Source organism: Pholcus phalangioides, unplaced genomic scaffold (assembly GCF_987345545.1).
Source record: "Pholcus phalangioides strain wild (caught in Gottingen) unplaced genomic scaffold, Ppha-v1.0 ptg000042l_1, whole genome shotgun sequence".
NCBI classification, from domain to species: domain Eukaryota; kingdom Metazoa; phylum Arthropoda; class Arachnida; order Araneae; family Pholcidae; genus Pholcus; species Pholcus phalangioides.
The window spans coordinates 9022230-9165981 of NW_028301628.1; the positions used below are offsets into that span (position 1 = coordinate 9022230).

The 143752-nt window shown below is 38.9% G+C and overlaps 3 protein-coding genes and 1 non-coding gene across 4 annotated transcripts; 3 read left to right on the forward strand and 1 right to left on the reverse strand.

Annotated features, from left to right (window-relative positions):
• The first annotated feature begins 424 nt into the window (after positions 1–424).
• Positions 425–75307, forward strand: LOC149064438 (uncharacterized). Its single transcript, XM_089254667.1, has 4 exons — positions 425–504; positions 71612–71841; positions 71972–72077; positions 75161–75307. The coding sequence occupies exons 2-4, from the start codon at positions 71644–71646 to the stop codon at positions 75241–75243; spliced, it is 387 nt and encodes a 128-aa protein (XP_089110793.1). The 5' UTR covers positions 425–504; positions 71612–71643; the 3' UTR covers positions 75244–75307.
• Positions 75308–82712: 7405 nt separating this feature from the next.
• On the forward strand, positions 82713–85203 carry LOC149064439 (uncharacterized). Its single transcript, XM_089255321.1, has 3 exons — positions 82713–82871; positions 84041–84149; positions 84377–85203. The coding sequence occupies exons 1-3, from the start codon at positions 82713–82715 to the stop codon at positions 85201–85203; spliced, it is 1095 nt and encodes a 364-aa protein (XP_089111447.1).
• An 11490-nt stretch (positions 85204–96693) lies between these two features.
• TRNAT-CGU (transfer RNA threonine (anticodon CGU)) lies at positions 96694–96766 on the forward strand. Its single transcript has one exon. It is a non-coding gene; the product is annotated as a tRNA-Thr (tRNA).
• A 1179-nt stretch (positions 96767–97945) lies between these two features.
• Positions 97946–113172, reverse strand: LOC149064441 (cuticle protein 16.8-like). The gene is made up of 4 exons (XM_089254784.1): positions 113057–113172; positions 109492–109563; positions 99979–100215; positions 97946–98345 (listed from the first exon to the last, which is right to left on the reverse strand). The coding sequence occupies exons 1-4, from the start codon at positions 113066–113068 to the stop codon at positions 98175–98177; spliced, it is 492 nt and encodes a 163-aa protein (XP_089110910.1). The 5' UTR covers positions 113069–113172; the 3' UTR covers positions 97946–98174.
• Between the last annotated feature and the right edge of the window lie 30580 nt (positions 113173–143752).

A 143752-nucleotide genomic window follows, 5' to 3' on the forward strand; every position in this document is an offset into this window, starting at 1 on the left:
GGGCATTGAAAAACTCCACCGGAGGAGAATAGACATTGGCAACCACACAACTAGACCAGATCAGCCTACGAGAAGATCCAGCAGACTGGCAGCACAGGCAGCAACACGGCGCCATTGAACAATAAGTTAGCGACCAAGTCACGGCCCAAGAGACCCCCGGGACAAACTGTGATCAGGGCTATGAATGGTTGTGCATTAAAAAAAAAAAAAAAAAAAAAAAAAATGAAAAATGTCGGTTTACATAGCGGCGTGAAATCTTTATGTATATAATGTATATATCATGTAAATATTCTTCTTTTGTCTTGCTTTGTATATATTTTTTCATAAACAATAAAAAACCCGCATTAGCCCCCCCGAAAGGGATTCGGCAGTAAATTGTCCCTAGACGATTTGCCGGGGCTATTGTCGGCGAATTGAATTGAATTGGCTGCCTGGACACAGATATCATGTTCGTGGAGAGAGACGAAAACATGGAGGAGAAATAACTCTTTCCTGTGTATAGATGTAAGTTCATGTTTTTTATATAGTCCCATAAGGGAGACCCAAACGCAAGTGCCCTCCAGAGCTTGAGGGAAAAATAAATTCATGATCAGCCACCGTTATTAAAAGGAAAGACAGGAGATTGGCGGCTATATTTCTTCTGACGTAATACTACGTCGAAAACATTCCGGGCGTTAAGAGCCACAGAAGAAAACGTCCGCGATTCTTTTAACTTGTTCGCCCACGTCAGCGGTGAACAACCTCCTGCCCACGGGCCAAATGCGGTCCTCCAAGGGGTTCCATTCGGCCCCGCGGAAGTTGTTCCGGTAGAAGAGTATTAATATATACACACATTACATAAACACCTAGGCTGAGTATATTTCTTTATATAGATACGAGTTATATCACGGTCTGCCCGTCCGTAAAACTTTCAAGAGTAAGCATGTAAATTAGTAGGCAGTCATTTCTAGTTAGGTAGGAGGCCTCAGAAGCATCATTTTGCAAGCGGGAGAGGGGATAATGATGCTCTTGAGATAGCTCTGACAAATGATCGTGACGTTTTGAGTTATAATCAAGACCCAAAGGAACTGATGCTCGCGAACCAAGATCCAAATGGACATTACATGCAAAGACATTTTTGCTCGCGACATTCGGATTTATGATCAAGACTTACCCAACGAAATCAATCCCCATGACGCTCCAAGTTGATCAGACGCGATCTGGCGTTAAAGATCGTGCCCCGGGCTTCTATCCTCTTACTTTTAGTTGCAGGATTTATCAATATCAATTTAGCTTCCTAGAAAACTAGACGAAACAGACATTTTTATTGAATCAACGGCGGATCCGAATTATATGAATGGAAAGGAAAGGTTCCATCCCGTAAATACGGGACGCATGGCCACAATATGACTACGATATCATGTGTATTACGAAGCCATTAAATTATCGAAAATGGCAGTAATGTGCAATTACTCATGACCGAAAGTGAAGAAAACCCCACACGTGTCATGGAGCATGAAAACGATGTCAATGTCGTAAATTTACATGACGCGAAATGATAACTAAGAAAAAAAGAAGCAGCTAAAAAGTTCAGGTCGTTGGCATAGTAATATGTACCCTTAGGATTAAGGCATCGTAATAAGTGATGGAGACACGAATGTCGAGGAATTTATCGTGTCTTTTTACGACATTTTCGTGTAAGTGTGTGTGTCTTTTAGGAAAAGAAAACAAGATTGTGTGCGACAGGAGATGTGTTCCAAGGGAGCTTCCGTTTTACCCCTTGTGTGTGGTCCACATTTTCGCGTAAGAGTTTCCGTACAGAAACAAATTTGTTTCTGCCGCGACAAACAACCATAAAACATTTACAATATCACTTACTTTGCTGTATGTAAAAGTTGTTTTAAAAAAAAAACACACACACACACACACACATACACACACAGTTTTTCTACCCATCTGCATGTTATTTATGCGCCATTTTCCCACCTTCCGTATCTCTCCTGGAAAAATATTTAAAAAAAATTGTTCATCACTTTTTTTCCTTCGGGATGAACGTCCTGATGATGAGCTCATCCCTAATTTCGGAAGCTGTAAATATCACGGTTTTTTTTTGTTTCGGAAGGAGGTGAGTCTTATGTACGGATGTCAGGCTATAGCGAAGTTCTGTACCATCTCCCCCCCCCCCAACCTGGCTTGAAATGGGATTCGGTCGGTCGATTGCCCTCGAACTGGAAGGGTTTGAATTTTTAACGTGTTCCCACAATAGGTCGATTGCCCTTAGTTCTGATTTTCGTCATTGTAAGTGATGCGGTAGAGGGGGGGGGGGGTATAAGTTTTTAAACATTTTTATTTTAGTAACTAGTAATCACATACATAAAATTCATGCGCAATTCGATTGAGAAATTTGAAAAGGGAATGAATTGTATTGACGGGCAGGACTGGAGGACTTGAGCCGGGCATCGAATGGTGCGGGCTGCAAAACGGTATAAAAATACTGTACCTTGATTACACACACACATTTTGGCTTTAACTTCTTAACAAAGTACGTTATAGTTAAAACTCAGTCCAAGACAGGGAACCCTTAGTAACCAGACATTGAACCCCTCAGCACTAGGGTTTTGGCAGAACTCCCTCCCATCCATCACCCGGGGGGGGGGGGGGAAATACAAGTGGATCTGGTGTCTTAGGTGCTTTTTTTTTTTTTTTTTTTTTCCTAGGTGTTTTTTTTTTTGTCTTAGGTGCTGGACAAACGGGGTGCTGAATTCTTACTTTAACCAATTATTTAAAATTATACGGGGGGGGGGGGCAAAAAATCGAGCTTGTGCTCTGGCTGAAAGAGTATCTAGTTGCGGTCCTGGGTATATGTATATATATATATTCTTAATAATCATTAATTAAATAATTAATTAGATAGTCGGTTCTCCAGCCCCGACAGCCCTTCTACTATGGTTTCTTGCATACGGATATTGTAGAGCAGCAGTTCTCAACCTTTTTGACTCGCGGAGCCCTTTTTAGTAAAAAATTCTATGGCGGAGCCCCGTAAGACCCATTTCTTAATTATTCATCGAAGTTACTGATTTATTTTTACTATTTAAAAATATTTATAATTATTTTTTTTAATTTTTACTGTTTTTTTTTATTTTTCTCGAGCGGTCGCGGAGCCCCTGGAGAGTGCACAAGGAGCTCCAAGGGCTCCGCGGAGCACCGGTTGAGAACCTCTCTTGTTGAGCAATGATCCTGGGGGAACATGCGAAATTTTTTCGCCGGGCAGCGGCACTATTGACTAAATTTATTGCCGAATGGCTTTTTTATATTACCATGAAATAATAGTTCGATAGTTATACTTGGGTGGCAATGTAAATTTAGTGTGCGTCAGGGTGCCACGCACACTGGAGGCATGGAAAGACCAGTTTTAGAGGGCCACAAAGATGCTTTTGCACCGTACCAACAAAAATGCTTAATGTTTCAGAAAAAGTTATGTTAAAAATTTTAAAAGTTACATACATCATAGCATTCAAAATTCAGTAAATCAATTAAAAAGAATTCCAGATCAAATAGCACTGTCACATTCGCACATACCTGCTCAAAGTTTATCAACCATGAAACTCGCATACTTTGTCTTGAAAACTCCGGAAAAAAAAGCTAGTGTGTGTGCAAGAACTGACACCCGCAATTTCTAACCACCGATTTCAGACTTACAAAACTAGCCAAGACATGCTTCCGGGTGGCCAAACCCCGATGGATAGGACAAAAACCAAGATTGTCAAAAAATGCACTGTCTATTCTCAGCTATACAAAGAAATATATTTTTTTTATTGGGGGCCCACTTTGAAAAAAATCGACTTTCGGCAGATTTTTCTGTTCAATACTCCACTTGAAGAAACACTGATAAAAATTAGTTCAGTTCTTCAACCTTTCTACAGCAGTGGACCGGCGATAATGAGAGAAATAATTTGCGGACTATAAATATTGAAAATAATTTGTTGACCAGCAAAAACAAAATAATTAAGAAAAATAATTTGCAGACTAGCTGACAGAAAAAAAAAAAAAACCATAAATAAAACAATAGAGACACACGGTATTTTGTATGAGAGACTTTTTCGGCCTGAAATATATTGAAAAATTGAACTTTCTGGATGTTATGCCGAAACTGATATTTTTTTGGAAAGAAATTTCAATGAAAAATTGAAATAGGAAGTTGTTCCTATTTGAATTTTTCATTCCTATTTGAATTTTTCATTCCTATTTGAATTTTTCATTCCTATTTGAATTTTTCATTCCTATTTGAATTTTTCATTCCTATTGGAATTTTCACATTTTTGCTATCTCTTTCCTGTTCACATTTGTTTGCAGTATATATTTCATTTAAATATGAAACTTTTACAATGTTTTTCACTACACTGCATATTACAGCTGTCTATGGCGCTGATATTGGTGTGAGTTTCGACAAAAAAATTTAATTTTCATAATGTACATTCATATATATAGTGCAGAAATCAGTTACTTTCTACAGATTATCTAGGTATCAAATCAGTTACTTTCTACAGATTATCTAGGTATCAAATCAGTTACTTTCTACAGATTATCTAGGTATCAAATCAGTTACTTTCTACAGATTATCTAGGTATCAAATTAGTTAATCTGCAGAGTAGCTAGGCAATTTGCACATTAACGGCAACATATCACACTAAATAAACAGTTGAAAAATTATTTTGAGAGCCGGCAAAAGAGATAAATGGGTAAAATAATTTGCGGAGAGTTAAAAATAAAGTGTGGACAAACAAAAAAATAAATAAATAACTTGTGGATCTTCAAATAAATAAGAAAAAATAATTTATCATGCGTAAGAAGATTGACATGCTTCGAATGCCCATATTTCCCGGCATGCAAATCACAGAATTCACAGAAATTCAAATCACAGATTCTGAAAAATTCTTAAATATCGTTATTATAAAAATCCATTAAATTGGCTGAATGTACACCGTCAACCTCATATCTCTCCGGCACGTTCACAGTCATGGGCCTCATCCACATCCTAGAGCGGGGGGCCCCTCTAGGTTGGAGCCTCTGGCGGGTCCCAGACCAGACTTTTCACGGGGCCCCCTTTATCGTTAATTTATAGCGTAAAAAAACAAAAAATGATGATAATTGTCCCCGGTCCCAGAGCTAAAGCCCTGCCAGCTCCCTCCCACCCTTGTGGGGACCATTTCCACTGTCTCCGCAGCATTGAGCTTATATCGAATTAGCGACAGAGCCGCGTGCTCGGTTCGTTCTGTCATCCTTATCGGACATCCTCTTCTCAGTATGCCGGGAATGGACTAACATTAAAAAAAATCTGCCGTCCCTCGTGTTTGGCGGAATGCTGGCTAATGCGGGGGAATACGGTAAATAGAAGAGAGAAGCCTACGGGACTCCACCACAGAAATTTTACAATTAAGGAAAGGCTCCTCGAGACAACAAAAGTTGAGAACCGCTGATGCAGAGGGTACAAGATCGGGCGAAATTTTTTGCAGACCGGCAGAAAATTCCCGCGAACCAGCGGTTGAAGAGTACACGGGTATACGAGTGGAGATTTTTGAAGTGATATCAATAATTACTGGTACTAGGAAGTACCCCAAAAGGATTTAGGAGACTTCCGCGAGATTCCTGTGAGCAGTTTCGAGCCTTGATCTTATTGCACTTGAACTACATAAACGCACCTGCCCACGTCATAACTCAGCCGAATAGGGGGGCGAGAATTCCTAGACCTCCCCTTGAGCAAAAGTGGGAAAGTATCCAATCATAAGGTTGGAAGTCGCAGTAAATTCTCTCTTTTAACTACTGTATATTATTTTATATTCCCGAAGAGCTGTTTCTGACTCGGACAAGATCGGGTATCGGAAGTGAGGACGTGCTCCCGGGTTGGGGAAAATCACGTTGTGTCCCGTATAGATTATGTGTTTTTCTTGAGAAATCCCTAAACTAAATTGTACTACGGCAAAAGCTTATAGGGAGAGGGAGCCCCGTAATAACTCTCCTTGGCAAGTAAATGCTGTGTGTGTTTTAAATGGGGGGTGGGATTATATGAGAGTTTAGATCATATCCTTCCCACGTACGGCTTATACAGCATGTAACCCAACATGTGCTACATGCATGTATAACGCTCACGCTTCCGTTCAATAGATCATAATTTGTTTCGGTTGGATCTATTTTTAACCTGGTGAAATCCTGACGTGCAACGCGTGCATCGTTTCCAAAGCCATCTAGAAACCATTCCCACATAACGTCTCAAGGGTCTATAGTAGAAGTCTCGAACTTGCTATAGACCAAGGGTGCAGAACTTCCGGCCAGAGAGCGAAATACGGCCCGTGGAAGGTGCTGCGGTAGACGATTATTGAAATACAACACGATATACTGACCCATATTCAGAGGCACATTTATGGTTTTTCCACCTGTGGGCTACACGAGTTTTGCCGCCCTTCTCCCATTCTAGTCATAAATTCCTATAATTTTCTTGACTACTCTTTCCGCGAACTCGCCACCCTGTGCTATAATTCACTTGGCCTTCCCCCCACCGCTCCTGCAAGTACACCAGTGTCTCTAAGTCACTTTTGGTCACTCCCATTCTCACACACTCTCTAAATCACTGATTTAGTCACTCACACACTGTTCTGGTCACTCACATATGCTTGCACACTGTTCTGGTCGCTAACATATGCTTGCACACTGTTTTGGTCACTCAAATGCTTGCACACTCTTTTGGTAGCTCACTGATAGGTTACTCTACACTACATAGGCCTCACTTATAGGTTACCCTTTTGACCATTTACACGTTTACACATGCTGTAGGTTATCCTTTTCGTCATTCACATACTTGCAGACAGGGCCGCAACTGGGGGGGGGGGCAGACCGGTCTCGTGCCCCGGACGCTGGACCCGAAGGGGGGGGGGGAATTTCGTTCCGAAACCTATCTTTCAACATTACAAGGAGGTGTCAAAATGCTCGGTTGCCCCGGGTGACCAAGCATCTAGTTGCGGCCCTGCTTGCAGGCACTCTAGGTCACTATTTTGGTCATTCACATGCTTGCACACACTCTAAGTCAACCACTAACCTGGTCCCTAACTTTGTAGGTCACTCTCTCGGTCATTCACGTGCTTGTTCACTCTAAGTCGATCTGTCGATAAAAACCCAACTTTTTATACGGTAAACCCCTGTCCTCTGACTTCGAAGTTGTTGCCATGTCTCTCTCTCCGGATCCCAAGAAAAATAATTCTACGTTTTTAAGTGCAATATTCGCTGAGATATTCGAATTCGAAACGGACGAAAGTCGGGAGAAAAGACAGCTCTAAATTCGGAAAAACTGTTTTACCCGCATTTACCCCGCTGTTTTCTTTCTCAAATTTCCTCCGTTTTTTGAATTCAAATGTCTTAGTGAATATTACACTTGTAAATGTTGATTTTTTTTTTTTTTTTTGTTAGCATCAGGAGAAACAGGGAAACAACTTTGTAATTGGGTTTTGGGGCACACGGATGATGAACGGGCACACTATATAAAAAGTAAATTTTTTGATTTTAATAACTATACAACCCCTTGAAACACGAATGATGGTATATATCTCAGTACTGTACGTTATTTGGAAACTTTTTCTAATTGGAAGTATACCTCTGAGATCAACGGTTCGCCAGTAAATGCCATTCGCTCTGTTTGCTATGCGCCCCGTATACTGATCCCTTCAACACTTTTATGAATTTTTTAACTATTTTCGAATTTATGGGACACCCTGTACTCACGACCGCTGAATTTCCAGGAAGCATCTTCACATACCATCTTGTACATATAACGAGAAAATGCACAGAGGAACGGGAAAGAATAAACGGAAATGATATTTATTGGCGTTTTTTTCTCCTGTCGGAAATAAGCCTGTAGGCAGCCATTGAAGAAGAATTCATCATTCCACAAACCGGAAAGGATTATAGTGGTAGATACCGCATGACAGCGGTATGCAAATTCTGCTCCTGGAATTCAGCCTGTTAACATGTTGTTATGGGGCTCCAAGACTGTCAAGGGCGCTTCTAGCAAGAAATTGCCGGTTTCCTCGTGACATATGTGCCCATGTCTGTGCATACATATATGTATATGTATACTTTTTGTTAGCATTCCGAATTTCACCCTGTATCTCGAGGATGTTCAAAATATATTCCCCAAGGGAATTTTTTTTCTCCCCCCGACGTAGAAAGTATGCAAATATCAGGCATTATCCGATGATTTTCTCTTAGGAGATGTACGGAGTTGTCGATATACATGTATAGATATATAGATGTCAGGACATCAAACTTATGGCTTTCCGTGTTTTTTTGTAGGGAAGGATAGAGTGGCGGGGGGGGGGGGAAGAGGTAGTGGGGGGTGGATTTATGGTTATGCCGCATGTGGGCTGCACACATTTTGCCGCCCTTCTACGAGTATGATATAATTTTCTTGACCGCACGTTCTTCAGAGTTGTCGTCCTGGGTCTGAGAGACTCTCCTGCTATACAGATAGCCCTCACCCCCTTGTAAATACGCATCTGTCTCTCTGTTGGTCACTCACATACTTACTTGCACAATTTCTTGGCCAACTTTTTGGTTGCTCAATAGCCTTGTCTTTTGCTTTCTTGATCACTCTTATGCGTGCACGCTCTCTAAGTCCATCTTTTGGTCATTATTTATTCATTTATTGAATATTGCTTGGAGGAGACCTATACCGGGGGGGGGGGGGATGCGGTGATGAAATCCTCTGTGTAGGCTTCGTGGCCGTTAGTGCGTTTCCTCCGTCTTTTAGGGAATGTTTGCAAACGCTCTAGGTCACTTTTTTGGTCATTTACATGCTCGCACGGGATCTAGATCGCTGTTTTTGATACTCACTGATCTGGTTCCTTGCTCCCGTTTGGTCATTCCCATGCTTGCACACACTCTCTAGGTCACTTTTTTTTTGGATACTAACTGACCTGGCTCGCTCCCTGAATCGCTTTCTCGGTCACTCGCATGCTTGCGCACTGTTTTGGTCACTCGCATGCTTGCACATGCTCTAGGTAACTCTTTTTCTGTCGAACTGACATGGTCTCTTGTTCTCTAGGTCACTTTGTTTAGTCACTCACTGGGCTAGTCACCTGCTTTCTAAGTCATCCCTTCGTTAACTAATATGCTTGCAAATCTCTAGGTTACTCGTTTGGCCACTCACTAACCTGGCTTTTCGTCCACAAGGTCATTCTTTTGGTGATTCACATACTCGCACTCTATTTTGGTCATTCACATACTTGCACACTTTGGTCGTTCACATACTTGCACACTTTGGTCGTTCACATACTTGCACACTGTTTTGGTCATTTACATACTTGCACATCTCTAAGTTACTCTTTCGGTCGCTTACCTGGTCTCCGGCTCTCTGGATAGAGGTGACTTTATGGTTTGGCTGCTCTTCTCGCGCATTCCATTATAGTTATCCTGACCGATCATTTTTAAAATTCGCCCCCGCGTCCGAACTTTCCACCCTTACCAATATACCTATAGGAATCCCTCCTATATAAATACGTCTCTGGGCATTGCCGTCTTAAAGAATGGGGTAGGGCCCATGGGGGGGGGGGGCTCAAGAGAAAAAGGGCCGCGCAAAAGTGAAATGTGGCTGAAACTTTCTAGAATTTGCCAGTAGGGCCTCGGAAAAACCACTTGGCCCGGGGGCCCACGGCACTCTTAAGACGGCCCTGCCTCTAGGAGAAGGGGGCCTCATTTTATGAACATTCAACTATTTGATCCTTAAAACCCGATAATTCTTCGCAGACATTCTTCTCTCGCCCATACAGCTGTTGGCCTTCGGTGATTTATGAACATTCTGAGGACAAAAAAATTGAACGCGGATTATCACTTGAGACAGAATTTTGGCGATTTTTTTTCCCCCTCCCGGAGCCCTTAATCCCGGATGGCAAACAGATGACAATTTTTTGCTTCTTTAAGTAAACTGGATGCCCCCCTCCCCAATGTCCCTTAGTTATAAGACATTAAAGGGCGTTATTTATTTATTTTCCTACTTAAAGGATCGGGCAAAACAACCATTACGAGATGGAAAGCGCTGCAGCTGCTACGGGATGTTTCCTAAGTGTGGGGGGGAGGCGAATCGTTTTCTGTTTGTTTTAAGGATTGATCCTGTGTAATGACCCTTTAGGAATCGGATTAGATTATAATTTTGAGGGGGTTTCCCTTATACAGAGCGGATCAAGGTTTTAGTTTGGATGGGAAAAAAATCATTTCCGGCCACAATCGGGCCACAAACAATGTGGTAATCCCTGGACTACATCATGTTTGAGATTCGTAAAAATCGTCTAAGGGGCCATTCAAATATTACGTTGTCATCGAGGGTGATATCCCGATTCATCCTCCCAGGTTTCATTCTCTTGCTGAGAGATTGTCGTTTCATTCTCGGGTGGATAAATACCAGCCCAGTTTCATCCACTCCATCCTCCTCCCGTTCGTATGTTGACATCTTAAAAATGAGGGGGGGGGTGGTATTAAAAATGTATTAAAACTGTGCTGCGCGGATCTATAAATATGCCGCGAATCTAGGAATGTGACACACACAGAGGACACTTAGAGTGATGTCGCCTGACCGTAATGATTTGGAAGTGTGTTGCTTGGTTCATTTTTACAAAATTAGGTTCGAGGTCGCGAGCCACATTAGATGACTCTGTGGGCCACATTTGACCCGCGAGTCATGGTTGAGAGTGTATGCATTAATGCATCTCTGTTCAGAGCCGTAATTAGGATTTCTGTGAGGGGGAAACATGATTTCCCCCCCCCCCCAGTGTAAAATTTGACGGACTTTGTAACGGTATTTTTGTTCTTTCGTAATACTTGCCGCCTCCTAAAGTTTGCCAGCCGGGACAATTGCCTCCGGCCTTGTCCTGGGAATGGGTACTTTGGAAGTATGGGCATGTATGGTATATGGCAGTTTCCCAACCTTTCTTGTCCCTTCGCCCCCTTCTTCAGAATTTTTTCCCCCCCCATCGCCCCTCAACGCAATCTAACCCATAGGATCCTAAGATACAGGCCTCAGGGGACGTTAATGCCTACGTTGGGAATCACTGGTATATGGGTACCCACCGAGAAACAAGAATTTTATACCCAGCCGTTCAGGATCAAGTCTACAACATAATGACATGATTCTTATGCAGGAATGAAATGAAAATTTGAATTCAACAGAATCAGCCATCTATGGACGGCGTTTACAACTAACTCAACTCTGTGGCTGACCTTTTTGGCCAGTCATGGTGTAGCCAGAGTTCGATATCAAGGAACTACGGATCGCACCTTGGGCGGATGTAATAGCTGTCAATGTTGTCTTCTTTTTGCTGCCATGTATCTCTGTAATGGCATGAGGCCTCTGACTGAAGAGTTTGTTGGGGCGGCAGCGGCATATCATGATCCTTCAAGACTCCCTGCTGTGAGCCGGTACCCCTTCAAAAACACCACAGACAGACACGCGGAAATGCTACATTTGGCGACTGATAGACACGAGCATCGCCAAATTTGGTGTTTTTTATTTAAAATTTTTTCTATTAAGGCAAGAAAATTTTTCGAGAATTATAAGGGAAGAAAAAATTTTCAGAATTAAGGGAAGAAAAATTTTCAGAATTAAAGGAAGAAAAATTTTCAGAATTAAGGGAAGAAAAATTTTCAGAATTAAGGGAAGAAAAAATTTTCTTGGGAATTTTAGCCTTTTTAGCATTAATGCATATAAATGCATAAAATCAAAGAATTTTCAGAATAAGTGCATATTTTTGAAGGTTTATTTAAGCGTAATCACTTTTTTTTTTAATACTTTCCCAAATAAATATCGCTAATAATACAGTAAAACCTCTCTTTTGCGGTCACCGACGCAAAAATTCGTTCGTAAAAGAGGGGTGACCGTTGATCAGGGGTTTGAAATGCATACTTCTAATTATACAAGGGAAAATATTATTTGGCTTAAAACAAGAGTGACCGCAGCTGAGGGGTGTCCATTAAGAAGGGGTGTTATACTTTATTTTTATCGATTTAAGCATCGGTTTTTCTGGCGCAGGTAGAATTTAGTGAATTAATAGGAATGTTCGTATTTTCCAAATATCAAGTGTTCTATTTTTAAGGCTATTCCTAGAGATATGTCAAAAGCGCTCAATTTTTTTAGAAATAGTGCCGAAATTCTTTTGTTGCTGGTATTTCGTTACTGAGCACCTGCAACAAAATTAAAAATGCCTAAATAAAAAATATGTAGAAGTTTTTTTGCATATGCAGCATGTACATACGTGGGGATATTTTTTTGTAAATGAATATATGCGCTAAGAAATATAAAATATGCATTTTAAAAGCATATCTGCTTTTTTGCATTGTGATTTTTTTAAATGCATATTTTCTCATTTTTGGTAATTTTCAGGATTTTTAGCGTATATTTTGGGTTTTAAATGCATATTTTGGCACTTTTAAGTGCATATTTTGTTATTTTTTTAGTGCATATAATCCGGGCTCTAATGATAACATTCAGGGCCGGCCATGAGCGAGTGCAAAGGGTGCGGCCGCACCGGGCCACAACAAGGGATAAAAATGCTTTGATTACACTCATTTCGACTTCACCTTCGCAAAGTAATAGCTTAAAACTAAAACGCAAGAAAATTAGCTATAAAAGGCAGGGATCCCTAATCCCGAGTTTTGATAGACCCTCTCCTGTAAGCCAAGAGGATGGAGGCGGATGCAGGTCGATCTGGTGTCCTGGTTGATGGGCCAAACGGGACGCTAAATTCTTCCTCTAATCAACATGTAATTCAAAATTATACGGATTAGGCAAAATGCGTGCTTTTTCCGGCGGATAGAATATCAAGTTGCGGCCCTGGGTAGATAATCGGTTCTCTACCCCCAAAAGCTATCCCCCACAGGGCCGTTTTAAGAGTATCTTGGGCCCTTGAGCAAAGTGAAATTTATGAGGCCTCTACCTGGTTAGAAATGCACGCCTACCCATTTATATAACTTACTCCTGATGTCAATTTCACGAGGCTCCTCTGCGCTTGAGGCACCCCCGGGTCATGCAAAGGTAGGCCTATGCGCCGAGACGTCGGTGAACCATCCACTATGCTTCCCTGCATAAATATATTGTAGGGCAGTGATCGTGGGTGGGGAACAAAGTTTAAATTTTTTTCGCTGGGCACTATCGTCCAAATTTATTGCCGAGTGACTTTTTATTACCATGAAAAAGTAGTTTGATAGTAACTATCGGGTGCCAATTTATACCAGGGTGCCCACGAGCACTAAAAGGAATAGGAAAATAGGTATTAGAGGGCCGCAAATCTATTTTTGCACCGAGCAGGAAAATATTTAGGCCCATCCCTGATAGCATTGATAGGTGTATATGTATATGTAATTTTTTTGAAATATAGAAAAGCCCCACAGTGTTGTTTGGTTAAATACTAACTAGGTAGTCAGGTCAAAATATTTGCGGACCATCAAAATAAATAAATAAATGGTATAAATAATTTGCAGACCGACAAAAAACAAATAAATAGAAGAAATAATTTGCAGTCCGATAAAACAACAAATAAATAGAAGAAATAATTTGCAGACTGACAAAAAACAAATAAATAGAAGAAATAATTTGCAGACCGACAAAAAACAAATAAATAGAAGAAATAATTTGCAGACCGACAAAAAACAAATAAATAGAAGAAATAATTTTCAGACCGGCAAAAAACAAATAAATAGGAGAAATAATTTGCAGACCGACAAAAACAAATAAATAGAAGAAATAATTTGCAGACTGAGAAAACAACAAATAAATAGAAGAAATAATTTGCAGACTGACAAAAAACAAATAAATAGAAGAAATAATTTGCAGACCGACAAAAACAAATAAATAGAAGAAGTAATTTGCGGACCGACAAAAAACAAATAAATAGAAGAAATAATTTGCAGTCCGACAAAACAACAAATAAATAGAAGAAATAATTTGCAGACCGACAAAAAACAAATAAATAGAAGAAATAATTTGCAGACCGACAAAACAACAAATAAATAGAAGAAATAATTTGCAGACTGACAAAACAACAAATAAATAGAAGAAATAATTTGCAGACCGACAAAAAACAAATAAATAGAAGAAATAATTTGCAGTCCGACAAAACAACAAATAAATAGAAGAAATAATTTGCAGTCCGACAAAACAACAAATAAATAGAAGAAATAATTTGCAGTCCGACAAAACAACAAATAAATAGAAGAAATAATTTGCAGTCCGACAAAAAACAAATAAATAGAAGAAATAATTTGCAGTCCGATAAAACAACAAATAAATAGAAGAAATAATTTGCAGACTGACAAAAAACAAATAAATAGAAGAAATAATTTGCAGACTGACAAAAAACAAATAAATAGAAGAAATAATTTGCAGTCCGATAAAACAACAAATAAATAGAAGAAATAATTTGCAGACTGACAAAAAACAAATAAATAGAAGAAATAATTTGCAGTCCGACAAAACAACAAATAAATAGAAGAAATAATTTGCAGACCGACAAAAAACAAATAAATAGAAGAAATAATTTGCAGACCGACAAAAAACAAATAAATAGAAGAAATAATTTGGTCCGACAAAATAACAAATAAATAGAAGAAATAATTTGCAGTCCGATAAAACAACAAATAAATAGAAGAAATAATTTGCAGACTGACAAAAAACAAATAAATAGAAGAAATAATTTGCAGACCGACAAAAAACAAATAAATAGAAGAAATAATTTGCAGTCCGACAAAACAACAAATAAATAGAAGAAATAATTTGCAGACTGACAAAAAACAAATAAATAGAAGAAATAATTTGCAGTCCGACAAAACAACAAATAAATAGAAGAAATAATTTGCAGACCGACAAAAAACAAATAAATAGAAGAAATAATTTGCAGACCGACAAAAAACAAATAAATAGAAGAAATAATTTGGTCCGACAAAATAACAAATAAATAGAAGAAATAATTTGCAGTCCGATAAAACAACAAATAAATAGAAGAAATAATTTGCAGACTGACAAAAAACAAATAAATAGAAGAAATAATTTGCAGACCGACAAAAAACAAATAAATAGAAGAAATAATTTGCAGACCGACAAAAAACAAATAAATAGAAGAAAATTTGCGGTCTGGCTAAATATAAATGATAGAAATAGAGGAAAAATAAATTAAAGGGAAACAGAAATTCGGGGAGCGGTAAAAAATTAATAAATGGGAGAAATAATTTGCGGACAAGTAAAAATATTGATATTGAAGAAAAAATTTGATTACCGGCAAAAAATAAATAAATAGGAAAAAAATTGCGGACCGGCAGAAAATAAATAAATGATAGAAATAATTTGCAAACGAGCAAAAAATAAAAAAAATGAAAAATAAATAAATAAATAAAAATAAATGGGAGAAATAATTTGCGAATCGTCAAAATAAATGGTTGAAATAATTTAATTATGTAAAAATAAATAACTGGTGTAAGTAATTTGTGGAACAGCAAAAAATAGATAAATAGGAAAAATAGTTTGTAGGACGGCAGAAAACTAATGAATGGAAGAAATAACTCACGAACCGCCAAATATAAACAGTAGAAATAATTTGAGGACCAGCAAAAAAAGCGATAAATAAGAGTTAATTTGCGGACCCGCAGAAATTGATAGTAATTAAATGGTCGAAATAATTTCCAGAGTGGCAAAAAAATTAATGCTGGAAATAATTTGAGGAGAGGCAGGAAATGAATAAATAGGAGAAATAATTTTTACGGACCGGCAAAAAAATCAATTAATAGGCGAAATATTTTGCGGTCCGCGTGAAGAATAACTAAATAGAAGACATAATTCTAGGACACACAAGAAAAACACAATTATTGACTCCAAAAAATTATGTAGTGGACCTCATTATCATGAGGGCCCTCTTATATAGGCTACTCTCATGGCCCCCACATCCTGGAACAGGGCCCCTAGTATGGGACCTGTGGCGGGCCTTCAGACCAGACTTTTCACGGGGGCCCCTTTATAGGGAATTTATAGCGTGAAAAAATAAAAAAAATAATGAGAATCGTCCCGGGCCCTAGGGCTACTCTAGGATCCCGGGGAGCCTACGTCAAGACAGCCCTGGGCAGGACTGTAACCTATTAAATTTTTAAATGGTCATTGTAGTCTTCGTGCTGGTCATTGAGCATCTTCAAATGGTTATAATCCTAGAAAATAATGTAAACTGTTCGCATCAAATTAAATGCGCATAAAAAGGCTTAACTAAGCCCGGAATTTCTCGCCATCAATTGAATCGCTCCCCGTGAAAATATGCGGATACATATATTTTTATTAAAACAAGTTGTGACGTGACTCCGTTCAATGACTGGGAGGAGCCCCACATAGAATATAAGGGGAGAGGGGGGGGGTGCAGATGAGAAATGATTCGACTGCCATCAAAAGTGTTAAAACTGATTTCTAGCCACGCGCTGACCAGAATAATAATCTGATATTAAAGGTCTATTGACGCTCAAGGGCGATCCCCCATCGTATTATACGGTGTTATGTGATCAACAAATCCTCTTGACAAGCGTGTCCAATTCCCCCAACCGGTTTCGGCAACTGATTAAGTCGCCAAAATGTTAAAAGAAGAAGAATGAAGTAAAAGAGAAGATTGTTGGTAACCCTAAAAAGAAGAAGAGGCTCAAATGAACCGCAAACTGTCCTTTTATGTCTGACAGCAATTGATCTCTAAATTGACCCCAACATATCTCTTTCTTCTTCTTCCTCTTGAGGAGTTTCTTTCATATTTAACGTGGGAGAGATAGAGATACCTGCGTGGTGGATGGATCGGCTACTATCGTCCGTTCTCGACTTGTGATCCGATCCGTGCTGGGAACTAAACAAAATAATTGATCTTTGAGAGCTGTAGAACCAGGGACGACTCTTGGGCTGTGAGTCTCATGCGGCCCTTTCCGAAATGAAAGGGTGGAAAAGTGGCAACGACAAAAACAACCCAGTTGTGTACCCCCCCCCCCACATGGTTGGGGAGCCTCGGGGGAACCCATTATTGCATTGCGAGGATCTAAAGTTGGTTTTATGTAATTCCCAACTTCGAGGCGCTAATGTGATCCGATCTTTTCGTTAAAAAGTCTCGCCATAGAGAGCAACAGACCTACAACGGCACAATCATTTAATCATCAAACTTCACTCATAGTTCGAAAAACTGATGGCAGATGGCAGCACTATAGCAAGCATTACATAGAAACAAACATCACATTACGTCCACAACATGTACACTCACTGATTCCAGGTGGGCCATGATCAGGAGGAGCACACAGTATGCGGGATATCCGATTATGAGGGGAACAATTCAATTGCCATTTTAGTATAGTTTGTATATTGAAAGCTGATGAAGGATCACTATTAATGGAACTTCTCGAATAAATCAGCCATCAAAAATGAAATGAAAATTATGTTTAAATTGCAATGATCACAATGCCTAAGATTTTTACTTTTCATTAGGAAAGTTAGCACCCTCTATCGGCTCAACAGGAAAAAAATTAAGTAATTAAAAGTAGGCTACACACAGTACGTGTTGAAGACAACATGAACATTTGGAGGCCAGAACCTAGTCTCAAATCCATTTATCTTAACTTGGTAACTTATTTTGTATTAATTCCAAATGTTTCATTCAATAAAAACATTATGTGTATAGTGGTTGAAATGTATTTAACAGTTGACGTGTGAAGCGCCAATATTCGATAAAGCGGGGGGAAAATGGTTTGAATTATCACATTAAGCGGTGAACTTCAACATTGTGTCTCTGGAAGAGATTTTAATACTGAAGAATTTTATCCGTTTAAGCTGGGGTATCCGTTTATCCGTTATCCGATTAATCGTCATCGACTGTACTTTTTCTAACTGAAAGTATGCTTCTAGGATCAACGGTTAGTCAGTGAAATGCAGCCGATGTTCTCTTAGAATTCTATACAATACAACACAAATATAACGCCACAACAGGCAAACTGCTCAACGAGACGGCTGACTTAAAAACATCATGGATCCCCGAGCCATTTTTTGGAGGCCCTACCTACTACTGCTACACCACACATGCACCCCGCCCACACATCCCCCCCGCGGAACCCCCAACGAATCGGTACATGCGGGAATGTGAGTGTACGTGTAGTGAAACCTGACGTGAAGTTTTTTTTGTTTCTCTGTAATGCTTGTTATGTGTAGTGCTGCCATCTGCCACCAGTTTTTCTAACTATGAGTGAAGTGTTATGATTGAATGATTTATCGTTGTAGGACTGTTGCTCTCTGTGGCGAGACTTTTTAACGGGGAGATCGGCTCGCATTTGCGCCTTGAAGTTGGGAACCACAGAAAACCAACTTCAGCCGACCACCACTGTGGGGTTCGAACCCGGATCCTCGCATCGCGAGTCCGTCACTATAACCACTCGACCACCACAGCGGAATTCTATAAACAGGCCGTATTTTATTAATTGAATGTTTCGGCGGTTGAAGGCCACTGTTCTAAACTATTACAAACGTGTTGGACACACAAAAGTTATTTTTTTTTATTTCAAGTAGGGCTGGTCTGATTAATCGATTAATTGGGTCGGTTAATCGATCAATTAAAGATCGCAGTTCAAAATTTTAGTTTCGTTAATTGACCTCGATCGATTTGATAAAAATTCGATCAAAATCGAACGAAAAACCGATTGAATGTCTTAAATTGAGTGCGTACATAATTGGCTAAATGATCATATTTAAAAATATTTAAATCAATATTTTGATTATATATTTTTTTTTTTGGCATGAGGGAAATGCAATTCGATTCAACGAAAGCTGATGGCTTCAGTTTGAAATTGAGAGTTCAAAGACTTATGAACAGTAGTTTTTCCTATTTTCTTAGCAGCATCAGCTCCTCTCTTCACATGTACCATTTGGGAGAGCAACAGAATAATCGAAAGTAGTTTCGAAATCAGTGACTGATCTAAAATAACCGATTTAGAAAAAAAGACAAGATCCAAGGAATTCTACAAAATATGTGAAACATTTGAAATTGCTTCAAGTAGGCAGTTAATTAATCTCTTAATGTACGTATTCCTGCATTTGTTTACATCTTATGAATAGGGGCATGAAATGAATAAAAAATATTTTTATAGATTCAATTAATATTGCATTACGACAAAAAAATTCGATTAATCGATTAAAAGTGTTTGATTAACTAGTTAAAATTTTTTTAATCGATTCCCAGCCATAATTTCAAGAAATATCACACAATCATAGATATATATACTGTATTACTTTTAGTTTTTTGGAGATCGGGTTGATGATAAATGCCGACGTGATTTTGCTGCGATGTTGGGAGAGAGGCATGCGTGCGAGCGTGTGTGTGTGTGTGTGGGGTTTTATGTTGACAACCGGAGTCACAACAATTTTGAGATGGGAGGGGCGAAAGTAAACGCCTTAAAATTTCAACGCCGTTGTTCGAGCCTGAATTCCTCTTAATCCAACCCCCCCCCCCCCCCCCACTTAATTACGGCCCGTTGTCCCGTAATTACGGGAGCCGATCATTCCGTTATACTCACACACTCTCTTTCCAAGATCTGGCACGACGACATCGTGATAATAGAGGAGACTTTCTCTTAAATTAATTGTTCGAAATACAATGGAGAGTTTATATTCTCTCTCCCCCCCCCTTTCTCCCTTCCTCCCTTCCACCATGCTATAAATCAGTACAAGTGGGCGTTCCTGAGAAGTTGGCTTCGCCCCTCCCACTCTCCTCCATCGCAGTGCTTTCAAAATTCTCGCCGTCTCAGAGAGAGAGAGAGAGAGAGAGAGAAATGGCCTGTCCCTGACATTTTAGATCGCGAGTTTTGACCATGGCGAGTAAATTGCCGGGTAATTTGTATCCTCTCTTTCCCGACTGAAATTGGAAACAAATCCTTCATGTATACAATTTTACCGGGGAAACAATAAACAACCTCAAGAATCGTCGATTTGACGAGGATGATGATTTCCAGTTTAACAGTTTTTCATCGTTTTCCTTGTAATAGGTTAAAATGTTATTCCTGAAATTTGTCTTCGGAGTTCTACAAGGGATTTGATGAGCTTTATGGGGGCGGGGGGGGGGGACCATGCCTCCCCTCCCCATTCTTGAGAAGAGTCCGTGGATCGAGTTATTTGTTGTGCGTTAGGCTAGAAGAATAGAGACGTTCTTATATAGGATGACTTTTTAATAGATTTGATATAAAAAATTTTCTATGTGTGCGTGTGTGTGTCCCTTCGTCGCCACCCCCCCCCCCCCTCCGAGACTGTAGAGCAGTGGTTCTCAACCTTGGGGAGCCCACGGTCCGGTTAATGCCTTTTTTGTGAGTGGAAGTCCCGGTCATACACACGAGTAATGAAAAATAAATGAAGAAAAATGAAACAGTGAGAGAATCGCTTACAGCCCGGCGGATGAGGACCACTGCTATAGAGCAGCACTAAAGGCTTCCATGTGAAATATTTTCTACGTGACTTCTAGGCTACGGATATTTTTCGTATGGGCCATAGATCCCTGATATTTTCTGTATGGACCATGGCTATTTTCCGTGTGAACCATATGGACCTACCACAGATATTTTACTTCTAGGTCATGGCTATATTTTCCGCGGGAGCCGTAGAGGAGCATGATATTTTCCATATGAACCATATAGGCCTAACACAGATATTTTCCATGTGACTTATAGATCACGGATCACTTCCATGTGAGACATAAAGCACGGATGTTTTCCCCTGTAAGTTCTAGATCATGGATACTTTACGTGTAAACCATACCGGTCTACTACAGATATTTTCGATCTGACTTCTAGACCATGGACATTTTCCACATGACGTGTATGTAATTTGTATCATCTTTTTCCCAACTGAAATTGAAAAAACAAATCCTTCTTGTATGCAACTTTACCGGGAAGCAATAAACAACCTCAAGAATCGTCGATTCGATGATGATGGTTTCCAGTTAACTTCTAAAATGGATATTTTCAATATGAGCAATAGAGCACGAATTTTTTTTTATATGAGCCATAGCGCACGGATGTTTCCCATATGAATCCTAGACCACAGATATCTTCCATGTGACTTATAGATAATACTTCTAGGTCATGAATATTTACCAGTGTTTTGTAGACAATAAGGAAGGTGACAATGACAAGTCAACATTGGGTTTCAAACGATGACCAAGGCAACGATGGTTTTTTTAGACATTGGCCATGGCAACGATAGCCTTTTTAGACATTGGCCAAGGCAACGATGGCCTTTTTAGACAATGGCCAAACAAGAATGGTTTTTAGACAATCACAGAAACATAAAATGGTTTTTTTGACACTGACGAAGGTGACAATAACCAGGGTAACAATGTTTTTTACACGATGACCAAGGAAACAATGATTTATGTACAATGACCATAGTGAAAATGTTTCTTAGACAAAGTCCAAAACAAAAATGGTTTTTAGACAATGCCCAAGGCAAAACTAGTTTTTGAACAATGGCCAAAACAGAATTTTTTTTAGACACTGACGAAGGTCAGAACAACCAGGGGAAAGATGGGTTTTTAGACAATGACCAGGGTTACAATGTTTCTTAGACAATGACAGAACCGAAACAAAAATGGTTTTTAGACAACCACCATGCTGGGCAGCTTATGCTTGATGGATTTCTTCAGCTTTTCCGAGTCTATTTTACTCCAGGATTCACAAAGAGCGTGAAATATATCAGTTCGTAACTGGAAGAGTCCGTAAGTCCGGAAATGACTGCACTCGGGTTAGAGGAAACTAAAAAAGGACATCTCCAAAGAGAACATTTATCCTATTGATCACATTTTCATATTTTCTGGTTTACTGACGTTATATAATTTTTAACTTTTCATAAATCGAAATGGATGTATCTGTTAAGAGGTCAAAAATGACCATAAGTCATTTCACGCATTTATCTCCGATATGGCTATTACCATAAGCTCCCTTTAGAGGAAAATAATGCCTTTTTTATGGATTTCTTTTATTTGAATTTTATTTTTCCCTGTTGGGGGAATGGATCAGTTTATATAAGATTGAGGAAAAGGATCAAGGCGGATTAAAAAAAACAAATTCAAAGAGCGGCCATTGACCTTAATACTCTGTTCAACAATAAATGTGATTATATGGAAGCGTTTTTCAATACTCCGTAATCAGTAGAACATTTCAACTCCGTTTAACAAATCGTAAAACCAAATTTATTTCTCAAATTTTATTCGAGTATTTTCGTTGAAATGATCTAAACCAGTGTTTCCCAAAGTGGGCGATTTTCACACCCTGGAGACGATGAAATGGTCCGGGGAGGCAGAGTGAAAAACATGGGTTTTAGCTTGAGGTGGGAGGCTCAAGAACTAGGAAGTTTTCTTTTCGTAATTTATTGTTGTTGAATTGAAAAGGATCGTCTTGCTTGGAAAGTGATTTAAAAATCTTATATATGCGTATTAATAAAGATCGTCGATAATTTAGGGCCCTGCTTGATTAGGAGCTTCGAGCATGCAGCGATCGGCCTACTCGTTGAAATGCTATGCTACTTGTGTTGGCCAGTTGTTTGAAATTATTGTCATATCGGATATCGTCAAAAATGACATTGAGGTTACGGATGGCATGATTGTCATGTTTGGAGCGATAAAAATCTTTGTTGTCCTGGTCATTGTCTAACAACTACTCTTGCCCCGGTAGTTTTGACCTTGGTCATTGTCTTACAACTACTCTTGCCTTGGTAGTTTTGACCTTGGTCATTGTCTTACAACTACTCTTGCCTTGGTAGTTTTGACCTTGGTCATTGTGGAAAAATGATTTTTGCCGTGGCCTCAGTTATTGCCTTAAGGCCATTGCAAGGAACGCTAGTCAGTTTCACCGAGCGGTCCCCCTCTGAAACTGCTCTATAGCACATTCGTGTGTGTGTTGGTGCTTGGTGTTGAGCTGTGAAAGCCAGCCAATCGTCCGTACCGCCAGGAGTCTCGACGGAGTCACCTAATGGTACAAATGTGTGATTCCTCGGGAATGTTCCACTCGATGGTCGTATCCTGGGGATAGAAATGAGTCACCACAGTGGCGGATCATGATTTTGGGAGGCCCCAGGCGCAACCTGATCTGGAGGCCCCCCTATCAGGGGCGGATTAAAGGTAGGGGCTGTCACCCATCCCCCCCCCCCCCCCGAGAGCAGAAATGGAAAAAAAATGTTTTCTACGTTTTTGACTGAATAACAAACCAAGAAAATAAATTTGCTTAAAAAAGGGGGAAAATTCAGAATTTTTTCCAAAAAAAATCAGAACCGTCCTGAAAAATTGAACACATGGTCACAACCACCGCCCCCACCCACAAATTTGCGTTTATCCACCACTGCACCCTTTTGGCCCTAATAAGAAAGAGATGGTTCACTAAAATGAACAATATTATGAAAATCATAACTTTTTTTTTATTTTTGCATCACCAAAACCATAAACACAAAAATAAGATAAGGAAATATAATGATATTCTCTGGTATTAGATGAAAAATAATCGCACTCCCATTAAAAAAAAAAAAAAAACAGTAAAATTCTGCATCATATTTTTAGTAATCTAAGATGTCCGTCCTGGTGCCTTCAGCCACACGGCAAAAATGGAGATCCGTCATAGTTTTAGTAATTTAATATTACTGATTAATAAAGATTTGATAATATCTCAAATATAATATATTTGATTTGATATAAAGATACTGATAATATTTAATAGAAAAACATTTCTTCAATAGAGGGAATAGAGGGAAGAAATTATATCAGAGTAAATATAAGAATTATATTTTTAATGGAAGAAATTATTTCAGAATGAATAAAATTTAATGAAAGAAATTATTTCAGAATGAATAAAATTTAATGAAAGATTATTTAAAAAATTTTTTTTAGAAATTATTATTTTTTATTTGTTTATTCTATTTTATTTTTACTATTATTATATTAATTATTATTATTTTCTCTTTCAGCCACCTCGTTAGGCACTCTGCCTGTTGTGGCCTTTGCCTTTGTATTATTTGTATTCAGAGTGAATAAAAATCTTCTATATTATGCCCCCCCCCGTTTCGTTTAATAACGAAAAATGCCACAGTATAACATTGTGGCCCGCGTACTTTATAAAATGTTTCAATATGGCCTGCTATGCCTCAAAGGTTCCTGCAGTAGACTCTCGCTAATCCGGTACGTATTAGACCACCTGGGTGTGCCAGATTTTACCGAAATTGCTGGATTAACTTTGAAGAAACCCATTGAAATAATATATGAAATTTCGTGCAAAGACATAGTCAGGACTTGATCAGCAATTAAGAAATATTAGAACGTGTTAAGGGGTTAGGGCATCAGGAGAAAAGTGACACCACACCACCTAAATATCCTGGACTACTGGACGTGCTGGATTAGAGCACGACCGAATTCTCGAGAGACTACTGTAGTTGAATTGAAATGTTCAAATAAAAATTTATCAGATAATTTATATATTTTTAGTTTTGCTTACCGTTATTTTTGGAGATTCTGCAATCTAAATCCTAAAGCAAATCTTGAGGATCGGCATGAAAATTTTTTTCATTACAATAACACACATTACAATTACATTAACAATAAACACTTTTCGGTCTGACACAAAGATGTTGCCTACCCAAGCCTCCTTGACCAATCCAAAAATGTAGCTCTTTTTTTTAGAAAGAAGGAAAAGAAACCCCCTTGATTTTTTTCAGCCGGGGAGGGAGTGTTAAAAGAGAAACAGAAAAATCACGTGATTCAGAATGCATGTCATTCAGCATTCATTTCAAACCCCACTTTTTTTTTGTCATATGGTCGTATGGTTCCAGTCATAGATTGCAAATGTATATGTTGTTTGAACCAGCTTATAGTATTTCATTCAAACAAGTGGGAGACAAAATCACAATAAGAGCTCTACTACATTCATTTTAATTAGTACGAGTGTCTCTTCCTGTCGATGTCGCCGCTTGCCGATAGCCATCTTGCCATCCATTATACTGTATACAAAAGCTTACACCAAAGCTGTCGTATTATCGGTGCCCATAAAAGCATTTAATACTGTGGAATGAGACCATGGCCCCCACATCCTGGACTGGGGCCCCTAGGCTGGAATCTTTCACGGGCCCTTTTATGATGGATTTATAGCGTTAAAAAACAAGAATAATGAAAATCGTCCCGGGCCCCAGGGCTGGAGCCTTGCCAGCCCACCCCTTGTGGGGGCTATGAATGAGACATCTGTTTATGCCTTCACTCCAATTTTCATTTCGGACAGACATTAGGACCTGCTGTTCTCACCCCTCCTGCTGCTTGTGCCCTTACGGAAATACTGTTTGAAAATGACCCTCCCTGAATGATCGCTTTACAATGTCTCTTCTTTCTTTGTAGGGGAAGAACTGGCCCTTGAGAGCTGCGTCTTGTAAATTGTTATTTTCTTTCAGCTCCCGTTTTTCTTCCATAAGGCTGGGACCTGACTACGGCGCGGTTGCACGCGGTTGAGGTTGGGGGGGAAGGCATCATCTATAGTTTTATTCTGTCAACGCACAGATACAACTGCAACAGCTGAGCGCGGTTTTTTCAACCGAGAAAATCCACATTTTTTGGGACGGTTGGGGTAACCGGAAAGCTGCCATTATGTATTGCAAAGGCTTGCGCTCCCTGATGACGGTTCGGCTGGACCTGCGGTTGCTCTCTTCCATTGTCTATTAAGTGGTTTGACAAGGAGGGTGATGCGATTTCGGATGCACTGGACAAAGGAATTGCTCTCCTTCTCAGGCTGCCATAAAAAAATGAGGGGAGAAGACAAATTCGAGGAACTGTATGGTGAAGTTCCATGCGACGGAAACTAATTCTTTGTTTGGCGCTTTTACACTGATAACAATAAAAAAAACCAATGAAGAAAAAATTAAATTTTTCTAACGAGTGAAATTTTTTTGCTTTCCTACATGAGCATACATTGAAACTCGGTTATAATGACATTCATAAACTAACGTGATTACGCTAAAACCGAGATGTATATTTTAGAACACTTGAATGAAATGCATTGGATCCCGATTATAACGTTTTAGCAAAAAACCAATTAGTTACCTCATCCAAAAGAGTACAAACTACCACGGGGCCATTTATAATAAATTCATAAAAAATTAGAAGTAAAAATAATCAGACATCTGAAGGAAGATATTTTTATATTTGCAAATTCTCCATATCAAACTTTTGAAACATTTATTAAAAGCCTAAGTATGAACCGGGGATGAAATATGTCCCTAAGAGCTGCATTGTGTGTGTGTGTTTTGCTTTCATTATTGTCTTTTTGTTATTTATTTTTGTATCGTATATAAATGTGGCTGTCTATCTGTTGTTTTTGCAATGAAAAAAAAACCATCTAGGCCAGCGGTTCTCAACCGGTGCTCCGTGTGAACTTCCAAGGGCTCCGCGGCCCTCGAGGAAAATAAAAAAAGAACCTTTTGAAAAAAGAATTTGAAAAAAAATAATTATTAATATTTTTGAATAAAAATAAATCAGTAACTTTGATGAATAAATAAAAAATAGGCCTACGGGGCTCCGCCATAGAAATTACATACTGGAAAGGGCTCCGTGGGTCAAAAAAGATTGAGAACCGCTGATTTAGACAAAACGTTGTATGCGGGTAATATCGAAGAGTGCACTAAAAAAATTTTCACACCTACCGTTCTTTTCAAGCAGTTTTTAATTTACATACACACACAAAGCCACAACTAGGGAGAGCGGGTCCACTGTATCGAGTGCTGAACTAAAGGGGGCGCCGAATTGCCCCTTTAACACCACTCCTTCTAACCTTTCCTTACACGGGACGCCAAAAGTTTGCTAGCTCCAGTTAAAAAAGTATCCAGCTGCGGCCCTGTGTGTACCTTAAACCCTGCAACATACATACTGATGTACACGGCCACAACGACATGCGTGGTCAGCCGGGGCAAGCACGCATTTTGGCGCCCCCTTTTAATATTGAAGGAGAGATGAAAGGTTAACATTTGCGCTCCTGTCTCGCTCGGAGTTCGGGGCATCAGTCAGTGCCGTCTTAACGCATGGGCCCACCCGAGCACGGCCCGGATGCCTCAAGAGAAGAGGGGCCTCCCAAAAATCAGATCCGATTGAAATTTTAAAGGATTTACCATGTAGGGCCTCCTAAAAACCACTTGGTCCGGGGGGGCCCATAATACTCTTAAGACGACCCTTCATAATGTTGTATCACAATGTTTTTTAAAATTTGATTTTTTACAGTTTTTAAAACATTAAATTTTCCGAAATTTTATTTCAATTCCTATCTGAATTTTTTTTTTCCTGACCATCAAAAGAAATATATATTTTTTTAAATAGGTGAAAATAATTTTTTTCTTGATTTTTTTTTTGGTCATATGGGGTTTCCCAAAATTACAATTATTGTGCTTAATTTCCATTAATTAGAAATTTAATTAATTGGAAATTCACTTTAATTACGAAGAAAAACGTGCTAAATTCATGGCCAATTTTTTTAAACTTCAAAAATATGTTATTTAAATAGTTTTTAATATATGTTATTTAAATTAATTATGATGATTCCAGTCATGATATATAAAAAAATTTGTGCGATTTGGTCACGAATCGTAAAAGCATCAAAAATGGGTCAACTTGTAGGTTGTCTTTCTTCAACTTTGAATTAATTTCAAACGTCAAATATTGTTACAGAAAATTAAATTCCATTACATGAATATTTTTATTAGTATATACAGTAAAACCCCTCCTTCTTGTGAACACGGACAGGACAAAAAAATTAAATACATGTAAAATGGGTGACCGTTAAAAGGAGGTTTGAAATTCATACTTTTATATATTATACAACTAAATTATTATTTGTCCGTAAAAGAGGGAATATCCGTTAAGAGGGGGAGCACGAATTTGCATGCTAGCTGGAGCCAATTTCAGCTTGGCGAAAATAATTTAGCCAATCCCGAGATGTCACGTGACATTAAAAAATAAAAAAAACCCCGGTTGCTAACAGCAGTGTGTGTTTCACGCGAAATTCCACGGTTGCTGATAAGATCAACCGCGCCAGCCGAACCGTAGTGTGCCGGCAGCCTAACACTTAGGCTGGGACCTGACTACGGCGCGGTTGCACGCGGTTGAGGTTGGGGGGGAAGGCATCATCTATAGTTTTATTCTGTCAACGCACAGATACAACTGCAACCGCTGAGCGCGGTTTTTTCCACCGAGAAAATCCACATTTTTTGGGACGGTTGGGGTAACCGGAAAGCTGCCATCATGTATTGCAAAGGCTTGAGCTCCCTGATGACGGTTCGGCTGGACCTGCGGTTGCTCTCTTCCATTGTCTATTAAGTGGTTTGACAAGGAGGGTGACGGGATTTCGGATGCACTGGACAAAGGAATTGCTCTCCTTCTCAGGCTGCCATAAAAAAATGAGAGGAGAAGACAAATTCGAGGAACTGTATGGTGAAGTTCCACGCGACGGAAACTAATTCTTTGTTTGGCGCTTTTGCACTGATAACAATAGAAAAAACCAATGAAGAAAAAATTAAATTTTTCTAACTAGTGAAATTTTTTTGCTTTCCTACATCAGCATACATTGAAACTCGGTTATAATGACATTCATAAACTAACGTGATTACGCTAAAACCGAGATGTATATTTTAGAACACTTGAATGAAATGCATTGGATCCCGATTATAACGTTTTAGCAAAAAACCAATTAGTTACCTCTTCCAAAAGAGTACAAATTACCACGGGGCCCAACCATTTATAATAAATTCATAAAAAATTAGAAGTAAAAATAATCAGACATCTGAAGGAATATATTTTTATATTTGCAAATTCTCCATATCAAACTTTTGAAACATTTATTAAAAGCCTAAGTATGAACCGGGGAGGAAATACGTCCCTAAGAGCTGCATTGTGTGTGTTTTGCTTTCATTATTGTCTTTTTGTTATTTGTTTTTGTATCGTACATGAATGTGGCTGTCTATCTGTTGTTTTTGCAATGTAAAAAACCCCATCTAGGCCAGCGGTTCTCAACCGGTGCTCCCTGTGAACTCCCAAGGGCTCCGCGGCCCTCGAGGAAAATAAAAAAAGAACCAGTAAATTTGAAAAAAATAATTATTGATATTTTTGAATAAAAATAAATCAGTAACTTTGATGAATAAATAAAAAATAGGCCTATGGGGCTCCGCCATAGAAATTATATACTGGAAAGGGCTCCGTGGGTCAAAAAAGATTGAGAACCGCTGATTCAGACAAAACGTTGTATGCGGGTAATATCGAAGAGTGCACTAAAAAAATTTTCACACCTACCGTTCTTTTCAAGCAGTTTTTCATTTACATACACACACAAAGTCGCAACTAGGGAGAGCGGGTCCACTGTATCGAGTGCTGAACTAGGGGGGGGGGCGCCGAATTGCCCCTTTAACACCACTCCTTCTAACCTTTCCTTACACGGGGACGCCAAAAGCTTGCTAGCTCCAGTTAAAAAAGTATCCAGCTGCGGCCCTGTATGTACCTTAAACCTTGCAACATACATACTGATGAACAGGGCCAATATTTGCCGTTTGAAATTAATTCAGAGTTGAAGAAAGACAGCCTACAAGTTGACCCATTTTTGATGCTTTTACGATTCGTGACCAAATCGCACAAATTTTTTTATATATGATGACTAGAATCATCATAATTAATTTAAATAACATATATATTAAAAAACTATTTAAGTAACCTATTTTTGAAGTTTTGGCTTGAAGAAAATTATTGGCCATGAATTTAGCACGTTTTTCTTTGTAATTAAAGTAAATTTCCAATTAATTAAATTTCTAATTAATGGAAATTAATCATAATAATTGTAATTTTGGGAAACCCCATATGACCAAAAAAAAGTCAAGGAAATTCCTATCCTATTTCAAAAAAATATATTTCTTTTGATGGTCAGGAAAAAAAAATTCAGATAGGAAATCGGAATGAAATTTCTGAATTTCATGTCTTAAAAACTGTAAAAAATCAAAAAATTTTTAAAAAACATTATGATACTCATTAGACCTTTTAATTCCCAAAAATGTTCATTTGGGGACGATTCATTTATACGAAATTATTTACATGCTTCACACTAAATCTGTTTCCAGACACAGATTTATGGCTTTGCCACGTGCTGGCTATTCGAATTGCTCTGCCCCCTATTCACGTTATAATTTAAAGTTCTTGACCACGAATTACTCAAATTTGCCGCCCCTCTGAACTTGCTACCCCGGCCCGCTTAACACCCTGTACATACGACATCAGGGCCGCAATTAGAGAGGAGCAGGTGGGACTGGTGCCAGGGTCGTCTTAAGAGTATTATGGGCCCCCCGGGCCAAGTGGTTTTTAGGAGGCCCTACATGGTAAATTCTTGAAAATTTCAATCGGATCTCATTTTTGGGAGGCCCCTCTTCTCTTGAGGCACCCGGGCCGTGCTCGGGTGGGCCCATGCGTTAAGACGGCACTGACTGATGCCCCGAACTCCGAGCCAGACAGGAGCGCAAGTGTTAACCTTTCATCTCTCCTTCAATATTAAAAGGGGATGCCAAAATGCGTGCTTGCCCCGGCTGACCACGCATGTCGTTGTGGCCCTGTACATCAGTATGTATGTTGCAAGATTTAAGGACAGGGCCGCAGCTGGATACTTTTTTAACTGGAGCTAGCAAGCTTTTGGCGTCCCCGTGTAAGGAAAGGTTAGAAGGAGTGGTGTTAAAGGGGCAATTCGGCGCCCCCCCCCCCCTAGTTCAGCACTCGATACAGTGGACCCGCTCTCCCTAGTTGCGACTTTGTGTGTGTATGTAAATGAAAAACTGCTTGAAAAGAACGGTAGGTGTGAAAATTTTTTTAGTGCACTCTCCGATATTACCCGCATACAACGTTTTGTCTGAATCAGCGGTTCTCAATCTTTTTTGACCCACGGAGCCCTTTCCAGTATATAATTTCTATGGCGGAGCCCCATAGGCCTATTTTTTATTTATTCATCAAAGTTACTGATTTATTTTTATTCAAAAATATCAATAATTATTTTTTTCAAATTTACTGGTTCTTTTTTTATTTTCCTCGAGGGCCGCGGAGCCCTTGGGAGTTCACAGGGAGCACCGGTTGAGAACCGCTGGCCTAGATGGGGTTTTTTACATTGCAAAAACAACAGATAGACAGCCACATTCATGTACGATACAAATATAAATACCAAAAAGACAATAATGAAAGCAAAACACACACAATGCAGCTCTTAGGGACGTATTTCCTCCCCGGTTCATACTTAGGCTTTTAATAAATGTTTCAAAAGTTTGATATGGAGAATTTGCAAATATAAAAATATATTCCTTCAGATGTCTGATTATTTTTACTTCTAATTTTTTATGAATTTATTATAAATGGTTGGGCCCCGTGGTAATTTGTACTCTTTTGGAAGAGGTAACTAATTGGTTTTTTGCTAAAACGTTATAATCGGGATCCAATGCATTTCATTCAAGTGTTCTAAAATATACATCTCGGTTTTAGCGTAATCACGTTAGTTTATGAATGTCATTATAACCGAGTTTCAATGCATGCTCATGTAGGAAAGCAAAAAAATTTCACTAGTTAGAAAAATTTAATTTTTTCTTCATTGGTTTTTTTTATTGTTATCAGTGCAAAAGCGCCAAACAAAGAATTAGTTTCCGTCGCATGGAACTTCACCATACAGTTCCTCGAATTTGTCTTCTCCCCTCATTTTTTTATGGCAGCCTGAGAAGGAGAGCAATTCCTTTGTCCAGTGCATCCGAAATCCCATCACCCTCCTTGTCAAACCACTTAATAGACAATGGAAGAGAGCAACCGCAGGTCCAGCCGAACCGTCATCAGGGAGCTCAAGCCTTTGCAATACATGATGGCAGCTTTCCGGTTACTCCAACCGTCCAAAAAAATGTCGATTTTCTCGGTTGAAAAAACCGCGCTCAGCGGTTGCAGTTGTATCTGTGCGTTGACAGAATAAAACTATAGATGATGCCTTCCCCCCCAACCTCAACCACGTGCAACCGCGCCGTAGTCAGGTCCCAGCTTTATACGTACAGTATACATTAAAAAAAAAAAAATTGCGGTTAAAAAAAAAAAAGGGAGAGCAGATACTGTACTTAGTTCAAGAGATTTGTTGATGCGCATGTAAATTCATATGTAGGATGAAGCACACAACTATTTGGAGGCCCCCCCGCTCTGCCGAGGCCCCAGGCGCGCGCCTCATGCGCCTGTGCGGTAATCCGCCACAGAAGATAAGACTGTTTATCCAAAAGTGTTGAAGATCCCCGTTGCACCGTGTCTGCGGCAGTTAAAAATACAGTTTATTTTGTAGTTTTATCAGTCGAGCATTCGACTAAGGACGTCAAATCTTAACATTCACTTGCAAAACTAACTGAATATCTTTGACCTTTTTTGTGAATATAGGGGAAGGGAGTATTCCCATACTCGCTAGACTACGATTCTTTTCAAGCTGAGGGGTCGAAAGTATTTCAGACGTATGAGTTGCTCGGCTCGACTCTTATGTAGATCTTAATGTCTCAATTAATTTTCTGGATTGCTCTGACGCAGTTGCCTTCAATGGGCTTGCACTTGGGGGCCCCTGAAAGTGGGTGAAAGGCATTTGTTTTTTTTCCCCCCGACACTACTGTTTCAACCTTTCAGATGATATTAAGTTTATTAACGGAGAAGAAAAACTCCACCCATGCGTATTGTTCTCATGGTTGATGGCAATAACTATTTTTCTCTCGGAAACTTCCGAGTACTTTTCTGTAAAGTTTTCTAAATGCATTTAAGCCATAAAATAGTTTAATTTACGGCTATACTCTAATAGCTATGTGGCTATAGTTAATAGTTTAATCTACAGCAGGGGTCTTCAACCTTTCTGACACGGAGGGCCAAATTGTAACTTCCCACGAAGCCCGCGGGCTACCAACTTGTGTAGTTTAGTGACATCTTAACAGAAGGGGGCCGATGAGGGGCCCCCCTGGTTAAACAGGGACAAAAATAATTGAAGGCTTTTATTTATTTTGTAATTATATTTCGTTTATTTTATTATATATATATAATATATATATATATATATATATATTAATTATCAATAATTATCAATTTCGAGATTAGTCCTTAAATAATTTTTTTCACTAATTTCTGAAAAAGCTTTTGATTAATTACTGATAAAATTAATTATGAAATTAATTTTAATTTAATCTTTTAATGATGCTTTAGTTATTTATTTCCATATTCTGAAATTATTTTCCTTCTCAATATATATCTTGAAATCATTTCTTTCAATGATTATGCAGTTATTTTTTTATTGATTGTGAAATAATATTTAAAAATTGTGAAATTGTTTCCCTTATTGACTTATATGTTTTTTTTCATTAATTCTGAAATTATTTGTTACAAAAATTCTAAAATTACTTCTTTCAGTAATTATGAATTTTCATCAATTTGTTCCGGAATTATTTCTTCCATCAATTCAGAAATTATTTCTTTCAATAATTCTAGAGTTGATAGCTTTTCAATGTTTTTAACCATTTTCTTGAAATGATTGGTGGACCACCAAAAAAAAAAAGCTCCGCGGGCCAATCGTTAAAAAAAAAACCCTGATTAACAGAGTCAATGTCACTATAAAAGTAAATTGTCAAGAACTGGTTATGTATCACCGTTTTTTGGAGGAACACGATTTTGAAAGACTGATTTCTTCCCGAATGATGAGACGAGAAGAGCATCATCATATCAGTTATAACAACACGGGACCGCTATACTGAAACTTTCTTGAAGAATGCGGAAGAACAAGTTTCAAGAAGTAGTTTTCCCCGCAAAAGAAAAGAAACGTTTCTTTTTTATATTTGTTTTTACATGAGGGTGGATGCAGCTCAATGAGCTGAGTCTCCTTAACAGTAAAAGAACAACAACAAAAAATAGTCATCCCTTGGTGGAGTCATTCGAAGATGTTGAACTCTCTTCTTCTGCATCTGAATATTTATTTTACCTTGCCTTCGATGCTTGACAGACTGGTTCCGGATTGAAGTTTATTTTGATGTAAAACACCTTCGTTGTGTATTTGTGTACACAAAACTTGAACCGCTACGTTCTAAAAAGAATTGGGTCAAAATGGCATTTGTGTGTGAATATGAGTAATTCTTGTGTAGGTGAAGAAAAGAAAAAAAAAAATGCGTGAAAATTGACAAAACACATTTTTGTTTCGGTCTTGGTATCTATACTTTAATCTGAAATTCTATGAGACAACCGTCCATTTTTATCTCGCTCTAATTCAATGGGAAATTCTTTTGTTCGTGAAGACTTTTGCTTCTTTCCCCCCATTTCATTCTTGAAATTTATTTCTCGACAAAAGTGAATTTTCCGTCAAACTGCTGTTTTTTGTTGTTTTTTTTTTGTCACTCAAACGCCATACATTTCTCTTGATTTTTCGTCCAGTCATTGCCTTTTCTTTCTGAATTTTTATCTTAACCGCTTTCTATTATGATTGCGAGGGAAGCAAAATCTAGTTCACGTATCCCTTTAATCACAGCAAAAACAATCGCCAGAACAAACGTCAAGGACACTGGCGAACGGTTTTGTTTTGTTTTTTTTAACTCTATCTGAATTCTTCGTGGAACTTGGCCGCGTACCAGCCCACGTGAAGTGCAAATAAAGAAGCAAAAAAGAAAAGAAAGAAAGAAAATATCTGATTTACGATATGACAACGCAAACTATAGCTTCGAGTGGAAGATATGATGAATATTTGTTTGGAAGCGTTTCAAATGGTTATATTCCTCATGTTATTAGCGAGGGAAGGCTCTTAATGTTTTAAATATAAACAAAACACGGCTGTATTTCAACAAGAATGGCTTTTGTTTTCACCTTTGTAATTCAATTTTTAGTCACAAATTCAACAAAATAGCTACTGCAACCAATAATTCTTGCTGTGTATTCCAAACATTTCTTTTTTATCCATATTCATTTGTAAAAAAAATATCAAGTATTTTTGGCGAATGAACGAATATTTTGAATTTCCATGCAGGTATGGAATTTATAACTGAAAAAACAAATACCGTAACAAAGATAATGTCATGGAATTCCTCCCAACTGGCGTCAGTTTTGTGCCAAGATTATTTCTGAAACGATTTATTGAAATTTACAGGCTGTATAAGAGCTTTCCAATTCTCAGCGGAAACTTGATGATGCAAAACCAACAACATGGCAGAGAAAGAAGCCCAGTATTAGGACAATGGGACAACCGCAAAAAAAAAAGAAACCTACAAAATCTAAAAAAGAGGTCTTTAGTTCTTTTCGGGTTGCAAGCACTGCCTACATCATACACGCTCAACCCATGGCTCGTGGGTCAAATGTGGCCTTCATCTGATGCGGCCCACGACCTCAAACACATTTAAAGATCACGTAAGTGACTTGCAGGGTAGATCCCCCATCACTTAAGTCACCCTCTACGAATTTACAGATTACTCAAGTGGCCCACGGCCCATTTACAGATCACTTTAGTGACCCGCGGCACGTTTTCAAACCAATGAAGTGGCCGAGCTTTCCAAAAGGTTGAGCACCGTTGGTCTATAACCAATAACCATCATTAAAAGACTCACCAATACGGCAAATTTGATAAACGTGTGCCCCTGAAATCCGGATACTTGTAGTCCTTGAATGCAATTTGTACAGGTTGTTCAACAGGGACGTTGATGGAATGCTTTCTAGCACGAAATCGGACACTAGCTTTCAGCACCCTTGGTGCTTCAGGAAGCACCGTGGTACTCGTGAGCAACAGGTTGAAAATGTCTGATCTAAAACACAAATCGTGTTTCGCCTAAATTCAATGAACTCACAAATACTGTATTTAAGAGTAAAATGTCTGAGCCCGGACCAGTATACTACTGCTGTATATATTGATCTTACAGTACAGTATTTTGTTTCAAATAGCAAATATGGATAACTTACTACGTTAAAATGTTATTCATACTTGTGTGAGCATTGCAATTTGAGTCATAATCTCTAATGACAGTGGCGTCGTAATGTGTTTGCCAAGGTGACCAAGGGCCACCTAAATTAATGAAGTCTTTCATTAAATCTTAAATCATTTTTCTTTTTTATTCTGAATTTTTCCATATAATCCTAGTTTTGTTTTGTTTTTTAAATTCGGAAATTACTTTTTTCAATCATATAATTCTATATAAATATATATTCCAATTTTTTCCACCTAAGGACGGCTGTGAGGGGGGCCCTGCTCACATAGACATGTGTAGAGTATTATATAATACTTATGCCTGCGTACGACATTAATATACAGGTTGTCCTGTAAGTACTAGCACGACCTTTATCTCACCAACCGTCCGTCGTAGAGGTATGATTCCTATTTAAAAATGCTTAATAAATTGCTCTCCTATTGCGAACAAAAAAAAATCCACTTTCAAACTTGAAGTGAGCGCACAGGGGAACCGTATAAAAATTTAGATTTTTTTTAAAACTGGTACAGGGTAATTTTGGAACGGCTGTTGAGCATTTTTTAAACTAGAGTCATACCTCTACGACGAACGGTTGATAGGATAAAGGCCGTGGGAGCACTTACAGGACACTGTTTATATATATTCAAGGTCTATATTTTTCCTTACATATTTACCTCCATTATATAGCTTGATTGTCTAGAAAATTGCATTTATACCTAAACACAGCACTACACATGTCCTCCACAGGATAGGATCTTTGGCGCCCGCCCCCGATTAGATTATTCACGGGCCCCACAATAGGAAATTGTGGATAGTGTGAATATAGAATTGTATCATATAGTGTGAAAACAAGAAAATTATAAGAAGCGTTCTGATTCCCACCCTTATGTGGGGAAGGGGGGCAGTGAACTGTATATGTTGTTTGAGCTAAATATACCAAACCATTTTTTTAAATATTTTAATCGTTCTAAATTCGAGCAATTAGCAGGCCATGTACCATCTTCAGGCTTTGGGAAGGAAAATAATGGGACCTCTAACCAACCCAATTCACGTTAATAATGATGTAAGCATGCCCCCCCCCCCCACATCCCGGAGCAAGGCCCCCAGGCTGGGATCTTCTGCGGGCCCCTTGTCAGACTTTCCACGGGCCCTTCTATAGTTAATATAACGTGAAAAAGCAAAAAAAGATGAGAATTGTCCCGGACTTCAGGGCTACAGCTCTGTCAGCCCCGCCCTTGTGGGGGCCATGGATGCAAGATTACCTGGAGACACTCATTCACAAAGAGCTCTCAACCCGGGCACTGCTCGAGTGTGCCCAGGTGTCAAAAAGGTGTCGTATTTTTAATTTATTTCTATCGGAAATTTTCTCGTCAGAATTTTTCTGTTAATTTGTAGAAGAGGTTTAACTTTCCCTGATCTCAGGGCCGTCTTAAGAGCATCGTGGGCCTTCGGACCAAGTGATATTTCTGAGGCCCTCCCTGGCAAATTCTCAAAAAATTCAACTACTTCTCGTTTTTCCGAGGCCCCTCTTCTCTTGAGGCCCCCGGGCCGTGCCCGGGTGGGCCCATGCATTAAGGCGGCACTGCCTGATCTACAATATCACTCATCATTGCGTGCATAGAGTATAGAGTTGACAAGCCTTTTGTTAACACGTTAACTGGTGCAGTTTTCGGCCCACTAGTAAAGAAAAAAATTTTCACTCATGGGTTATGACCTGTTGTTGTCTTGCCAATCATTGATTCTTGCCACACTGTTGGATGCCCTTTCTTCAAAGTGGCCCACCAGTCTGAATTTCTTATAAAATGGCTTGGCGCGTGACAATCAAAACAGAATAAACATGTTTATGTAAGTTCGGGAATGAGTAGGCATAAATTAGTCAAATCAAGAGTGACGCGTGGAAAAAAACATTGTTATGGCTTCTTTGTATTCATGAATAGTTGAAAGGTAGCAGCAGCAATATTCCGAATTTCATATCATGAAATATGATCTTGAGATTGAGTGCTTTGGGGAGGTTGGGGGGGGGGGAGACTGATGGCGTTATGTGTAGCAATTAGCATTAATTGCTTCATACCTGTGGGAAGCCCGTGGTGCTATTAGGATGGCCCTGCTGGTGGGCGGGAAAAGGTATCTATATCTCAGCAACGAAGGAATATGAATCCAGACCTAAACAACCGAATGCGGCTGGTGCGCCACCCTTAAAGTAGGAGAGCTCTTAACCAGGGGCCCACACATCTCTTGGGTGAAGTGCTGCAACTGAGGGGGGGAGCAGCACTACCTCCTATATACATATGTATATAGGAGGTAGTGGGAGCAGTCGTGTCTGCTGCCCGGGTTTAGAGGTGGCACCGAATTCACCTTTTAAACGCGTTTTCAGCATCACCCAGGGGCGTCAAAATGTGCGTACCACAGCCGAAGAAGAATCTGGTTATGTTTCTGCTTGGGGGAATCATTGGAGGGGCTTTTTTGGGGCATCCGTGGGCTTGGATGAGAAAACAGTTAACTCATTGTTTTTACATTGATATAAATACTGAATATTATTTTGTAAAGCATAGGCGGAGATAGACTTGGAAGTCTGAGTGGGGGGGGGGGGCATCCTTATTGCTGGTGGGGCAAGATGATGATGTTGATTCATCTATACATATATGCATTAGATCTGTCGACTTCACCTTTAATGCTGGGGGGAGGGCAATGCCTCCACACCCCCCCCCCCCTTATCTCCGCCCATGTTGTAAAGGGATCCGTGATTTCCATTCTATTAGCGCAGGTGGTCCGTGGAACACAAAAGAACCCCCCCCCACCCAGTGGCGGATCATGATTTTGGGAGGCCCCAGGCGCAACCTGATCTGGAGGCCCCCCTATCAGGGGCGGATTAAAGGTAGGGGCTGTCACCCATCCCCCCCCCCCCCCCGAGAGCAGAAATGGAAAAAAAATGTTTTCTACGTTTTTGACTGAATAACAAACCAAGAAAATAAATTTGCTTAAAAAAGGGGGAAAATTCAGAATTTTTTCCAAAAAAAATCAGAACCGTCCTGAAAAATTGAACACATGGTCACAACCACCGCCCCCACCCACAAATTTGCGTTTATCCACCACTGCACCCTTTTGGCCCTAATAAGAAAGAGATGGTTCACTAAAATGAACAATATTATGAAAATCATAACTTTTTTTTTATTTTTGCATCACCAAAACCATAAACACAAAAATAAGATAAGGAAATATAATGATATTCTCTGGTATTAGATGAAAAATAATCGCACTCCCATTAAAAAAAAAAAAAAAACAGTAAAATTCTGCATCATATTTTTAGTAATCTAAGATGTCCGTCCTGGTGCCTTCAGCCACACGGCAAAAATGGAGATCCGTCATAGTTTTAGTAATTTAATATTACTGATTAATAAAGATTTGATAATATCTCAAATATAATATATTTGATTTGATATAAAGATACTGATAATATTTAATAGAAAAACATTTCTTCAATAGAGGGAATAGAGGGAAGAAATTATATCAGAGTAAATATAAGAATTATATTTTTAATGGAAGAAATTATTTCAGAATGAATAAAATTTAATGAAAGAAATTATTTCAGAATGAATAAAATTTAATGAAAGATTATTTAAAAAATTTTTTTTAGAAATTATTATTTTTTATTTGTTTATTCTATTTTATTTTTACTATTATTATATTAATTATTATTATTTTCTCTTTCAGCCACCTCGTTAGGCACTCTGCCTGTTGTGGCCTTTGCCTTTGTATTATTTGTATTCAGAGTGAATAAAAATCTTCTATATTATGCCCCCCCCCGTTTCGTTTAATAACGAAAAATGCCACAGTATAACATTGTGGCCCGCGTACTTTATAAAATGTTTCAATATGGCCTGCTATGCCTCAAAGGTTCCTGCAGTAGACTCTCGCTAATCCGGTACGTATTAGACCACCTGGGTGTGCCAGATTTTACCGAAATTGCTGGATTAACTTTGAAGAAACCCATTGAAATAATATATGAAATTTCGTGCAAAGACATAGTCAGGACTTGATCAGCAATTAAGAAATATTAGAACGTGTTAAGGGGTTAGGGCATCAGGAGAAAAGTGACACCACACCACCTAAATATCCTGGACTACTGGACGTGCTGGATTAGAGCACGACCGAATTCTCGAGAGACTACTGTAGTTGAATTGAAATGTTCAAATAAAAATTTATCAGATAATTTATATATTTTTAGTTTTGCTTACCGTTATTTTTGGAGATTCTGCAATCTAAATCCTAAAGCAAATCTTGAGGATCGGCATGAAAATTTTTTTCATTACAATAACACACATTACAATTACATTAACAATAAACACTTTTCGGTCTGACACAAAGATGTTGCCTACCCAAGCCTCCTTGACCAATCCAAAAATGTAGCTCTTTTTTTTAGAAAGAAGGAAAAGAAACCCCCTTGATTTTTTTCAGCCGGGGAGGGAGTGTTAAAAGAGAAACAGAAAAATCACGTGATTCAGAATGCATGTCATTCAGCATTCATTTCAAACCCCACTTTTTTTTTGTCATATGGTCGTATGGTTCCAGTCATAGATTGCAAATGTATATGTTGTTTGAACCAGCTTATAGTATTTCATTCAAACAAGTGGGAGACAAAATCACAATAAGAGCTCTACTACATTCATTTTAATTAGTACGAGTGTCTCTTCCTGTCGATGTCGCCGCTTGCCGATAGCCATCTTGCCATCCATTATACTGTATACAAAAGCTTACACCAAAGCTGTCGTATTATCGGTGCCCATAAAAGCATTTAATACTGTGGAATGAGACCATGGCCCCCACATCCTGGACTGGGGCCCCTAGGCTGGAATCTTTCACGGGCCCTTTTATGATGGATTTATAGCGTTAAAAAACAAGAATAATGAAAATCGTCCCGGGCCCCAGGGCTGGAGCCTTGCCAGCCCACCCCTTGTGGGGGCTATGAATGAGACATCTGTTTATGCCTTCACTCCAATTTTCATTTCGGACAGACATTAGGACCTGCTGTTCTCACCCCTCCTGCTGCTTGTGCCCTTACGGAAATACTGTTTGAAAATGACCCTCCCTGAATGATCGCTTTACAATGTCTCTTCTTTCTTTGTAGGGGAAGAACTGGCCCTTGAGAGCTGCGTCTTGTAAATTGTTATTTTCTTTCAGCTCCCGTTTTTCTTCCATAAGGCTGGGACCTGACTACGGCGCGGTTGCACGCGGTTGAGGTTGGGGGGGAAGGCATCATCTATAGTTTTATTCTGTCAACGCACAGATACAACTGCAACAGCTGAGCGCGGTTTTTTCAACCGAGAAAATCCACATTTTTTGGGACGGTTGGGGTAACCGGAAAGCTGCCATTATGTATTGCAAAGGCTTGCGCTCCCTGATGACGGTTCGGCTGGACCTGCGGTTGCTCTCTTCCATTGTCTATTAAGTGGTTTGACAAGGAGGGTGATGCGATTTCGGATGCACTGGACAAAGGAATTGCTCTCCTTCTCAGGCTGCCATAAAAAAATGAGGGGAGAAGACAAATTCGAGGAACTGTATGGTGAAGTTCCATGCGACGGAAACTAATTCTTTGTTTGGCGCTTTTACACTGATAACAATAAAAAAAACCAATGAAGAAAAAATTAAATTTTTCTAACGAGTGAAATTTTTTTGCTTTCCTACATGAGCATACATTGAAACTCGGTTATAATGACATTCATAAACTAACGTGATTACGCTAAAACCGAGATGTATATTTTAGAACACTTGAATGAAATGCATTGGATCCCGATTATAACGTTTTAGCAAAAAACCAATTAGTTACCTCATCCAAAAGAGTACAAACTACCACGGGGCCATTTATAATAAATTCATAAAAAATTAGAAGTAAAAATAATCAGACATCTGAAGGAAGATATTTTTATATTTGCAAATTCTCCATATCAAACTTTTGAAACATTTATTAAAAGCCTAAGTATGAACCGGGGATGAAATATGTCCCTAAGAGCTGCATTGTGTGTGTGTGTTTTGCTTTCATTATTGTCTTTTTGTTATTTATTTTTGTATCGTATATAAATGTGGCTGTCTATCTGTTGTTTTTGCAATGAAAAAAAAACCATCTAGGCCAGCGGTTCTCAACCGGTGCTCCGTGTGAACTTCCAAGGGCTCCGCGGCCCTCGAGGAAAATAAAAAAAGAACCTTTTGAAAAAAGAATTTGAAAAAAAATAATTATTAATATTTTTGAATAAAAATAAATCAGTAACTTTGATGAATAAATAAAAAATAGGCCTACGGGGCTCCGCCATAGAAATTACATACTGGAAAGGGCTCCGTGGGTCAAAAAAGATTGAGAACCGCTGATTTAGACAAAACGTTGTATGCGGGTAATATCGAAGAGTGCACTAAAAAAATTTTCACACCTACAGTTCTTTTCAAGCAGTTTTTAATTTACATACACACACAAAGCCACAACTAGGGAGAGCGGGTCCACTGTATCGAGTGCTGAACTAAAGGGGGCGCCGAATTGCCCCTTTAACACCACTCCTTCTAACCTTTCCTTACACGGGACGCCAAAAGTTTGCTAGCTCCAGTTAAAAAAGTATCCAGCTGCGGCCCTGTGTGTACCTTAAACCCTGCAACATACATACTGATGTACACGGCCACAACGACATGCGTGGTCAGCCGGGGCAAGCACGCATTTTGGCGCCCCCTTTTAATATTGAAGGAGAGATGAAAGGTTAACATTTGCGCTCCTGTCTCGCTCGGAGTTCGGGGCATCAGTCAGTGCCGTCTTAACGCATGGGCCCACCCGAGCACGGCCCGGATGCCTCAAGAGAAGAGGGGCCTCCCAAAAATCAGATCCGATTGAAATTTTAAAGGATTTACCATGTAGGGCCTCCTAAAAACCACTTGGTCCGGGGGGGCCCATAATACTCTTAAGACGACCCTTCATAATGTTGTATCACAATGTTTTTTAAAATTTGATTTTTTACAGTTTTTAAAACATTAAATTTTCCGAAATTTTATTTCAATTCCTATCTGAATTTTTTTTTTCCTGACCATCAAAAGAAATATATATTTTTTTAAATAGGTGAAAATAATTTTTTTCTTGATTTTTTTTTTGGTCATATGGGGTTTCCCAAAATTACAATTATTGTGCTTAATTTCCATTAATTAGAAATTTAATTAATTGGAAATTCACTTTAATTACGAAGAAAAACGTGCTAAATTCATGGCCAATTTTTTTAAACTTCAAAAATATGTTATTTAAATAGTTTTTAATATATGTTATTTAAATTAATTATGATGATTCCAGTCATGATATATAAAAAAATTTGTGCGATTTGGTCACGAATCGTAAAAGCATCAAAAATGGGTCAACTTGTAGGTTGTCTTTCTTCAACTTTGAATTAATTTCAAACGTCAAATATTGTTACAGAAAATTAAATTCCATTACATGAATATTTTTATTAGTATATACAGTAAAACCCCTCCTTCTTGTGAACACGGACAGGACAAAAAAATTAAATACATGTAAAATGGGTGACCGTTAAAAGGAGGTTTGAAATTCATACTTTTATATATTATACAACTAAATTATTATTTGTCCGTAAAAGAGGGAATATCCGTTAAGAGGGGGAGCACGAATTTGCATGCTAGCTGGAGCCAATTTCAGCTTGGCGAAAATAATTTAGCCAATCCCGAGATGTCACGTGACATTAAAAAATAAAAAAAACCCCGGTTGCTAACAGCAGTGTGTGTTTCACGCGAAATTCCACGGTTGCTGATAAGATCAACCGCGCCAGCCGAACCGTAGTGTGCCGGCAGCCTAACACTTAGGCTGGGACCTGACTACGGCGCGGTTGCACGCGGTTGAGGTTGGGGGGGAAGGCATCATCTATAGTTTTATTCTGTCAACGCACAGATACAACTGCAACCGCTGAGCGCGGTTTTTTCCACCGAGAAAATCCACATTTTTTGGGACGGTTGGGGTAACCGGAAAGCTGCCATCATGTATTGCAAAGGCTTGAGCTCCCTGATGACGGTTCGGCTGGACCTGCGGTTGCTCTCTTCCATTGTCTATTAAGTGGTTTGACAAGGAGGGTGACGGGATTTCGGATGCACTGGACAAAGGAATTGCTCTCCTTCTCAGGCTGCCATAAAAAAATGAGAGGAGAAGACAAATTCGAGGAACTGTATGGTGAAGTTCCACGCGACGGAAACTAATTCTTTGTTTGGCGCTTTTGCACTGATAACAATAGAAAAAACCAATGAAGAAAAAATTAAATTTTTCTAACTAGTGAAATTTTTTTGCTTTCCTACATCAGCATACATTGAAACTCGGTTATAATGACATTCATAAACTAACGTGATTACGCTAAAACCGAGATGTATATTTTAGAACACTTGAATGAAATGCATTGGATCCCGATTATAACGTTTTAGCAAAAAACCAATTAGTTACCTCTTCCAAAAGAGTACAAATTACCACGGGGCCCAACCATTTATAATAAATTCATAAAAAATTAGAAGTAAAAATAATCAGACATCTGAAGGAATATATTTTTATATTTGCAAATTCTCCATATCAAACTTTTGAAACATTTATTAAAAGCCTAAGTATGAACCGGGGAGGAAATACGTCCCTAAGAGCTGCATTGTGTGTGTTTTGCTTTCATTATTGTCTTTTTGTTATTTGTTTTTGTATCGTACATGAATGTGGCTGTCTATCTGTTGTTTTTGCAATGTAAAAAACCCCATCTAGGCCAGCGGTTCTCAACCGGTGCTCCCTGTGAACTCCCAAGGGCTCCGCGGCCCTCGAGGAAAATAAAAAAAGAACCAGTAAATTTGAAAAAAATAATTATTGATATTTTTGAATAAAAATAAATCAGTAACTTTGATGAATAAATAAAAAATAGGCCTATGGGGCTCCGCCATAGAAATTATATACTGGAAAGGGCTCCGTGGGTCAAAAAAGATTGAGAACCGCTGATTCAGACAAAACGTTGTATGCGGGTAATATCGAAGAGTGCACTAAAAAAATTTTCACACCTACCGTTCTTTTCAAGCAGTTTTTCATTTACATACACACACAAAGTCGCAACTAGGGAGAGCGGGTCCACTGTATCGAGTGCTGAACTAGGGGGGGGGGCGCCGAATTGCCCCTTTAACACCACTCCTTCTAACCTTTCCTTACACGGGGACGCCAAAAGCTTGCTAGCTCCAGTTAAAAAAGTATCCAGCTGCGGCCCTGTATGTACCTTAAACCTTGCAACATACATACTGATGAACAGGGCCAATATTTGCCGTTTGAAATTAATTCAGAGTTGAAGAAAGACAGCCTACAAGTTGACCCATTTTTGATGCTTTTACGATTCGTGACCAAATCGCACAAATTTTTTTATATATGATGACTAGAATCATCATAATTAATTTAAATAACATATATATTAAAAAACTATTTAAGTAACCTATTTTTGAAGTTTTGGCTTGAAGAAAATTATTGGCCATGAATTTAGCACGTTTTTCTTTGTAATTAAAGTAAATTTCCAATTAATTAAATTTCTAATTAATGGAAATTAATCATAATAATTGTAATTTTGGGAAACCCCATATGACCAAAAAAAAGTCAAGGAAATTCCTATCCTATTTCAAAAAAATATATTTCTTTTGATGGTCAGGAAAAAAAAATTCAGATAGGAAATCGGAATGAAATTTCTGAATTTCATGTCTTAAAAACTGTAAAAAATCAAAAAATTTTTAAAAAACATTATGATACTCATTAGACCTTTTAATTCCCAAAAATGTTCATTTGGGGACGATTCATTTATACGAAATTATTTACATGCTTCACACTAAATCTGTTTCCAGACACAGATTTATGGCTTTGCCACGTGCTGGCTATTCGAATTGCTCTGCCCCCTATTCACGTTATAATTTAAAGTTCTTGACCACGAATTACTCAAATTTGCCGCCCCTCTGAACTTGCTACCCCGGCCCGCTTAACACCCTGTACATACGACATCAGGGCCGCAATTAGAGAGGAGCAGGTGGGACTGGTGCCAGGGTCGTCTTAAGAGTATTATGGGCCCCCCGGGCCAAGTGGTTTTTAGGAGGCCCTACATGGTAAATTCTTGAAAATTTCAATCGGATCTCATTTTTGGGAGGCCCCTCTTCTCTTGAGGCACCCGGGCCGTGCTCGGGTGGGCCCATGCGTTAAGACGGCACTGACTGATGCCCCGAACTCCGAGCCAGACAGGAGCGCAAGTGTTAACCTTTCATCTCTCCTTCAATATTAAAAGGGGATGCCAAAATGCGTGCTTGCCCCGGCTGACCACGCATGTCGTTGTGGCCCTGTACATCAGTATGTATGTTGCAAGATTTAAGGACAGGGCCGCAGCTGGATACTTTTTTAACTGGAGCTAGCAAGCTTTTGGCGTCCCCGTGTAAGGAAAGGTTAGAAGGAGTGGTGTTAAAGGGGCAATTCGGCGCCCCCCCCCCCTAGTTCAGCACTCGATACAGTGGACCCGCTCTCCCTAGTTGCGACTTTGTGTGTGTATGTAAATGAAAAACTGCTTGAAAAGAACGGTAGGTGTGAAAATTTTTTTAGTGCACTCTTCGATATTACCCGCATACAACGTTTTGTCTGAATCAGCGGTTCTCAATCTTTTTTGACCCACGGAGCCCTTTCCAGTATATAATTTCTATGGCGGAGCCCCATAGGCCTATTTTTTATTTATTCATCAAAGTTACTGATTTATTTTTATTCAAAAATATCAATAATTATTTTTTTCAAATTTACTGGTTCTTTTTTTATTTTCCTCGAGGGCCGCGGAGCCCTTGGGAGTTCACAGGGAGCACCGGTTGAGAACCGCTGGCCTAGATGGGGTTTTTTACATTGCAAAAACAACAGATAGACAGCCACATTCATGTACGATACAAATATAAATACCAAAAAGACAATAATGAAAGCAAAACACACACAATGCAGCTCTTAGGGACGTATTTCCTCCCCGGTTCATACTTAGGCTTTTAATAAATGTTTCAAAAGTTTGATATGGAGAATTTGCAAATATAAAAATATATTCCTTCAGATGTCTGATTATTTTTACTTCTAATTTTTTATGAATTTATTATAAATGGTTGGGCCCCGTGGTAATTTGTACTCTTTTGGAAGAGGTAACTAATTGGTTTTTTGCTAAAACGTTATAATCGGGATCCAATGCATTTCATTCAAGTGTTCTAAAATATACATCTCGGTTTTAGCGTAATCACGTTAGTTTATGAATGTCATTATAACCGAGTTTCAATGCATGCTCATGTAGGAAAGCAAAAAAATTTCACTAGTTAGAAAAATTTAATTTTTTCTTCATTGGTTTTTTTTATTGTTATCAGTGCAAAAGCGCCAAACAAAGAATTAGTTTCCGTCGCATGGAACTTCACCATACAGTTCCTCGAATTTGTCTTCTCCCCTCATTTTTTTATGGCAGCCTGAGAAGGAGAGCAATTCCTTTGTCCAGTGCATCCGAAATCCCATCACCCTCCTTGTCAAACCACTTAATAGACAATGGAAGAGAGCAACCGCAGGTCCAGCCGAACCGTCATCAGGGAGCTCAAGCCTTTGCAATACATGATGGCAGCTTTCCGGTTACTCCAACCGTCCAAAAAAATGTCGATTTTCTCGGTTGAAAAAACCGCGCTCAGCGGTTGCAGTTGTATCTGTGCGTTGACAGAATAAAACTATAGATGATGCCTTCCCCCCCAACCTCAACCACGTGCAACCGCGCCGTAGTCAGGTCCCAGCTTTATACGTACAGTATACATTAAAAAAAAAAAAATTGCGGTTAAAAAAAAAAAAGGGAGAGCAGATACTGTACTTAGTTCAAGAGATTTGTTGATGCGCATGTAAATTCATATGTAGGATGAAGCACACAACTATTTGGAGGCCCCCCCGCTCTGCCGAGGCCCCAGGCGCGCGCCTCATGCGCCTGTGCGGTAATCCGCCACAGAGTCACCATTCTCTGATAAGAGGCAAACAAAGCACCACTTAAAGCCTTTCAAAATAAGTCAGTTTCACCTTGACCTCTGTATAAGAAATATTGTGACCCTGGTCATTATCTACGAAACATTGCCGCCTCGGCCATTGTTGCCCTGATCATTTCTTCTAGTCATTGTCTAAAAATCATTGTTGTCCTGATCATTTCTTCTAGTCATTGTCTAAAAATCATGGTTGCCTTGGTCATTGTCTAAACGTTATTGTTGCCATGGTCATTATCTAAAAGTTATGGTTGCCTTGGTTATTGTCTAAAAAAAACATTGTTTCCTTTTCATTTTTCTCCTTGGTCTGTCTACTTATTATTATAATTGTTAACTAATTATACTAATTATTTTTGCCAGGACATTGGTCATTCTATCGTACGACATTGGGCTTTGTAGGGTGATGCATTAGATGACTTACCTTCACCTTGGTCATTGTCTAAAAAACGATTGTTGCCCAGGTCATTTTTTTGCCTTGGTCATTGTTTAAAAACCATTGTTGCCTTTGTCAATGTCCAAAAAACATTGTTGCCCTGGTCACCGTCCAAAACCATTAAAAATCATTGTTGCTTTCCTACATTCCTGAAAAAAAAAATGTCAAAAGTGATTCCTATGCGAGTATGAGCACTATGAAAACTCGACCACCAACCACAGCGGCAGGAGAAGATGACTGAGCAACAAATTCATTCACGACTTCGATCAAGATTTCCAAGTGGAGATCACCACTGCGCAACATATTTATTTACGATTCATCTCAAGGGTGCTCGCAAGGTTGTACGAGATGCCTGAACGATGTATAATTCAGTGGAAAACCTCACCAAGAACCGACACTCACTGACCAGTTTTGGCCGAGAGACAGAAATTCGACGGACCATTTTGGGGGAAGAAAATGAATTCCCGCGAAAGTCATCAAACAATCCAAAGAGCACCGAGAAGAAAAAAAAAGTATCAAAATAATCACCGCATGCAAGAGAGGATTTATTCAAGCCAGAAGTCGTTTTTTTCGGTACGTACCAGAGAGGGTAAGTAGACGCCATAATTTCACACCGACGGAGAGAGAGAGAGATTCACGCTCCCTGGTATACATAATGGTCGTAAAGGAGAGGAGGGATTGTTCGCAAAATATGGGCCTCCGTTGACAACAGGCAGTGATCATGGGCCCCGCATTTATATATATGAAGGAGAGAGAGAGAGAGAGAGATCCATCCAGAGCAGAAAGAGACACATGAAGAGCGAGCGAGGGCCCTTCTGGGGTTAACAGTTCTTGATGATAGTCATTTGGACTGGTGGAGGCGTTTCGGGCTCGCTCACTCTGTGTGTGTGCGAGTGAGACACTGAGCAAAACGGGACGGGATCCTTCGGCGGCACGCGGCGTCGCATAACGAAAAGTTAGGATGATGGATACATACATATATGTATATAAGGCAACGGGGATGTCGTCTCGGGATGCCTAGCTTGAATAATAATCCCGTGAAAACTCGGCTCCATTCCATCGATATTGATTTGTGACACTATTTTTTTTGGAGGAGGGGGGGGGGAAGCCATTTTGTGAGAAAAAGCGGTATTTCTATAATATATATAGTACTGTATAGTTTTGGTTTTTGCCATTCTCGCGGTGCTGGAAACGGGGACAGACGATGGTCTAGTTCAGTGGTTCTTCCTGGTGGTTCTGGGATAAGAGGGGCCACGGGTCGAAATCAGATGAATGGGGAAGCCACGACAAGTGGTGAAGGAGGCCGCAGAAAGCTATGGAGAATTATAGCTTTCAAGTGAAATATGTGGACCGAGATGAACATGACCTGGGCAACAATGGTTTTTTTAGACAATGACCAGGGTGAAAATGACCTGGGTAAACAAAAATGGTTTTTAGAGAAAGACAGGACAACTATCGTTCTTAGACAATGACTAAGGAAATAATGATTGTTAGAGAATGATCAAGGCTGTACTGTTTTTTGAACATTGACCAGGGTGAAATGACAAGGGAAACAATAGTTTTTTGGCCAATGTCTGAGGTAAGAATGACCAAGGCACCAATGGTTGTGAGACAATAACTAGTGAGACACATGAACAGCGAGCGAGGGCCCTTCTGCGGTTAACAGTTCTTGAGAGTCATTTGGACTTGACCGTTTCACCAAACACCAACTCTGGCCATATCGCTATAATGCCATGAGTCATTTGGACTGGTGGAGGCTGATGATTTTTTAGAAATGACAAAGGTAAAAATCATTTTCAGACAGTGACCAGAGCCACAATGGTTTTTAGACAGTAACTAGGGCAACAGACAGTGACCGGGGCAAACAATGGTTGTTAGACAGTGAGCAACATTTTAGACAAAAGTTTTCTTAGCCCATGGGGCCCCATGTCCCTGGCTCTACATGCATAGGCATAATGAGATTTGATAATATTATTTTCGATTTCATAAAACTCTCACATGTTCACCGAATTCTAGCCGAAAGTAGGCTGGTAATTGTAGTAGCTGCCTAGAGTAGGCGTGAGCCCATGGCGATGAGTCTGGGGCGATTTATTGGATCGTCCAGTTGACCTATTTTACGCATACCTATTCCCCCTTATAATTCGGTTCATGGGAGGGTTGATCACCCCTCCCCTTCTGGATCCGTGCTTGGCCCAGGACTCAAGAGATTGGTGCTACTTATAAAATTTTTGTGTGTTCAATATACATTTAGTTTTGGCTGAATTCAATTCAATAAATAGAAAGTTCTCTCTCCTGGATGAAGATAGGGGTCCCTGGATAAGACATGGGCAGGAAAAGAAAAGATGATCCAAAGAGGGCCATGGGCCGAAAAAAGTCGAGAAACACTGGTTTAGTTTTGATCTCATAATAAGAGTGGTCTTATTTGTTTTTATTTATTTGATGATTATTATTATTATTATTACTTGTGAAAGGCCCTGTAGGCTGTAACTTCACTAGGTGCATAATACAAACAATCAATGAAATTGAAAAGAAAAAGCAGGGATCTCAGAGGAGAAGATAAGAACAATAAATTAATTACACACGCTAAAACATATGCAAAGTGGAAAATAGCATATAAAAGATGACATTAATAAATTAGCTAAAAAAATCCCCGAAAACATAACAAACAGTAAAATAAACATATATATGCGCGTCGATGACCCCGAATCATGGGGATCGATATATAGGGGTCGGCTAACGCCAGGCGAACAACCAAATTTCGGACATTGGCCGGGTCAACCGAGCTGGCCACTTCGCGAAGTGGCCAACTTCGGGCTTTTGGCAGCCCGGAGTTGTACATATAAACTTCAATATATAATAAATTAAAAATAAATTAAAAAGTAATTGCATGTTATTTCAAAATATAATAATAATTTGAAATGACAAAATATAACTTGAAGTAATCAAATTTTTTTCGGAGTTTTTACGTCTCTTCACTCACGGACGCTCCCTTTGGACTTAATTTTTTTTTCTCATACTTTAGGGAAGAATAGATTGCAGGGGACCGTCTAAGTTAGCGGTTCTCAACCTATGGAAGCCAGCGGCCCGGCTGATATTTTTTATGTGAATAAAGAGTCCGGTCATGAACACGACTAATGGGAAATAAATGAGGGCAAAAATGAAAAAAAGAGAATCACTCCCGCCCCTGTTTGACTGATGGCAGGGCCTGGTATCGCGGCCCAGCGGTTGAGAAACACTGGCCTAAGTGACAGACATCATACAGGAATGCCACAAGATTTTTTTTTTCAAATCCTAATTTCATTTGCAAAAATGTTTCGAAATCACCGCCTTAAGATCGATAGCAATAGATATAACGTGATAGTAATAGTGATCACGCCATCAGTGATCACAAAGATGAAGGAGATGTAGAATCAAGAATAATAATTAATATTGATCTGGCGCTCTACATGCCTTCATGACTTAGTCACGGTCACGTGATAATCACTAAATATAGGCCAAAATAATTTTTTTCTAAATTTCAAATAATTCTATAACTTTTTTTTTTATGACATCGTCATCAACACGTTATTTTTTCCAAAATCTAAAATAATTCCAGAAATTAATTAATTATTAATAACAGTACTTTTTCTTTTTATAAGATGCCCTCTCCCTATAATATATCGAGGAAGATGCCCTATACTGTCCCCTTCCTTTTTATTCGCAGCCTATAAGATAGGCGCATCGGTATCATTTGCATGGATTGGTCGTGGGGGAGGGGTGAAGGGAGAGCTCGGGGAACCGATGACGTAATAGAGAGGAGAGCGGGGGAGAACGCTATTGGTCGTATCCCGGCCCTTTTTCTATCCACTCACCTTTCGATATTCGACATCGTCATCATCCGGGCATCTCTTTTTTTGAATGATGGTGTAAACCTGGAAGAGATGAAAGAAGAAGAAGAAAGAAGTACGTACGCTAACTCCTTGGGATGTTATTCGAAAATGAGTAAAAATAAAATTTGTACGTAAATTTTATTTTATTTTTTTTTTTTTGCTTTTGGAAATACCCGTGAAAAATGGTGAAAATTTGAACAAACTTTTTGGCCGTAAAGAGATCGAGGGAAAAGAGAGAAATATGCTAGAACTGGGGGTCGCATATGCCGCCATGCGGTAACACATCATGTGTGAGTCCTCTCTCTCTCTCTCTCTACATATTTCCAAGAGAGATGTCGTTATTTTATTATTATTTCCTCCTTTTTCTTTACATATATGCATATTCTGAATGCTTATTGGTAAGCTGTCGAAGATCCTTCTTTTTGCCCCTCTTTTCCGAGAACACCGTCATCATTTCTCTCTCTCTCTTTCAGATAATATTATTTCTTTTGATGGTTCAGATCTCACTGGATGTCTAGAAGAATGCGTTTTTTTTCTATTCTGTGTATTTTTTCGTGTTTTCGGTATATGGTGACGATGGCAACCATTCTAAGGCTTATAACTATCTAACACAGCGTTTCTCAACCTATGGTCCGCGGACAAGAGCTGGTCCGTGACGATGGCATAGGTGGTCTACAGGTAGACTTGATAATTCGATTCTAACTGGATGGAAAAACTATTCAATTGTTTTGATTTATATATTACTAATATCCATATATAATATTTCAGATAAAAATAATACTTTCATACTTAGGTTCATCATTCCTCGTGAAGGAAAATGCTGGAAATTGTGATACTTAATACGGGACATCAGTGATTGTAGCATCAAAACATCGGAATTTATGACAAATTTGCTGAATGCAAAAATGAATGAATGGTGGGAAATAAAGGGCTGTTACAAATCAGAGTAAACAAACATGTATTTTATGAGGAAAAAAATCATTCGAATGAATGGATGGCCATATTTCCTTGAGAAACATAGGGGAAGTTGAGATCTTATAGTAAAATACGTCACCAACTGCCATCCGAAACGTTGCCTTGCCGTAAGTCGGCAAAATCCCTAATTGTAATCAAAATCGCTGAAAAATTGAGGGGATTAGCAGTGCCTTGTTAAGGCATGGGCCCACCCGGGCACGACCCAAGGGCCTCACAAAAATGAGATCCGGTTGAAATTTACGAGAATTTGCCTGGTAGGGCCTCAGAAAGATGACTTGGCCCGGGGGGCCCATGATGCTCCTGAGACGGCCCTGGGGAATAGCATTGACCTCGACAAATACGTGAGATGAATATTTGTATTTACAGCCATAATTATCACGATAATTATGAAAACGCTGTTCATTCAAGATTTTAGTAAACATTAAAAATTTAAATGAGCATCGTTGAAAATATGACAAATGTATGAAACAATTTGGGACAACTGAAAATGCTGGAATGTCCCGTAATACGGGACACATCAATTGGGTTTAGAAAGATTGAGAAACGCTGATCCGGACGAAAGTCTGCATCGTACCTCCTCACCCTATAGCCCGCGACTAGGGTAATCTTCTCTATAACGCATAGTTTTTCAAACTTTTTGCTCCATCGCCCCCTTCTTTAGAAATTTTTTTCTCTTATCGCCTGCTACTCAAACGAACCTATAGGATCCTATATTAAACCAGTAGCTTCTATCGCCCACCGGGGGGGAGGGGGCGATATTGCCCACTTTGGCCACTGCTATAACGGGATCTCGTACCTAAAATGCAACCGGGAATTTCCCAAGAATCTGAACTCATTTGCCGGGATCCCTGAGGGGGAATAAGGTTGAAGCAGATCACATTTCTGTAATGAATTAGACATGCCTAAGAAATTTTTATCACTGGAAACATGCATTTTAAAAGCTGCAATCAATAAATTTTGAATAAAATTAATCGTATTAATAGATAAATTATTAAATTAATGAACTACACACACAGTAAATTTAACATTTAATACGGTATTGACAATCATTCCTTTTTTTTTAGCATTTACAGTTTTAGGGATTTTGAAATGTTGAAACAAATTCCAGCGATTTGACGGATAGTGGGAATCTGCAAAAAATAAGTCACTTGAATTTGGATTTCTTTTTCATTCATTGGAATTCATTTATTAACCCTTTAAGCGGGATTGACGAGATATCTCGCTTCCTTAACCACCCCTTATTTTAGCCTTGACAATCCCAGATATTTTGTAAAGTTGATTTCTCAATAGAGCACTTTTCCCCTCCCTACTGAAAATCGAAAGTCTACTCTATTAAACCCCCTTTTTGACTGACGTTGCATTTCCTCTCTCAACGCTTCGTTTAAAAACTTTTTTCAAATAGCCTACTTTTCATTCAAAATGTTTGCATGAAATGAACATTTTGGAACTAAAAGGTCTAAAGAGCGTCATAATATTTTTTTAAAAATTTGTTTACAATGAAGTCGTATTGATTTGATTTATATATGATTTTTTTTCAAAAATGTAGTTTTTAGAAATTTTATTCCTATTTTCTATCTGAAAATTTTTTCCCAACAATGAACAGAAATAATTTTCTTAAAAATAGGAAAAAATCATTTTTTCCCAATTTTTTTTTTTTTTGTCACATCGTAGCCTACGTGAGGTTTCCTAAACTTATACCGATCAAACTTATTTTGATTAAACCAAGATAATTGATTTACATTAAGTTAGTTAAGTGAAAATTTACATTAATTTACAAATAAAAACATGCTAAATTGATGTCCAACTTTTTGAAACTTCGAAAATGTGTTATTTAAGTAGCCAGTCATCATATGTGAAAAAAAAATTTGTGCGATTTTCTCATGAATTGTAAGAGCGGTCAAAAATGGGTAAAAAAAGATACGGGGATTAATAAGTACGAATGATTTCTGCTGTGCTTGCCGTTTAAAGAGTTAACTAGTCCACTACTGAAAGCGGGGCGTGAACCTTTTTTGCAACGGCAAATTCCTTTTTTTGAAAAACGAAAAGTGCCTAGCTCAATTTGTTTGAAGGATTATTCTACAAATATTGAATTTACCCTGAAAACAATAAAAAAACAACTAAATTTTACTGTAGTTTAGTAAATTTTTCTAAAGAATTTCTTTCTGAAATTGCATCATTTCCAACAATATTTATTGTAAAATAGTTTATAATATATATATATATATATATATATATATATATATATATAAAAGCAATCTTTTAGGCTTAAAACACTATTGGTAATCCGTGACCTGTTTTGGAGTAGATAGAATCTTCAGCGAGAAGAAGAGAACAAATTATTTCTATAAATCAATGAATTAATTATTCAATTTTTTTAATAACGAACTAACTAAACACATAATTATTAATTACATTAGTGAATAAATTTTAAATATTAATAAAATTTTTAATATTAATTCTTTATCTGTTAGCAAAAATGCCTGTAAATTTATTTAAATTTCTCATACGTTTACGATAACCGAATCCCGGGAAATTCCTGAAATTCAGCACCCTGATTCTCGCTTTCCCGGGATTGAGGAAAACCCGGAAAACATTAAACTCTACCCTCAAACCTATATTAATTAACCCCTAATTAATTGATGAGGATAAATGTAGCAGCACACTGACACAATTTTCACTAAAACACAACTGGTGAAATAACGAATTCAATTGATACTGCTGAATGTTTCAATGGCTTTCATTGCTAACTTTTGCGATGGTGACCGTAGTAATTGTTTTTCATTCAATTGTTCAAATTTAAAATTTTTTAGAAATCTTTTTTTTATATAGGCCTACCCAGGGGCCGAAACTAGAGGGGGCAACTGCCCCGGGTGGAAAAATTTAAGGGGTGGCAGTTTGAGGGGGGGGGGAAAGAACACCCTTACAAAATTATTGAATTTTGAAGTTGTGGGAGCGGCAAAAATCCTGGTTACTGCCCTGGCCTACCCTATGAATGGTCATGAAGAAGGACTATTGAGTAGGCCTATAATGTAAATTTCTTCCAAAGATTCCAAAACATCGTCAGGATTCGACAAAGTTGATTCTGTAACACTGAAATGCATCACACTTTTGCGATACGAACAATGAGAAACGGATACAACATAAATTCATGTAAATGATGTTTTTATTGTTTCATCACTAGAGAGAGAGAGAGAGAGAGAGAGGGAATTTCCAGAGTGCTTGAAACTTGCAATCGTTTTTTCAATAGGTACACACAAAAAAAGAAGAAAAAATAATAATAGGGGACAAAAGAAGCATTTCATTACTTTCTGTTTTGTCAAAGATCATTGAAAAAATAATTAAATTTCTTCACAGCACAAATTATTTTAGTAAGAATGAGTCACGTAGAGACGGAGGTATATTTACGGGAGGGGGGGGGGGGGACTAAGAGAGCCATAGTCCAGGGCGGAAAATTTGTGGAATGAGTGGTCAAAGTATTAACTAGAATGGGTAAGGTGGCAGAATTTGCATATTCCACACCCGAAGGCGGCAAAGCCGCGAATCTGCCTGTGAATGTCGATCCCTGTGGGATAACAGGGTAGAGCCCTGTCAGCCTCCCCCTTTTGTGTGAGAGAGGTGGGGGAGGGTGATATGATTGCAGCAACCAAAATGCCAAATTCATTACCGTCGGTCATAATGTTTTCCATTTCCTTGAACATTCCAACTTTTCCGATGATGTTCCAGGAATGGCGTTATTCGTTCCAACCGAAGCCGATCCTTTAAAAAAGATAAAATGTGGGGGGGGGGAGAATTTGATACTATATCCTTTTTTTTTATGACCATTATTTTCCCCCCATCGGCCAATAGTATATGTACTCTGAAAACTGTGACGGACGCCATCAACTCCGCCCACGGACTGGAGTATTTCTCCAACATCGGAGCAATGTTTTATCGGGTTATTTTCCTCCAAAGCCCTCCTCAGCAAGAGAAGTTATAGGAGGATCCACTTATACTCTCTCTTCAATGTCCATCCTGTTCCCCGCCGCCAGTCGATGACCAACCATCGTTGGCGGTGGTGGTAGTGATGATGGCCGAAAGTCTTTTTCGAAGACTTGGAGATTGCACGGTAGGTACCGTACTGTCTAAAAGACAAAAAAGAGGAAAACATTAGATGCTTGATCTCACCAAGAACATACAGATAAAGGTTGGTCTTATGTATTTTTTTTTTTTTTTTTTTCATGACCGGACACTATAATCGATAAAACACTAGATTTCTGTTTGAGGTGGACAACCCATACTTTGGCTAGATGCCCATTCATTGCATTGGACGATGGCCACATAACAGCCAGAGGAAGAAATCATTGGTCCTAGTAAGGTTTTTTTTTTCATCTCCCTGATTCTTCTTGTTCTCTGGCCATTTTTATTGGTCAGTCCATCGATTTGTTCTTCTATCTTGATGGATTAAAATGGGACGAGATTACTCTTCTCTTATATGGCTGCCATATCGATTCGTTATTTCTCCCAAAAAGGAGAGAATCTTTCGTATGGTGTATAAATAAAGCTGAGCAGTACCGTGTTTAGTGTCTATAGATCCCCCTCAAATTTTAGGTGCGAATACAGTTCTTGTGACTTATATGAGCGATGATGATATGAAGTGATGTGTCACGGAATTACGGGGTGCCGTGAGCATGGCCGCAACATTCTGCCGCAGGGATACCAGTCGGGCTTAATTTGAAGAGCGAAAAAAAATGGTAGGAATCGTCCCAGGCCCTTGGGCTTGAGCCCTGTCTGTCCTCACCATGAGTGGGAGGGGTATGGTTTTAAGATGTTTTCAGGGCGAAGATATAGTGTAACGCAGTGTGGGTCACCCGCGGATCCTTTACAGAATTTATGATTCATCTCCCCAGAAGAGTTTAATAAATAGCGGTCACTAGAATAGTTTGCAATAATATCGTCAGATGCACATTGCAAAGGTGCGGTCAATGATACCACCCGGTTTCAATATCTCTTCCTGTCCGGCCACTAGACCCGCTGCTATATCTCAAAAAAAAAAAGTACGCAACTACAATAGACGGCATTGGTATCATTTGTCAGCTATTGGAAAGACAAAACCGATGATAATGACAATTTCATTATGTTAGTACCTACCACGTGATTCAAGACACAAAAAACGTATTCCCTTCAGAACTTGCGGCCGTGTCTATAAGACACAGCTGCCCCAATTCTCCCCAGCATATATAATCTGGAAGAATCTTCAGATGATGTTGTTTCTTACACCTTTCACCTGCTTCTTTTTCCTCACTCACAACAACAACAACAACAAAGAAGAGCCATTTAACAAGAAAAGGTGTGAAGTCCTAGAAGACGTGCTGAACCGACTGCGTGGAGAATGAGATATATCGCTCAAGAAAATAGAAAAAAGAGATGACTTTATCCAACATCATCATCGAGCACCCCACATACAACATTAAGAAAAAATAGCAAGAAAAACCGGTGATGCCATCCGATGTCTTCTTCTCAGCCACCTTTTTCTTTTTTTCCTCGCCATTTAATCCGGATATAAATTTCCGAGCAGTGGTCTCGTGCCTATTGTGTGTAAGAAGATTAGGAGCAACATATATTTCGGTTAAAGCGGCACCCTATGATGTCCACCGTGTGAAGTTTAACGCCCCCCCCCCTACCTCCGCCATCCGAAGATAAATGAAGGTAAAGGTCATGAGCACTAAAAAAGAAAAAGAAATCATTCGCATGATATGAATGTTGCCATCATGTCACTGGTGATAGTAAGCAGTAGAAGAGAGAGAGGACCTACAGTAAAAAAAGGAGGACTGTTGTTGGGTCTCCTGCTGCGTCAGTTGTACAGATGGATGACTCTCCCTTATTCAATGGCTTCTACGGTCCATCTAGAAAAAAACAGAAAAAGAAAACGGGACAACCGTTTTTCAATGTCTTCATAGGGTGCGATGTTTTATATTGGAATGAAGACGTCGTAAACGTGAAAATTCGGCAATAAACGCCACGGGTGGTGGCGTAGGATGGAGGGAGGGGGGGGGGTATGCAAGCCTGAAGTCACAAGGTTTTCATACTTTTGCTGGACCCTTGAAGGAGATCCGTTTGCTAGTCATCTATCATGACACTGAGATAATGATAAATTTATAGTGACTTTACAGGCTAGAGAGAGAGTCCCGTTAATTACGGCTTCATTCTTACTCTACCACCACTGCCATCTAGAATGGATTATAATCCGTCATGGCTGATGATGATGACTGCTGTGTACGTGTTTTCTATGAACCGAGTCTCGTAATTATTAATGTGTTTGATTGGTCGCAGTGACGGTACTTGCACACTTGCACGAAGTGGTCATGCACCAAAAGAGTGGTGACCTAGAGCATGTGAATACCCAAAAGAATTACGAAAGACGGTTAAGTGAGACCTAGAGAGTGAGGGACGGGGTTAGCGAGTGACCAAAAGAGTCATCTATATTCTAGAGCAACCATCTTCAACCCGTTGCTCGCAAGCACCATGATGCTCCCCCAAAGCACCAACAGTGCTCAATGCTCGTGTCCGAGTTTGTGCACGCGAGCACTTTGATCAACGCTTCAATTACGCCCTGTAAAAATTGCATTCGAGGATTACAATTATGCAGATTTCAGGCATACGTATGTCAAAGTGGCCATAAGGCACACTCTTCGTTTGATGATGGGCATTGGCAGCGCTCGCGACTCGAGAAAGGTTGAAGACCCCTGATCTAGCTAGAGAGTGTACATGAGCTTCGCTATTTTTGAGCATGGGAGTGACCAAGAGAGGGAACTGAAGAGCGAGGAACCAGGTCAGTAAGCAACCAAAAAAAAGTGTGCAATTCTTTAAAGCGTGTATAAGGTTGTAGAGTACAGTTTCTCAAAACTTTGGTTTCATCTCTGCCCCCTTTTCAGAATTTTTCCTTCAGTCGACCCCCAACTCATGCCAACCCATAGGATCCTATGTTAGAGTGTGATGTTTCATTTTGGAAAAAGACGGCGTAAACGCGAGGCGATTCCGAAGATTCGGGGAGGGTGTCCTGGAACAACAAGGTTCTTATACTGTTGCTGCACCCTTAAGAGAGATCCGTTTGCTAGTCATCTATCACGGCACTGAGAAGATATGATAAATTTATAGTGACACTAAAGCTAGATAGAGAGAGAATCCCGTTAATTACGGCTTCATACTGGTTCTATCGCCACCACTGCCGATCTAAAATGGGTTATAATCCGTCATAGCCAACGATGACTGCTGCGTACGTGTTTTCTGTGTGAACCGAGTCTCGTAATTATTATCAACGTGTTTGAGAGAGAGATGTCAGGAACGGTAGCTAACTAACTATCGCAGTGACGGTCAGTGGCGGCTCCGCTATTGTTATATAATAATAACGAGAGTTATTGAATGTTGGGATTCTCTTGGGCTCCTGTTTCGATGGTTATTATATAATAATGATACTTGTAACAGTGGATCCGGGGGGTGCTATTGTGGTGGACTGTCTGTGTTATAGCAATACGATGCGATGACAGTAATTTTAGTAGGCAGTATATGGGAAGAGGACCTGTTGTTATAACGACGGGTACTTCTTGAATATCGATCGACGATCGTCACTGCAATTATTTTGGCACTGTTACTGAAGTATTTAACGGTTTGGTATTAAAACGGACCTCCCTCCCCCGCGCAATACCGTCGACGAATATTAACGCACCACAGGGCCTGACTTTGTTATGAGGCCTTAGGCCATACATAGACCCTTGTGACCAAGGTCAAAGATCGTTCGCATCGCTTCTCAGTTTTTTAAGGCTATAAGGTTAAAGTGAAAGGTCAAAGACAGGCGCGGATACAGGATGATGTGACGGGACGGGCGAATTGTGTGAGTCAGTTTGATCGTCCCGTATTTTACGAGACAGACAAATGTTACCATATTATTCGGCTCTTAAGAAGGGGTGGCAGTTCCCCCCCCCCCTGGGTCCATGCCTTCTGCTACGATCGGCAAGCATCTTCAGCTGCAAATTGAGTGGAGTCAGGCAGCTTCAGCTGCGAATAGGATGGAGGCAGGTGGATCCAGGGCGATGTGTCGGAAAATCTGGCCCCCTGGATCCATATGTCCCGGTTTTTCGGGATATTTCAATTTTTTGCCTGTAAGTGTGCTGTTTCGAAAACAAAGGCGATGTTCAATTTAAACGATATTCAAATTTTTTAAAAATATTATATTGAATATTTATTTATTTTGATGTACTTAGTGTTCCTTATGCAAGTTAGAAGTGTAGAGAGATGTATGGTGCTTGATATTCGTATACAAACTGATGGAGAAAGAATCATCTGATTCGAAAATGATTCTTCACTTGAAATAAACCATTAACAAAAATTGATCAGGTTTTTGCAATCAATCAGCAATGACACTGAATTGCCAGAGCATAAAAATACTAACCCTTTTTCAATGATACTGGTGTGTGGTTGTAAATAGATTAATCATCTGAATCGGTGTCGGCGATGGCAACTCGTGGGAAAAATTGGCTAAAATTGGTAAATGTGGGGGGGGGGGAATTTTGAGAGTTTTTATCAAATGAAAAGAGTTATTTATTTTATTTTAATTTTGTGCTTTTCTAAAGCTACACTACTTGGCTAGGTATTTCAATAGATGGCAGCACATTAATTCTAAATTTGTAGGCGAAAAACTCGTTCAAAAGGGGAAATTTTTGAGGGAAATTTTGGCTCGATGAGATTAGTTAGTAAAACTAGAAATTTCTCTTCATACTATAAGTAATGGTTCAAAATAGTTGACAGCATCAATGCTTCTCATTATCATATTATTTTGCTAAACTAATGTTATTTGAGATAGGAATGAAAATTTTTAGGACATATTTTTCGTTTTATAGAGCATATTTACAGCTTTTTAAGAGCATAAATGCATATTTTATAGAGCATTTTTTAGAAGTTTTTAGAGCATAAAAATCCTAGCCCTATTAATTATAATGGTTCAGGCTCATGAAAGCAGAAGAAACATCATATTAATGATATTTCACTGTATCCGAATATTTAATAAGTGGGTACAACTTTTCCAAATAATCAATTATTTTGGAAATTATTCAGAAATTGATTTCTCGAATTTGAAAAAAGAAAGAAAGATCGAATTTGAATAAATAAAACCAAAATTTATACGTGTATAGAACTAGATAGTAATATTTAAAGTCAAAGATAGATGACGCTAAAAAACGAAACTAATTTATTCAGGCGCACACAAAATCGAAACTTAAACTGTTTAATTATAACAAAATTTTATTTAAAAAATAACTTGAAACACAAATGTCTTCAAAAAAAGAGATAGTCATATTCTTATAATAACCATTATTATTTAAAAAAAATAATGTTTTAAGTTGACAGAGATAACGCCAGTGAAAACCCTTTGCTTCGGCAGCTGAATCAACACATTTTCGTGAAAGCTTTTTCAATTTCTCAACCAAATTGCACATAATTTTTACATATGTATTATTATTCTCAGGTTTCTCCAAATTCCAGAGATGTTAAATCACACAGTCACGTCAAGATGGTTGCTTAAAAACAAACATTTGAGTAATTTGGAGTAATTCCTTCCTATACCGCTATCGAATGCAAATTGCATTGACTAGTTGAGGATGTGTCTTGACAATAGCGCAAGGTGGGCCCTCGGCACGCGTGGGCAAGTTTTTCAGGGGAATAGTAAATACAGTCAAACCTCGTTAATGAGTCACTCTGGGGAGAGAAAAAATATGACTTGATAAGCGGAGTGACTCGTTAAACGGAGTAAGCCATAGCTGTGCCAATTCCTGCACGAAGATAATTGGGACTTCCAAAAAGTGATCCGGTAAGCGGAGTGACGTGTTAACCAGGTGACGCACTAACGAGGTTTGACTGTAAATACACACAAAAATACAGAAAATGAAGATATCATAAAGAGTATTTCACACTTTCGTAATCATCATTTGACACCCCCCCCCCCCCCCCCCGTCAAATGTCAGCAAATCCGAAACTCCTTCCTCTCTCTCAATGCTGATGTAATACTTGAATGGCCCTTAACTCATAATAAACCGGCCTGCGACAAGGTTTCCAAACCAACGAAGTGGCCCGCACTCTCCAAAAGGTTGAGCACCCTTGTACTAAACTATTCTGGAGGGCCGCAAACGCACCATGAATAGGGTATGCCATGAGTGACAAAAGTTTGAAAATCAATGCATCCATACACATGCTGAACCCAGTTTTTGCCTTCTTTTTTTTTGAATATGAATCCATCTTCAAGTAAAGGTGGATATACATAAATGTAATCGATGGTGGGTGCTTGATGTGTTTCTCTGGATCTGGTTTTCAGGCAACGGGTTCACAGAAGAATTCCATCCATCGATTACATTTATGTACATTCTCGTTTCCTTGAAGATGGATTCACATTTGAAAAAGAAGAAGCCAGCAGAGAGAGAGAAACCATTATGACAAAATCCATAATTCCATGCCACCCCCCGACCCGATCAGCATTATTATATCGAAAATTGGGGGGAGGGGGAGGGTGGAGGGGAGACTGAACATATGCAAAAGAAAAACGTTACATATGAACGATATCAACTAAATCCACCGACAAATGTGACGTTACTTACTTTCACCTCGCGTAACTAACGACCTCTAGCGGTTCATCGAAGCATGATGCCAACTCCAGGAAAAGTAAAGACATCCGATAAGTAAATCAATATCCCCCCCCCCTTTTCGTCATCCCCCCACCTTGATGTGGCTATTATGAGACACTTGACAAATTGCTCGTTGCCAACAGCATCAGATGGAAAATTCTAGATTTCTGGGTAATTATGTATCGGATGGGGGGGGGGGGGTGGGGTGAACGGGGTTGTGTGTGTGTGTGGGATTCAGATTGAACAAAAAAAAAAGAAAAAAAAGATGTCCAATTTCAGCGATGATTAGGTTGTGGGCTTTAATAACTGCTATTAACTAGGCAAAGACACGTAACAAGGTCCAACAAGATTGTCAATACTGTCTCGGGCTTTAAAAGATCATTTACAATCAAGATGTCGGGGGGAATTGCGGCCATTACGTTTAAATGCTCGGATAGATATGATGCCAGAGAGAGACAGCGTGTGTATGTGAATTGATTTACTTCTCGCACTGAATTAATTATCGCGTCCTTTTTTTTTTTATAAGATAAAAATGTCCATATTTTGATAAATTTTTATCGTATTTCGGTAAACATTTTTGTAGGAGATATAATATACAGGGGTCGGACAAAATGGCGGAAACGCTGTCGGTAATCGTAGAATCGTGGGCAACTTTGTGGGAATTCCGGCCCACCTAGATCAACCACGAACTGACCCCCGCTCTTAGAGTTGGTTCCGCTGAAGGAGAAGGTCACTTGACACCTAACAACACACATGCTCAATCCATGGTCCACTGGCCGAATATGGTCATCATCATCATCACACATGAGCGATCTGATGCGGGACGTGACCTCAAACCTCGGAAAAAAAAGGGACGTGAGAAATGACGTTTAAATGTTTACTCTACCACAGAGGTGGCTTGAGTTCACCTGACGCCCGAGTGCAATGCCTCATACGCCATCCCTATAGGCGACCCTGATGGGGGACTGACATGGATTTAGCCGAGGGGACTCAGGGATAAAGGTGATTTATTCTTAGTACAGTAAAACGCCCTTTCAACGGACACCCCCTCAGATGCGGTTAACCCCTGTTTTACGGCTGAATAATAATTCGGTGAAATAGTAAAGGTATGCATTTCAACCCCCCTTGATTAATGGTCGCCCCCTTCTTTTACGGATGAATTTTTTTAACCCGTCGGTGTCCGTAAAAGAGAAGTTTCATTGTATAAAGCTGCACGCAATTAATAACGAAGCTGAACCTCTCGTGACCGTACGTCCCGCTTTTAAAGAAACTGTCCCACCTCTTGGTTAAATTATTTTACGGTTCTTAAAATTATGCCGATAACTCAATTCACATTAAAGCTGCTGATGATGACCCATCATTAGTTACATTTGTCCTGCAAACAGGGGAAATATGACGAGGCGTTTTTTGGCGTTTCTGGTGCTCCAGGGACGGCAAGTGAGAATCTGAATTTTTAATGCGAATTCATTTTGACCGTTTCAGAGAAATTACTGGGTGCGGGCTTCGAAATACACACCAACTGTCCCCCCCCCCCTTCCTGTGATGGAGTACCTTTTTGTTTCTTGTCGTCCCAGGCCCTGTCTGTTCCCTCAAGCTTCTCTCAACATCTCCGGTCAATTTCGGACATTGACCGGGTAGTTCGCGAAGTGGCCAAAGTCCGATATCAAAAGACATGATCATCGTCAAGTTGGCGTATTTTTTCGTGATAGTGATGTCCACGTTAGTTATGGTAACCTGTTAAACCACAGTCACGATGCGGTAATAATTTCTTTCCTCCAAAATTTGGCAGAAAAACTATGTCTATATAATTATTTTATAGTTCCCCTCCCCCTCAAATTTCACTTTTTTTTTCTCGTCACGTAGAGCTAATCCAATGCGGCTGCTATTCATAAACATGTATCACGCATGAGTTGGCGATTAAAAAAAAATAGATTTTTTTCTGCTACCGAGCAGTCTTTCATCAGCATATCGAGCTTTGGCCAAGGATCTCCGGCCACCTCGCGAAATGGCCTTCCAAAGTCCGATTTGTTTCTGCAATTCGTACTTTGGCCAAATCGCGAAGTGGCCGGCCCCGCAGCGAATTGGCAGCACTTCGGGATTTAGCAGTAACATAGGCTACATATAAATAAATAAATAAAAATAAATCTGTAAATGTGCCATGGGCCACTTAAAAGATCTGGGAACATGCGGTACACTTAAGTGATGGGGAACAGCTTTATGTGATGGGCTAGTTAAGATGTGGAACTTCACCGCCAAGTGACCTTGAAATATGCCACTTGGCTCATTTTTACAAAATTAGGTTTTAAGTCGTGGGTCATATTCAGCCCACGAGGTGAATATGGGTTGAGCATGTATGCTATATAGAAATCACCCCGGCCCATCAATGCTGCCTACGATGTTATAGCCGAGGTGTCGTTACAACCGAGGTTGCTATAACCAAACTGTGTGTAAATTATGTAATTATAAACTGTATTTGGTTCCAATCCCCTAAAATTCTCCCAAGAAAACTGGCGAAAACGAGTATTTCTTGGAACTCTCATGATTCTACACCGTAAATTGTTCTCGATGTACTTACTCTCGAAAAGATCTCTCAGCTCTTATACACAGTTTCCATATTTTCGGGGGGGGGGGAAATAAATCCTCTTTATCTCTCTCTCTTGAAGAAGAAGAGCCATTTAATATCGAACGGCCATTTTTCAAAGTTCCCGAGGGAAAAACTCCCTTCAAGGAACGATTTACGTGAAAAGTGGCTTATAATGACACTATATACGGATATAACAGTTGTTGTTTTGTTCGGATATTGTATATTCCTTCAACCCAAAAATCTCTCTCTCGAAGCTACTTATTCAGCCAAACCATTTTTGTTACGGCCCATGCTTTCCAGTATAATAATAAAAATAAAAGGGGGGAAAAAAAATTTCACACATTTCACGTATTTTTCCCTAAAAAAGAAACAGATTTTCTCACCCGATACAAATACTTTAAAATACGATATTTTCCCAGAGCGAGAGAGAGAACTATTACTGCGTCGATTGAGAAAATTTCGAAATACGTACATATTTATTTGTTATGTATGTATAAGGGAGGGCCTAGTGTTTGCAATCCGGGCCTGCCGATGAAATCGAAGAGGAAAGAGGAATTGGGGGCGGCACGGGGGGCGATTCTCTTTTCTTTTTTTTTTATACGGGAGAGAATTCTCGAAACATGTATGATGTTAAACTACTTGGAAATTGTTATGGCTATTTCTTGGAATAATCCGCAGCGAAAACATCCAGAGATTGTTCTATTCCCCCACTTACGGATCAGTAATGTCAATAAAGACATGAAAAAAAATTTGCTTGAAAAATCCCGGTTTTTATTTATTGTTGTTGTTGTTGTTTTGGTTATTATTGTTGTTATCATCTTGGGATTTTATTCATTTCTCTCTCTTTCTCCCTCTAAGGCCGGTGTTACACTATAAAAGTTTCATAAAAGTTCATTGATAAAACTTGCAAAATTCAACCAGTAAGGGCATCGGTTGCATTTGCTCGAATGTAACCTATGAGCTTTATTGGTGGGTTTTTGTGAGTTTTATAAAAGGGATTTTATCGACCTTGTATAGTGTAATACCGGCCTTTGCCAATGTCGTTATCAAGTGATTGGTATATGATAGTGTGGTGATCCAGGTACAGTGCCCTGCTTATAAAAATCACTTTTATCCAAACAATTTTATTTATGACTAGCTATAGCCATAGCTAGTTCTATATGAACTAGCTGCTCGGGTTTTGTTCAATTACTGGGAGGATTGAAAAAGTGACAAAAACCATTATAAAGGAATAAATTATTATACATAATACTGGCGGCATTAAAGAAGTGACAAACAAGTAAAGGCATATGCACGTCTGAAACGCATTGCTAGGGAACCACTGTAACCAAAGTAAACATTCCGAAAGTGGTTGTTGAGACCCAGAAACCATTGTTGCCCGACAGTTTTTTGGCTCATTCCGGGCATTTGATCTGCTCTGAGAAACTTTTAAAGTAGCCTATCATTTACAGTCCGGGCTCTGTTTGGTATATATGCAAAATTTGGCGACGATAGATCTAAAATTGTAGATTTTTTATTGAACATTGAAGGACCGGACACACCCCGCTTCTCATCTCAAGGAGATATCGAAGCTTTCCCGAAATAGCGTTGTATAGAGAACATACACAAACAGACGGACAGAAAATAAATTTTCCCTACGTCGCATTTCCAGATCAGTTGAGTGGCCCCACGACACGTTTTCGAAAAAATTAAGTAACCCACACTCTCCTAAATGTTGAGCACCCTTGACATAGGCGCTCCACTCCTAATGATGGGCATGTACTGGTGCCTTTGACTCAAAAAACATTGGAGTCCACTCCGTACCCCCCCCCCCCATTTTTAAAATGCCATCATACGAACGGAATGGGGATGGAGTGAATGGAATTCATCACCTGAGGATGAAACGGGCACTATCCCAGCAAAAGGATGAATCGGGACATCACCCATCCCTGAGAATCTAGGGGATTTTTAGACGCATTGGAAAATTTCGATTGAAACACTTTTTTTGAATATATTTTATATAATATTTTATCTCCATTATCTCTTCTCACAGGAACCTTCCAGCCGATTCTTGTTCAGTGATCTCGGTGACACGAACTGCCTGCCTGGTATTCATTATACAGAAGATTCACAACAAAAGCGTCACAATGTTACTGAGAATAGTTCTTGTTTAGCGAATTCACTGATTTCCTGAATGTACAAATAAAACAGCGTTACCTAATTTCAAAAATGCTTGGGGGGGGGGGGTTAACATTAATCTTTTTTGGGGGTTGGGTTGGGAAATTGCCTTGATGGTAATAGGCTGGGAGTTGTGGGTGGCCAGAAGGAAAATCGGGGGAATTTCTTAATAAGCCAAATTACATACTTCAACCCATACATGCTAAACTCGTCGCCCCCGGAGTATTCTGGTGTGGCCCGCGACCTCATAGTTTTGTAAAAACAGATTTAACCGGCACATTTCCATCTCACTTAGCGACCCGCGGTGCAGTTCTACACCATTTCAGTGACATATTCCCAGATAACTTGAGCAACACGCAGCAGATTCCCAGATTACTGAAGTGATCTGCGACGCATTCTCGGTGCACTTAAGCGACCCGTCGTTTATTCACAAATCACCGGCATATTTACAGATATCTTAAATGACCCGTGGCACATTTACAGATCATTAATCATCTGCAGAACTTAAATAACTTGCAACACTGTTCTAGATCACTTAATTAAGTGATCCGTGGGGCACGTTTTCGAATCGATGAAGTGGTCCGCAGCCTCCTAAAGGTTGAACATCCTTGCAAGAAATGTTCGGACCGCAACACACACACACACTCTTTCAATAATTAAAGTAATTGGAAAGCCTCACCACAGCGTGCAACAGGCCTACAACGGTACAAATATTCGATCATTCCCTTAACTCACAATTCGAAATACGGGTGGCAGTCCTGGAAAAAAAAATCAGACCAAACACTAGCATTAGATACGCAATATTTGGCTGTAAGGGGCCGTTCAAGTATTACGTCATCATCGATGGGGGGAGGGGGGTTTCCGATTTGCTGACTTTTGATGACAAGGGGGGGGGGGTTTGGATAATGCTTAGGTCATCAACCACCCTTTATGAAAATATGAGTTAGAATTCAGAGGGGCAGAGCTGATGACGAAATTTTGCAGACAAGGGGGGGGGGTCAAAAATGGCTAAAAATTTGCTTACGTAATACTTGAACGGCCCCTAATTCTCAACTTAACTTGCTTTTGAGAATGTTTTCGGCTGTAAATGGCAACTTTATTTTTCTATTTTTTATGGCGTTATATGTTATTTTTATTAAGGAAATATGGTCAGCCTAGGTATTTATCGTGTATATTGATATACTTTTCTATCGAACAACTTTCACGGGCCGGATGGAGATAGGTGCTGATGGAAACCCCTTGGCGGGCCGCATCTGGCCCCTTGGCTAGAGGTTGTGCACTCTACTGAGGATATTTCATCAATTCTGAAATTACTTTTTCCAATGAAATTTTATTCTGAAATCTGATTTCTTTTGGGCTATGAATCTATTTCTTTTTTCTAAAAATCGATTCTGAAATCAGTTCTTGCATCGATTCTGAAGTTATATTTATTACATTTCGCGCAGACGACACAGCTCAAGTAAAAAAAAAAAGAAAGCTGAAGGAGATTCTCAGACGACTTGGAAATATAAAAAAAAAACAAGGATCTGCGCAGCCGCACGAAAAATAAACCTTGGTCGAGGCCGTTTCGATCTTGCACGTCTAGTTTTAATTATTTTGCCGTTTGTGTCAAGTGGAGGAAGACGCTATGGAGGAAGAAGGTAATTAATTAATTTAGTCATAATAAATCTCTTAATTCATCTTTATGATTAAGATATTGGCGCTTGTTATCGTGTATCAGGTATTACCCGTGGTTAAAATTAAATTAAACGGGACAGTATATTTAGCATCGAGGAACGAATTTCGTTTTATGTGCTCCGTTCATGGATGCATGGGGGGGGGGGGGTTGACATCAGTGCCTGTTTCCCGCACTGACGAACGAGGTACGTGCCCGGGCCCCAGAAATTTTCAGGCCGCCAAAATTAGCTCCCTTTTGTACACATTTTAGGCACATTTAATTTCACCGCCCAGACTCAATCGACAGTTCTCAATTTTAGCCATTGCCCCGATGAGGGGCTGGGTGGTGTCTGGTATTACACATCAATGAAACATATTTTTAAACAAAAAGTTACGAATAGCAAAAATTCGCAAGTCTATGGCTTTGTAGCTCTAGTGAGCCCTTTGTTGTTTACCGTGGCCAAGCCAGGTCCTTGACCACGTGTACTCTTGTTCGTGTCTGTGGCCAGCACAGGTGTTGGGCCACATCTCCCCTCTCCGCTTGGTGGTTCTAGTGAGACCTCTGCTGTGGCCAGGCCAGGTCCTGGACCACGTCGTATTCTAGGTTTCATTTTAGGCACAACCCACATGCCCCCTTTCGCCTGCGAACACCTCTCAAAAAAGACTGCATATGGGGGGGGGGGGCTAAAAAATCGTTATTTGCTCAAGGCCTGATCATATGAGGTAATGGCCCTGCCCCTATAGTGAATTTTGAATGTAAAAAAAAAAATACTAAGAGTTTTTGTCCTGGACTAGAGTCCAGCGAGAGCTTGTGGTGGGGGGGCATCGATGGACTTCAGTTTGAAATAAAAGAGTCAGAGTGAGTGACCTAGAGCAGAGGGCAAGCGAATCAGGTCAGTGCGAAACCAAAAGAGATCTAGAGTGTGTACAAGTACGTGAATGATCGGAAGAGTGACCCGTATATAGCGTGAGGCCATATCAGTGAGTGACCAAAAAAGTGTGCAAGCATGTGCGTGACCAAAAGAGTATAGAGCGTAGAACGCTTGCGTTTTCCAAGAAGAAATGCAGAGTCTTACAACCATAAGAAGATCTAGCCTCGCGTAGCATTGGAAGTTGGAAATATAAATTGTGTAAACGTTTGTTTAGGGCCCCCCCCCCCCCAGGCCAATATTAATTCCAAATTATTTATTGGTATTTATTTTAGTTATGGATCCATGTTCTTACCTGTATTTTACTTATTATTTCCCCCAGCGATAAATTGCGCGAGCATCCCGCTCAACTCGATGATTGGTTTGCCCGTCGAGCCAAAATCAGACCGGCTGCTGTCCATCGCCGTGGACTTCACTAGGACCGTGAGGGTCTCGGCCTCCCGCGGAAATGCTGGAATATTGATTGTCGTCGTCGATCACGGACGTGCTCCTCAGCTCGACTCGTACACGTACCGGGCAGAGGTCGTTAACACTGACGAAGAAGTGCACGGAGTGAGTGGTGTTTTTTTTCTCGAATTTTTATTCATTTTTTGAAAACTCTTGCCATACCGAGCTACAACATTGTGATAATTGTCTCTTTAAATTTTATGAAAGCCAATTTATATAATTTTTATGGTTACAGGAGTATTATGCGCCGTTTTTCGACTGGGAATTCCTGGAAGGACTCAACTATGTCCGGTTGGTCAACGTCGAGAACGACAACGCTCACGTCGTGTTTACTTGCCACGGTAAGTGAAACTTCGGAAAAAATAGCGCGTCTGGTTTGCGGGGAAGCCATGCAAGTTTACGGAAGCATGGAAGACGGACACACACACACTCCACTTCACATCTCTAAAGAGATATCGAAGCAAAGTAGACGTATAACAGCACCAGCAAGAACACGAAACAAGTACAACTCCGACAACATAAATACGATAGTGCCACGCATATATACGCACGTAACATGTTCCGGTATGTACCGATTCGTTAGAAATTTCGCAGGGGAATGCGGGGGCCGCAATTAAAAGGGCGGGGGGGCAGGCAGGCTGGTCTGGCCAACACCTTCTATAGCAGAAAGCCTCCTTTCGAAGCCCTCGTGACGTCACTGAAGTCGTCCAATTCACCTACAGTCATTGGATATACTGCTAAAAACGGTAAAGATTTCGCATACGTCGGCCTGCCATATCCAATTGAGTTTTTCATCCAATGGCTACAGGTGAAATGGACGATATCAGTGACGTCAGAGCTTCGCGCGGAGGCTTTCTGCTATAGAAGGTGCTGGTGTGGCAATCGCGGATGCTGGACTAGACGAGGCACCGATTATACACAGTAATGCCTACGACCTCCTATATAACCTTATATAGGTTATACCTCAAATTTTCCTCCTCAGGTACAGCCCCCCTTTTGCCCTTGTGTCTAAGTCACTCTTTGGGTCACTCACATGCTTGTATATGTTCTTGGTCATTCATTTGATCACGATTTATACACCAGCTGGTCCCTTGCTCTCAAAGTCATTCTCATTTCTGAAAATTCTTCAGGACTCACTTTTCATCACTCACATGCCTCTGCAAAATTTCCAAGTCCTGCTTGTGGTCACTCGCTGACCTGGTTCTTTACGTGCTTGCAAACTCTCCAAGTCAGGGGTTAAAATTGTTCAGCCGTGACACAAAATCAGCTTCGCGACCCATGGGACTGATTGTTTTTAGAAATTAGTGAATCCAGTAACCCAATAAGTGCATTTATAACAGGTCCACAAATTGAGTTTTACGACTCATCTAAAAGAAGCCCCTGCGTGTCAAGTTTGGGCCCTGACCAAGAATCTCTGGTTGTGACTGGATTTATACAATCAGGACCTCAAGGAACAGTTGAAGGGTGAATTCAGCGCTCCCTCTAGTCCAGCGCTCGAGGGCATCAGGCCCCACCTGCCCCCCTCCCCAGTTGTGGCCCTGTGTACGACCCAAATCGGAAGCCCTGCGAATCAATTTCGGATCGTGACCAAGGGCGTAGCGGGGAGGGGGGACTTGGGGGTCTGGTCCCCTTCCGAAATGTGAGAAAATGACCGAAAAAAGGGAAAAAGATGGCCAAATCCATTGTTCTGTCACTTTGGTTCCCCCCCCAAAATGAAAGTGGTCCCCCCCCGAACGAAATTTCTGGCTACGCCCCTGATCGTGACACATATCTCAAGAATCCCTGGCTGCAAGCGAACTTGACAACCCATCTTGGAAGCCCCCACGACACAAGTTTGGGTCGTGACCTATTGGTTAAGAGCCCCTGCACTAAGTCACTTGGTCACTCACTGTCCAGTCCCTTTCTGAGTCATTGCTTTGATCTCTCAAATGCTTGCAAACTCTCTAGGTCTCTCGTTTGGTCAATCACTGACCTATCTCTTTCGCAGAGGCGAATTTATACCACTTGTGGGCTAGACAAATTTCGTCACTTTTCTCCCATTCTAGTAATCTTTTGATGACTCATTCCTTCAATTCGCTGCCCTGTACTATTTGAGCCTTCCTGTAAATACGCTTCAGAGTATGTACACAAATGACTAAATATAACGTACATACGTACTTCTACGGAACGAATGCATCCTGTGCATATCTAAGAATAGTCACTCCTTCCAAGGATTTCTAGAGATACGAAAGCCTCCTGCGTATATCATACGTGAGTTTCTTGTGAATTTCAAGAGTTATGCACCGTTTCCAGGCATTAGCAGGGAAAATGCACTAGCCCCATCGTGCGGGGTACTTGAAACATAAAAGGTTGGGAACCACTGGCGCAGATAGACGGCTTATAAAATATTACGGGAAGGTGCATAAATCCGTGGCAGGCAGTCTTAACGCATGTCGTTGTGAGGTCGTGTGGGCATGGGGGGGGGGGGGCGCGCCTACAAGTGTGGGGCTGACAGGGCCTTAACCCTAGGGCCCAGGACAATAATATTTTTTTTTTCCATGCTATAAATTCATTGTAGAAGAGCCCGTGAAAAGTCTGGTTTTGGAGCGTGAAGAAGGTCGCCTAAAAAGGTTGGCCCATGTTGGCATCGCCTTGAACTCTCATCATCAGATTCGAGCCACGTTGGTGGCATAACTTCGATGCGTGAATACGAACCAGTCTACCATTCGAAAACGTCTTTCGCAAAGAGCATGCAGACGTTTAACATGATATACTTACATAATATGGAAATTCAAGCATTTACCATCTTCACTTCAAAATATATAGCATAGATGGCAGTTTATATGTTTCACTGAAATATTAATTTTTCTTCTAATTTTTGGTCGGCTTGGGGGCACAGTCCCATTGAGCAACGTCCCCCTCCGCTCCCGGGTACGCCTCTGAAGATGGTAAATGTTTGAATTTTTCATGATTTGTAAGTACTGTATCATGGTGTGCCTGTTCCGATGTGAATACGCATATCCAGGAAAGGTCAGCGAGCAGAAATTCAAAAAAAAAATGACCCCCCCCGGGGGGGGGGGAAACAAGGCAGAAATTCTAGAAAGGTCATGTATTGAAATGACTTCCACATAAATCTGAGAATCAGGGACAACCTGGAGTAAGGGGGATTAGCAAGCACGATCTAGAAATAAGCAACCAAGGAATGGAAACTGCATCAGGGGACAAGATAGTGCCATCTATATTTGACGCATAACACCACAGACGTGCTCATAAACGCAGACCGGGTTCTCTTTCGGTAAATTCGAGGATATGCGGATCTTGTTAAACGATTGGTCATTTTGGTGTCTGTTGTTTTATTTCCCGTGCTTTTTTTTGTTTTGTTCGTGTTTTTATGCGAAAGACGTTGAGGGTTTTCTTATGACGTCATTTACTTCTCTTCCTGCAGAAATAGAAGAAGATGAAGAAGAAGAGTTTGACGAGGAGGAGGAGGAGGAAGAAGAAGAAGCTGATGTTGCTCCGGCAGCTTGACGTTGAACCAAAGAATCCGCGAGAGGATAACACTTCCCCCCATTGTTTAACGATGGCTTTTCTTTATGAATAATTCCTGCTATACTCAGATTATTAAAAATGTCTTGAATAAATATTCTTAAGGTTAATCGTTGTTGATCAATGTAATTAATAGTATTTGCTTACACTATGTACCATATGCATGCCTTAACCCAGGGGTTCTTATCTTTTTTCAACCGCGACCTTAAATCAACTTTGTCTTCCATGGGGCTGTTTGTTTTTCTAAATTAGTGAAACCAGTGGCGCAATAAGTGCATTTATAGCAGAAGTGTAAATGGATTTGTACGACTCATCTAGGAATCAGATTCGGGTAGCTCAAGAATCCCTAGCTGTAAGTGGGTTTGTATGACCCCCCCCCCCTTCTTAGTTTGGGGGGGCTCCATAGCTAAAGAATATCTGGCTGTAAGTGGATTCGGACGACCCATCTCGGAAGTTCTAGGACGCATAAGTGCAGTGACGTCGCTTTTGGCAACATTCGGATGAAATGTACAGTGTAAATCCTCTCCGGCTCTAAGCTGCCTATGAGCACTGAATCAGGGGTGAAGGAGAAAAATAGTTACAAAAATTGCAAAAAAAAAAAAAAAATTAATACTTAAACAAAATTAAATACTTTTAATAAACAACGCGTTGTTCACTGGGTGAAAACAAAATCAGTCTAAAGCTGCGGGCGAAACGTCCGCATCTGCGAATGAAGCCGAAGTTGATATCTTCAGCAGTGAATGAAGAAGAGGAAGATATCTTTAGCTGCGGATGAAGCCGTGGCAGACACCCTCAGCTTCGAATGGAGCGAAGGCAGACATTTTCAGCACCAAATAAAGCAGAGGCAGACATCATAACTACGAATGGAGTGGAGACAGGCAGACATCATAACTACGAATGGAGTGGAGACAGGCAGACATCATAACTACGAATGGAGTGGAGACAGGCAGATCAAAGGCAATGTGTCGGAGAAGTGGCTGATTGTGTAGATGCATCGGATCATCCCATATTTTACGGGACAGACAAATGTACCCTATATTCTGCGACTCTTGGGATTGATGATCACCCCCGAGTCCGCGCTTGCTTACACTTCCTCACTCAAAGCTGCCAGTTGCCGGCGACTAGCAGCTTTTGCAGACAAGAAAAAAATTCAAGCGTGTACACTAGGATCGCCTACGTACTTGCACCAAACCACGCCTCTCTAGCTTCATTGGTTCACGCACGAAAAATTAAGGTCGGATACTTTTTGAACCAACCTTGTAAGTTCTTAATCCAACCGAGTGTCTCGAACTGAGCCTTCTAGGAAGTGCACCCACAAGCCTAATCACGGCAACATGTATAATATTTGTAGCCGAATCGGAGGAGAAGCTAACTACATCGGCTATCAGGTTGTGCGACCAGTGGGGCTGTGCGGGGTGGCGATTCACGGAAAATTCGCCCTTAAGAAGATTCATCGACAAAAGTTCGTCACCTGTGAGTGAGAGATCGAGTGACCGAATGAGCTAGCGAATGATAAGTGAATATTCGTGAGTGACCGTATGAATGACTGAGTGAATGAACGACCGCATGAGTGATCCGAAACCGACCATGACCCCCCCCCCCCCCCCGCTCTGTCCCTATAGGGTATATAAGCTGGTCACCCAGAGGGCTTGAGCCAAATCCCCCTGGGCTCGGTCGGGATCGTATGAGAGACCAAGTGAGTGGTCATATGAATAACCGAGTGAGTGGGTGAGTTACTGAGTGAGTGACCGGGGGTGAGTGATAGCATGAGTGATAGTTAACGAGTCAGGGAACGGTGAGTGACTGGTTCATTCACTCACTCGCTCATTTGCTCACTCACTAACGTCCTCACTCGCTCATTTGTCCACCTGTTCACTCACTAACACCCTGATTCACTTGATAAATCACTCACTCGCTCACTGACAAAACCATAAATCCGCCTCTGGAGTAAGCCGCAAACAAAAAGCCCGGTAGGGAAGCCCTTACGTGGCCCTTATCCACTGCTCGAATTTCGAAGTGAAAAAATGAGGCTTTTTCCCCCAAGCGTTACCTACTACATTTATCATAGCATCTGATCCCATTATCGTGGAGTGCGGCTATATTTCCGTAATCGGGTTTCGTGCCAACTTGGCGAATTTTTTTTCTCGCCAATGTGTGATACTTCCTTATATGTGGTAGCTGTGTTAGCTGGAGTGCCCCTCATGTACTGGCGCCCATGCTTTAGGACGGTCCTGGGGTAGTTTATTAAAGAATCACGCAATCTCTTTCTTCTTCAATTCAAAAACAAACAAAATGGGTGAAACAACACTCAATGTTATAGTGACGGACTCGCGATGCGAGGATCCGGGTTCGAACCCCACAGTGGTGGTCGGCTGAAGTTGGTTTTCTGTGGTTCCCAACTTCAAGGCGCAAATGCGAGCCGATCTCCCCGTTAAAAAGTCTCGCCACAGAGAGCAACAGTCCTACAACGATAAATCATTCAATCATAACACTTCACTCATAGTTAGAAAAACTGGGGGCAGATGGCAGCATTACACCGAAACAAACTTTACGTCAGGTTGCACTACACGTAAGCGCACATTCCCGCATGTACCGATTCGTTGGGGGTTCCGCGGGGGGGGGGGGGTGTGTGGGCTGGGTGCATGTGTGGTGTAGCAGTAGTAGGTAGGGCTCGGGGATCCATGATGTTCTTAAGTCAGCCATCTCGTTGGGCAATCTGCCTGTTGTGGCGTTGTATTTGTATTGTATTGTATAATGAACGGTAATTAATATATGCCCCGCCTTTTTGGTTGAAAAACAATTGTCGTTCATGCTTGGTGTAGTGGTGCTTTCTGTTTTAAATATGTGTAAAGCCAAAAATGAGTACGCGTGCGTCCTTATGTCCGTTCAGAAATACAAGGAGATTATAATTAAAGTTCTCGTGCTCTGAGTAGTTCTTCGCAAAAACTGCATATCCGAATACAGCCAAATTTTTACTTAATGAAACCATGGGAAAGAGACTTATGAAACAAAAAAAAAATAGTTCAATTTTCGGCCACCAGGTTAAAAGTGGCGCTTTTTTTTTATTGAATTTTCCTTTTTTCCCCATGGACCATACAGAGTTTCAATGGAATACCTCCGTCAGAACGTGCGCTTCATAGGTCTGAGCAGTGTCAGTATACTGAAATTACTCAGACCAATGTAACGCCAGTTCTGGTAGATGTATTCCATTGAAACTTTGTATATATACGTTATATGGACCAATGTAAAATGCAATAAAAAAGCTCCACACTTTTTCATCTCAAAATTTTTTTATTTCATAAATATCTCTCCCATGGTCTCATTAACATATCCTGAAAATTTGGCTATATTCGCACGAGTAGTTTCTGATAAAAACTAGTACGGGAACTTTAATTATAATCGTTTCTGCTGTACCCCTGTGTCAGGAAAGTTTTCTGACAAGGACAAACCGGGTATCGAACTCGCGACACGTCTAAGCATCCTTTGGTACTTTAGGCGAGTATCTTATCGACCTGGGACTTTACAATTGAAGTTTGAGAACAGGAAGACCGTATAAAAATTTAGATTTTTTTTTTTTTAAATTTTTGTGACGCTGTATTTCGCTCTCAAAACCGATACAGGGTTATCTCTGAACACATTTTGAGCATTATTTAAATTGAAATCATACCTCTACGATGGACGTGGTTGATGAGATAAAGGCCGCAGTAGCACTTACAGGACACCTTGTATTACACCTGAACATCGGTGAACTGGAACTACTGCTGTCACCTATCGAACAAAAAATGCAACTGTTGTGATTCTTGGATTGAAAATAATGACCGACTTTTGATTAATGCGCCGCATAGAAAAAAAATTATGTTGAGGTAAATATTTTATGAGCAATAATATTTGTTAAATTGTTCAGTTAGCTTGGAAAATTTAACAGTTGTTGTTTGTGTACGGTAAACTAACGTTAGTTAGATGAGCACAACACTCCCTGACTTTTCGAAATGGTAATAATTAAAAATATAGGCAAGAATCAGTTCCAGTCTATATCCTTTTCGATTACAATTGCCAAAAAAACCTCTAGGTATGTTCTAGCGCATCTAACTAACGTTAGTTTACCGTACGCAAATAACAACAGTTAAATTTTTGAAGCAAATTTGACAATATAATTAATATTATTGCTTATAAAATATTTTTCAACATCATATTATATTGATTTTTTCTATGCGGCGCATTAATCAGAAGTCGGTCATTATTTTCAATCCAAGAATCACAACAGTTGTATTTTTTGTTCGATAGGTGACAGCAGTAGTTCCAGTTCAATGATGTTCACGTGCAATATAATATACAGGGTGTCCTGCAAGTGCTAATGTGGCTTTTATCTCATCAACCGTCAATCGTAGAGGTATGATTCCAGTTTGAAAAATGCTCAAAACGCGTTCTAAAATTAACCTGCACCATTTTTGAGATTGAAAATACAGTGTGTCACAAAATAAAAGAATTTGAATTTTTATACGGTCCCCTTTTTCTTCCAAGTGCCAGTTAGGAGGAAGTTGTTGCTCTGTCTCTCCTGAGGCTAGGAAATTTCATGTTCCTAAGTTAATTACGAAATTAGAGAAAAGTTATGAAAGAATAGTTAAAACTAAACGGACAACGCTCCTTTCCCTCATTTGTGATGCCCTTTCCCCAACTTTTTTCCGCTACGGAATCAGACACGAGCATCGAGCACTCTCGGTGCATAAAGTAGCACCGTGGTGCTCGCGAGCAACGGGTTGAAGATGCCTGACTTACAGGATACTCTGCATTGTATAAGGTAGCATGTTATTTTGCCAAAAATACCGAAATTTTGTGAGCAGAGAAACAACAGGTCTGTGCAGATGAAATAAAAGAGAATTTACTCCCCACCTGGGGAAAAAAAAGCAAATTTCATGTAGGAATAAAATTTTTCCTATACACCCCATGGCCCCCTACAACTTGAAGCCACGATCCCTGGACTGAGATAATTGGTGGGCCTCCTCTATAGTGAATTTATAAAGGCAAAAAAAAATATTTATCCCGGATCCCTGTGCTAGAGCCCTGCCAGGTTTACCCTTGGGTGGGGGGGGGGGGGGGGCAAAAACATGAAAACACTTTTCCATATTAGTTTTTCACAAGGAATCACGTGTGTAATTATTGGGCAATAGATAGTATTCACCCTGTACACATAAAAACGAAATGCCAGTTTAGCAGCCAGGGGTTGAGCCAACACGTTCTATACCAGAAAGCCTCCGCGCGAATCTCGTGACGTCACTAAAGTCGCCCATTTCACCTATAGCCATTGGATATACTGCAAAAAAGGTAAAAATTTCCTCATACGTCGGACTGCTATATCCAATGGCTACAGGTGAAATGGACGACTTCAGTGACGTCACGAGACTCGCGCGGAGACCTTCTGCTATACATAGAAGGTGTTTGTTGACTTTCGGTGTGCCTTTGAACATTCTTTTTCCGCGCGCGATGAGCTTTTCGCCTAAAAAGTGCTCCGTGACAGAAAAAGTTTGGGAACCACTGGGTGCAGAAAAACAATAATTAGTCAAGTCAAGTCTGACAACGAAGCGCCGAAATTGATAGAAATCAGTCATCGCCGTCAGTACCTTTCACGTCTCTGAACTGGAACTACGCACAAACGAGACGGGCGGAAGTCATGGAGGAAGAAGGTAATTTATTGAATAATTCGTAACTATTAATCCCCTATTCATGATTGGAACGCAATACAACTCTTCCTTCAACTTCTTGCTTATAAGCACCGCGGTGCTCACAATGAGTGTTACCCAAGATTCCGTGCTCGCTGATAGTCACCCTTTTCTAGTGAATGATCTCATTCAATCACTCTGTACTTGTTTTGATGAAAGCATATGTGAGAATTGCTATATGGGTAGGAAAAATTAGATTTTCAATGAAACAAAACCAGAGGTATATTGCCGATTCCCACCAAATATAGCCAATTATTGCTGAATATTGTCTATTTTTACGACCATGACGAAATGTTTTATGACGAGACGTTAAAGAGGGGCTGAGTGAAAAAAAAGGCTTTAGCCCTTTTAGAATGGTTTCAGAGCACACTGTCTAAGACACTTAATACCACTCAATCCCGACCCTGTAAATCCGCCTCTGTCAATAAAGTCACTCTTTTGGTCACTTACGTGCTTGCACACTTTCTAAGCCACTCTTTTGTGCTCATTGACCTGATCCTTCATTCTTTCGATCACTCACATGCTTGCACACTGTTTTGATCACTCTTATACTTACATATGCTCTAGATCACTCTTTTAGTCACTTCTATGCTCACAAAGTCTCTAGGTCATTCTTTTGGCCTCTCACATGTTCCCAAAATTTCTAGGTCACAGGTTTTGGTCACTCCCATGCTCATTAAATCTCTATGCCATTTTTTTTTGGTCATTCTCACGCTCACAAAATCACTAGGTCTAAGTAACGATTTGGCGCAATAGTGATCGTCAGAGGGAAATTCCCTTCTTCCTGACCCGAGCTATCTTGGTAGACAAATATAAGCTTGGCGTCAAAACTTGTACATTTCGCCAATTGTGAAGTACGTATTCTACATTTCAACCAGTATTTTTATCAAATCGGTTGTAATGGTTCCGGCGGGAAGACGACGGTTGTACCTGAAATCAAAATTGCCTACTGCAAAATTGCTCAACCTTTAAAAGAGTGCAGGCCACTTCATTGGTTTGAAAACGAGGCGCGGACCACTCAAATGATCTGGGAATGTGCCGTGGGTTACTTAAGCTGTCTGGGAATGTGTGTGTGCATGAGACACTTAAGAGCTGTCTTGCAATGTGCTACAGGTCACTCAAGTGATTTGCAAATGTGTCGCGGGTCACTTAAGGGGTCTGGGAATGTGCCATTGGATTCTTGGGGGGGGGGGGGGGGGGCTAAAAATGTGTTGCTGGAAAGTTGAATGGTCTGGGAATTGCCGCTGGTCAATTAGGTGATCCGCGAATGTGCTGTGGGTCACATAAGTGAGGTAAGAATGTCCCCGAGCCACTTAAGTTACCTAGAACACTGCCTTAGGTGACTTAATTGATTTGTAAATGTGCCGCGGTTCACCCAAATAATCTAGTTATGTACTGCTTCGTTCATTTTTACAAAATTAAATTTGAGGTCGCGGGCCCCATCAGATGACTCCGAGGGCCACTGAGCATGTATGGGTCTACCGTGACGAGTCCTGTTTTAAGGGGACGTGTTCAATAATAACTATCGAAATAATCACTATCCTCTCATTACTATAGAAGTTACGAGTGTTTTCACAACCCCCCTTGAATTAACGTGATCCTCCTCGTGCTCTTCGGCTGAAATTTACTTCTATTTTACTCGGTTATCTAGAGAATCACCTGTCGATCACAAATTTCGGGTCCAACACCATATTTATATGTCTGATGAGGCCGCGATGTTCTTGGTACACTTACATGGTTGCCGACAGGGACCGCTACCTGACGCTGGATGTGATGAGTCGCTACGCCGGAAAGATCGCGGTGCTCAGTCAACACGCCGACCTTCCTACATTGAACTCATATCAAGACAGGATTGACGTGATCACGACCGAAGCTGAAAGATCAGGATGCGGGGTGAGTAACCAGAGGCGGGGATTTAAGGTTTTGCCGCTCTTCTCCATCATTCCCTGCCCAATTTTTATGACCCACTCATTCCTAGAATTTGCCGCTCTGGGCTATAGCTCGTGTTTAGTCTTCCCCCCCCCCATCTCCTCCGCCTATGTTTCTAAGTTACTTTTTGATTACTCCTATGCTCAGACACTGTCTAGATCAAGTTTTCTCAACTTTTTGAGGAGTGTGGGCTACTTTGTTGGTTTGTAAACGTTTCGCGGGCAACTTGAGTCATTTGTAAATGTGCCTCGAGCCACTTAGGTGGCTCGCTCACTTCGCGGGCCATGGGATGAGTATCTATAGTCTACATCATGACCCTCCACAAGGGTGGGGCTGATGGGGATCCAACCCGGGACAATTCTTTCTTAATTTATTTTTTTCACCACTGTAAATTTACTGGACAGGGGCCCAATAAAAAATCCGGCCTGGGGCAAGCCAAAGATCCTATACTATTGACTTTTCTGGGACTATGGGAGGGTGGGGACGGAAAGGTTAGGCCATTTTGCTCGTATGTATGTATGTATTGCTCGTATGTATCTCTGAAATGTTTGGAAATAGTGGATTGTGTATGGGATGCACATATTATGTGCACTCTTCCATTTCTGCATTTTAAATATGTATATTGGAAATATGTTTCTCGATAATGGATTTACGTTTAGAAATCCTGTATAATATGCACCGAGCCATGACACGATAAGTTAGTTAGTTAGTTAGTCCCTAAAAATGGCAACACTTTTGTGAGCCAATGAAAACTTGCCAATACGGTGATAAATTGCTAAAACATAGCGATTTTACACATGAAATATCTCGATAAATGTTTTGCCTTTAAAAATATTTTTTTCCCCAAATGGCTTTTCATAGCGGGATCTACATTTCAATAATGGAAATTTTTTGCTTACGGGGACAATATATAAAAAGTTAATTTCTTTATTTTATTTGTACGAACCCTGAAACTAATATTTAGATTTCAAGTAACGGCACGTCATTTAAAAACTAATCAGAAATTTTGTGTCTAAAGTCAACGGTTGCAGATATTTTGGGACATCCCTTTATGTTTTTCTCTCTCAATCAATGTTTAATTATTATTCAAGTATTTATTTGATAAATTTTTCCCGTGTCTTGTTTTCTTGAAGCCATTCCATGGACGCAGATTCCGGTGGAGTTTTCCCAAAGGCCCGAATTTTCTGAGTATCAAAAACTTCGAGGGGCGCAACATGGACGTTTTCTTCACTGTTTTTGATGGTGAGTCTCTTTTGTTTGGAGCGAGTGCCTTTGAATCATTCTCGTAAGAAATATAATCATTACGAGATCATTTCAATCGCGTTGAATTGGTTCCGAGCAACACATGCAAAAGAATTTCATATGAGATTATTTATTTACTGTTTGCCATCTCATTGCAATTATTTCGATTCGATATATCGGTGGTGTTTCCCCCCCCCCCCCTTTTCTTTTCTTCCCGGTATTATTAGATGAAGGAAACGAACAGGAAGTAGGCGAGGTTGAAGAGCAGCCTGATGAACAGGCTGCGCAGCTAGATGAAGGGACTGAAGTTTGGGTGAACGAAGACCAGCCGGATGAAGAGGTTTCACAGCTGAAAGGAGAGCAGCTAGATGAAGGGGCTGAAGTTTGCTTAAAAAAAGTTCAGCTAGATGAAGGGGATGAAGCTCAGTTGAACGAAGAGCAGCCGTATGATGAAGCAGACGCTCCGCGGAAGGGCAAACAGTTGGATGAAGAAGTTGCACAGCTGAAAGAAGAGCAGCAAGACGAAGGGACTGAAGTTTGCTTAAAGAAAGTGCAGCTAGATGAAAGGGATGAAGCTCAGTTGAACGAAGAACAGCCCGATAAAGGGACTGACGCTCAGTTGAATGAAGAGCAGCCGGATGAAGAAACTGAAACGCTTTTGAATGAAAAGCAGCTGAATGAAGGGGCCGCACAGCTGAAAGAAGAGCAGCTAGATGAAGCTCAGTGTAACAAAGAGCAGCCGGACAAAGAGACTCAAGCTCAGTTGAACGAAGAGCAGCCGGACAAAGAGTCTCAAGCTCAGTTGAACGAAGAGCAGCTAGATGAAGAGAGTAAAATGCCTCTAAATGAAAAGCAGCCGGATGAAGAGTCAGCTCAGCTGAAAGAAAAGCAGCTAGATGAAGAGGATATGCAGCGAGGCGAAGAGAAGCTGCTTGAAGATACCGTTGGTCAACTGGATGGAGAAGATGAAGACGCAGATGATCAATTGGATGAAATCAACGAAGTTTGGCGCAGAAAAAGGTATAGATTGTGGATGAGTGATTCATTTTACTAGCTTTCTTTTACCCAGGGTTTGATTCCCCCCCCCCCCCCGAGACGGTACAGTGGTGGTGGTGTGCTGCAGTTGGGAAATGTTTTGTGGCCTTCCAACTTCAAGGCACGAATATGACCGCATCCCTCATTCAAAAAAAAACAAAAAAAAACAGTCAGACCCGAAACACGATATTTACAGGATGTCATAAAATTCAAACACCAGCCGATTTCCCTTTGGAAGGCAGAAGGCAGCACTTCAAAAACACATCATACACACACATGCAAAATTTACATGTTGTTCAACCAGTAAATGTTGTTCCGTTTCTCGAATAATTCTTGATTTTTCTTCTTTCAACTCTGTGTTTTCTCTGTGTTCGAATCGCGCCGTGTATTCATTCATTAACGCATTTATTTACTTACTTTCCTTGCAGAAGCAGCCCGAGAGAACAATGCATCTCATCTGCGATCTCCACGTGACCATTTTTTTCCTCCATGGACAATGCCTGAAATTCTCAGATTCCACAATCAACAAAAATTCTTTGATACGTCCCAATAGATTGATGCAAATTGTTATTATCTGGTGTTTACATAATTTCCCGAATGTTCGAATCGGTCAAATTCAAAAGAGGAAAAGAAGCGTTGAAATAAAGAAATGTTCCCGATTTTAAGAATTTCTATTCCTCTTATACGCCCTACTTCATTCGAAAAAAATCTTAAATATTGTATGTGTGTATATACGGTAAAATGTGTTAAATCGCTTATTATGCATAATAACGACTTATTATGCGTAATCACCAATCGTCTCGATAAGTTTGATAAATTTATCACTTTTTTTATCGACGATAGTGCTTAATACCCAAGCGTCGTTGGTAAATTTGATAAAAGCTAGAGAAATTATCACTCTTACAGGTGATTGTACATAATACCCTGGTGTAATTGGAGAATTTGATTAATATGAAATTTCTCAACCCTTCTGAAAACAGGGACCAGTAAAATTTCTGAAACAATGTGACGGACCACTTGCGTCCCATATTACGGGACATCCCTGTAATTTTCGTTGTTCCTATTTCTTTTATACACTTGTCCCGTTTTTTCAACGACACTTATTTGAACTTATAATGTTTAGTGAAGTCAGGATACACACAGCGTTTTGTAATATAAATTCATCATCATCATCAGCCATTTTCAATCCACTGCTTTATATACCGAAGTAGAAGAAACCAAAAAAAAAGGTGAAATTTTTTTTTTAAAGTTTTGAAGTTGATGTACTTCACTGCACTTCATCCATTCTTGGACATAATACTTAATATATAAATTGCTTAGAAAATTAATTCTAAAAAATTCTCGTGCGAAGTAATTAGAATCTTTTAAGGGGGGGGGTGCACGCAAATTTCCAAAAAAACACATTTTTCAAATTTTTAAATACTATGAAATTTTTTGCGCCTAACTGTATTCAAGTTTTTGTTCCAAATGTGCAAAAAATATTTTTTAAATGTTTTAATATAAAATGCTGGCAGGCATTACAGATGCTAATGTTTTTCACTTAAAATGCGTTTTTCTCAAAACTAAGTTTTTTGTTAGATAAGGAACATTTTCTCGAACACCACTCATTCAAATGTCTTGAAACTTCGTGTGTCTCTCAACACTATGGTGTTACATACTTTAACACGAGCTTTTAGGATTTTAATTGCTGGTTTTTTTAATCGAATTTTAACTCCAACAACATGCAACTTCCTCAAAAATCACCAAAATTTACCCATATTTTGTGCCATAAAAATTTTTTAAATAATTTTAATAAAAAATCCTTGTGTTAAAGTATGTAAAACCACAGTGTTGAGAGACACGCAAAGCTTCAAGACATTTGAATGAGCGATGTTCGAAAAAATGTTCCTTATCTCACAAAAATCTCAGTTTTGAGATAAGCGCATTTTAGGGAAAAAAAATTAGCATGTGTAATGCCTGCCAGCAGTTTATGTTAAAATATTTTTAGTACAGGTAGAACAAAAAATTGGGCATATTTAGATGCAGAAAATTTTATAGTATTTAAAAATTGAAAAATTTGTTTTTTGGAAAATTTGCGTGTACCAACCCCTTTAAAGTCAGTCAGACAGAAGAGGTATTGGCTTCAAAATAGCCTAGAGCTGAAAATTAACTTTTAAAACTTATAATCGTTATTACGGGAGATTACTGTTTTTTTACAATGATATTTTCAGATTAATTTTCACATAAAGATCATTCATCACCAATACAACGATTAAAAACATATTCATTAAGAATAATTCGTAAAGAAAGAAAGAAACAAATACAGTGTATCCCGCTTATAACGTTTTCCAAAAAACCATCATGAAAAAATGTTGCAAGCGGGTAAACGTTGTAAGCGGGAACGTTATAAGCAGGATTGACTGTAATATACACACATAAATAAAAAAAAGTGAAATCCATTGATTTTAGATTTGAAGTCTTCTCTAATGAAATGACAACAGATTGATAATAAGGCAAAAAGACTAATAAGACAAAAGATAAGAAAAAAAGTAGAAGAAGAGAGATTCTTCCAATTAAAATAATACTTGAACGTATTATGGCAATTTACGCAATTATTAGCAATTATTAAAGCATGGCAATTTAATTACATAAACTTTCACCATCCATTTGACGAGGAAAAACCCATCCCTTAACACAAAAATCTATATATATATATATATAGATAGATATAATTGATTTTCTGTGTGTGTGTTCTCTATAAAAATCTACAACTTTTAATCGATCGTCGTCAAATTTGCATATAGGCCTATATACCAAACAGGGCCCTGATTGAACGATAGGCTACTTTAAAGGTTTGTCAGAGCAGGGCAAATGCCCAAAATTGGCAAAAAAAAAACAAAAAACTGTCGGGCAAGAATGGTTTATGGGCCTCAACAATCACTTTCGGAATGTTTAATTTGGTTATAGTGGTTCCCTGGCATTGCGTTCCAGACATGCATATACCTTTACAATGGTTTGTTACTTTAATCCTTCCAGAATATGTATATTAGCTTATGCCTTTGTAATGGTTTGTCACTTTTTCAATCCTCCCAGTAATTGAAGTAAACCCGAGCAGCACCGGGTATTACAGATAGTTGATTATAAAATTAATTTTCATTTTTCCTTATCATAATCATTTCCACTCTAAAAAAACACAATAACAATAAAAAATAAATAAACTTCATTCTGTCGAATTTAAGTTGATATATCGAAGTAGGAAAAAAAACGGTGGGAAAAAAAATTTCTGTTAATTTTTTTAAAATTTGATTTACTTCACCGCACTTCATCCTTTTTTCTACGTCATTACTAAATACTTGATATAAAAATTGATTATAAAATTCATTTTTTAAAAACAAATGCTCATGGGAATTAATTAAAATTCTTTTTTAAAATCAGAAAGAAAATTTATTGGCTTCGAATTATCCTAAATTAACTTCCCCCATCTTAATAATCGTTATTACGGGAAATTACCATTACAAAATTTGGTATTTTAAAATTTTATTTCCTGATAAAAAAATCATTAATACAACGAATGAAAATATATTCATCAAGTCTAATTCCTGAAAAAAAAAAACCCGAATTTCCAAGAAACAAATTATGTACAGAAAAATAAAGAAAATCGAAATCTTCTCTAATGAAATGGCAACAGGTTGATAATAAGATAAAAAGATAAGGAAAAATAAAGTAGAAAAAGAGGAAAAAACTCTTCCATTTAAAATAATACTTGAGTTGCAACACAGCATAGCAATTTAATTACATAAACTTTCACCACCCATTTGACTAGGAAAAACCCCCATCTCTTAACGCAAAAATTGATTATAAAATTAAATTTCTTTTTCATTTTTCTCCATCATAATCAATTTTACTCTAAAAAAAAAACACAATAACAATAAAAAAAAATAAAAATAAACTTCATTCTGTCGAATTTAAGTTGATATATCGAAGTAGAAAAAGAAGCGGTGGGAAAAAAAACAACAGAAACTGTTAAGTTTTGAATTTGATGTACTTCACTGCACTTCATCCATCCTTCTACTATTATTATTTTTATTATATATATACATTTTTTTTTTCCCTACATCCACTCTTTCTTTAAAGTGTAATGTGAAGTCGATATCTTTGGAGTAGATTAGCATCATTTGGTCATATATCACCTCAGCGTCATCAACTTGTGTGAGAAGGGGGGGGGGAAAGAACAAAAAACGGCAAAAGAAAGGGGAAAATGAAAGAGAGAAAATTGCTAAAAAAAATATAATAAAAATACCAGCGGGTAAAAACTTGTTCGATGTCATTTGCAAAAATTCTTGAATTTCCATTTTATTTTTTTTTTGTTCGGAACCAAGAAAATCATTTGCCCCCGTTCTTTTTTTTCCTTCTTTGTCTGTATTTCAAACCCTCCAATTCCCTCTTATCACAGAGAGAGACGCTATCTTTCTTTGTTCTTTGTGTCACTAATTCCAGTACATCAAGGAAACAAAGAAAGAAAAGGGGATTTTTCGAGGGATTTTTATCCATTTTTATTACTTTTATATATATATATATATGTAACATTATTATTATTATTATCATCTTCTCGAGAGTCTTTCTTCAAAGAGGGGAAAAAGCTAATTCCTCGTTTGGGAATGTTGGAAAAAGTTTTCTTTTTGAGCCACTGATGTTCCCTCTCTCTTCGTTTTCGCTCCTCAATTTTTTTTTTCTTTTTATATGTAATTTTATTTTTCGGTATTACATAACGACAAGTATGTAGGTAGGTAGGTAGGTACCCGGAAAGATGATGAGTATAAGGGAAAAGGATAGCGGAAAGGATGTGCGTAATGGAAAATGAAGTTGTTTAAAAATCCTCACCCCCGAACAACGTCATTCACGGCAATGTGATTATGTCAAACGGGGAGGTTATTTCGTTTGGCAAACGAACCTTAAAATAAAATATAAAAAAAATTTTGAATTTTATTTTTTTTGTTATTATTATTATTATTATTCCCTGTTTCTCTTTGTCTCCGAAAAGATTTTTCCCCTTTACCGGATAATTTTACTTTTCCAGTATAAGACTCGGAGTTTTATTATTTTGTCTCTTTTTTTTTTTTGTGTGTGTTATCCTGCACACCTACGGAAATTTTCTAAACAAGTCTCAAATTATAGAGAGGGATATTTTTCTTGATTTTTTTCCCCTCTCCTAAGTTCTTCGAAATGCTCGTTTCGTGTTTAATGTCACTGAATTAACTGTAGGGGGGTATTGCGTATATACTGTCCTGGTCAAAAGTATGGAGTCGTAGGAAATATATTAATCTATCTCAGAAAAGGATATGAAATTTTCTTTAGCTGTAGAAGTACAGTTGAACCAACACCTCCTATCCTACCTCTAGCTATAGATGGCGTTGGTTGAACTCGGTTGTAACCAAAGCGGCATTAACTTTCAAGCGGCTTTGGTTGTAACGACATTCTGGCTTGTTGTGTTTGCGACAAAGTGGGAGCCATGTTCTGGTTTGGTGGTGGCGGCGGTTTGTTGTGTCGTTAATTTTGCAGAAAATAAACTAAGCGACACATTTCCAGGTCATTCAAGTGGCCTGCGTCACCGTTCGAGATCACTCAACTGACACGAGATATATTTACAGATCAACGCGCACAGATTCAAAGCACTTGAGCAAACCGCTGCACATTTAAAGATCGCTCAAGTGACCCGCGGCGCATTCCCAGATCACTCAAGTCTTAAGTGACTCGCGGCTCAGCTTAAGCGACCTGCGGCACATCCAAAAATCACTTGAGTGGCTTGATGAACATGTAAAAGATCCCTTAAGGCAGTGTTTTCCAACCTTTTTCATGTCGCGACCCCCCTATTGTGAAAGTGAATGCACCACGGACCCCCCCCCCCCGTGTTGCCTATTAATGACCCGCGGACTTCCTGTAGCCTCTGAAAATTGATTTCGACGCCCCCCCCCCCCCATGAAATCCGCGATGTGTGGTCTTTTTAAGTTTGCTAACCATAAAAAATAATTACAATTTAACAGCAAAAAATCTGTCATTCATGCAGTGGTAGTAAACGGAAATGATTCCGCGAACCCCTTACAGAGTAACCTACTAACGGGCCCCCGAGAGTCCGCGAATCGAAGGGTGAGGAACACTGCCTTAAGGGGACTCCCGAGGCACATTTAAATATCACTCAATTGAACCGCAGCACAGTTCCAGATCACTGAAGTTACTCCCGACATATTTCCAGATCACCTAAGTGTCCCGCGGTACATCTACAGATCATTTGAATGCCCTGCAGTTCCAGATCACTTCAGTGATCCACGGCCTATTGGCAGATTACTTGTGACCGGCGACACAGTTCCATATCACTCAAGCGGCACGTTTACATGTCGCTCATGACTCGTGGTGATCACTTAATGAAGTGGATCGCGACGCGTTTTCACATCAATGAAGCGGCCCGCACTCTCCTAAAAAAGTTGAACATCTTCGATAAAATGGAATCTTTCGGTAGAGAAGGAAAATTTCCATGATTCATAGATTCAGCAATTTTATATATTTTTAGTAAAAAAAATAGGCATTCGTAGCTTTATTTGAAGCCGACTTTCATGGTTAATAAATGCTCAAGAAAATAACACACGGTATGTTAAAATTATTGACGGATGGAGTTTGTTGAATGGAGCGCGGAATGGGTGCACGTGCCACGTCAGTAAAAACAGAAAAAAACAATACAAAGAAAAAAAAACCAAACCGCACCACAGACACGCCATTGAGCACCACATCCATTACCAGTTGACTAACCCGTAATGACAGGTAACAAAACGTGTTTTTTCGCTTTCCATGTTACCAATCCGTGAAAAATGGGCTTCATTTTTTTTTTTTCGTTGGAACTTCAACACGTCATTTCGAGGCGGGGAAATATAGTATATACTGAACGAAGGTGATCATCTCGGGGTGCTCTTTTTTTTTTAAGTCCCAATCAGTTGCTTCCTCCCTCGCAACTAAACTGAACCTAATCTTTTCCGTTCGGCTGCACTGACCACGTGCGCCCGGTCAACACCTGACATTAAAAGCCGGGAAAAATAATTGCTCATTTTTCCCCTTGAAATATCCGTAGAAAAATTAATCCCGGTTTCGTCACTTTTCGAATTAGCCTGTCTACCTGGTGATTGTGGGTGGTTATCGGAACAGGTTTTTCGGATTTGCTGTCACGGGTCCGGGATCTTGTAAAGTAGTGGTTGCGCAACCTCCGACCCTCGAGCGAAATTCGGCCCGCCAAGGGGTTTCGTTTGGCCAGCGGAAATTGTTCCAGTAGAAAAGTATCAGTACAAACAACACTATAAATACCTAAGCTGACCATGTTTCTTTCATTAATATGCAGGATATCGCCGAAAAAAGTTGCTAATGCAAGTAAAGTTGCCAACTATAGCCAAAAAGAAAAAAATGTCAACGTCAAGTAAAGCTACCAGTTACAGCCGAAATAATTGTCAAAGGCATGTAAAGTTGCGATTTTCAGTCATAAACATTGTCAGAAGCTAGTAAAGTTGTCAATTACAGCCAAAACATTGTCATCAAAGGCAAGTAAAGTTGTCGGTTACAGCAGCGAAAATTCTCAAAGTCAAATAAAATTGCCGACCAAAAAAATTGTCAAAGGCAAGAAAAGTTGCTAATGACAGCCTAAAAAATTGTCCAAGGCAAGTGAAGTTCCCAACTATCACTAAAATGTTTGACAAATATGTGACTGGCTTATAATTAATTATGATAGAGTAATAATCATCATAATATTATTTATAAGATATGCCATGAAAATAATCTTAATTTTTGATTTCAAAATTCAACTGAGCCTTGTTGAAAATGTAGAAGAAAAAGCGAGACATTTGATAACAAATTTCGTACGACCAAAATTACGGGAATATTCCACCAAATGCGGGTCATATGGTCACCCTTTATAAACAATAATTTAGTTTATTTTTACTAAATTAGGTTTGAGTTCATGGGCTACATCAGGCAACTACGAGAGATCACATTTTGTCCGCGGGTCATGGGTTGAGCATGCATGCCTGCTGTAGAAACACATTCAAGGTACAACAACTGAAATACTCCAGTGCAACGCAACTCCTTTCATCGGAACAAGGGAACGAGGGAACGCATGGGCATGGCCTCGGACCTATGATTTTGGAATTCTGGCGCAATATCAAACATAAGGTCGGGATTACACCATAAAAGTTTGATAAAAGATCTTTTATCAAACTTGAAAAATGCAACCAATAAGCCTACCGGTGTGTTGCATTTTTCAAGCTTAAAAAAAAACTTTTATCAAGCTTTTATAGTGTAATCCGAGCCTAAGTATTTAAATTATTAGACTGGCAGAGCCTGTTAGGGGGCTCACATAGCCGGGAGGCCATGATACTGTTGGCCTTTGAGATCACCTTGGAAAGCAGTATTTAGAAGTAAACATTAACAGAAACAAAGTATAATTAGACATAGGAGAACACAAAAGGTAATTAACTCATCAAAATGATTCACAACATGCTCGTAGAACCATTCGGAAAGCCATTTTAGGGGGGGGGGGAGGGTTCGCCAAAAAAGTCCCTGTCCCTCTCTCACCAGAGCGTATGGCACCTGTTGTGAGATTATGGATGCCTCACTCTTTTTATTGAATTAACTGCGCGTGGCCACCAGCCGAGACGTACAGGCCTCACCAGAAGTTAAAGGCCCACCTCGGTACTACAACAACAACAACAACGTGTTAGCGCTCAATTACACAAGTTGGAAAGGTGAATCAAACGTACGCCATTACGCGTGCGAGTTAATGTCATTTGTCTCGCATCACGGTCTCTTGCGTGCTCAAGTGGCGCCCCCTGTAATCACGGTAATCTCGCAGATTAAAAATAAAAAATAAGGTACGCAACATCTGCAATACGATACATTACCGATACCTGCTCATAGGCCACGGTATTGCCGCAGAAGAGGGCCTTTAAACAAAAAAAAGCTCTCGATCCGTAATTTTTTTTTTCCCTTTCGGTAGCTCCGGGAGGATTCTGGAACAGCTTGTAAACGCATGATGTATGATTAAAAAAAGATAATGACACGTGGGCTCACAATATGGATGAACTGGTAGTGTGTATACATATTGTACGTTTTCTTTTTTTAATGGATTGTGAGGGTTGCGTGCACTGTGGGATATACAGTGAGTGTTTGCTGTGGAACTCGTTTTTTTTTCGGGGTAAAGTTATTACAAGCCCAGGATTTTAATATTTGATTTATTCTGAAATCATTCATTTCATCGATTCTGCGAGGAAAAAAAATTTCTTCGGTTAAGGGCCCGTTCAAGTATTACGTGAGCAAAGTTTTAGCCATTTTTGACCCCTCCCCCCTGTCAGTAAAATTTCGTCAGCTCTGCCCCCTACCTCCTAACGCATATTATTGGGATCACAGATGTACGCGCGAAGTGGGGGGGAGGAGGACATAGGGGTCAAAAAATATTTTTAAAAAATTAAAATTTCGGAAAAAAACACTTTATACACAGGGTGTTCTGTTAATGGCCCGACAAACTCAGTCGGTTGTTAGTAGACATCAAGAGGAACAAAAATTGCAATGGAACGTCGTGTCGCAAACCACGTTGAGTGGGTGAAAAACGCATGCAGGTTTCGACGTCACGCTTACAAGAAAGTACAATAATAATCACAGAAAGATTCATTTGATTAATTATTACAAGAGTTGTTGGGAGAGGCTGCCGCTGACGTCATTGCACAGTCTACAACGACGTGAAAGCGATTCCCGGACACGCTCGAAAACACCAGGTATGCTTTTGATGTCTGCCGCAGCGACGACAATCCGCGCTATGAGATCCGCCGGTGTGTCCACGGGCGTCACATAAACGAGTGATTTAAGGTGACCCCATAGGAAAAAGTCACATGGATTGAGATCCGGCGAACGTAAAAACGCATTCAGCGATCAATTGACATCCACCTTTCGTCTCCTCTGTATTCAGAGAATGCAGGCGTTTTTCACGATTTTCACCCTCTCAACGTGGTTGGCGACACGATGTTCCATTGCAATTTTTGTGGCAGAACACCCTGTATGGTATAATCAATTTGTGTTAATTTCAATGCTATTTGAAGACTCAAAATTTATTTTTAAGAAATTCATTGCGACCCACCCTCAAAGCCATACATGGTAAACCCTTGGCCCGCGGACAAATTTTGCCCTGGGGGGGGGGGGGCTATGTGATTTGGCTTGCCCCCTCTCAAACATAATTTTGTAAAATTGAGCTCAACGGCGCATTTACACATCGCTCAAGTGACCCGTGGCACAGTTCCAGAGCATTTAAGCGGCCCATGGCACATTTCCAGATTACTCAAGTAGGCCCGTGGAACATTCATAGATCACTTAAGTGACCTACGACATAGTTCCGGAACACTTTAGCGATCCGTGGCGCATTTAGAGATCCTTTGAGTGGCATGTGGCACAGCTTTAGAGCACTTAAGAGGGTGCTTAAACCCCAGTGTGCGGTTGTACATCATTCAATTTACCCGCGGCACATTCCCAGATTACTTAAGTGATCCTCGACATAATCACGGATCATTTGTATGATGCGCGGCACAGCGCCAGGGCACTTGGATCCGCGAAACATTTAGAGATTCCCTAAAGTGGCTCTGTAGGGGACTTATCAATAGGAGGAATGTTAGTTCAGGTGTCCACAAACTATCGAAAGGTTTTACTCGGTGCACCGAGTAAGATGCCATTATGAGCATTTTATGTTTTTATGGGGGGGGGGGGGTTGATGACGTAAGCATCATTTTAAGCTCCCTCTTCCCCTTCTAAACTAAAATCAGCAAATCGGAAGCCCCCCTTTCTTCCCACATCGATGCTGACGTAATACTTGAATGACCCCTAATTCTGACAAAAAATTTATTTATTATGTGTCGTATTACGTCTGAAAAAAAAGATATAATTTTTCGTTAATTCTGAAAACAATTGTTCATTAGCTCTTGAATCACTTCATATTCTAGAATCTGAAGTAATTTCTTTCATGAATTCTGAAAATAATTACTTCTCTCTCTCTCTCTCCATTGTATGTATGTTACGATAAATCCAGTTATTATGCATAATCACCGAGCATTTTGGCAAGTTTGATGAATTTCACCAAATTTATCACCTTTACCGGCGGTTATGCGTATCACCCGTACACATATACACATGTGTATGCAGTATATAGATAATTCTGAAAAAAAATTAAATTTCTTAACTCTGACAAAAAAAAACTCGTTTTCTTTCATTACCTTTCATTCCTTTTCTCCATCGGGAAGACCTTTGCAAAGGTCCAGGGTTCGTCTCCAGGTGGAGACAACAAAATTTTCTTCCCTCGTTCACTTCCGCGTAATATCCAGAAAAATCTCTTGATTTGAGATGTATCGGGGGGGGGGGGGAGAAAAAAAAATCATTCATCTTCTTACGAGAAATATCGTTCGCGCTTGGCGTGAAATATTCCTGACGTTAGCATTAAATTTATCCACCAACGCTTCCCGCCGCCATAGCTCAGTGGTTAGAGCACTGGTCTCGTAAACCAGGGGTCGTGAGTTCGAATCTCATTGGCGGCTGCTTAGCGATTTTAGAGGTTTTTTTTTCCCTCCGAACAGGCGGATTTATGTTTCTTTGTCTCCCTTCTACCATTCTAGTCTAATTTGCTTTTCCACTCAGTCCTCAAATTTGTCATCCTGGGTCATAGCCCCTTAGCCCCCGCCCCCCTTTGGATATGCCTATATCTCTATCTGGGCCGGGGTTAGTATCTCTTATATCTCCAAGTCATTCTTCGGGTCCCTCACTGACAAAGTCCCTTGCTCTCTAGGCCACTCTTTTGGTCATGCTCATGCTAAGACACACTTAGGTCACTCTTTTGGTCATGCTCACACACTCCTAGGTCACTCTTTTAATCATTCTCATGCTCACCAGGGTCGGAAATGGGATCTTTTCCCCCCCCCCCCATAACTTTAAAATTCGATAATTTTGTAACGGTGTTCTTTGTTCCCACCTAAAACTGCCACCCCTTAAATTTTGCTGACAGGGCAGTTGCCCCCCCCCCCTAGTGCCGGCACTGACGCTCACACACTCCTAGGTCACCCTTTTGGTCATTCACACGCTCACACACTCCTGTCCTAGGTTACTCAAGGGACAGAGCGGGGGCCATGTTTGGTGTTTGCATAAAAAGGTGAAGGAATTTGTGTATTTGAATGCGGTTTTTTGTGAAAAAGTTATTCTCACGAATTGGGATTTTTTTTTTTTTTTTGGTGCAAAAAAAAAAGTTTAGATTTTTGTGGATAGAGGGTGAGGCACGAAAGTCCGGCAGGAGTGATTGGACCCCTGTGAAATTGTCTTCAATCTCTTCTGTGTCTGAAACGTTCGTAAATCTTCAGCCGGTGATTCGCATCTGAGGTAAAACAACTTCACCAACAGTGCTTCATACACCGACACCACATACAAAACCTTATTTACATAATAAGCACCAGTAACAGGAAAATGTAGAAATAATGTGTTAACCATACACGCTGCATTTTTATGACTCTGATTTTCGTATTACCAGCGATTCGCTTTCATGCAGCGTCCTCTTTTGACAGAAATTTGAAACGAAACTCTCTTTCTCTCTCTTTTTCCCTGCACAAAAAATATATTCCCCTTTTGTGTGAGAAAATAACTTTTTCGCAAAAACCACATTCAAATATATCAATTCTTTCAATTTTTATGAGACACCCTGTATAATGAATCTACTTGAATGCACAGGGTAATGATAATAGTATTTTATTCATGTATTTACAAGATTGTGTATTTACAAGAGATCTCTCCTCCTCATAGGAATATTTTTCTTGTATTTATTGCACGTTTATCATCATTATTATTGGCAATTTCCTCCATTGTTGTAGTTACAGTAGCTGCGTATCACAGAGAATTAGTTATTGATGGTATGCGGATATGTTTTTGGCATGTGAAAGTGTACTTTTTTTTTTGTTCGCATTAAGGACTACTTGCGATGGTGTCCATCGGGAACCAAGGTGTCTGCCTGCCGCTCCTGCTAGCCGGTATGATGAAATCCGACGATGGCGCCTTCTGGTGGTTGAAGCTGTAGAAAGAGACCCCGTCCCCGTGGAATCTTGGGAAGTTCATCGTCACCTGAGGATTGTTTGCCTGTAAAGAAAGGATCGATATCGATATTAACTAGGGTTTTACACACTATTGAGTAGTGTTTCCCCAACCACCTATGGTACCGTTCAAACAATGTTCTAGTGTCGGACACCGTTTTAAGAACATCTTAGGGGAGGAGGGGGGGGGGGCGCAAAGCGATGTGCTTGACCCTGATTGGAAGTGGCAGCCTACCGATTTGCATACCTATTATGGATAATCATAGTACCAGGTATCTTTACCATGGCATCTCATCCTCACTATGCATCTGACAGCATCCATGCAGGGCCGCAACTAGGGAGGAGCAGGTGGGTCTCGTGCCCCGGGCGCAGGACCGGAGGGGCGCAAATTTTATTCTCACACCTTTCCTTCAACATTACAAGGGGGTGCCAAAATTCGCACTTTCCGGGGTGACGAAGCATCTAAATGCGGCCCTGCGCCCATGTACGTCCATGTGACAAGACTGCCGTGGCGCGCCTGTCCCCTGTCGCAACCAATCTCTTTGAGACCCGTTTACACGGGTCAAGTGCTTAAAAAACTGTCCCAGCGTTAGTGATCAAGAAGTCAATTCTCATTGGGATAATGTGAGGCCGAGCCCACTGGCGAATGCACCTTGACCGAAAAAATATAATCTGGTTTATCTACTTGACAACTTGAAAAATTCATTTGATTACTAAACTAATTGACGTATGTAAGTCGGGCCTTTATCTCAGTAAAATGTTCATTGTCTTGGACATGAGAAGAAAAAATGTCCATAGTCTACAAATCAAGTGAAAAATTTTCATAATTAGAGATCTCAGGCAAAATGTCCATGGTTAGCGATGCTGTTGGAAAATGTCTATGTTCTGAATAATGTTGGAAAATGTCTATGTTCTGAATAATGTTGGAAAATGTCCATAGTTAGAGATCTCATTGGAAATTTTCTGGTTGGAAATCTCGTTGAAAATGTTGGACAACGTTAGAAAATGTCCATGGTCTGGACAACGTTAGAAAATGTCCATGTTCGTGGAATCACATGAAACGTTTCCGTGGTCTGGGAATCTTTTTAGAAAATTTCCAATGGTCTGTGGATCCTTTAGGAAAATGTTCATGGTCGAAGAAGAAAAATTAAAACGGAATCACACGTCGAAAGTTTCCATGGTCTGCTCACATGGAAAATGTCTACGGTCGATAAAACAAAGCAAGAAAATGTTCATGGTCTCTAGTAATCAAATGAAAAATTGTTCATGGTCTCTAGTAATCAAATGAAAAATTGTTCATGGTCTCTAGTAATCAAATGAAAAATTGTTCATGGTCTCTAGTAATCAAATGAAAAATTGTTCATGGTCTTGGAATCATTTGAAAAATGTCCATTGCCTTGATATCACGTGGAAAATGTCCATGGTCTGGACAACGTTGGAAAAAAATGTCCGTGATTTAGGGATCACGGAAATGGAAGATGACTATGGTCAGAGGAGACCTTGAAATATCAAACATGTTCAAGGAACCAGTTAAGTGACAATATCCCTTTTTAAGGAACCTCTAACCCATATCCTCCAATTTCTCGCGGATTGCCGGTTGAGAAACCGCTGAACTAAACACATGTGAGACGAGTTATGTAACGGGTTTGTGAGAGAGATTGCGTAGCCTTTTTCCTCACCTGTAATCCCAGGATAGCGTCAGATGGTGAGTGGGCCTGCATACCGGGCTCGTTGGACCTCACCTTCACCCGGAAGCCGTTATCGTCGGCGATGTAGTTGACCTGCCTATGGATGCCGCTAGGGTCAACGTATCCGTAGGTCCCAGTCACTCGTCCGCTGCCGTCGCTCTCTTCGGTACGCCACTGGTTACCGTTGGTGTCTTTGACCTTGTACCCGAACTGATAAGGTGGGGCAGGCTATTGTTGCAAGGAAGATTATATAATTATGACATAATTTGTAGTAATAAGTATGTTTTTTAAAGAGCAAAAAGTGCGTTATATATGATAATTCATCGATTAGGTTCTATGTACGTGTGAGCTCTGTCCCATCAGCATCTTGGATCCCCCGGACAACGTGATGCTCTGGAAGTCAGGCTGGAGCTCTCCATCCAACCGATTTGCATACAGTGGATCCCGCTTATAAAATTTTTCAAAACCCTGTCATGAAAAAACGCTGTAAGTGGGAAAACTCCTCAAACGGAAAGTCTCAATGAGTATCAGTGAGAGTTGGGACCACAAGTCGTCCTAAGTCATACTAAGCGGGAAAACATTCTAAATGGGGGAGTTATTATACGAGCGAAATTATAGAACCTGATCATCATGGGGGGGGGGGGGGGTTATGCAAAATGCAAGAAAAGGGCCTTTGCCCAGTGGGCTCACTTTTTTATATTCTCACCCTCCTAAATGCATGTTTGCACGAGTGACCAAAACTCTTTTTATAACGATATTTGCAGCTCTGGTCATAGTAGGCCTGCTAAGCAGGGTGAAGGGAGCGAATCAAGGGCCATCCGACCGCACGGGTTGCCTTGCCGCTACAGGAGGTGCGCCAAATCGGTAAGGGGAAAGAAATAATTTGAGAAAATTTTCAAAACTTTGCAAAGATAACTGTAATTTTTAATGCATGCGCATGGCGTACGTAAATCTGGGAATTTTCCGGGTCATTATACAGGTGCGACCGGAGGAGTGCCGAAAGATCTCTCGCCCGGGTGAGAATTTTTTCCCGAGCCGACCTTGACTATAAAAAAATAGGTGTCATAAAGCATGGGGACCCAGCAGGGCTCGGTGGTCGCAATGTGTAGGAGACTTCGTGTTTACTTAGACATCATGATTTAAAAAAAAATCGTGAATAATTTAAACAAAATGGAAATCGGATTGACTGGCGCTTCTAGTCTTGTTGGGGAGCCCCAGGGCATCTATGTTATCGAGATGTTATATTATATAAAGTCACATTATATGTTATCAAGATGCACGCATTATATATATATCCCAGATCTACTTATATAACCCCGAGGATCCATATGCACCGAACCAACTAATGTATAAATGTTTTTCAAATCTCTAATTAATTAAATCTCAAACTGATCTCAAAAAAAATATATCTAACCGCTATATAATGACACATTGATGGAAACATAAATCAAAAATTACGTTTTCCCTGTCCCGTTTTCGAAGCAATTTGTTAGGATGTCTATTGACGATACAGTTTAAAGAAATCCACAGCAATCATTTTTAGTTCCCACTGTCGCGGATGTAGCGTCATCTACTGGCAAATAATAAAAGTTGAAGTTGGCTTTTGAAAGTTTTAGGTTTAACTTTTAACTGATAGATGTCAGTGTCTAAAAATTATTTTCAATCGTCCTCATTTTCAGTTTGATCTTTGGAGTGATTATACACAGGGTCCTCTCAAGACCATTATGGCCCCCAGGCCAAGTGATTTTTGCGAGGCCCTACCAGGCAAATTCTCGAAAATTTCAACCAAATCTCATTTTGTGAGACCCCTCCTTAGCTTGAGGCCCCCCAGGCCGTGCCCGGGTGGGCCCATGCGTTAAGACGGCACTGATTACACAAAAACAAAATTCAAACCACAATTTTTATTTCATTACTTTTGATATTATTTCAGTTAGTTTTGGGATCATTTTAGTTTGTGGATTATTTCATTTAGTTTGTGGATTATTTCATTTAGTTTGTGGATTATTTCATTTAGTTTGTGGATTATTTCATTTAGTTTGTGGATTATTTCATTTAGTTTGTGGATTATTTCATTTAGTTTGGGACAGGACCGTCTTAAGAGCATCGTAGGCCCCCAGGCCAAGTGGTTTTCCTAAGGCCCCACCTGATGAATTGTCGAAAATTTCTACCAGATCTCATTTTTGTGAAGCCCCTTCTTCTCTTGAGGTTCCCGGGCCCCCGTGTGTTAAGACGGCACTGGTTTGGGGATTTCTTTTAAGTATTACGTATTCATTTTGGGGTATATATTATGCATTTCTATTATGATTTAATAACTATTTAGATATTATTTAATAATTGTTTCGGCATGCTTAATAGCTATTTAGTTAGTTAGTATTCTTAAGAATTATTTAGGTACTATTACTATTTCTTTCATTAGTTTTGGTATTATTTCATTTAGTATTTCTATTTTAGTATACGTTAGCATATATATCTTCATATATATGTATTATACACATCTTCATTTAGTATATAATATATATATATATAATAATGCATAATAAAAAATAAAAAGAATAATACCGAAATATATTCGACCAATTGAATTTATTTGTCTTAAAAACGTGGCAATTTTTGTATAAATTAAAATCAGGCAAAGTTTCTCATTTTTGTGATAATATTGTTTCGGTATCATTTGTTTCATTAGTTTTAGTATTATGTATTTCTATCAATATTTAATAATTATTTAGGTGTTTTTAATAATTGGTATTACTTCTTGCATGAAATTTCTTCTGAATCAATCATCAGTTCTGGAATTATTCCTTTCATTAGGTCCGGGTTTTCATTAGTTTTATTATTACCTTCATTCATTTAAAATTTTCATAAATTTGACATTTTTGTGTTAATTTACATGTGTGTGGATATTTTTTTAGCATTTTTTTTTTCTGTAATAATTTGTGAATTTTCTGAAGCCAATTCTTCCTGGTATCGGCTGAACGGGGGGCCCGCAAATTGACGATTCTGGCCGCAACTATTTCTGCACTGAGGCCCTGCAGCGCGTCTCATAATGACGGCTACGTACCGAAGTGAAAGCTTAATCCCGGCTTAAGAGATTTTAAACGGAGAATCGAACCAAGGATAAACGAGCGGAAACATTAATAAACGACATACACACCGTTTCGAGTGGTATAATCCGTTTATCACTATTTAGTCGCATGGCCGATCAAGCCTGTCGTATCCAAACACTCTTCCTTTTGGTGCCATTTCTTTGTTTTTTTGAACCAAAAAGATCAGCATACAGTGCAGCCAAATGAAAGGATCAAATATGCCGGCAATTAAATCAATAAGTTTATTTTTGGTTTTCCATTATAATCCGAGAAGTATAACGTTTTGAATGAGCGCGAAAACATTTGCATGAGGGGAAAAAATGCCCACCATCTTTTTGAGTACGATGACCGTGATCTAAAATTTATGACATGTTTTTTGTATTAATGCCTTGACTCTTTAGACTTGAACAGGTATTAGTTTTGTAGCATTAGCCACAAGGCGGATACTAATAGCTCTTTGGCCTAGAGCGTGTTCCTCAAGCTGTGGTTCGAGTCCGAAAGCAGACGTGGAAATTTAATTCCAATTGGGTGAAAATTATTCAATAGTGCAACCTGGACCGACGGGAAAGGGAGGGGGGTGGGTCCAGCCTGATGTGCTAGTCGAAAGGGGGATGATATTGTGTAGGCTCGTTGGATCACCAACAATCAGGTGCTTCCATATGGACACCAAATCAGAGTTGGAAGGGCGAAAAAAAACTTTATCGATAAAAAAACGCCAAAAATAGGTCAGGTGTATACCTCACGGATAAATTATTTTTTGGAACTACCCTTCTGTAGATCTATCGGAACGCGATCTTTTAAATGCTGAGAACCACTGAATTAGGGTGTGGTAACGTCATCTATCGAGCAATTTTGTAACAAATTTTTTGTCATACTATAAATATTTGTAATGAATTTTTCTATACATTGTAATTAAAAAATATTAATAAATTTTTAAATTTTAGTGGTTTGTCAAAACTTACATCTATCACTTTTTAATGACACTATTTTAATATATATTTGCAACTTTTTTTTCCAGACAATCGTTTTGTAGTTGTTTACCTTACCTTCGAGGTACGTAAATTTAGCCAACGAAATGTTTAACAGTCAGAAATGCCGCAATTATTCGCCAAAAAAAAAAAATTGCAATCAAAAATTTCGTACTTGTTTACAAAAATGTAAATAAAAACGCAATATATAAATTATATATTTCAATATATAAATTTCCATTGAAAATACGCACATTGTGATTACATGTAATTTTTAATGTGACTATATTATACAAATGATGAAAATTTAATATGATTGTAAAATAATTTCTTGCTCTATTATTTTGGACAATGTATACGTGGTATTTAATGTAGTATTTTAATTAAGATAATGACGCGTATATAGACTCAGGCAGCAATTCTATAACATAAAGAAAATTGAGAATTTATTTAAATTGGCGAGGCACAGATAATAGCTACTGCCCACCATTTGCAAAAGAGAAACCATAATTGTGTTTAGTATATGGGTTTCTTCTATACACTACCATGCATAGACAGCATGACCTATATTTATACCACCATTCTTAAGCACATTCCGAGAATGGGAAAACATGGGGGATGCATCAGGGAACATTTCTATAGGAATATACAACATATATGTATTTTTTCTTGTAAAAATTATTCAATGTGAACAAAACATAACATAAAAGCTGAGGGAAAAACTATGGAATGATTTGATAGAGTCTTCAGTTCAAGATGATTCTCAACCTTCCAAAATTTCTTCAACTGCTTATATACGAGTATGTGTATAGATATTAACATCTACTGCACTCTTTTTTATAACAAATAGGTGTTTAAAGAAACTTCTTTTACACCATATTTGTAATGTTGATTTCTGTTGTAATTAAATTATCTAGATAATCACTCTGATACTTAAAACAATAGCTTTACTGTGTGCATAACATTGGAATATATCTAACAATCAAAATACCAAACTGTAGACTAAAATGTCCTTTAATTCGGCAGTGCTGATTGCATATGATGCTTAAGAAATTCCTGTAACTTATTCTTAGTGTAAAAGTAAGAATGATTAAGTTTGACTATGATGATATTGTGTATTTACTGGCATGTATATAATGCAATGAAATTATACATGAAGCTGTATCAAAACAGTGCTTTGGGTGTCAAATCCTGCCAGCTCTGCTTTGATTGAAAATAATAATTTATACAACCTAAGCTAAGAAATTTCTAGGCGAGAATAAATTAGTTTAATTAGTGTATTATAACAGATGCTGCACAAGAATTTTTAATATGGAATGAAATTTTGGGCAGATCGGAAATTTCAAAATTGCAAATTATAATTATTTTGTTCCAATTATTGTAATGAATTAGTGTTAAAAAATAAAGCACGCTTTATATTATGTATCTATTGTGTTCGAAACATTATCTAAAAGCGTTCATTGAGGTTTTTGACGGTTTAAACCATTTTTTTGATGCTTGTCGTATGAAAAACCCGGCCCTGGTTTAAAAATGATTCGATGTGGGTGTTGTCGCGGCTATAGATGGTCTGCCCATACGCTGACAGGCTTCATTTGTTGCGTTGGATGTCATGTGTGTAGACATCTTCAACACGTTGCTCGATGCTCGAAAGCACTTGGTCAACGTTCCAATCAAATACTTCGTACAAATTGCGTTCTAGGATTGAAACACAGAGTAAGAATAAAATCTTTAGTCTATGGATTGAAATCATCCTGATTTCATGCACTCGTATGTCGAACTTGCCGAAAAGGGTGCTCGTCTTTTGATGATGGATACGGGCAGTGCTCGCGACTAGAAAAAGGTTGAAGACCTTTGGTGTATAGTGATACAAGCTCTTCGAACAAAGAAGGGGGATGTATTGTAAATGGAGGGTGGATTTTCCCTTTCCACCTATGCTAGTAATGAAAATTTTTTGGGAACGGGAGGGGTCGCCCCTTCCGCCTTCTCCCTGCATCCGCCTATGGCGTAAAATCAATTTATTTTAAATCTTCTCTGCTGCTGTTTTCAGCATAATAATCACTCAATTCCACCATTCCCATTTGTCAAATTTTTTTGTTTTTTTCGCAAAAATGTCCTTGAAAGTCTACTCTCTCTCTAAAGTCTACTAAATTACTCCACGAAACGTGCGCAAATGGATAGTTTGATCCTTCCAAATCACCGATTAGTTTTATAATTTTCCTACAGAACTCGGAAACGAAAGTCAGCTGAACTCGTATTTTACGAGCTAGAATTTCACTGTCAAAACTTTCCTTAAAAGAAACTCGTGTTCGAGTTATCGTCTTCATATTCATTAAAAAAAGCAAATACGTTTCAGATAAATGACAGCTTTGAACCACGAATTCCACCTGGTTACTACAGGCCGTCGGAAAGAGTTTTGCTGGCAGTTGTGATACTTTTCTATTTTTGGTAGCTTAAATACGCACTTTTCATTTTTCTCGAGTGCCAAAAAAGTTGTCTCTGTCTTGGCCACAACGGAATTTAATAATTTGAACTCTTTAATAAATCCGTCACACACGAGAATTATTTTATGCACATTGATAGAGCAAAATGCTGTCATCAAGAAGTGTTTAACCATTTCACGTACAAGCTTTTGGCATCAGATTCAGATTATCTCCATTTGACGAATCGATGATAAATCTGGTAACCTCGTCAAAAACTTAACTGCACGTTAGAAAAAGGAAAAATATACAAAAAAAGAGGAAAAAGTATAATAGATAAGGTAATGAGAGAGGTTTTTCAGGTTTCTTTTTGCCCTCACTCTACGTGTTCTCTTTCGATCTTGCATGTATATACTGTGGTAGAAAGATACATTGCATGTGTGGGGGAAAAAAATCATCAATGGGAATATAGAAAGAAAGGAGGAAATGAAAAAAATGTTAATGCTTCACGATGATGAAAAGGAAAAGAAGAAAACACAGAGAACTTGTTTGAATTTATTCCACTGGTGTGGGACGCAATATTGTGTCTGTGATCGTAAAGGGGTTAATAAGTTGAATCACGCAGTCATATAGTCTAGGCCGAAGAGCCTACGGTTCGAACATAGTGCATGCTGGTTTCCGTTTGTGCGAGATGCCACCGTTACGGATTGGTTAAAGAAACTAAAATTCTGGTTTTTAACTATTCCGTAATGGTGCCGAGTAGCAGGATCGGACACGAGCGTGCACTATGTTCGTACCCCTTTATTTGAGAATATTCAAGTTAGTATTCTTTTAAAGTGCCAATTACAGCTTGGGAGCACACGAAATAATTAGCGATGTCTAAAAGTAAAGAGTAAATTACCGAGATTTCGCGGAAAATTAGTATAAAATTCGAATTTTCGCATTTATTCGTCAACGTAGGCAAATTTCGCATTTATTACGTTTATTTCTATTAAGATACGAAATTTACTTATCCTTAGATGTAGATGAAGTGGTTTCTCCATTCGGGAATTTTAAATATTTGCTTAACGATTTAATGAAGCGTGCAATTTATTGGTTATGACCAGAGGCGCCCATTAAGAAAACATCGAAGAGGGCGAAAGTTTCCCGTCGTCTCATATACAGGGTGAACTGCACCAAATATGCCAAATGAAAGTGGGTGAAAGATGAGCCCAAGTGGGGGCATAAAACGTAGTAGCAACACTGTCTTATCTCTAACCGTTTTCTAGTTATGGTGGATATAGAAAGAAAATGCATCTAATCTAAAAAAAATCTAAATCTGTGAAGTTCCCGAAAGACCTACTCGCAAACTAAGCACATATTTGGAAAGAACAAAAAAAAATCACTATTAGGTGACATCATTTTCATCAGAATGTGTAGATTTAATGGCGAGCTGCGAGCACTGAAAGATTGGCGAAGCACAAAATTGATTGTCACCAAATTCGGTCATCGCCAATTCCGCAAACACTCTTCTAGCTACAATCGGTCAAATTTACCAAAATGTTGTCCATTCCACCAGCTTTCGGGAGAGAATACAATAAACCAACGGTTCTCAACGTTTGGAAGCCCGCGGCCTCGGTTTCATTTATTTTTGTAAGTGGAAGGAACGGTCAAACACATGATTAACGGAACATGAATGGGGAAAAGGAAACGGCAGATCACACACACACAATCGCGGCCCGGTATAAATGATGTCACGGCCCAGTACCGGACCGCGGGCCGGCGGTTGAGAAACACTGCAATAAACCATATCCATTGGCGTACGCAAGGTGGGGGAGGAGAAACTCCGAGCCAAGATTATAGTGTTATTTAGCAGGAAATAACTTAAACCCCCCCCCCCCCCAATAAGGAAAAAAAATCTGAACCCCCACTCGAGAAAATTCTGCGTACGCCTATGACCATATCGGTGTTCTAGTTCAACAGAAATTTAGCCGTTTGCTCGCAATACATCACTGATTAGTTCGTCGAAGTATTCGACGAAAATTCGGCGGCTACAGATTTCGGCGACAATTTCATTTTGTACAACTACAAGCGCTGAGAGATTGGCGGAGTGTGAAATTCAATTAGCACCAAAATGTCTACTTCGACAAATTCTGATTTCAGTGATGTATCGCAAACAAATGGCTGAATTTCTCCTGAAGTACGACAAGTACGACATGGTTCATAGTACAACACTGATATGGTTTTTTGTAACCTTTTTCGAAAGCTGGTGAAATGGGCATTTTTTTTTTTTTTTTGATTTGACTGATTGTAGTTAGAAGGATAATTGCAGAAACTGGTGATTACAGGATTTTGCACTTCGCCAATCTTTGAGCGCTTTCAGCTCACCATTAAATCCAGATATTCTGATGGGAATGGTGTCATCTCTCTTATAGGGTTTTTCCTGTTCTTTCCAAACATGTGCTTAGTTTGCATGTAGGTCTTTCAGAAACTTCACAAATTAGCGGTTTCTTTCATATTTGACGCATTTCCTTCCATAATTCATTATCCACCATAACTCGAAAACGGTTCGAGATAGAGCAGGGTTGCCACAGTTTTTTATGTTGCGCTCTAGCCCCCCCCCCCCCTTCCTTTCGTTTGGCAGATTATATGTAAGTGCAGTTAATCCTTCATACATTTCTAGAGTCCTCCCTCGCCCTCAGAATATATGAGGATTAGAGACTTAGGGATATCTTAAACTGCATCATGGGCTCCAGAGCGAAGTGATTTTTTTCCTATTTTTTTCCTCGCTACACTCTTGTAAGGCTCCCCGCATGAATTGATAGCACTTTTGCTAGAGGTGCCTTCATGTGGCTGCCGCAATTTTATACCACACTTGTTATAAGATGCATTGTCGCGCCTTTGCGCCAAAGATGTGACGTTATTGCTATTTTTTGCATCATTAGTGTTTAATGGAAATTCCACGCGAAATTTATTTCCATTGCGTTATTAATTACATTGTATATGCACGTATCACGTTTTACATGGCAACATTGGTGGGTTTGGCCGCATACTTACACCGAAATCAGTGTCTTGACTCCTTCTCAAGGTGATCGCGCTGGCGACGGCAATCAGAGCAACAAAGAAAACCTGAGGAAAAACCATCGAATAATATTATAAGAAATGAATTTACAATAAATTGTAGCATCGACATGTAAAAGTCACAACAAAAAAAATCTAAAATTATTTTTTTTCGCGGATAAGATAGTGCGAACCGATGGCGGTGGCATGATAAAGCTAGAAGAAATATAGTATAGTTTATGCATCTCCCCAAAGATGGGGTTTTCAATGTAAGTGTTTATGGCTTTGGCACGCAGACTTTGAATTGTCCTGTAAAATTTAATTTTTGTAACTTACATGTTTTTCTGTGTCAATGCTACAATTGTCATGAAATCATGATTATATTTTTTTATCGATCATCGATGTATGTGTAGCTTTGCCGTGGTTGAAATAATTAGCAAACATTTTTAATTATACGCACGCGAGAACAAAAGACCAAACTGATGTATTCAAAGAGCCTATCTTTAACGCATGGCGCATCCGGGCATGTGACCGAAGAATTTTCATCATGGTGGCCACGATTTACAGAAAATTCAGCGACACCAATTCAACAGTTCGTCACCAGTGAGTGAGTAACTGTATGAGTGACAGAGTGAGTGACCCTATGAATGACTTAATCACTCACTCACTTGTTCGGTCACTTACTCACTTAATTAACCTTAATTTTCGCTTACTCACTTATTTAATTTTTGCTTACTCATTTACTTAATTTTTGCTTACTCACTCGCTCATTGACTCACCTGCGCACTCATTTGCTTATCTAATCACTCACATGCTCATTCACTTAATCACTTGCTTTCATTCACCTAATCACTTGCTTTCATTCGCCTAATCACTTGCTTTCATTCACCTAATCACTTGCTTTCATTCACCTAATCACTTGCTTTCATTCACCTAATCCCTCATGCATTCACTTACCTGCTCTCTCACTCTCTCATTTGCTCCTCTGCTCAGTCACTAACTCCCTCGCTCATTCGTTTACCAATTTATTCATTCCTTGACCCACTACATCATTCATCCACTTGCTTACTTACTCACCTGCTCACTCACTCACTACATCACTTTGTCGATGAATTGTTGTCAGTTAATTTTCCTAAAGGTAGCTAATTGTCATGTCGGTGAATTTTTGGTGATGAATTTTCCGCACACGGATGGTCATCTATGATAATCTTGCATTGTAATTTAAATCGGTTGTTGAAGGCCTGGCAGATCCCCCCTCCACACACACACCAGGGCTTACGACACTATTGAGAAGGCCCTAATCAGTTTCAGTAGGGTTTGCGGATGTTCCTGTGCAACGGATCTGATCCTCAAAAGGCACTGACGTGAAATCGATTTTTGTTGCATTGCGGGGGCCCAGAACGTTTTGCTTAAGGATCCATGGGTTTGAGATGGTCTTTTCATGCATAGACCCCCATCCCACAAGAACCCTCATGGGATCAGGGGTCCGGAGATCAGCTAATTTATGAAATCAGATTATTTATGAAATCCTTGTTCACTGTAAATTTACTCAAAAAAAAAAAAAAAACCAGTTGAATAAGTATGTCTCACTCCTTTATGACGATGGATGGGGAGGACAGACATCCTGGATAAGACAAAGGTGCTACAAGAATAAAACATGGCCGAAAAGGTCACACCGGCGGAAAAAAGGTTAAGGTAAAGGAAGCTTTCAGTTAACCCAGACAGTCAACTTTCAGTTAAGACAGTTCAAGATGTTTATCTTGATACATCTAATTAGCTTGTCTGGAGCCAGGGGGCGTACGCAGGATCGACCGTTGGAGGAGGAGGAGGGGAGCACAAGAAATTCCTTCCAGATAAATTTTAAGTACCAACCTTCAAAAAGTACTTAAATTAACAAATAGGATTAAAATATCATATAAAGGTATATTTCCTTTCGATATTTTGATTTTTTTTTACAATAATATTACAAATATTTTTAGTTTTTGAATATCTCTAGGAAGCATGAGCCCCCAGGACCCTCCCCCCTTCCACGCATGCCTTGAGAATTCGGCCAGGGGCATGACCTCCTAGATAACCTAGGACATACGTGCTCAATCCTTGGCCCGTCGGTCAAATTTGTCCCCCGGAGTCATCTGATATGGTCCAGTGACCTCAAACATAATTTTGTAAAAATAAACTAAGAGGTGCAGTACTTCCAGATCATTCAAGGCACCCGCAGCATATTCACAGATCACTTGAGTGACCCGCGACTCAGTTCTAGTGCACTTAAGCCGGCGATGCAGTTTCACATCACTTTGAAACGGCGGTCATGTCGCCGTTTTGTTTTTTTTGTACCCCCTGTGTTGTCATATTTTTTTGTAAGAAGCCGTATTTTGGGCATTTTCGAGCTATCGGTCATAATTTAGGAATTTTTAAGCGAATGGTTTTTTTTTTTTTGGTCATTTCATTCCCCCGAAAATTTTAATCTACCGGCATTTCCTTCAAAGATATAGTATGCACTTCCGCTATGTTTCTGAAGGAAACTCTGAATGAGGCACGCCGAGCATATGCGAAAGATCTTACTCATCCGGGACACTTGAAATCTTCGTATTCAATGCATTTCCATCATGTCTAAACACTGGTATTTCCAACAACTGCACAAATATTCAAGCATCACGCTTAGCATCAAGTATTTCTTAGAAGAAATTATACAATATGACATTTTTTTAAACATTTGAAACTGCATCTTATAAAATTCAGAGCGATTCTAAAACGTACTAAAGAGCAATTATTGCGCAATAGGTAAACTTGGTTTTCATTTGAATTTTGTGAGAGAATTTTGATAAACAAAAATTAATTAATTTACATTTTTAACTTAACGATCAATAGCTGAAAAAGAAGAGATCAAATAATGGGAAAATTATAAGGTCATGTTTTTATGCTTTTTTGGTCATAAATGCTTGCATATTTTCAAGATTTTTGGGACAAAAATCTGAGCCCTAGTCACCATTACGTAAATGCACCTACTTCTCTATAACATGACTATTTTTATTCATCAAACAAAAAACGACTAAATTTAACATTTTTCTTCTCACGTAAATTATTATTAGTAGCATCCTAAATTACTTAATTTACTTAAAAAAATAACGAGAAATTGAAATAGACAGATAAATTCGTTTTAAACATATCGCTGACTACAAAGTTTTTAACATTGAAGAAATGCAGTGGAAACATCGTTTGTTTGTCTTTCAACTTCATAATTATGACGTCATAATACATGCAGAGTCTCACTGGCCGTGTGACAAAAATGAAATATCCAAAGAAATTTATGATTGGTCTGACGGAGCTTGCAGTGGTCAAAGCCGACGAATGTTATTTCCCCAAATAAAATTCAAACTATCCAAAAAAAGGAACCAGTTGAATACTTCTCCCAAATAGTAAGACTTATTATGATTACAGTTGCCATCCTAAAACCACCACCACTCATGGTTCACAGATAGCACGACCATTACAATATAAGCACCGCAGTTCTGAAGATGACTGGAAAAGTCATCGTCATCCTTAATTATGTATATACACCTACCTTGGCAAACATGACTATGTTTCTTATGTATCAAACAAAGACTGAGGACTATATGAGCACCACGAAAACGACAACGACCGTCACAAACAACGACCACACTAGAAATGACAGTTGCTTTGGACGAGTTTAACAACCTTATATAAGTGAAACGGGAACAGCTGTGTGTTCAATCAAACAGAAAAGAAGCGTGTCCTAAAAATATGCCAAAAAGCTGTTGGAAAAGATAAGAAAAAAGAAGACAGAATTCATAGACGACCGAAAGATAAAGAAAAGATAAAAAGAAATGGCTCCACGCACTCACACACCCAGCCGAAATGATGATGATTATCCTCTTGTATATCCATAATTCACCAAAGAATCACTCACTCACTCCCTGTTAAGCCCCCGAGTAATTCCTTTAAGGCGATTTCAATAACCCGGGAAATGATTGTTTCTTTTCACTTTCACTTCACTTCACAGGATAAAATTTAATAATAACAACAATAATAAATAAATAACCATTTTTTCAACACTTCCTCACCCCAGTTAAATTTTTCATCAATAATTTACTCTCGTTAATAGAGGAAAAACGAAACCCCGTTACGACGGCAAAGACGTCCGTTTCCTGATGAAATGGTTTGTTTCCTTTTGAGCGTGAGAATAACTACAATTATTACAATAAATTACAATAATAATCTAGAATTATATTAATGTGAAATGTTCAGATATATCTATTAAGGAAAAGATTTTTTTTTTTTTGTATGAATATTCTTCACGGATTATATTTCGGTTCCCGTCGATAAGTTTCGTTGAAAATATTTTATGAATATTTATTCGGATTATTATAGGAAATGATTATAATTTTATAGGAAATTTATATAATGTAAGAGAGAGATATTTTTCGTACTTTCTCGTGATGTGATTTGGATGAATTATTAATTCATTTATGTGTTTCCTGTTGTTGATGGCATTAATTACTGGCATGTTTCGTTCGAGCATAGGCTACACTTTGCATTGATCTGATAGAATTCAGTTAGGAATGATTTCCTAAAATGATAAGTTACGGCTTGAAAAAAGGAGAAAATCAATAATTTATTTTAATACACTCAAGTACAAGGCCACAACAGGCAAAATGCCTAACGAGGTGGCTGAGAAAAAAATTTTATTGATAAATTTTTTATTTGATGGTAAAAAAAAGAGTTAACGAAGAAAGGTTGTCAGACGCTGATACATTAGTTTATTGTGTTATAATCAGGGCCGTAACTAGGCTAGGACAACCACTGCCCCCTCGGCCCCGAGCTGAATGCTCCCTCAAAAGTTTTTATTTATTTTGCATAATAATAATAATACTATTAAGAGGGGTCTCACAAAAGTCTGCCCCGAGAAGGCACACTACGGACCTGGTTATTATGTTTGGGTTTCTATGCATTTACTTTGCGTTTTGATTTTTTTTTTAGCGTTTCTTTTAAATATTTTTGTGTTTCACATATATCTTTATATTAGTACAGTATTTAACCCTGCTGTGTATGTGTGCTCTGTTCGGGTCTATTTGACCCGAAACAAAGTTTGCCTCGTTACTACATAATTGTTTGTCAAGGAATATTTTCATGATTTTTTCTGACTTTATTAGTCACTACCTCAACTTTATATAAAGCTGATGTATTTTGATTTTTTTTTTCTTAATTTTCGTTTTGTTCGTTACGTTAAGACGAAAATTCTTGTCAAAGATCTAAAAAGTTATTTTTATATATTAGTTTTAGTGTGGAATTCTATTATTGGGACTTGTAAGTATCTCAAATTCCTTTTAACATTATTGAAGCACAGGGTTTCCCGAACGGGGGTCCATACATAGACTAAAAATATAATATAACTATAACTATATTATTATTATAACTCCGTGGGTCCATACGACTTCACTAGCGGTTCAACGAGAAAGAGTAAGGAACAGTAGAGGAAAAAGTACAGTAAAACCTCGATAAGTCGTCACCTCATGTTATCGAAAAATTATGACGGCTTACGCGGAATGACAACTTAGGAAAAGTGCCGTCAGTTTCAATGTGTAATATTGTGAAAATCGTATAAATTTAAAGTAATATAACATTTATTAAAATATGAATTAAAATTACAATATTAATAAAATTTATAGATGGCAGAAAAAAAAATTGAAATTTTTACCTTTTAGAGCTCTTATTACTGAACGTATTGTGTAAAAATATACTCGTAAACTTATGATTTATGCTAGTAATTTTTAATTTCGACTAATCAGAGAAACTGTTAGATTAGTTAGCTTTTCTTCACAACAGAACTACTGCACATCAATTTTGCACATACATGAAATTTAAAAATTTTAGTGTTTTAATTCATCAGTAGTTCATGAAACAACTACGAGGTATAATCTTGGTAAAATTTATCAAAGTGTGTGTATCTTTCACATACTAACTACAAGGTGACCTCGAACACAGGGTCCACATTAAGGGAAAAGTGGAGGGCCCGGGGTAAGGAAAAGCATACATTAGAAAACCTCAACTTCGGAAAAAATGTCTGGTTTTTCAACAAAGGTAATTTGTTTAAATTTGAAGCCTTAAATTAGTGGGGGAAATGCAGAAATCAAGTCGAGCTCGAACAGTCCCTAATGTTTCAAAAACTTCAGTCGGCAAATGAACTTCCCCAGCGTAACTTTCATTACTTGAACTATTCCGTTTTGGTACATAAGGCTTTTATGGTGACTTTTAAGCATATGGCAATGCTGTTAACAAGCTATTTTTTTTAAAGGAAGCTATAGAAATAATCTGTTCATCTCTTTCTCAAACTTTTTCATGATGACGAGTTAACCGGAATTAGCGATGAGTAAACGAGAGTTTAATAACATTGTTGTCTATGAAAGCTGGACAGGCCTGAAGAAAAACGACGACTTAACCGGATTGACGACTTATTAGGATGACGACTTAAAAAGGTTTTACTGTATAGTTCTAAATATTTCTCTAGATCTAGACCATGTAGCTTCATAGGGGTTTCCTCAAACATTTTTCGTTCCTTTTGGCGACTCTTTAGATCACGAATTTTTCATTTGAGAGGTTCCACTTAAACGAAAATATTGAAAAACACACTTCATCTTCTAATAAATGAATGTGAGAGGAAGCAGTGGTGCAAAAGCTTTCTGCTTGTTCCGATTTTCTGCGGACGTTTTCCGCAGGAAAAGACGGAAGGTTTCGACGGAAGACTTCTACATTACTTTAGGGAATAATGGAAAATCATTCAGCTAGTGGACATTGTTTATTACTATAATATATAGTGATTTTTGAATTCAATTCAATTGAATGCTAATGCACACACACACAAGCGACTTATTATTTTTGCATTTATTTATTTGAGCATGGGTTTCGAACTAACGCTATTTTTGTAACCAAAAACTACTATAACCGGTTTTTTTAATCTCTATGCTGTAAAATAATTGTATTTATTCATGTTTTCTAAATAGTTATTTCTCAAATACAAATCAAAGCTCTCACTGATGTAAAAAATAAAAATCTTTTGAAAGAGTCGCATAGCGAAGAATCTGTCTGAACTTGAAAATCATACGAGCAGGTGGGTCTCGTCCCCCGGGCGCTGGAATAGGGGGGGGGGCGCAAATTTTATTCTCAAACCTCTCCTTCGACATTACAAGGGGGTGCCAAAATCCGCACTTGTCCCGGTCAACCAAGCATTTAGTTGCGACCCTGGCAGCTAGTCGAAAATAATGTTCAAATAATGATTTGTACAATATGGTAAAAAAACAAGTTAGAACTTCAATACTTATTTCAGTATATCTACTTCGTGGAAAAGCAAATAATAAATTTGGTATAAAAGTTACAGGTTTTAGAAAAATATATCTTTAAATCTTCTGCATGATATCTCATCAAGTGAATACTTTGATAAAAATGTCATGGAATACCGTACAACACACAGAGATTGAATCAGCTGCAACTCTAAATATTTTTGTGGTAAAATCGAATAGAGAGAGAACTTGCCTAACACTGTAATGTCCTTTATGAAAATTGCGGAATGGATGACCCCCATAAATTACATACAGGTGTTGCTGTCAGAAATTGCTAAATAGGCCTAGTGTATTAAAAGATAAACAATCTGCATAGCTCAAATATCATTGAGCCCGGATCCTGCATAGTAAATATATATATATATGGGGTAAAAAACTTAAAAACACACACACAAAAGATTCATCCTAGGGCCCATGGGCTTATCAACCGCCCCATTTCATGTTTGATGGGGAGTAGTACATGACATCTCGTGCATGATAGTCTGGCCTCGGTACAACGTCACCCCTAAAGACCAAATAAAATGACTTCATGAGCAGGGTGACTTTTTTTCAAATAACCAACATGAGATTTATACGGAAAGAACAGACTTTTCAAAAACTGACCTTATAAGCGAGGTAACGCTGAAATTTGTTGGCGTTACTGTATAATGTTGGTGTATTCAAAACAAGTAATTTTTTGTGCAAAAGCAATAGTATACACCGGGCATTTTTAATACTCTCACAAAAAGAGTTATCTCGTTAATTGCAATTAATTAACGCAAAGTAAAATTTTAATGACTAAATTAAAAAATTTTTGGATTTATGTATAATTGTTTCAAAGGTTTGCAGTTCTAGGTTTTTTCAATAGTACACAAGTATTAAAGTGAAAACAAATGAGTCGGGCCATAATGACCCGAACGTTACAACTGAAGGATAAATACAAAGAGTACAACAGGGTTAACACATTTTGTAATGTGATTGATACCTGTGATTTACGTATGCAATTTCAAAGAAAATCGTAGCCAATTCAACCAAAGAATTTCTATGAAGCCTGAGGTCACAGTGGCGTTTAAACGGGACTGAGGCCTTAATTTAGGATGTTGGGTGTGCGCTTAGCAAAACGAGAAGTTAAGAAGTTTCGAAAATTGGTGGTCAGGGGAAAATCGTCCAAGAACACAGTTAAATCCCCTTCAGTTGATATTGCACATCAGTGTTTCTTAACCTTAATTTAACTATGCCCCCCCACCTCCCACTTCCAAACTAAGCGGAGATGATGAATTTTGGAAAGAAAATTCACATGCCTGTGCGAAGAGCTACTAGCTGAATTAGGCTTCCCATGCGCTGCGTTCATATATGGTCTGAGGGAAGAGGATGGTAGTCCCCTGTAGCTTAATGGTAGAGCACTCGCCCGGACGGAACACTGCGAGGGGATAGAGGTTCGATTCCCCGCAGGGAAATGTGTGAATTTTGTTTTCCGAAATTCATCTCCGTTAGGTATCCAGCCTTCCGTTTATTGTAAATGTGTATTCTCTTTGTTACAGTATATTTTTTATTATCAAAGTGTAGAAAATGAACACATTGTGCAACAAAACATCATTCCATTATTTTCTTAGCCACCCGAGATTCTGTACGGGAGAGCTTTGATTTCGTTAAAATACAACACCAAATCGAAGACATAACCATGTTTCGGATGAGGGATTTCCTCGATGAAATACTTTTAGAAATAAACGACTTTTTCCGAGTATTTCGGTTCGTTCTTTTAACGTGCGTGCCACGGTGTTAAGAAAATTGGGAACCTAACGGAAAAGTACAGAATTCTCAAATCAAAAATTTTGTGTGTGAAAAAACATCACTTCATATCGTATATATATTTTCTCTGTAAACCTTTCACAGTTAAGAGCTGAAGCTCTCCATTAACTAAGCGTAACGAACCATGTAATCACACTACATATGCTCGAGTTCTTTTTTCTTTCCAATTCTTCTTACTATATACACAAGAGTAAGAACGTAAAAATGTTGCAATTACAAGGTTGATGAGTCCAATTCTAGCACCATCTTGGAATATTTTTTAGGATCCTTAGTAATTCCATATTATTCAGAGGATCATCGTTTCCTGAACCCAACCAGCTAGTTTTTAAAAAATTCTGAATAATCCAGACCCATTATTGGGTATGGTAAGGCGATTGTTCAAGATTTCAAGTTAACAATCATTATTCAGATTTTTTTGTATTTTATGCGGAAAATTCATCTCTGTCCCCGTGTGAGGACAAAGATAAATTTTCCTTCCCTGAAACACCGAAATCTCTCCATTCAGCCAGTTTTCGGAATCTGTTGTATTAACGGAGAGAGTGACGTATTTTCACATAAACTATAATTAGCCTAGTGTCAGTCACTAGGCTATACGAGAGGATGTTTCTCGTAAGTGCGGCCATGAACAAATTTGAATTTTTGGAGCCTTTTATAGGGTGCCTTTCTTTGAGACAGAGGCTTACGCAAGGATAAGAGCATGTGGGCTATGCCTAAAATACGACCTAGTTTTGGGGCGCTAAAATTCTGTGGGAAAGAGCGAGAAACAGGCTCTGGTTTTGACCGTCGTCTAGGCCAGAGTAATTTGAAACAATCAAAGTTTTGTGCTAAAAGTGGTTTTATTTGGATTGCGAAATCGTCAACGACGTCACGAAATGTTTGACTTCCCCCAATTAGGTGATGGATACATTCTCTATTCGAATCTCATGGAAATATAAAAAGCTTGATTGACGAGTGCTTTCGAGCTATAAACTTAACACGTGATCACGATTTGAAACTAGCGACATCTACTTTTTAAGAGCCAAAAGTTCTATTTTCCACTCCGTCTTCGAGTAAATTACCAAAGTTAAAAAAAAGAAAAATACGGCGGCAAATTTGATATCGTCACGCGTTTGCCTCTCACCAATCGTAAACGAGCGATTGAGCTGAATGTTCATCAATTAACTCCCCCCTCAACGGTTGAATAAGCAATCGTCTTTAATCACAAACCACATCCACTTTGAAAATGTGTTGGAATCGATCGCAAAAATTGCAATTCCAAACGAATTACGTAAATCGTCCATCGGGCGCCACTCTACACCTCATGCTTCAGCAAGTATGAAGGTCATGATAAAAAGTGCAATCTACTGAGGATTATAAGGGGGAAGATCAATCGACACCTGGGATCGAACACACATCTAAGAAACCCTCAAGAGCAGGAACATTTTTATCAAATAGATAAAAAACAGATAAAACATAAGTCAACAGTTTTCAAAATAAAAAAATTGGTGCTTTATAAAAAATAGAATTAATTAAGAACCTTTAATTTTAACGCTTCCAAAAGATTCATGGAAAAAATTCTTCAACGAATAATTCACCAGCAGAAAATTCACAGTTTGGTACCAGTGAATAAGCAAGTCATGGCTCCCACATTCTTAAGTAGGGCTCATAGGCTGGGATTTTTGGTGGGGCTCCAAGCCAGACTTTTCACAGCCCCTACAATAGTGAATTTGTAGCATGTAAAAACAAAAAAAAAAATATTGTAATTGTCAGCCCCACGCTTGCAGGGGGCCATGCAGCACGTGAGTGAGTGAGTGATAGAATAAGTGACTGGTTGATTGAGCAAGTGAGTGAATGAGCTAGAAACAGAATAAACTCAACCGATTGAGCAAGCAAATGAGTGACTGTCACAGGCGGAGAGACTTGGAAGTCTGGGGGGGGGCACGATGATGATGTCAATTCATATATACATACATTTATACATTAGATCAGTCGACTCCACCTTTGATGCTGGGGGGGGGGGCACCCCCCCCCCCCATATTTCCGCCCATGGACTAAGTGAGTGAGAAACTGAATGAGTGAGTGGCCAAGTGTTTTGAAAGAAATCTTTGTAACTAGATCTTGCCTCAGTTCTTCACTCCCTCTCTCACTTGCCCATTCACAAACTCACTCACTTCCTCACTCTCTAGGTCATTAACTGCTGTGGATAAATTGTTTGTCAGTGAATTTTCCTTTGAGTGATTTGTGTGATAATGAATTGTTGTTGGTGAGAATTTTCGTGACTTGTTTCCAAAAAATTAACAATTCATTTCAAACTGTCTTCGATAACATTCAAATAAAGCAAGTTGTTTTCGAACTAATGAAAAAAGCTAAAATGTGAATTGCAGAAACAATTCAATAAAAATTTAATCCAATAAAAACAACAGCAGGAGTAAGGACATGGTTTCACAACGACAAATCAATATTACAGGTGTTATCTACAACAGCTCCAGATTCTGAAAGGTAATCTTTACTGTGAACAAACAGGCTGCTGATCTCTTTCAATTCACCATTTTGGTCTACGTCGACTCTGAACTTTGAAAGGCCTGCGTTGGGAGATATACGTAACACCTCGGTTTGCTTGCCAGGTATTTTCCAGTGTAAGTCCTCTGAGAAATGCCGCATGAGTTCCAGAATGAACCCGCCATGACTAACAACTATCACATTGGCTTTTATACCATCGACTTTATTGCTACTGTTGCCACTTTTGACTTGGAGATCCGTTTGACTAGTAGAACTCTGAACTGCAATGCAGAAAGGGGAAAAAGAAAACATAAAAAAAACATGGATACATGATGACATAATAAATGGACTGATCCAAGAATTCAAGTGCATTAACTTACTCTGAGGACTAGCATAAATGTTTTGACATAAGCTCTTGAAAAAGGATTGACATCTCTGTCTAAGCTACATGAAAGTAGAAAAATAAAATATTCATACATGGAAGATAATACATTTACATGGAAAAATAAAAGCCAAAACTGGTTTTTGAGCAATTTTTTAAAGCACTATCAAAATTCTGTCCTTTTAAAATTTGTTAGTTTGAAGGAGGGGGAAAAAACATCAAGGGAGCTTTTGACAGTGTTACATAAAATAATAATTACCCAAATACAAAAAACTTTTGAACGAAGCAAAATTAATGTGGAAATGGCATTGCACAATATCTTGTGAGCATGGTGGATGTGGTAAAATAAATAAATAAATATATATCCCACCTCTCCCTCCCTTACAATTTATTTGGGTCAGTATCATCCAAAGTGTATAAGACTTTTGGGTGCTTGGTTTGAGCCTCATGTAGAAGATTTTGGTTTCTCAATTTTATTCTGGGGGAGAGGAACTAGATGCCCCATTGTAAAATACTGTGTGTGACTCAAGCACAAACACCACTTATTCAGGAAACAAATGTGGCCTCAAAAAGTCAGTTTCATTTCAAAAGAATATCACACACTGAATATGGATTTCTGCAGTGTTTTTTGAGATACAGTCAGACCATGGCGGGCCATCTGAAGAGAACGTTTTCCGGTAGTGGGAAAATTACAATCTTTCTTAGAGTTTGGTAAAAAAATGTTGGACTTACCAAACTTATATCAAGCAGTTTTGTTGTGCATTCTGAATTTATTCTTATAAGTTTGTATACATATATTTTTCAATTGTTGTCAGAAGCAAGTTGTAACTCCAACCCCAAAGAAAATAGCTTCTAAAATTTACTGTTTCGAGTGTGTTTATGCTCCTGATCAATTTGAACTGATTTAATGACTAAAATTGTTGATTTCTTGTGATTCTTTAAATTGGGGTTCGTCTGTAGTTTCACAAAATGTTTCTGAACTGCACTTTAAAAATGTTCAGAATCTCTGCTAACTTTGAAGTGATACATTTTGGATTTTTCTTTGAATTCAGCCTTTATGATAAGAATATTCTCATCTGTTGCCAAGAGTTATTCCCTCCACTCCAAATGATCTTCCTTTAGTAGTTATCAAAATTCAATCATTACACTTCAATCATAGTTTGAAAAATAGATGGCAGCACTAAAATTCATGCATAGCACTAGATATCCACACAAACTGTTGACTCCAACACAACTCACTCTAAAAATTTCCCATGGTGATAGACTGGAGTTGTGCTCGGTTTAAAAGAAAGTAGTTGTCAAGCTTCAGATATCTGTAGCTGCACTGCTTATCAATCATATGCACAGCATCCTGATTCTTTGAAATTATACAGTGGAACCTGGATAATGCATTACGATAAGTCCTTTATAATGATACATTTTTCTGGTCCCTTGAGTATCATTATATAGGATTTTCACAGTATATTGTGAAATTAACCAACCTCTTTTAAAGTTTCTCCTCCAGATGGACAATATCCAAATACACTTGTTCCAGCTTCTTGTGCACATTTTTTCAACACACTGAACTCTTTACCCTGAAGCTCTCCAAATTTCTGAAAGAAGAAAAAAAGTATTTTTAGTTCATGAACAAGAAGAGATAAAACGATAACTGCCAGTGCTAAGCATCTTCTTGCTGTGTACATGCAGCTTTTACTTAAAAGATCTCTCAGACCTATGAGACCGGGTAATCAAACAGAGATATGACAGTATGTACAATTTGATTCGAGAGAGGCAGATAAAAACTTTATCTGCAAATCCCATTGAACACTTTTAGTCTGTAAGTCGTTTCTCCAACAACCAGGGTTTCAGGGAATAAGGTGACTTCGCTGATACATTTTTAAAAATTATCAATGTGAAATCCATTCAGAATGTGTGGTTTGCAATTTATTTTCACATTGATGACAGGCAATAAATTGTGGTTTTGTGATTGATAAATCTGTAACACAATCCTTGATATTTTACCAGTTCATTGGCACAACCACTATATTTCCATCATTAATTGCAGATCTGATAGGTAGAGTGTTTCCCCCTTTAAATCAAGAAGGTATGATGAGATATTCAATAATAACTTTTTCCAAGTTCAATGAACTGTAAAACCTTGATTATCTATTCCTTGTTTATTCAGAGCTCTGTTAATCGATTAACTTCTAGTTGGCTATAAAATGTTTCTTGATAATGAGAAAATCATGGCTTAAGCCTGCAATTTTTCTGCAGGTGAAATGAGGAAATTTCATAAATGCAAGGTTGGTATTAACGATACTTTTGATTAACTTTACAGTTGAACAGTCACTACAACATTGCAAATCAACAGAACCAATGTTGCTAAAAAAATTAATACAACGTTGCTAAGCAAAGTATGACCAAATTATCTAATGTCCATTGAATGTACGGTAAATTCAATTTTAGTTAGTGTGTGTGTGATATCAGACCTTTAAATTGATGCATATTGAATTATCTGTAAATTTTGATTCACTGATGTGAATAATCACAGTTTTGACTGTATAATGAAGCTAGGAATAGAAAACAAAAAAGAAAAACAAAACCCTGCAGGATGCTAGCTCATGATCACGCATCTCACGGCAGTAACGTTTGTGCAAATAGCTCTTACTCACAATATAGACCCAGTTGCCCCCAACCTCTATGCACATACTGGAGCATGTGTAATCTTTTTGGGTGGTTGGCAGTTGCAAATGTCCTCATTTAGTTTAAAAACGGTTAACTGCAACACAGTATATAATTAAATATACGAAGTAATTGAAAGTAATTGAAATCTAGATGATGTTCATTATTAGCACAATTTTCTCTTGTTAGCAGATAACACAATTAGATAAGAACACAAAAAAGTGTAAAAAAAAAAAAAGAACCAACTAATTTCATCAATATACCCTTTCACGCAGCAGAGGATCACAAATAATGTTCATCTTGTCCAACTTATTTGCTTTGATTATTTCTTCAGCTGTCTGGAAATGGATAACAACGATTTTACTATGAGTAAACCACGAATGATTGTGGAAAATGTATCAAGAATGTAATCTTTATAATAACTTCTATCAATTTGGCACTGGTGTAAAATGATAATGGTAGATTTAGAACTGCCTCTATATGTATTAAACAGATCTGACACTTTTCATCACGAACATCAATCAGTGCAATTATTAGAACAACCAACCTCCCTCCCAGCTGAGATTGTTATTTTGTATATGGAAATACACTGGAATAGAAAACAAACTGAATTAATATCCCTGCTCCTGAGAAAATCCTGTACACACTACTGCTTACAAGCACTATTTTTATGCACATAAAATGGGGACCTACAATTTATAGCATATCCCGAGCCTCTTTTCTTCTATGCTTCTCATACAAGATTGGTGCCCCAATTGCTAGGTCTTTGCAGTAGCCATATGCTCATGAAGTAATCGACAAATAAGTCTGTATAGCCATTGAATTAAATAGTGATATAATAATTCAGAATTTAAATTTTTCTGTGGGTGCACTAAATCCCTTAGGGAATATGAAATTATACATCAAATCATTTTGCAAAATCAACTGCTGCGAGCCCAAAAAATAAATTTCACGACTGCAGTCCTGTTTATTTGCTATTAGAAAGAAATTATTTAAAAGACTATTCTAATACAGATGAAGCCACAATTTTCTACATTTTATAACCTGGCAGAGTGCAAAATTGACAGTCCCTTATAACGAGAAGTCTATTAACCTCTTCTGCACTAGGTATGTAACGTATGTGCATATGTCCTGTGAGCATTAATACCATGGATGAACGTCAGAAGAAAATTACAATAAAGCAAGTCAGCATTGTAACAGTGTAACATGGGAGTGTGTTCCGAGTGAACCCCCGAGCAGTGTTCAGGCTTGCTTGGTGCGGAAAGGATTAAAATAGTGATTTTTCTCCTTATCATTATAGCAAACTTCTACTGTATATAATTTTAATGCCATCCTTTACTTACTTGCTTTGCTCGGGACAAGTCACTAGCATAAACATGTGTAAAGTGCTCATGTTGAAAGTGAGCACCAAGTAATTTGGCTTGTTCGATACCAGTTTCAGATAGTGGTACATCTAACTGTCCTAAAAATACACATTATCATATTGTTTTGAATTTAAATAATTTACATATTTTAATAAAAAAAATACTTTTGGCTTGCATTTACGACACTATGGAACTGACACTATCGTTAATCCAAATTACAAAAATCCCCGAAGAAAAGTCACAGCATTTATGTGTTTAAAAGTCCAATTTTCAAGGCATGCAGGATTCACCATAGGCAGATACGGAGTGGGGGGGGGAGAATGATGGCCCCCTCCGGTTCAGTGAAAATGTATAATTTGCATAGGTTGGAAGGTGGAGGTGCACTTCCCCCCCCCCCCTATTTACTATGCATACTTTCTGGTGATCCTCTCTCTCTCCCCACCCTATTCAAGGAGCCCATATCTGCTTATGGTATTTACACAGGCAATTTTTTTTATGGGACCTAAATCATTCAAAAACCTTTTTTTGTTGCTTACTTCAATATTTTTTGTTATTTTGCTGTTGGCGAATACTGATTATCAAAACTATGCAGTAGTGCTAGTCATTATATACAGGAGGAATGTGGCCTGTTCTGCCAGACAAAAGGTGGGTGATAGACGAGCCCAAATGGAACATGAAACACCCTGCCCCATCTCAAACCGTTTTCGAGTTATGGTGGATAGTCGATTATGGAGGAAAAATGCGCAAATCTGAGCAAACCCAAATTTATGAAGTTTCTGCAAGGCAAGTTCATATTTGGAAAAACTAGAAAAAAAATCCTATAAGGTGATTTAATTTTCATCAGAATATCCAGATTTAATGGCGAGCTACAAGCGCTGAAGGATTGGCAAAGTTTAAAATCAAATCATCACCAAAATTTTTAATCGTCAATTCTGCAAACAACCTTCTAGCTACAATAGGTCAAATTTACTGAAACTTGTCCATTGAATCAGCATTTGAAAGAGACTACTACAGTGTTCTGGTTCAAGAGAAAAAAAATTAGCCTTTTATTAATACATCACTGAAATTGACAATCAGCGAAGTAGATATATTCTGCTAAAATTCTGAATTGGCAGTTACAGATTTTGACAACAATTTTGTCGCTGCCTGGCAGTCGAGTGGTTAGGGAACTAGCTTCTCACTGTGCAGGTCTGGGTTCGAATCCCGGTTCGGGCATGGATGTTTACTAACACTAACAAATTCCCTGGACGGATCATGCTGATCCCTTGGGAATGCGTGGGAATCACGTTATTATTATTATTTCATTTTGCAGAAAAAATCATTTTAGGTAACCCCCCCCCCCCCCCATCAGTATATCTGGATTAAAACATGAATTATACAAGCGCTGAGAGATTGGCGAAATTCAAAATCGAATTGTTGCCAAAATCTACTAAAATATCTAATTTCAGTGATGTATTGAAAACAAAAGGTTAAATTTCACTTGAACACAGAGTTTATTGTATTCTCTGCTGAAGGCTAGTGGAATGGGCAAGTTTTTGGTAAATTTGACACGTAGCCAGAAGGGTATGTATTGGTTAATTTGCAATACATCACTGAAATCAGAGTTTTTCGGAGTAGACACTTTAACTGATTTTGGCAACAGCTTGATTTTGAATTTGGACAATCTTTCATCACTTGCAGCTCGCCATTAAATAGATATTTCCATGAAATCGGGGTGTCACCTTATAGGATTTTTTCTGTTCTTTATAAATATGTGCTTAGTGTAAGTCTTGTAGAAACTTCACAAATTCAATTTTTTTTTCAGACATTTTTTCCCCCATAAGCGATTATCCACCATAACTTAAAAAGGTGTTTCATATTCCACTTAGGCTCGTCTACCACCCCCATGTTGTCAGATTTACGCTTGTTTCGTTATATTGGTGCTGCCATCTAACTTCCGTGCAGATGCAGCATAATCCAGACCACCAAAGCAATGTAATCCAGATCGCCAAGGACCCCGTAGGTTGCCAAGGCAGGCATAATGGTGGTTAATGTAATTTTTTTAGATTTTCCATTTCAGGTGGCACTAGTAATGTGGGCTATTCAAATGTCATCTCCCTTTGTGTAATAGTATTTGAAATAGCGGCATTTCATTTTACGTTGTCTAAATGTGTCGTTGTCGTCTCACTAGGATTAGGTTTCCATCACAGGTTGTATTTTTCCGATATATTTATTTGTATTATTTTTTGTAACTCCTGTCCTTCTGTTTTCAGTGTCGTAAAGAAACATTATTTTAGTTTACTATTTTAAAGAGTCTGGATACCCAGAGGGACTCATGCCAGGATGGGTTTATTTTTCAAAGAGAGTTCAGGTTTTAGTTTTTTATGGAGAATATTTATTTTTACAACTAGGGCTGTAGTTTATTTTAGGGAATTCCTAAATGAGTCTAGATACCCAGAGAAACTTATGCACTGGATCAATTATTATTTAGAAGAGAGTCAGGGCTTTATTTTCTTCATACTGAGAATATTTATTTGTACTATTATCGTTGGTTTCGGCTTTTGTTGTTTTCCACACTGTTGTTTTTGGCATCCGGAGTCAGTCACAGCCTTGGCGACTTTTCCTTGAGCAGTCGGACGTGTTTGGCGCAGAAAAAAAGTCTCCAAAGGATCTGGATTATACTGCATCTGTTCCCTATCCCCTATCTTCCATACTTTGAAGTGAAAATTGCAAATGCTTAAATTTCCATGTTGTTTTAAGTATCAAATTGGATGCCTGCCTGCTCTCTACTGAAAAAATTATATTAATACCGTATATGAATCCTTACCTTGAATGATATGAGATTTGTTATGGGCAGTTTCTCCGCTAGAAAGAGAGGAATAAAGACTTTCAAACTCCATACTACATACAATACCATTTTCAAGCTATCAAAAATATATACAGGGTGTAACTAAACTGATGGTCAGAAGTGTAAGGGGTGATAGAACTCGCCAAAACAAACAACTTTAACCATACAATGTGGGGTCAGAAAGCAAGCAACAAGTTGCAAGACGACACCTGCATGGTGAAAAATGGGAGAACACAATAAAGACAAAGAATCTTAATAATTGAAAACTTTACAACAAATACTCAAATGAGTGACCACCGGCTGCAATACAGGCATCACATCGGTGACGGAGCGAATCATGCACGTGTTGGAAGATTCCTGGCATTTCATGAAAGTCTGCAGCTGCAATGCCAATTTGGACGACAAGGTTGACATGATGGATGTCTCGTAAACTATGCTTTTCAGCTGTCTTCAGAGAAACAAATCTAGGCAGGACAAATTGAGAGATCTGGGAGACCGAGTGACATGCCCACTGTAGCTAATCTATCTGTTCGGGAAAAGGCGATGTCCAAGTTCCGCACAATCCTGAGGAAATGCGCTGGAGGTCTGTCATGTTGGAACCACATAATTGCTTGATGATTTTCTGGTACATTTCGTAGTAAATCAGGCAGCGCCTGCTGAAGGGCAAATAGCAGTTGAATGATGGGTTTTGAAAAAAGCAACATTTCATCCACTCCAGAGAAGTGCCCTCTCATGTCTCGCCACTTGCCTTCCAGCCCCACAGTGGGTGACAAAAGGTGTTTGTTTTGGCGAGTTATATCAATCACCTCCTTACAGTTCTGACTAGGCTGACTATACCTCCTGTATTTCAGAACAGTCCTGATTTTTTCTGGCTGTCCTGACTTTATTCAAAAATGTCCTGGTTTTTCACGAATCTTCAACAAATCCAACTTAATTTTTTTTCATTTTATTCTTCAAACCAAAGATAAAAATTACCTTCCCAACTCAGAAATTACATTATGATAATCACGACTACAAATAATCTCACATATTTGTGTCTTTTTTTTTTCAATTCACTGCAATGTGCTTCACTTCCCACGATTAACGACAGTTCTGTCATTTTCACTCTAGCGACATTTTAGCATGAGTAGGCAACTTCGCTTACTTTTGGCATAATATTTGGTGATAATTGGCAATGTCCCGTATTTCCCTTATTTCGAAGCCCAATATCCCATATTTTCCCAGAGCAAATATGGCCAGCCTAGTTCTCACAACAGTTTAGTTACACCCTGTAACATTAAATCATTGAAAATTATCATTACGAAATCACGTGACCTGTAATTTCATAATTTTGAATATGCATAGACATACTCTACGATTGTTGTCAGGTAGCCATGGAGACTAGAAAATCTATATTGGTACCTAAAATTTTCTATATCGTCTTCTCATCAGGGGCGGCTTAAGTGAGGATGCAAGGAGTGTGGGGCACCCGAGCGGCAGCGTAGACTTTAGTTAAGACACCCAAAATTTAACTCAGTAGAAATTCATATGACATCGCGCTTTCGTGTCATACCTCGCCAATGGAAACTGAGAAAATAGACAGGACTACATTGACCGTAATACCAGAAATAAGAACATAAGCTATTGGGGCAGCTCAAGACAAAATCTGTACCGTGCAGGACTTATTTTTTGAGCCTCTGACCTATCTCCCTTTTCCCATAGCCCCTACATCCTGCGTCAGGGCCCAAAGGCAAGAAATTTTCGTGGGACCTGAGCCAGATTTTCCATAAGTCCCTTCTACAGTTAATTTATAGTGTGAAAAAAAGAAAAATTATAAGGATTTAGTCCCAGGCCCCCCAGATGGAGCCCTGTCCTTGGGGGTCATGGCCACTCCCTCACAGCTAATTCAAACAATTCCTAACAAAAAAAATTTTTGCCCTTTAATCTCAGATTTTGCGTCCCTCTTGAGTGACGCTCTGTGCGGCCGCAATGGGTCACATGACCAAGTGCTGCCCTGTACTCTATCACAAGGGGCAAGTGTGCATTTTGGTTCCCTTACCCAGAATAGTCACACTCGACTGCAATACCACTATTGCCTGTCCCAGCCGGCTGTCATGGAGGAAAATGTTATTAACCTAATTTGGACGCCTAGTTTTGATGTAAAAAAAATTGAATAATTTTTTAGTAGTTCTATTGATTTTAAATTGATTCCCCACCCCCCCCTTCATGAAATTCTTTGAATTTGAGCTGACAATGTCAACTAGCTTATTTTCGCAATCAAATATGACAACATTCGTCATATTATTTCTGTTTAGTTCATTCCACATAAATAAGGAATTGTTAGAGTTTCTAGAAGAGTGGATCACATTAACGGCTTTTTGTTCCTTTATAGCAGTCATCGAAGAGGCTACAAGTTAGTAAACATCCTCCTTTATGATGTCATTTCAAGCTGCCTCCTACGTTTTGGAAAATTCCCCCCCCCCCTTTGTCCCCAAAGCAGAATGTTTTACATTGTTCTGCAACGAGCCCTTGGTTGACTGGAAATTTTCCTCGGTAATAATTCTCATAATAGTGTTTTCTATGATTTCTTTAAATTCAGGGTTCCCAGAAAAATCTGCTCGATCATTTCCCTGACCATGACAAAATTTTCCCTGACCAAAAACGCATACACAGGGTTCCCACTCAAAAAATTTGAAAAAATAGGACAAGGGGGGTGTCCCATAAACAATACAATCAGCATAATATTTAAAAAGTCCTTCAGAAATTCATTTTTTAAATTTGTAAAAAATTCAAAAATAATTTGTTTTTTTTCCCACCAATATTTTAATATCCTCTATAACAGCTGTTCTCAACCTTCTTTGACTCACGGAGCCCTTTTAAGTAAAAAAATTCTATGGCAGAGACCCATATGTCCATTTTTTATTTATTCATCGAAAAGTTACTGATAATTTTTACTATTTAAAAATATTACATTTTTTTAAGTGTTACTATTTTTGTATATTTTCCTCAAGCAGCCGCAGAGCCCCTGGAGAGTGCACAAGGAGCCCCAAGGTCTCCGCGGAGCACTGGTTGAGAACCACTGTTCTATAAGATTGACTCAAGCTAAAGCAAAATGACAACAATGACTTGGTAACAAAAACAATTTTTGGACAAAACAGTGTACTTGCAACCACAGATAATTCTATCCTGTCTCTCCTCAAAATATGTTACATTATTTTTTGAGGAGTCTGCCAGAGTCCAGTGTGTAAACTCTCTTCCTCAGTGCACGGCAAATTACGAAGGCATGCAAGTTTTTTTTAAGAATAACGCTCCTTCGAGACCACTTTCAAAATCACAGTGCAAAATGTATAAGTTGCAAGGTCCAATGTAAATAAGTCCAGGTGAACTGGATGGTTTTACTGCACTGTCCATCTTTTTCAGAGGGATTTGTTTACATTTTACTGTTCAGTGTCATAATTTTCGATAAATAAAACACACTTTTATTTCTAGCTTTTTGCAGAGCTTCACAAACATTGTTTATGCCTCTACATGTTCTAAAAATACAGAAGACAATCTAATGCTATTGGGTAACATCAGAGTCACAAAACCTAGAATTAGTGGTTCTTAACCAGGGGTGCGAAAGAGCATTAAGGGTGTGAGATTAAAAAAAACAAAAAACATGTTGACTGATTATTCAGGAAAATTAAAATCAGGGGCGGCTTCCCAATTCAGATCAATTTCAAGAATTTTTTTACAGAAGCTGCAGCCTCTAATTTATCAGATTCCAATCTTGCAATAAGTTTTCACATGAGATCTTGAAAAGAGCTTCAAACAAAATAAAGAGCAAAATGTTTGGAGCTTTGAAATCTTTTTAGAAATGACTTGCACTCTGGGGTCTTACAGTCTTAAAAAACTCATCTCACACTTAATGGAGTATCTTTTACTGCCAGGCCAACAGAGGTAGCAGGCTTACCCAGGACTGTCTTAAGAGCATCATGGGCCCTCGGGCCAAGTGATTTTTCTGAGGCCTTACCTTGAAAATTCAATATAAATTTCACATTGTCAAAAATGTCTATAGCTCTTTCTGAACATTATACATTTTCAACCCATCTCTTACTCAAAAATTTCAGAGAAAATAATTCTTTCAATTTTACCCATTTGTGATGTCTTGTAATGTCTGTGAACTGTGTGTAGAAAAGAAGAGAATTCTATAAGAAAAAAAATATATACTATTGAGGAGTTGTTTCATCCCATCCCACTGCCTTTCATACAACCCACAGGTAGAATCCCCTCATCTTGACATATTTGAATTTCCCCCTATAGAGGCAGCAAAAAAAAAGCAAGAGGATAAACCATTTTCTCAGAAGAGATAGAAAAGAAATTAGAGCTGGTATTGTCTTTGTTTTCAACAATGAAAAAGAGGGTCTCCTCCTAGACCCCTTTCATCCATTTACTGAAAAAGCAGATTCAGTGACCTGGCTAGGTAGCAGTTCGTCCTTTCCCGATTCATCCTTAGGTCAAAATAGTCCTGTTTCATCCAATCTCTTCTATCCCCTCCCACATCCCTGGATTACTGTCAATCAAGATAACACACCCCTTGTTTTCACACTAAGGAAGGCGAGTGATTGACGTATCAGCAAAAGTCTGAAACAATTCATTATTTGACCATATTACAAGGAATATCCCACATTTTTAGTGATATTCCCGTGTTTTCGGTCGTTCTCACTTTTTTTATACACTTTCCAGTTTTTTTTTCTTCAACGAAGCATATTTAAATTGGCAATCTCTACTGAAATTATGAATGAATATAATTTTCATCACTTGTAAATTATATTATGATAATTACGTATAAATATGAATATTCATCGAGACATATTTGTTGTGTTCTATGTTTTTTTTCACCGTGAACAACGTTAAGATTTCCAGTAAACTCTTCATTACCCTATAATTAATAATTTATTAAAATAACTGGTAATTTCCCTGTCTTTCGACCAAGTTTTTGGTGAAAATTACAGATATTCTGTATTCTACTATATTTAAGCTCCAAATTTCCTGTATTTCCTGAATGAAATATGTTGGGTGTATAATAAAATGTACACCCACAACATGTCATGTTGAAATATATCATATTGAAATATATCTATTAAAAAAAATTTTTTTTTTTTAAATTGCTATTTGTAGCAGCTCTTTACTTCTCTGTCCTTCGGGAATTTCAGCAATAATTAGGAAATTCATCGTAAATTGTAGCTTTGTTATTACAATTATGTCTCGTATTACGCGGATCGCAATTTCCCGAATTTTTCTCGTCGAGATATGTTTATCCTTGGAACGAAAATGTCTAATTTCCCATTTTAAAACATAAGGGGGCATTGGTGTACTTATATCAATTACAACAATTTTAGTTTTTCGGTCCGTTTGAGTTAAATTACCATATCTGCCTGTGGACCACCTGTGTCATAGGTTTGAAATTAAGTCAAACTGTATAATTTTCCCTTAATTACCCCTATGTGGAGACAAATTTATCTGGTGCCTAAACTTTATTTTTTGATTTGTAAGGCCCTGATGGTGATGCATTATTTCAATGAAAATTATGCTAATAGCGCCATTTTATTCCCGTTTTTGTAAAAAAAAAGTTTTTCATTACGTTTGCAATTTACGACGAATTTCCTAATTATTGCTGAAATTCCCGAAGGACAGAGAAGTAAAGAGCTGCTACGAATAGCAATTGAAAAAAATAATTTTTCAATATAATATATTTCAACATGACTTGTTGTGGGTGTACATTTTATTATACACCCAACATGTTTCATTCAGGAAATACAGGAAATTTGAAGCTTAAATATAGCAGAATACGGACTATCTGTAATATTCACCAAAAACTTGGTCGAAAGACAGCAAAATTACTAGTTATTTTAATAAATTATTAATTATAGGGTAATGAAGAGTTTGTTCACAGGGGGGGGGGGGGACTTAGAACACAACAAATATGTATTTCGATGAATATTTATACGTAATTATCATAATATAATTTACAAGTGATGAAAATTATCTTCATTCATAATTTCAGTAGAGATTGCCAATTTAAATATGCTTCGTTAAAGAAAAAAAACTGGAAAGTGTATAAAAAAAGTGAGAACGACCGAAAACACGGGAATATCACTAAAAATGTGGGATATTCCTTATAATATGGTCAAATATGAATTGTTTCAGACTTTTGCTGGTACGTCAATCACTCACCTTTCTTCTCAGTGTGAAACCACTGGGTGTTCTATCTTGATTGACAGTAATCCAGGGAAGTGGGAGGGGATACAAGAGATCAGACAAAACGGGACTATTTTGACCTAAGGATGAATCTGGAAAAGACGAAATGGGATATCACACAGTGACCTTGACCACAGCATTGGTTTCCAGTATGTAAAATCTCACCCTTTAACTGATAAGACATTTTGCTCATGTACCCCAAAGTCTCTCTCAGTAGGGGATCCAGAGGAAAATGCATATAAAGATTGTTGATAAGGCTTCCTTATTCTCTCCCAAATATCTGAAAGAGATAATCTAGGGGGGGGGGGGAAGGAAGACCAACCACTGGAATGGGAAAAAAATTCATCCTTTAATTTTTTTTCTTTCAGATTTTCCATCTTTTCCCAAATATTTAACATTTTCCCTGACCATTTCCTGTTTCCCTGTTTTTCCAGGTTGCTGGGAACAATGAAATTGTTTCAGATTGTTCTGTGGTGTGCATCGCAGATTTCAGCATATTCTGCTTTAGGGGGCTTCAGATAATTTAATTATATTTTCTTTGGGTGGGGGGTGGAAATTTATTCTTCCACTTTAGCCCATTTTGCATATGCAATATTGGAGTAGCATAGGGAGTTTTGACTTTTTCCCCTCTTAAGGAAAGAAATTGATAGCAGAAATCAGTGGAAAATTCTTGAAGCTGGCTTTAAAAACCTGCCTTTTCCATTCAATTCCCCCATGTGAACGGGCTTTTGAAACATATACAGGGTACATAGCAAACGGCGTACGCCATTTTACTGGCAAACTGTTGATCCAAGACCCACACTTCCAATAAGAGAACGTTTCCAAATAATGTGCAGTACTCACATATGTCCTTCATGTTCAAAGGAGTTATGTACAGTTATAAAATGAAAAAATTAACTTTTTATAAAGTCCCTGTGTACCCCAAAACAAAATTAGAAAGTGGAACATGGTGCCCCCGTCTCTCCTGATTCCAACAAAGAATTTTGCGTTTCTAAGTGAAATATTCCCAAGAGATATTCGGAAAACTGGAAAGTTGGGGGTTCTAAATGCGGAAAAACTGTTTTACCAACATTTAATGCCATTTTCTCTCCAAATTTTGTTTTTCAAGTTTGAATGTCCCATTTGGAAACATGGAATTTTTTTTGTCAGCATCAAGAGAGTCAGGGCACCAACTTTCTAATTGGGCTTTAGGGGCACACAGGGATGGTATAAAAACCTTAATTTTTTATTTTAATAGCTATAAAACCCCTTACAACACGAATGCAATATCCGAGTACAACACATTATTTGGAAACTTTTTCTAATTAGAAGTGTGCCTCTAGGATCAACGTTTCGCCAGGAAAATGCAATACCCCCTGTTTGCAATGCACCCTGCATGTGTTTTTGTGTGGGGGTTTTTTCGCAACATGCATTGGCAAAAAGCAGTCAAATTTCCCAGAATTTTTTCTTTGTTTTTTTTAGTGGTTCAATTTTAATTGGGAAAAACTGTTATGGCTGATTTTACTGGTCACCATAGTAATGCAAAAGGGGCACCATCTGCTATGGAAATTGGAGTGACGTTACCAAGGGTGCGCGTAAGGACGTCCTCCTTTCTGTTTTCAAACCTGGTAACCCTACACATCAAGGATCAAGATCAATTTTTGTTTCATACATGCATTAGTTCAGGATTTCACATAATTCCCACAGGAAACAATCAGTATCGGTACTTGAATTTTTTCCACTTGCGATGGCCAGGTCGCTAGTGACTACAAACCAGACATCTACCTATATAGGCCCATTTTTTATGTATGGTAGGCCTAACTAAATTGCTACCCCCACTAAGTCCTGAACAAGTGAAAGAATACACTATTTTGGACCCATTTTGTTGAGATATAAATGTCTCACCTAAATTGTTTTTGGATTTGTCGAGCCTTGGTGATGACTAAAGTCTGAGGACGATGCAAAGTTCTCAGAATTTATATAACCCTTTCCATAAATATGGGAGAAATCCTAGAACAGCTTGAAAAAAATATTTTAGCCATTTTTTTTTTCTTTTTTGAAAAAAAAAATGTTTCTCTCTCCCCCCCCCCCCCAGAAAATTCGTCCAATTCCTTTTTTATTTGAAAGTTTAACTTCGGACTGAATGTAAAAGAATCATTTTCATCAAAATGCTCAGTGTTTATCCACATGCCCAGTCACGTAAAACACAATGAGTTTGGTTGATTCAATTTATTTATTAACACAAAATAGCATACAAATATACTTTTTTCAACATGAAAAGTTTCATAACGGGAGTGTTTTAGACATTTTTTTTTCTACCATTTTTAACAACAAACACAAGATTCCTAATATATACATTCGCTTTCGATTTATACCAAACTTATTACAACCAAATCTCTAAGTACATACAGGGTGCCAAAAATTAAGCCATAAATTGCTCCTGTTGCTGGTCAGAAACAGACTCGGAAGGCTGCTCTAATCGCTTAATTTGTGGTGCTGAGGGGAAAATTTTCCTGTTGCAGGCCTACACGATGGGCGCACACACGTATACCTCAGACTATTTGCACAGTTCGAGAGTTGAAGATCCCTTGCTCCCAGATATTTACAGAGAGTACAGGGGCCATGCGCACGAGACGTCACTCTAGAGGGACGTTAAATTTGAGGTGAATGGACAAAAGAAGTTTAATTGAATAAAAAATCATTTCTGTCCCCTCTGGAGGGGAGTCAAATCCAAGGGCCAAAAAAAAAAATTATTAGGAATTGTTGGGATTATTAAAGGTGGGACTACCTCCCTCTATTTTTCCACACTATACATTAATTATAGAAGGCGGCCATGAAAAATCTGACTTGGAGGAAGGACCAGTGAAAGATTCTAGCCAGGAGGGGAACCACGAGGGAGGAAATAGGCGCAAAAAATAAGTGCCACAAGGGTAGAGATTTTTTCTCGAGCAGCCCTAAGATAGATTATAATATTGTTTCTGGTATTATGGGTCCAAGCCCTCTATTTCCTCAAGTTTCTCAACATCTTCATTGTTGAGGTACATCTCAAAAAGCATGTCATGAGAAATTTTATCGTGTGAAATTTTTAAAAATTTTGGAGCCCAACTAAGAAGTCTATGCTGTCACCTGTGTGCAACGCACCCCTGGCAGGAACGTTTCATCAGAAAACTGTTAGAATTTAAAAACTGAAAGGAAAATTTTTATAATAACGTTCAAAGACGATCCAAGGAAATAAAATGTCATATTCCTGAAAGAGATTCACTAGCGAAGTCTGTTTTCGTAACCTCAAATTCATCATTGAAGAAATCATTCTACTAAAGATGGTTAGAAACCATGACGTTCAATATCATGAAGCTCAAGCAGATAGACCACAGGGTTACAAAAATAAGCATATTGCTCATCTTATGAGCTACTATTTGCTAGAGCAAATACCCGGTAGCAAACCAACGTAAAGACAAAAAAGGTATCAATTTAGATGTCACAGGTGTTGGAGATGCTCCTTTTGCAGCAGAAACGAAAATATTTGTCCATTGTCACTTGATGTTCCTCATAAAAGAAAGCTGCCAGAGGTCTCATGAATACTAGGACAGTTACTGAAAGTATCTTCTAGTGGTCATTTTCAGAACTTTTTTCATCTCTTGATAACATTTCACAGCTCTCCGGTGAATAGTTATTCCCTGTAGAGAACTCTGGACAAGGGGAGCTTTAATAATTGACACCCTGTATACGTTTCTACTTTTATAGCTTAATATGAAAATATTTGAACTTTACCTCTCCATTATTCATTCTTCCTGAAGTGGTCAGTGACAGTTTCCTGAGCTGAATTTTGTTCGCTAAATCGAAGAATTTCATTTTGCAGCTTGTAAAAGTTCTCGTATGATGTGCATCCATGTGCTTCTAAAAAACTGTGCACTATGTCCATTGATTTCATTGCCTGATGCACAGACGGTGGCGGTGAAAGTTCTCCACAGTTTTTCTCTGCATCGCAGACTTCTTCTGTGATTTGATCAGGGATAATATAAGTTGATGCATTCTCGTCATCTATCAGCAAGTCACCATCTATTGTTTGGAATTCTTCTCCCTCCATTAAGGATGAAATGCTTACATTTTCAGGTTCTGGGACTTCACTGGCATTACTTCCAATTCTAAAACCTGCCTTCCTAAAGCTATGTGATATCGCCTCACTGGTCACCTCCGACCACGATTCTTTCACTAAATGCAAAGCATCAAGAAGCGATATCTTGTTCAACAGTTCTTTAAATGTCTCTTCGAATCCTTCATCGATTCTGGAAAGTATGTGCTGTAGAAGCTTTGAGTGGTATTGAGACCTGAATGATGCAATAACTCCTTGCTCAATCGGCTGTATGAAGCGAGTTGTATTAGAAGGCAGGAAAGAAAGTTTTACATTCGTCAACTGCACTTCATTTTTCTGCGAGGGGCAGTTACCGCAGAAGAGAAGAATTTTACGATTCAAGTTTCTCATTCGCCCATCTAGCTTTTCCAGCCATTCATCCCATATTGCACTGGTTAACTGGACACAGCTATTGGAGTCGTAGGCTACAGGTAAATGTTTGACATTCTTGAAACAATGACTAGGACATTTCCCAATAACTAGGGGTCGCAATTTTTCTGATCCGTCCAAGTTTGCTGCAAAAAGAAGCGTTATGCAATCTTTTGGCAATTCATGACTGGTTGAATCAAAATTTTTCTGATAGAATGTGATGTTCGGTACAGCTCTCCAGTTTAAGGTTGTTTCAATGGTGATAAAAGTATCATCAGCCTTGTAATCCTTTGACACAGTCTGTAACAATTCAACCCATTTATCTACCGTTGTAGAGTTGCTGTTTGGCTTTCCCCCACGTTGAACTTTGAATTTAATATTGTTCCTAGTTTTCCAACGTTCCAGCCACCCATTCGATGCCGTAAAATTTGAGACTCCCAATTCTTTAGCAAGTTGAAAAGCTTTCATCTTTAACATAGGTCCATTCACTGATAATTCTTGACTCCTGGCGGCCAAGAACCACTGAAACAGTGCCTCTCCTAACCCCTTCGAAGAACATTCTCTTCTTCTTTTTCTGTCCGGGTTCCTGTTCATTTGTAATTCTTCCAAAATTTTTACCTTGTCACGTTTAATCCTTGAAATAACAGCTTGCCCGACACCAAATTTCTTCGCAATGGACTCTTGAGTCTCTTTTTTATCTAAAAGATGAATAACTTCAACTCTCTCAGTTAGTGACAAAGTTTTAAGTTTCCTTTGTGTTGCCATCTTCAATCTGTTTCAGATTACAAATAAATTCCACAGATTTTAGACTGCAAGAAGAGAAACTTGGCGAGAGTAGTCGGGAAAAAAAAAGATGTGACTATCTTTTCACATAAAATGAACGAGATTCATCTGAACTAACAAAATGTTTCCTACTTGTCTTGTGTAAAAAAACATAGCGTTCAATAGCGAGGTGGCAAACAAGCATTCATTTAAGCAGTTCAACCACCAAAGTAATACATACTCCTCAAATGCATAGAAACAGACCTAATGGAAAATTATCCACATGATCGGTTAATCGTATCATGCCAGTTCTCAATGTGCCAAAGTCACCTTGAAGCTTTGGTTACAGCTGGCAATATCAATGTGTGTGCGTGTGTAGTGGTTCCAAAAAATCAACATTGGCAACATTTGTTAGGGGAGTCATGGTGAGTTTGCCAATACTGGTGAGCAGCTGTTCAGTGATTTGAAGTCCTTTTGTGATAGAGGCTGGGTTATCTCTTGGTGATATGGAGCAGTTCCTTGTTAGACAATCCTAGAGAGCCGTACATAACAAGGGAACTGTCAGTAAAAAAAAAAAATTAAGAACCACTAGTGTAGATGGTTAGACATAGTTCTTTTCTACACCGTTCTGAGAAACACTGCTGTAGGTGGCTAGAGGTAGTTCTTTACACTGTTCTGGAGAGTTTGAACAAGCAATAACAAAGTAGCCACGGGTCACAAAATTTGAGAACTCATATTTTCCCAGTACAGGTACTTGTCCATACAATGGAATTGGAATTATCAATGCATTTCTAGAAGCTTACACCGAGATTCACATATAAATTGCGATTCATCATATTTCAATCAACATTCAGTTCAGCCACAAAATATCATGAATATACAAGTGTCCAACATATAACGGGCCAACTTATGACCTATGAAGGGTTTGACATTCAACGGAACGAGATTCAAACCTTAATTACAGCACAAATGTCTATTACAGGTCACTCGTAACATGCTTCAAATTTTAATCCTCGTTAAAAACTTTAAGCTTTCGAGAGCGCTAGAAACGCGTCGATGAGGGTTCATTTTTAACTTTAGAAACACTTTGTTTACAACCGAGTTAAAAAATTACATTTGGATTGTTGAAAAGCCCGGATTTTCTAGAAAATTTGACTGGTATTACTTACTGTCTCACCAGAGTCAGGGTGAAAATGGTCCGGGTCATGCTTAGCACCCTTGATGACATTGAATACGCCCTGTAAACAAATCACGGTATGACTAGATCACGGACACGCCACATCGAATTAGCATAAACTTTACTAGATTACAGAAGACAGACAAAATGTGATATAAAAGTCATTTTATATTCACAAAAAATACGTTTATAAATAAAAATTCATTTTTTTTATGAATAAATGCAAAGTTCTTGATGAACAAAAATTTTCAAAATCAAGAGGTAATTGGGTTGACCATATTTCTGTGAAAATAATATGAAAAATTGCGAATGTGGAAAAAATATAAAATAAAATGTCAATTTTCACCAAAAATAAAGAAAGTTGTCTGTCATTGCTGAAAAGCAGATATGAGAGGTTAAAAGAAAAAAAAAAGTTCTCCTGCTGTTTGATCTACAGCGTTGGTGCTGCCATCTAATCTTAGAATTTGAAGTAAATAATTGATGAATAAAACTTCTGCGTTCGTAACACAGAAGTTTTCTAATGAGGTTTCCGTTCAGATTAGTTCTCAACAAGCAGAGCCGATAAACTGAATTGGATCGAATAAAAACTCCAGTTCTTATAATATTTACACTCTCAAAGACTCCAAAAATAAAGTACCTTCGGAAAAGCAAATGACAGATGAAAAAAGCTTTTCCCCCCACTGTTTGTTCAGTGGTGAAAAATGAAAAAAGAGTTTATTCCTCCTACATTTCATCTATAGTATTGGTACTGCCATCTAGTCCCAGAACCAGAGAATCATGTGGCGTCCATGCCACTGGAGTGGAGGTTGCCGTTCAGTTCAGTTCCCATCAAACAAAGTTGATGAACTGATCTAGATCAGTTAAGTCCTCCTGTTCTTATCACGGAACAGGAGGAGACGTCCGAAACTAAGGACCTCCAGGAAAGCAGACGAAAGGTGAAAAATGAAAAAAAGAGTTTATTCCCCCTACATTCCATCTATTCAGTATTGGTGCTGCCATCTAATCTAAAAATTAGAAAAGACTAATGTAGTGATGATAGAGTCCGTCTTGATTGATCAGAAGTGTTCATTATTCACTTTAGTTTCTAACAAACAATCCCGATAAACAGAACTGGATCTAAAAAAAGGACCAGTGCACATCATGACACGTGAAAAAATGCCCAAAATCGAGACATCTGAAATCATTCGAAAATATTGTATTTGCCCCAGAAATACGGGATGTATGGTCTTAATGTTTCAATGAAATATACTGAATGTTTGAGTTGAGACTATAAATTCAGAGTCCAAGACGTCCTCACGTCCTGCGGCTTGTGGGGAAGAGTTTTTCCTGTAGTTCTCAGTAGTGATGGGCAAAACGGTTCTTTTCCGTGAGCGGCTCTGAACCGCTCACTCACCAAAATGAACCGCAGCTCTTACACGGCTCTTTTGAAGAGTTGATCAAGAGCGCCATCTAGCGAAGGATTTTATAAACTCTTGTGATTTACCTTCCTTCTCCCCCCCCCCCCCCCCGCAAACAATATCTAGATTTTTTTTTTCAATTACAGCACACTGCGTTTACGCTGCAGTTGATGGACACGCGTTTCGTTTCAATTAAAAAATCAACCAGAGAAATATGCAAAAAGTCAAGCTTTTGTCTCTCCCTCTCATTCCAAAAATAATAATAATAAACTTTTTCCCTTAGGGGTCATTCAAGTATTACGTCAGCATCGAGAGGGAGGGTTTCGGATTTGCTGACTTTTGATGACAAGGGGGGAGGGGGGTTTGAAGGTTACTTACGTCATCAACCACCCGTTTCTGAAGATATGGGGGTGGGTCAGTGTTTTGCGACTTTTGCTGACAAATGGTGGGGGGGGGGGGGAGTCAAAAATGGCTAAAAATCTGCTTACGTAATACTTGAATGGCCCCTTATAGAAGATGGTTTCGTGCACTAAACCAGACACGTAAGATGGTCAGTGCCGTCTCAAGGCATGGGCCCACCCGGGGGTCTCAGGAGAAAAAAAGCCTCAGAAAAGTCATTTGGCCCGGGGGCCCATGTTGCTCTTAAGACGGCCCTCAAGATGGTGAGAAAAAAATCTCCATATTACTGTATTTGCATGAACATCCATGTTCTCATTTACGTAACAATCGATAAACGATTTGTATTCATCTCCTGTGTCGTCTTCATGGGCGGAGATACGGGAGGCGTGGGGGGGGGCATTGCTCTTCCCCAGCGTCAAAGATAGAGTCGACTGATCTAATGTATAAATGTATATGTGAATTGACATCATCATCATCGTGCCGCCCTCCCCCCTCCAGACTTCCAAGTCTATCTTTGCCTATGGTCGTCTTTTTTAATACGCCGGACAGCTTTTGATGTAGATTTTCGAGACATCTCACATAAAAATAAGCAATCACCGTTTTTTTTCTCTCGCACAAAAGTCATTTTGTAAGGAGTCGCGGAAGGTTCTCGTACGGAATACAGCCTTTATACCTAGCTAGGTACCAATACCAATACCATACGTAGTGGGTACGGGGTGCCAATTGTCACTGCAGTAGTGACACATACCCCCTTTATTTATCTTCGCCGTCTGCTAGCGTTTAGATGCGTGTAGCCATAGTTGTTTACAGACTAAATTATATTTAGTACTTCTCTTTTTTTGAAGTTATTGCCCTTGCGGGCTTGGCACGGTTCAGTTGTTTACTTTCACGATCGCTTGGGGAGCCCTGTGGCGCCGCTGCGAGATTCATTATTTGATTATGCCTTGGGCCATTAGCTGTATGTCTTCT

Bases quoted from the DNA above. Each gene is read 5' to 3' on its own strand.
- LOC149064441 (XM_089254784.1), bottom strand. The intron at 100,216-109,491 runs GTAAGTATGCGG...TTGCAACAATAG, and splicing joins GTCAAGACACTGATTTCGGT to CCTGCCCCACCTTATCAGTT. The intron at 98,346-99,978 runs GTGAGGAAAAAG...CTTTCTTTACAG, and splicing joins ACGCTATCCTGGGATTACAG to GCAAACAATCCTCAGGTGAC.
- LOC149064438 (XM_089254667.1), top strand. From the start codon at position 71,644: ATGATTGGTTTGCCCGTCGAGCCAAAATCAGACCGGCTGCTGTCCATC. The intron at 71,842-71,971 runs GTGAGTGGTGTT...TTATGGTTACAG, and splicing joins CTGACGAAGAAGTGCACGGA to GAGTATTATGCGCCGTTTTT. The intron at 72,078-75,160 runs GTAAGTGAAACT...CTCTTCCTGCAG, and splicing joins CGTCGTGTTTACTTGCCACG to AAATAGAAGAAGATGAAGAA.
- LOC149064439 (XM_089255321.1), top strand. From the start codon at position 82,713: ATGGTTGCCGACAGGGACCGCTACCTGACGCTGGATGTGATGAGTCGC. The intron at 82,872-84,040 runs GTGAGTAACCAG...GTTTTCTTGAAG, and splicing joins CTGAAAGATCAGGATGCGGG to CCATTCCATGGACGCAGATT. The intron at 84,150-84,376 runs GTGAGTCTCTTT...CGGTATTATTAG, and splicing joins TTTCTTCACTGTTTTTGATG to ATGAAGGAAACGAACAGGAA.